Raw genomic sequence first — 142,814 nt, 5'->3', positions numbered from 1 at the left:
AGAGGTAATCATACATGTGCAGTTGCTGCATATATCTGAACCTGAGCTTTTCTGTACCAGTTTCCTCTGATGCACGTTGTTGAAATCTTTTTTCCCTAGTTGCATAAGCCATAATGTTAAAAGTTAAAATGAGTTTTGAATTCCTATGTACCCTAGATACATTTTTCTTTGCAGAATTTAAAGCAATAGAGGGGGTTCTCTTGTGAGGTAGAGCAAAATTGTCCATTATACTTGCATCTCTTGGGTGCGATATATGCTCATCTTGTAAAACCCCTCTATTTTCCCTCTCTAATCTTGCGTTCTTGCTATCATTTTAGAGGACTATTATATCATTGTATTTCTCGTGGCTCAATATGGAAATGCAAATATAAACATTAAGTATGCATTTTGTTTATTTTGCTCCCACCTAACTGTTATATGCTAACAGTATGCAGGATCTGCGTTGGATGAACTCAAGCATATCAGGCAAGCTGTCGATTTCTTGGTATGTGACTTTTATTTTAGTTCCAGTCTTTAGTTCTTTATACTATCTTGGACTGCTCACCTGAACAGTTTGTTGAGACCTATGCTTATAGATTGTCCAAGTCGTATAAAACATGGTTAGGTAGTGTGAACTGAGAAATTGTTAAACAAGTAGCAAGATATAGCATTGACTTAGTCATGGTTGGTGTTTCCAGATTGTTGAAGGTGTCACATTTTTACATGATACCTGAATAGAGGGAAGTGAGTATAATAGCTTTCTGGAGTGGATCTTTTTTTAATAATTGGAGAAAAAGGAAAGACAACCAATGTTCTGTTGTGGATGCTTTTTCTGGTCATGTCTACAGGCACTGTATGTGTGTAGCTTTAGCAGCAGAGCATCACACCTGGCCTGGCGCCCATGATACATTAGTTGGATGTTGTTAGGGATAGATTGTTAGTTTGATTTAGTTAGGTGTAAAATATTTATTTAGCTTGAGGGGTGGTCCTTACATGCAATCTCCTGATCTGGTTCAATCCCTTCACCCACTGCTTTCTTTCCACTGCGTCCCGATCCCGAACAAAGAGTAATCAGCTTTTTTTTTGGAAAAATAAATGGTAGGCTCCTCTGCGAGCTGATTTACAGCTTCTACTTTGTAAATAAAGCATGTTCTTTCCAATTCCAAATCTATATTGCTACTCGAATAGTTTGAACCTGTACATACCAAACTCATACCACTTCCTATTGGGCAGCATAGACCACTTTTGGGATGTTGCCCTTGACAGTGAACTTAAGTCAGTCCCTAACATATATGTAGAATAATAGAGAGATTAGGGGAAACACCACACACCCAACGTGGGGGGGTGACCTTCATATATATAGCCAATATGGCTGAGTGTACATGCAATACATGGCAGGTGCTAATCACACTAAATATAGACTTGCCTAATATGCACTTGCCTAATGTACATATCTATCAATATAATGACCTGCACTTCTCCCGCATGTTCAAGAAAAAGAAGACGGTCCCTAATTAATATTTTCCGCTTGGTAATTGACACAGGCATTTATTGCAGCTGATGGTTATATTTTGTGTCTCCTTAAAGAATATGCAATTTGAATTCTCATTATGACAATACTGATATATGAATTCTCAATACAACAATACTGATATATTTATGTTGTCTAGGTCATATTCAAAAAGTTCAGGATTTCATATGATGAAATTGTCAATGATCTCTGCCCAGTAAGTGCTCTCTGTCACGCACACAACCCACGTTCTTATTCACTCACACTAAATCTATTCTGGTACTTTCCAGGTACTAAGCGTGCAGCAGCTTTACAAAATATGCACTCAGTACTGGGATGACAAATATAATACAGAGAGCGTGTCAGAAGAGGTAACAAGGGAAAATCATTTTCTTATGCTAAAAGTTAATAGTTATAGTCAGTTTCATTCCGCCCTGGATGCAAATGGAATGCCATAAGCACAATTTCTGCATGCAGTTTTATGGAAAATTTATTTGGATTCTAAGTTCATGTAATATGGAATAGTACAGTTTTGAATATAAGTAATACCACTTATGTTCAGTCAAATGTTATTTCTTCCAAATTTCACCGTTTCTCTTGTACCCTTGTTTCTGCTCTTTGAATTTGACATTTTTCCTATTCATAGCATACAGAGCAGACAACTAATAGCGGCCTAGTGGGTGCTGATTGATTTGCTACTTGACTGTAGGTCCTTGAGGAGATGCTAACATTGATGACCAAGGAATCAAGCCAGGACACTCTGGAGAACACCTTTCTACTGGATGATGAAATTAGGTGTGTAAAGGATTTAATTCGCCATTATTATGTTGCTTACATGACTCCGAGGATGTGCTTAATCCTTGACATTTTACTTTCTGTAGCATGCCCATATCACTTGAGGAGATAGCAGATTCTATGGATGCCAAAGAATTTCAGAATGTTGCCCCACCACAAGAGCTTACTGCAATTCCTGCCTTTCAATTCTTGAAGAGCTGAGCCCTGGAAGGGCTAGGCCTACGTTGCTGCACGGGCATACGCAGATACATATTCTTCCATCAGATGTAAAATTCAACCTAGGGTTTCCCTTCTCCTTGTGCTATGTAATTATTTTTGTCCTTATAGGTTGGTTTGTTGTCTCAAGTTTCAGTTGGCTCGGTTGGGAATAGGCAAGTTGTAAGTTGTTAGTTGAGGTTGGGATAGTTTTTTTTGTTCTGCCTCCTGAGATGCGTGTGTGCAGCACACTTAGACTGAAATCCTCGTATTTTCGTTGTATAACGGTAGCAGCTAGGGATCCGTTGAAAATCATTCTTTTATCCAAATTTGATTGGATTTGGTTCTGCAGAGAAATGTGAATAACTTGTATAGTTAAATTATTATATGGAAATATGTGTTCTGGAATTGTCTCATCTGTGCTTTCAAGAAAAGACTTCTTTTTCATTTGAGCGCTGTTTTACTTTGCCCTCTTACATGTCCTTTTCCTTTTGTTCTCCCCTTTTTAATTTGTGCAGCTAAAGAAGCAGTTAGAAATTTTAACCTGGCCTGGTTGGTAATTAGCGCGGGTTGCCTGCTTAATGGAGGTACTGGCCTGGTACAGGCAACTGTATTTGCCTGGCATTAATGGAGGTAATTAGCATCATTTAGTCTTCTCTATTTTTCGCTGAAAACAACAAAGAGAAAATGTTGCGTGGAAATGCTGTAACCCGAGCGTCCGGCGCCAGACAGACTGCAGGCTCACTACTCATTCTCTGAATTAATTCTTATCCACCCATTTCTCCACTCACCAACACCGCCTCCTGTGTGCCTCTTCTATACTCGTATCTGCTCACCCCACTCCATCTTGCCACGCCTCCTTTCCCCATCGTGCCTCGTCCCTCGCTGCACCATGCACTTCCCTCCACTGTTGCACCCCATCGCCGGCCACGCACGTGCCACATCCCCTGCCGCGCCCCACTCCACCACCTCATTGGTCACGGCCACGGCATCACGGGGCCACCACCAACCCGATGCCACCAAGGTCGTCGTCGACCTGGACATCGTCTCCTGTGGCCAGTCGAAGACACCACGGCATAAAAAGGGAAGTCCGGCAGTGAGGTGTAGGCCGAGCCGTTGTTCTCGACGTCCTCCTGATCGGAATTTGCTGGCTATTGCAGTTCCCCACCAGGTAGGCCATGGCCGCCGGCGACGTTGTGTTGGAGTGTTTCAGACGTTTTCAGACATATTGCAAGCATATGTTTCAAGTCTTTCAGTTGTTTCAAATGTATGTTTCAAGTGTTTCATATGGATGTTACAATGGTTGCACACGTATGTTCCAAGCGTCTGTTCCCAATGTTTCATCTTTTTTTTTCAGACATATGTTGCAAGTGTGTTTATCTGGATGTTACGTATGTTTCACACATATGTTGCAAATATTTTATCTGGATGTTGCGTATGTTTGCAATGATTTTCATGTGTTTTTTTTCAAGTGTTTCAGACCTATGTTGCAAGTGTTTCAGCCGTTTCTGACGTATGTTGCATGTATTTCATCTGGACATTGCAAAAGTAGATCGGGATGTTACACATGTTGCGAGCGAGCGCGGGCGGAGGTGGTCCCCATGTGCGCGCGGGGAAGCGAGGTGAGCGAGGGCGGTCCCCACGGAGCGGCGAGGGCGAGCAGACGGACAGGCAGGTGAGCAGCGCAGCAGCCCAACAGCCGCGGGTGTCCAGACACGAGCGTCCGTCAGGACGTCGCGCTAGCAGTTCCGAATGTTGCGACGATACAAAACTAAATAGCCACGGCCCCTTTATCCCAAAATATTTGTAAATACCACTTTTAACCCAGAATAATTGCACATCTCATTATTTTTATAAGTCAAACTTTTTCAATTTTGCCTACATATATAAAAAGATATAGTAATATTTATAATGCGTAATAAGTTTTATATTAATAATGAAATATACTTTCATAACAATGTTGATGATATTTTTTATAAATCTAGTTAATTTTAAAAAAAAATTACTCGTTGAAAAGCGAGATTTGTGGGCATTTTTGGACGAAGGGAGTACTTGATTTGTTTGGCTAAGTTCTCGATTAGTTTCTCGATGATACGTTTCCTCAATGTTGTAAATCTGGCTATGACATGTAGGAGTGAGTGTTTCTCTTCTAAATTAAAGCTCTAAAACGGTGTACCGGGCTCACACACTGCCTATCGACCTCGCGTGCTGTGCTCGAGCTTTCTACCTCCTTGGCCACACGCATGCACTCGTGCTCGTCCGCATGGCCTGTTGGCAGCGCATGCCGCGTCCGTGCAACACATGCCTCTCGGGGGTGGCGGGCTGCAACCCAAACACACTGGTGACACATTCCTGGCGAGCTCCGAGGAGCGAGAACGGCCAAAGGCAACGACCCAGCCTAGGGCCTGGCTCCGACCTACGGCAGGCGTGCGCTAGCCCAAGCCCCAAGGTGAGGTTATCTTCTTCCTAGGCTACGGCGAAGGTGGCCATGGTCGCCCAGAGTGTTGCACCCATGGTGTCGTAGTGGGCGAGCAAGGGTGCCGCGTCAGCATGCCTCTCCCCTAAGTTCTTGTCTCCTAAAATTGGCATGACAAACAGTAAAATTCTTATCCTGAGATTCCTTTGGGCTGTGGGAGGAAACTAGCTTTGATTCGAAGCATGGTGAAAAATGTTGTAATGAAAATAAGTGGTTAGAAACAGTGCCTATAGCAGCAGCCCAGCGCTACGGTGTTTCGCCTCTGGACAACAGACGGTTGCTCAACCGCTTTCAACGGCAATTCCATCACCCGGAGACCTGGTCCACCACGCATCCGGACCGTCCGTCCGCACCTGGTGCGCACGTCTTCGCTTCCAGATTCCGCCACGTGTCCCCTACCCAACGCCCAATGGCCTTCGTCTCCGTCCTTCCGTGAGAAGCCTCCGTCCGCGTTCCCCGTTTCTCTCTCCTCTGGCTCCGAGCCTCCGACGACTCTCGTCTCGTGGCGTGGCCCGCTTGGAGGTTCTGGTCTTCTAGAGGAGGCCTTGCCCCTCGGGAGGGAGGGAGGGAAGGAAGCTTCTAGAAGCCTTTCCCGCGGCCGATGAAGGAAGCCAGCAGCAGCCGTGTCGGCGGCGCCGGCGCCGGCGCTGAGGACGTCGGTTCCTCGTCCGGTGAGCCCCTTTGGTCCCTTTTCCGATAGTCCGACCTTTCTTGTTTCCTCCTCCATCGTCATATTCATAGCCAATCTGGTTCCGTTCCGTGTCGTGTGCTCCATCGTAGCGGTATTCTACGAAGCGATTTTATCCGCGTTGGTCTTAGGACTTGGTAGCGATGGCGTCGCGGTGTGGCATTCAGTCTGTTCGCTCGTTGGTTTCAGCCAGCCCAAACCAATCAGCCGACAGTGTTTTCTTCTCAGAATAAACCAGCACCAGCCAGCTTAAATCAGCCCAGAAACCATCCAGCGAACAGGCCGATTGTCGCGTCCAAGGTTGGTTCTAGACTTCTACTGGCCGATTTCGAGGGAGTCGTTAGGGTTTATATATGCAGGCAGCACGCAGCAGGCTCATTGCTGGCTTTCTGGTGAATTCTGTTGGGATAGTCGTCCTGATTCGAAGGAGGGGAGGTTTTCTTGTGTTCCGGTGTAATTTCAGTTTGGGTCAGCAAACTAGAAGTGGACGGATTTGCTGGTTCAGGGAATTTTCCTGCCTGATCCGTGGGCCCCTGGTTCCTTTGACTGCACAGTGCTTGAGACTTTGACATTTTGTCTTCAAAGACTAGTAGAAAGATAAAGTCTATTTTTTAATCTGCAACTTATACGGCAGTCTGGTCCTAGACGGCCTCTCCGGATAAATTTAGTCCCCTAGCGGGTTTTAAAGGAGGTTTTCTATTTTCCAAAAATAATAAAATCTGGTTTAATCTCTAAAAAATCATTACTAATTTATTTTAAATCAGAAAAGTGTGAAACTAGTACCATTTTTTTAAATATTATATATATTTTGCTGCCCTATTTGGAGTTATTGATAACTTATGTATTTATAATATGTTCCTATTGTGGTCCTCATTATTTATTTGAAATAAATCAGATTAAAATAACTAAAAATAGAGTAGCAACAGATAGATACCGTTTTTAGAAGAAAATTGGTAGTAGTTTTAGATTTTTTTTATTTAAAATAAATTAGTTATGAATTCTTAGAGATTAAATTGGATTTTTATTATTTTTAGCAAATAGAAGACCATCTTTGAAACTAACGAGAGGATGAAATTTGGCCGCTTTGACAATTCATAGTTCAAGGTTGAAAATCAAACTCCGTGCATGTTGTTGGAGGTTGAAAATTTGATTTTACTCAAGACTAAAATGTCACCTTTTCCTCTTGCTATGGCCATTATTCTATTATATTTTCTAGTGACTAAAACTAAGTGTTCCACTAGACAGTTGTTAGGATTTATTGAAGTTTTGCCTTGCAATGTTTGTTACTGCTTGTTAGTTGTGGTTTTGATTTCCTCGTGGTTTAATAGATTAACCTTCTAATTCTTAGTTATGTGATTCTTCATAAACCTATTCTGTTGCTTGCTTTATGTCATGATTTTTATGATTCTGTCCCATCTCGAATAATGCATAATTTGATAGATCAATAGTTGTTTATTGCAATGGAAATAGATTAGGGCAAACAGTATGTTAGCTCCTAGAGTTGTTGAAGATTTTTTATTGATTTTTTTTGTCTGGTGAGCTAGGTTGTATTTGTAGAAGTTAAGTCCTGCTCCCAGTTATCACTTAGTTATCTGTGCTTAATTATGTTTCTGCTATTAAGGCCTTGGGCAGCACAAGTGACTGTGCAAGTACCCAGGCAGTTAGCTGTTTAGTTAATGCTCTAAATGAGCCATCAATGTAATCAATGTGCTACTTATCTCCTATATATGAAAGAGCAGTCGCCTGGGTGTGTTATCCCTAGCTGAGTAAAAACACTCTGTACCTCCAACAATTGGTATCAGAGACCAGGTTAGACACCTCTCTCTCATCTTCTACTCGAGCCCCCTTCCCTGCTTTCTCATCCATGGCCTCGACATCTTCTGAGCGCCGAAGGAAGGCTGCCAAGGGCGTCAGCGATGCGGAGGACTCCTCTGGCCGGGCCGCGCGCTTGAAAGCTGCAGAGGAGGCAGCTGCGCAGGCGGTCCAGGCGGCGGCGGCTGCAGAGGAGGCGGCAAGGACCGCGCGGGTGCCGAGGGAGGAGATTGCAGCAGAGAAGGAAGAAGAGGAGCTGGAGTATGAAGAAGGAGAGGAGGAGGTCAAGAGCCCGCGCCGGAGGTCTCCATCTCCGCCAGTCCGCAGGCGTGGCCGCGGTGGCGGGCGTCGGGAGTCGCCTGTGTACGACAGGGTCGTATACAGGGACTCGGGCAGCGGCACGAACTGGCCGATGCTGTCCAAGACGAACTACCACGAATGGAGCCAAGAGATGAAACTGCGAATGCAGGCCCGCGATCTGTGGGACGCAGTTGAAGGAGAGCGGGTCTCGTTCCGCGACGACCGGCGGGCTATGGAGGCGATTGTCGCAGCGGTTCCCAAGGAGATGGGGATTCCGCTCATCGACAAGCGGACGGCGAAGGAGGCGTGGGACGCCATAGCTGCTGCGCGCATCGGCGTGGACAGGGTCCGCCGCGCGACGCTGCAACGCATCCGCCGCGACTGGGAGAACATCAGTGTCAAGCCAGGAGAGAGCGTCGAAGATTTTGCCTTCCGCCTCTCAACTCTGCATCGACAGCTTGTCCTTCATGGTGATCAGGACATCGATGAGAGGCGTGTGGTGGAGAAGTATCTGCGTACAGTACCGTCGAAGTATGCGCAGATTGTGGTTGCTATTGAGCAGTTTCTGGACTTTGACATGCTCACGCTTGAGGAAGCCACTGGGAGGCTCAAGGCTGTTGATGACCGTGAAGAGCAAGCGCCTACCGAGCCAATCACCGTCGGCGGCAAGCTCATGTATACTGAGGAGCAATGGCGCGCACGCTGGAAGAAGGAGAAGAAGGGCGGCGGGGATGATTCTGCTGGCTCTAGTTCAAAGAATCAGCGCGGCGGCGGCCAAGGCGGCGGTGGTGGCCGCGGTCGCGGCGGCTGGCGAGGAAAGGGCCGTGGCGGCGGCCGCGATGGTGGACGCTGTGGCGATACCTGCCACAATTGTGGCCAGGAGGGCCACTGGGCAAGGGACTGCCCTCATCCACGCCGAGACAGAGATGGTGACCGTGATGGTGGCGGTGACCGCGGCGGCGGACGGGGCAGAGGCCGTCGTGGCGGCGGCCGCGGTGGCAATCAAGGCCAGCACGCTGGTGGCCGAGGGGGCGCAGGCGGCGGTGACGGCGGCCACAATGGCCGTGTGCAGTATGCAGAATGCGAGGATGATGGGGCTCTGTTTCTGGCGCATGGGCTCGTTGATCTTGATAAGTGCGCGCCGGCATACACCTATGCTGCTCAAGAGGTGAATCTGGAAGAACCAAAAGCCCGCGCCTTCCTTGGTGCCAATGGCGATGAAGAAAAGGCAGATGTGTGGTACCTTGATTCAGGAGCTACACACCATATGACTGGACGGCGTGAGCTCTTTTCTGACTTGAACACGGACGTGCGAGGCACGGTCCGATTTGGAGATGCGTCCAAGGTTGACATCAAAGGCATCGGTTCGATTGCTTTCGAAGGAAGAACTGGTGAGCATAGGGTGCTGTAGGGTGTGTACTATATACCAGCCCTGAAGAATTCCATTATCAGTCTGGGTCAGCTTGACGAGACTGGCTCCAAGGTGGAGATATATCACGACGTGTTACGTATCTGGGAACACACTGGCCGTTTGATTGCCAAGATGAAGAGAGGGGCTAACAGATTGTACACACTCCAACTTCATGCAGCCCAGCCACTTTGTCTTGCAGCATGCAGAGGAGATGTAGCGTGGCAGTGGCATGAGAGGATGGGGCATTTGAATTTTGATGCACTCCGCAGACTTGGGAAGGAGGAGATGGCGCGCGGTGTCCCGGTTATTGACCATGTGGAGCAGGTGTGTGACACCTGTGTCACCACCAAAATGAGAAGGCGCCCGTTCCCAGCTGCAACACAGTACCGTGCCAAACAGCCCCTTGAGCTGGTGCACGGCGATCTTTACGGACCAGTGACACCTGCAACACCTGGAGGGAATCGATATTTCCTGCTGCTCGTCGATGACGCTAGCCGTTTCATGTGGGCAGCGCTCATACCAAGCAAGGATGCAGCAGCAGAAGCCATCAAGCGCATCAAACTGAGCGCAGAGGCGGAGAGTGGTCAGAAAATCAAGGTGCTTCGCACCGATAATGGAGGAGAATTCACAGTTGCTGATTTCGCTACCTACTGCGCAGAACAAGGCATTAAGAGGCACTTCAGTGCTCCCCACTCACCTCAGCAGAATGGGGTAGTTGAACGGCGCAATCAGTCAGTAGTGGCCATGGCAAGGGCACTGCTTAAGCAGAGGGGCCTGCCAGCTCGGTTTTGGGGGGAGGCTGTGATGACAGCAGTCCACATACTGAACCGATCACCGACACGTGCGTTGAAGGGGATCACCCCATATGAGGCCTGGCATGGACGTTCACCAACTCTGGGACACATGAAAGTGTTTGGGTGTGTGGCATACACAAGGAAGCTCAGTCAGCTGCGCAAACTTGATGACCGCGGCGAGGCCGGCGTGTTTATTGGTTATGCAGAAGGAGCTAAGGCATATAGGGTGTTTGAGCCTGTGAGCGGGCGTGTCAGGATCAGCCGTGATGTTGTATTTGATGAAGAACATGGCTGGGATTGGTCCTCGCCGGAATCTGGGCCATCAGCTGTGAACAGCAGTGAATTCACAGTTGAGTATGTCTGGTCAGAGGAGGTGAGCGAACCAGCGCCGCCGTCGTCGCCTCTGCTCCCGGATTCACCAAGAACACCCGCACCAAACAGCCCAATTGGAGTTGAAGGAGCAGAGGGCTCCGCATCAACTCATCCTCAAGCTAATTCTGCTCCAGCGGCACTGGAAGTGTCACCACCGCCACCAAGTCCTCAGATTGAGCATGCCACGCCTCTGGAGGATGATGATGATCGACTGGATGCTTATCACGAGGATGAACCACTTCGCTACAGAACTGTCAGCAATATCATTGGCCAGCAGCCCACACCGCCACTTGCAACTCGCCTGTTCGCAGAGCTGCATCTAACGCACTCTGGCGAACCAACTTCGCATACTGAAGCCAAGAGAGATCCAGCGTGGTGCGTAGCAATGAAAGAAGAGCTGCGATCAGTAGAGAGAAACAAGACCTGGGAGCTTGTGAAGCCTCCTGCTGGTCACCATCCAATCACCCTGAAGTGGGTGTTCAAATTGAAGAAGGACGAACACGGTAATGTTATCAAACACAAAGCCAGACTTGTCGCTCGTGGCTTTGTCCAGCAAGAAGGCGTGGATTATGATGATGCTTTCGCCCCTGTCGCACGCATGGAATCCGTTCGAGTCTTGTTGGCTCTGGCGGCACAGGAGGGTTGGTCTGTTCATCAGATGGACGTCAAGTCCGCATTTCTGAATGGAGACCTCAACGAGGAGGTATATGTGCATCAGCCGCCTGGCTTTGTTGTTGCTGGACAAGAAGACAAGGTGTATCGCTTGCGCAAAGCTCTGTATGGCCTACGGCAAGCACCAAGAGCATGGAATGCAAAGCTTGATTCAACATTGAAGAAGAAAGGTTTCAGACAAAGCAACCATGAAGCTGCAATCTATAGGTGAGGTTCTGGAAACTCTCTGTTGCTTGTCGGTGTGTATGTGGATGATTTGATCATCACAGGGGCCAAAGAGCAGGATGTTGAAAGCTTCAAGGCTGAAATGAAAGCAACATTTGAGATGAGTGACCTCGGGCTCTTAAGCTTCTATCTGGGCATTGAAGTACAGCAGAGCACCGATGGCATCACCCTTAGACAGACTCACTATGCCAAAAGGATACTGGAATTGGGTGGTATGGTGGACTGCAACCCAGCAGCCACTCCTATGGAGGAAAGGCTAAGATTGAGCAAGAAGAGTACAGCCAAGGAAGTTGATCCAACACAGTACAGGCAGCTGGTTGGAAGCCTGCGATATTTGGTTCATACTCGACCTGACTTGGCATTTGCAGTCGGGTTTGTGAGTAGATTTCTGGAAAGGCCCACCATAGAGCATCAGCAGGCAGTGAAGCGTATCCTTCGGTATGTGGCAGGCAGTCTGGAGTATGGCCTGCACTTCACCAAGGCATCCAGTGAAGCCAGATTCATTGGCTACTGTGACTCAGACTTGGCTGGAGATATTGACTCAAGCAAGAGCACTACAGGTTGTCTATTCTTCCTAGGCAACAATCTGGTCAGTTGGCAGTCCATTAAACAAAGAGTGGTTGCCTTATCTAGCTGTGAAGCAGAGTATGTTGCCATGACTACTGCTGCAACACAAGCTCTGTGGCTGTCCAGGTTACTTGCTGAATTGTTGGGAAAGAAAGTGGAAGTAGTAGAGCTGCGAGTGGATAACAAATCAGCAATAGCACTTGCAAAGAACCCTGTCTTTCATGACAGAAGCAAGCATATAAGAATCAAACAACACTTCATCAGAGATTGTGTTGAAGAAGGCAGCATCAAGACTGAGTTCGTCGCCACAAATGATCAACTGGCAGACATTCTGACTAAGGCCTTAGGCAAGGCCAAGTTTGAAGACATGAGAAGCAAGATTGGGATCATGAAGATCAAGGATGGGGGGAAGCAGGTCTTAGGGGGAGAACTGTAGAAGTTAAGTCCTGCTCCCAGTTATCACTTAGTTATCTGTGCTTAATTATGTTTCTGCTATTAAGGCCTTGGGCAGCACAAGTGACTGTGCAAGTACCCAGGCAGTTAGCTGTTTAGTTAATGCTCTAAATGAGCCATCAATGTAATCAATGTGCTACTTATCTCCTATATATGAAAGAGCAGTCGCCTGGGTGTGTTATCCCTAGCTGAGTAAAAACACTCTGTACCTCCAACAGTATTTATTCATTTCACTGCTTAGCTGAAACTTGACTTTATTCTTATGTAATTGTTTGACATTTTGTACTTTTAGTGTCCAACAATTGTTTCCCACAAGATGAGGGTATAAGCTCCAGCGAAATGGACAATACTGAATGCTCTCAGATACCCTCAGAGGTGTCGGGTTCTGAAAGAACAAGACCTGAAGATTAGCAAAAAAGCATCTTCCGTACTTGATAAGAAGATATCTATTAAAAAGAAGGTAATCTAAACTATCATGTTTGCTCGCTCATGCTATTGTGGTTCATTATTCATGCGTTTGACAAAAAATATGTAGCTTTTGTCTTTTGCCACTGTTTACATGCAAAATGTTTTTCTAAGGGAACATATTCTACATTTAATGGTTGCACTGCTAATGTATTGTATTACATAGCCATGAATGTAGAAAAATTAGCAGCAGATAGCTGTAATGATCGCTGAGTTTCTAGCACCATTTTTCCCCCTCAAACCAGCTTAGAGCTGCATGTCATTATATGAAGAAGAAAAAAGGTTAATAAAAAACAAGCCCCATAAAAGCCTCACAAACACAGCACACGCCCTACACTCACACACAACAACAACAACAACAAAGCCTTCTAGTGCCAAACAAGTTGGGGTAGGCTAGAGTTGAAACCCAACATGAGCCCCTAGTCACTGTTCAGGCACGTCGATAGCTGCTTTCCAAGCACTCCTATCTAAACAAAGATCTCTAGGTATATCCTAACATTTTAAATCTCTTTTTATTGCCTCCCCCCATGTCAGCTTCGGTCTTCCTCTACCTCTCCTCCCATTGGTATCTCGACTTAGGATTCCACAATGCACTGGTGCCTTTGAAGGTCTCCTTTGGACATGGCCAAACCATCTCGACCTATGTTTAACAAGCTTTTCTTCAATTGGTGCTACCCCTAGACGGTCACGTATATCATCGTTCCGAACTCGGTCCATCCTTGTGTGACCACAAATCTATCGCAACATCCGCATTTCCGCGACACTCAGTTGTTGGACATGTCGTCTTTTTGTATGTCAACATTCTGCTCCACAATATTTTCAAGTCGTCTAGTCGAACCTAGTCGCCATGGGACCGACCAGAAGACTAATCGCGATTAGTCGTCGACCAGGACGATTAGTCGAACCTAGTCGACCCCTGGTCGTCCTATATATCAGGATATATATACCTACTATATATATACCTATATATACTATATAGTATACACAATAAAGCAAGCATCAAGAGCATCTCTGTCTCCTACTAAGTTTAGGTGGTGACTTACTTGTGGGAGTTGTTATCTTCTCTTTTCTGCCATGTCCAGAGGTCCATATTCCTGTCCAGAGGTCCAGCAGCAGCCAGGAGAGGAGAAGAGAGCAGCAGCAGCCAGGAGAGGAGAGGAGAGCAGCAGCCGTCACGCACAGGAGAGAAGAGAGAGAGCAGAGCAGCAGCCTCCTGTATATATATTACAAACCCTAGTGGGCCAAATTGGCAGCCCAACTACTCACCTGGAAGCCCAGTCAGGCAAGCCCAAAGAAGGTAGTGCCCAGCCTGGTCGTGCAGCCCCCTGGTCGGATGACTAATCGTGATTAGTCGTCGACTAGTCGGACGACCAGGTTTCTAATCGAGCTAATCGAGTCGAAGTCTCTAATCGAGGTCATGGTACCGACCAGACCAGCTAATTGCGATTAATCGGACGACTTGTAAACATTGCTGCTCCATACAACATAGCGGGTCTAACCGCCGTTCTATAAAACTTGCCTTTAAGCTTTTGTGGTACCCTCTTGTCACAGAGAATGTCAGATGCTTGGCGCCACTTCAACCACCCTACTTTGATCCTATGGCAAACGTCTGCATCAATATCTCCATTCTTGCATCGATCCTAGAAAAAAAAATATCATGTTTGCTCACCCATGCTATTGTGGTTCATTATTCAAACACAAAGCTCGCGAATTTGCAATTCGCAGTTAGTTATGTGTGTACTTTTATTCCTTTCTGCATTTTTTCAATTAAATGACAGTTTCTACCTGTTGCATCTTGTTTTGAATTTATTGCAGCTAAAATTATTCAGTCCAATGGCTACACTAAAAGATGATGGAACTGTAGTTGTCGATATCCCCACTAATATTGAAGCTGCATCACTTGATCTTCCTTCAGGGGATCACCACAATGTGGCCTTTGGTGGTGAACCATTGGACTCTTCAGATCTTCAGCACAGGCCACCAATGCAAATTGCTATGCTGATTGTTGGTACAAGAGGGGATGTGCAGCCATTCATAGCTATAGGAAAACGTTTGCAGGTGAGCATGTTATCGAATTCTTTTGATACGATATGATCCTTTCACTATTATTTAGATTTTTTCATGGTGGTTAGTTAAAAGATTGTGAAATGTGCCTGTAGAGGATCAGTATGTGGACCAATTTATTTACGATAAGCTAACGAAGCATTGAGAGCATGTCATGATAAAATAGGCTGTAGAATGTTATTGCTATGTGCATGTTATAACTGGCTGGCAGCAAATATTTGAGGGTCCAGCACAGCATAAGGGAGCCAGTATACCAATTGTTGAATTTTTCACCAAATGGAACTGCAACATGCTAATTGTTTTATGTTTTGTTCAAGATGAGTAACAATTACTTCTGTTAGCAGGACTACGGTCATCGTGTTAGATTAGCAACCCATGCCAACTTCAAGGACTTCGTGATGACTACTGGGTTGGAGTTTTATCCCCTTGTTGGAGATCCAAAAATTCTTGCTGGATGTATGTGAGTGTAATGCTTGATTTTTTTTGTGCTTTCACCTTGGAGTTTGCTATAAATAGATCTTGCATAACAGTACAGGGTTGGTAATTTGAGCAGACATGGTTAAGAACAAAGGATTCTTGCCTGCAACTCCATCAGAAATTCCTATCCAGCGCAAGCAGATTAGGGACGCCATAATAGCTAATCCAGCAGCACATGGTAATCCTCTTATTATTCCTACTTTATTTTACATTTCTGTTTGATTTGTTAAACTTCTAATAAGTCAATTATAAGGCATTCTTTTGGCTCTGAAGGAATAGCCTTTACACTTACCGAATTTTGTTTGTTATCTTAGTTCAACTTCTGACCTAAATGAGTGCCTATACAGGACATGTACATGTGGCAGAGGCTCTCAATATACCGATTCACATAATTTTCACAATGCTGTGGACGTAAGAGATCTCTCTCTCTCGCATGGACCAATATGGCCTAGATTTTAACTTCAAGCATATCAGTGATGATTTTTATTTTATTGCCAGGCCTACCTGTGAATTTCCGCATCCTTTCTCTCATGTGAAGCAACCTGCTGGATATAGAGTAAGTTGATTGTTGTTGCATGAAGTAATCATCACAAGATAGAATGTCTACTAGTTGTAAAGACTATTACTTTAAATGTGAAACGTCCTCATAATACCTAATATCAAGAAAATATTTGACAAATATGATGATATAACAAGTAGACATTCTATTTTTGAAGGAAACTTCCTCACTGTTTCTTGTGAAACAGTTCCATTACATATCAAAGACTATCATGTGGCACCCGTTTGACTATTACTTTGGGTTGCAGCTTTCATACCAGAGTGTTGACTCTTTTGTCTGGCTTGGCATAAGGGATATGATAAATGATCTCCGAAAACGGAAGCTGAAATTGAGACCAGTTACATACCTAAGTGGTACAATGCTTATTCGAATGATATTCCTCATGCATATATCTGTAACACCCTAAAAATTACAACATTTTAAAATAGGATAAAATGATTTAATTATGCATTTTGTGAGCATTTAAATTTAGAAAAATAATAACTTTGTTAAAATTAAAATCAAATATAGGTCTACATACATGTATGTGCATACATGCTGCATATTTTATTTGTGATGCCTGGGTTTGATTGAAATTTTCAAAAGAATTGAATTTGAGTTTAAATTGGAGTTGAAATGATGTTTAAGAAAATAGAAAAGGAGTTTTATTATTTTTCTTCCCCCTTCTCTGCTTTTGGCCCCAGCAGCCCGCTTGGCCTCGCTTCTTCCCCCGCGGCCCAGCAAGCAAGTCGGCCCAGCGCAGCCGCGCAGCGCCCCCTCTCTCCTCTCGCTGTCACCGTGGGCTCGCTCGTCAGACGCGTCCCCCTCCTCCAGCTCGAGTCCAGGCCGGACTCTGTTTCGCCCGGGAGTCCGCCGCCGCCCCGTTTTTCGCCCGCCCACGCCGAGAGCCTCATAAATAGCAGCCCTACGCCCACCGCCTTTTCCTAACCCTAGAGCAGGCCGCTATCTCGTCCCGAGCTCGCAGCAGCAGCCCTCGTTTGGATCTCGTCGGAAACGGAGCTCGACCCGCCGCCGCAGTCGTCATCGTCCACGGCTTCTTTGCCCCTGTAAGCTGGTCTCCGAGCCTCGCGTTGGCTTTGCGAAGTCGCCGAGCCTGTTTTCCCACTTTTCCTCGCTCTCTTTTGCTTACACGCCGACGCCAAACCCTTGCAGGAGCTCGCCGTCCGCCATCCCACGCCGCGCGTCATCGTTGGTCCGCTTCCACCTCAGTTCTTGGTCTTAGTGAGTTCGCCGTCATCTCCTCTCTCTCCCCGTGCCCTCGCTTTGCTCTGTGGTGGTCCGTAGGGCCTAAACCGGTCCGTTCATGGTAGCCGCCACGTCGGCCTTCTTCTCCGGCGACCGCGCCCTCTCTCTCCCTCCCGTCTAATCTGAGCCGTCCAGATTCAATCCAACAGTCCAGATTCACCCGTACCCCTTCGCCTGGCTTATTTTCTAAAGAAACCCTCATGTTTTTGAATATCGAACCCGCAGTCCAAAGTGTATTCAGAAAATACGTTTTTGTCTTTTGAAAACGTAGTTTCTTTCGGATTAGATTCAAAATACATTTTCATCTATTTACAGTTTTGCCGCTAATCTTGTTTTAGCCATAAAATCTTCGTTTTAACTTCGATTTGGTCCGTTCAAGTTGCGTTAGATTCGTAATTGAGTAATCTACATGTTCATACTACAGTTAAGCATGTTTTCAACTTTTAAAATTCGAGGTTAGATTTAATCTATTATTTTACTAAAGGAAATCTTGTTTAATTCATAACTTCTTCGTTTTAGCTCCGATTTTGTGATCTTCGCGTCTGTGTGTTCGTAGGATGACGTAGATTCGTTTTACATACTTTTCATCTTGATTTTATGTTGTTAGTGTATTGTTCTAATCTATAGCTTTTGTTTGCTTTGCATGATTGCTTCCGTATGCTTGTATGTTGCTGTGATTATCGAGTATAGACGGTGAGCAATTCGTAGGTGATCAAGAGTACTGCTTTGACGAGCAGGAACAACAGGAGCACTTTATTCAAGGCAAGTATAGCATGGGATCATCATTGTTTCCTATCAACTTTAAAACATTTAATTCATATTTGTATGTGTTACCTTGATAGGGATTTCCTAGAATTGAACTTATACCTTGTCTCCTATGGGATATACATTGGGTAGCTTTGCTAGTGCTCAATTAAACCATGATCTTGTAACTTGACTAATGGAATATACAATAAACATTAAAATATGATTTTTAGCAACTTAGAAACAGGGGACTGGAGTATTTAGCTACTTTCTAAATGCTTTAAATTCCTCTCCCTAAGGATTTATCTGTAAGTGATCATCCAGGACTTATAGTACAGCTGTGAGGGCTACATGGCTCTGGCTTTAGCTCAGTGTGAGGATCTTTTTAGCTTGTTAGAGGTTACCTTTATTGGCGTAAGAATGGCTTGCCGAATCGGATATAGGACAGCCTCTACTCTTATGTGTATAAACGTTATGGAATTGTGCCATTCGACAGGGGTTCCTATATCTGTTTGCCGAGTGGATCTAATAGCCCTAACTTGTTAGATTTTCATCTCGCTCTTGTTATTTGCTAAAATTTTATACTTATTTTGCCTCACTCTGTTGTGAAAATTATTGCTTCTAATATAACTAAATCTAATTTTGTAGATGCCTCGTGCCAATAAGACCGCTCGCATCAGCACCGGAGGCTACTATCCGCCTCGTGGCTTGTATGAGTCTATAGATCTACGTGAAGAGGAGGAACCCCAGGAGCAAGAAGTTGACTCGTCAGCACCTGCACCTACGCCTAAGCCACTCTAGGAAGAGCCCGAAGAAGAATCCGAAGAAGTGGAGGTCGTTGTATTGTCTGATGATGACGACGATGAGGACGTCGTTCAAGAAGATCAGCCTACTCCTGCCATGGGATGGACCACAAAGATCTGGTACAAGCCAGGGTGTGAATTCTTCGTTTCGTACCGCCGACTTATGGGAATTCTTCAGACCTACTACGCTGAGTGGGACGCAGCTGTGGAATATGTCTGCGAAGAACATACGCACCCTCTGGAGGACATTTATTGGAAGACTAGGGCGTGCATCTCCATCAGGGATGAAGAGAAGGAAGCATATCAGCTGTACGCAAGCTATTCGCATCATGCTCGTCGTGCCACCATGGAAGATGGCGTAGAAGATGCAGTCGCTGAAGCCTACATGGGTCTCCGTGGCTGCCGTTTTGAGGATATGAAGGAGGATCAATATCAATTCCTCCCTCGCCAACACCCTGAATTGGAGTGGGCAATGATGGACCCTCAGGGCATGTATCCAACTACCCAAGTGTTGGTACACTTTGGCTGTGAGTTAGTAGGGAAGATTCGACGATTCGAAGATCAGTTGAAGGCACAGCAGGAGTCTCTTAAGTACCAACAAGTGATAGATGAGTAAAGAGTGAGCCTCAGCCTGCCAAGGATTTATGAGAAGCTTCCCCATAAACCTCCCCTATAGATGTTGGAGTTCCTTTCTATGTAATAAGATGTTAGTAGCACGGGTTAAGTTGAGTCAAGTCGAGTCTAGTAGTGTGGTGTGAACTTTGGTGTGTCTAGTTGATTTATTATTATGTTTATGAGTGAGTTGGATTTTTGTAATGAGTGCTAGAACCTGGTGGGCATGTCCGCAAGTTTCATAGTTAAGAATATTAAAGTTTGAGTCAATAAATAAATAGTTGGGTTTGGTACATCTTGTTCTCTCAGGTCTGTTTTTCGAAGCAGTCTGCCCTTATCTTAATGTCAATCTAAATCCACTCGACCAAAAATTATGAAATTTTTATAGGAATAACTAGACTTAAGTATCTTTCTAATGCCTCTAGAATAACCCCTATACCTGATCTGGTTTGAGAGATATAGTTGCTTTAAGTTGAAGTTTCTGTGCAATCTGAAATCTGGAACAGTTTCGGTTGTATCCTGTTTTTGAGTAACCTAACGACAGAATCTAGGCATGTGGTCTGAATAAAAGTTGTAGATAATTTCTTAAGATTTCCAACCATGTAAAGCACGCCTCTTTTGGATGTCTGGAACGTGAGATATGACTGTTTTACTGTGCTGCTGATATTGGAACTCGTCCAAAAAAATTTAGAATGTATTCTATATCTCTATAAGTGTATATAACTTGGAAATCTCTGAATATTTGTGTTGGATGTCATATGTCTGGAAGAGAAAGAGGCCGAGGTCGTGGAGGTGTTCCCCCACATCCACCACCACCACCGCCATCGACTATTGAGCAGTTTTTGGCAGTGCTGACACAACTAATACAAGCTCTGGTGCAGAATCAGCAGAATCATTCAATTGGTGGAGCACCGCGTGACAAGCGTGGTGAATTCTTGAAGGGACGCCCCCGGTGTTTTCACATGCCACTGATCCACTAGAAGCAGATGATTAGCTTCGTGCAGTGGAAAAAACAACTCAACATAGCGCAGTGCGATGACCAGCAGAAGATGTTATACGTGTCAGGACAACTCCAGGGAGAAGCTCAAGACTGGTGGGAGGCATTTGAGTATGGACGTCCCACTAATGCTCCTGTCACTTGGCAGGAATTTAGAGATAATTTCAGATCTTACCACATACCTGAAGGATTGATAGAGTTCAAGCAGGAAGAATTCAGAGCTCTGAAATAGAGATCTATGTCTGTAGCTGAGTATCGTGACAAATTTGCTCAGTTGTCACATTACGCTCCGAATGAGGTGGCTGATGATGCTAATAAGCAACGCCGCTTTCTCAAGGGTCTGTATGTCGGTCTTCAACTCCAGCTTATGTCCAATACATACCCCAATTTCTAGACGCTGGTGAATCGCGCTATTGTTATTAACAATAAGCACAAAGAGATGGAGGCTAAGAAAAGAAGGCTTTAGGGATAGGCCTCTGGGAGTAATACTCGTCCGCGCACCAACCCTCAGCAAGGCTTCCAGCAGAGATACCAGGGACCACCTAATCAGTGAAATCGTGGTCAGTACCCTTAGCGCAACCCGAACCAGTAACGTCCACCGTACCTGCAGCAGAATGCAATCAACGTCCCCAGCAGCAGAGTGGCCAGCAGACACCATGCTAGGGAAAGCCTAACAACATTCCCATAAAGACCAGTGCACCTAGCACCCCTAATATATGCTATCGTTGTGGAGAAGTTGGGCATTATGCTAACCATTGCTCCAGGAAGCAGAATCAGCACAGTAATCCGAAAGGAACGCCTCAGAAGCCAGCACCCAACACAGGAAAGGTGAATCATGTGTCTACAGATACGGCGCTTGCGGAACCAGAAGTCATGCTCGGTACGTTTGATTTTAATTCCATTTCTGCCACTGTTCTTTTTTATTCTGGAGCTTCGCATTCTTTCATATTGAAAGGGACCGTAACGCCTAAGAGGGGGGGTGAATTAGGCGACTTAAAACTCTAACTCTAAACTATGGCATCTTTTTCTAACCTTAGCAAAACCTATATAAAAAGATAAACTATCTAAATGTGCAACTACGGTTTTGCTAGTGTGTTGTTATCTCTACCGCAAAAGGAGTTATGCAAACAATGTAAATTCGTAAGCTAAAGAGTAAGGTAGAGATATGCAAACTCCTGTCGACGACACCGGTATTTTTACCGAGGTATCGAGAAGCGTGCAAGCTTCCCCTAGTCCTCGTTGGAGCCCCTCGCAAGGGCCAAGCTCCCGGTCGGGTAACTCCATCGATAGCCTCGAGCCTTCCCCACGCGCAAGTGGGTCTCCGACGTGCTTTTCAGCAAGCCTCTCCCGGATGCTCCCCGTCGCCTTCACTATCAAGCTTCCGGCCGAAACACCGCGGGCCTTGTTCCCTTCGGTACACGGTGGCGGCCACAGCACAAACACGGTTGGTATGATCTCGTAAGACTACAAGCCCCTCGGATATACAACAATAGCACGCGCAAGCACCGAGTGGTAAGAGGTATGTAAACCTCACTAAGCACTAGGCCTAAACCTAGAGTAAGTGCATAAGCGGTGGTCTAATCAACCTAAGCACTTCGCAAAGCACCTACGCTAATCACCTAATGAATCACTAAGCACTATACAAGTGGAGATCACTAAAATGGTGTATCAACACTCTTGGTATGTTTTCTCAGCTCTCCACATCTCAAATGGAGCCCCACCGAGAAGTAGCCGTTGGGGGTGAAACCCAGCTTTCTGCTACTGACCGGACGCTAATGCCGTCCTGACCGGACACATCCGATCGTACCGACAGTTAAAGCGCGCGTGTTGATCAGACTCTGGGCCGAGTTCGATCTCACTCGATCAGACGTGTCCGGTCGCGCTGGCGCCGCTCTGGAACATCTCTGGACTCGATCGGACGCTATACTTTGTGCGTTCGGTCGTACAGTGCCACTGTGTCCGGTCACGCTGAATTATTGCCGTGACGATGAACAGTGAAGTCCGTGCGCCCGATCACTACCTCACTCAGCGTCCGGTCACTGCTGCTGACACCTGCTGTTGCCGAGCAACTGATCGGATGCGTCCGGTCCCTGTAAGGGACGCATCAGGTCACCTCTGTCGAGCTCGTTTCTTTGTGATCTTGCGTCCAGCTTGGTTCTCATCTTCGTGCTTGGACTATGCTTGATATCTTAGGTCTTCTCTTGTGCTTCTAAGGTCTTGCTTATGATGTTGATCGTGGGATCATCATGTCGTCTTCATCCAAGTCACGTCTTACACCCTATTGACTACAAAACAATTACTTGCAAATTCATTAGTATAATTTGGTTGTGTTGGTCATCAAATACCAAAATCCAAAGTAAATGTGTTTAGGGTCCATTTTCCTTACACATATCACAAGCATTTGTTAGAACACATAACATACCCTTATGTGTCATGAAAGATACTATACTAGTAAACTCACCAGGAGGTAGTGTGCAAGCTTCTTATCGTTGTCTTCCGACTAGTCTATCCTTAAGTGGGGTAGAGTTCAAAGTGAGCCCCATTGTGTTGAGAACATCTGGCATTGATGTGATTCTGGGTATGGATTGAATGAAGCAAAACCGTACAGTAATTCAATGTTAGGAGAAGGTAGTTGTTGTGACCGTACTGAATGGGGATAGAATTAGTGCCGATGTTGCAGTACAAGCACAGTCGATAGCCATAGTGAACTAGCTTGATGATCGCGTCAACAAGGAGGACCCAGTAGTGGATGAGCTTCTAGATGTGTTTCCCGATGACTTGCTAGGTATGCCACCTGATCGTGACATTGAGTTTATTATTGAATTACACGTCCATATAGAATGAGGGTTAGTGAACTATAGGAACTTAAGAAACAAATAAAGGAGTTATAGGAGAAATGTTTCATTCATCCTAGTTCATCACCTTGGGGAGCACTGGTTATATTTGTTAACAAGAAGGATGGTGCCCAGAGAATGTGTGTTGATTATCGGTCACTCAATGAGGTTACTATCAAGAACAAGTACCCGCTACCTAGAATTGATGACTTGTTTGATCGGTTGGGAGGTGCTTGTGTTTTCTCTAAGATTGATCTTCGTTCTGGTTATTATCAACTGAAGATTCGTGCAACTGACATACATAAGACAACCTTTACTACAAGGTATGGGTTGTATGAGTACACCGTTATGTCATTTGGTTTGACCAATGCACCTGCCTACTTTATGTACTTGATGAATAAGGTGTTCATGGAATTTTTTGATAAGTTTGTGGTGGTATTTATCGATGATATATTGGTATTCTCCAAAACGAAAGAAGAGATTGGTCTTACAAAAGCTCAAAGAATACAAGTTGTATGCTAAGCGCAGCAAGTGAGTTTTGGTTGAAGGAAGTTTCTTTCCTGGGCCATATTGTTTCTAATGGTGGAATAGCAGTAGATCTAAGCAAGGTGAGAGATGTGTTGAATTGAAAACCATCAACCGATGTGGGAGAGATTCATAGTTTCTTGGGATTGGCTGGATACTACAGAATATTCATAGAGAGATTTTCTAAACTTATCAAGCCTATGACAGCTCTATTGGAGAAGAATGCTAAGTTTGTGTGGTCTGAAAAGTGCCAGGCTAACTTTGAAGAATTGAAGAAGAGGTTGATTACCGCCCCAGTATTGGTTTTGCTAGATTTGAGCAAGAACTTTTATATCTATTGTGACGCATCTTGTCAATGGCTCAGATGTGTTCTTATGCAGGAAGGAAGCGTAGTGGCATATGCATCTCGACAGTTGAGAAAGCATGAGCTAAACTATTATACTTATGATTTAGAGTTAGCAGCAGTGGTTCATGCTCTGAAAATATAGAGGCACTATCTTATCAGACATTAGAGTGATATCTACACTGATCACAACAATTTGAAGTACATATTAACCCAGATAGATCTAAACTTGTAGAAGCGTCAATGGTTAGAGTTGATTAAAGATTACGATCTGGAAGTACACTATCATCCTGGAAAGGCGAACGTTGTTGCCAATACTCTTAGCAGAAGAGTTATGCCAATAAAGTGCAAGTGGCAGCTATGTCAAGTGAGTTGTGTGCTAAATTTGAGCAACTGAACTTGGGCTTTGTCACTAATGCAGTGGAGTTGATGATAGAACCCCCACTGGAGCAAGAAATACATAAGGGCCAATTACAGGATGCGAAGTTGAAAGAGATAGCGGAGAACAAAGTGATTGGCAAGGCACCAGGTTTCCGTATGGATGATAATGGAACTCTGTAGTTTGAGAAAAGACTATGTGTGCCTGAGATTAAGGCTATACGAGATGCAATTCTGCGTGAGGCACATGAGTATTCTTACTCTATTCATCCCGGGAGTATCAATATGTACTTGGATCTGAAAGAGAAGTATTGATGGTACGGACTGAAGAGAGATGTTGCTGAGTATGTTGCTATATGTGATACCTGTCAAAGAGTCAAAGCAGAACATCAAAGACCTGTAGGATTGCTACAACCAATGAAGATACCTGAGTGGAAGTGGAAGGAAGTTGATATGGATTTTATTGTGGGGTTACCACACACTCAGAGAGGTTATGATTTGATTTGGGTGATAGTGGATCGGTTAACTAAAGTTGCTCACTTCTTACCGGTCAAGACTACCTATACTGGACCCCAATTGGCTACATTATATATGAAAAGAATAGTATGTCTACATGGTGTTCCAAAGAAGATTGTGTCTGACAGAGGTACTCAATTCACGTCACACTTTTGGCAAACAGTACATACCTCATTGGGAACAAAGTTGAATTTTAGTACGGCATATCATCTTCAGACAGATGGACAAAGTGAGAGAACTAATCAAATTTTAGAGGACATGTTGAGAGCTTGTGCGTTGTAGTACGGTATAAGTTGGGACAAGAGTTTGCCTTATGCAGAGTTTTCATATAACAACAATTATCAGAAGAGTCTCAAGATGGCACTTTTCGAGGCTTTTTATGGATGAAAGTGTAGAACCCCGTTATTTTGGAATCAAACGGGAGAAACTCAAGTGTTCGGACCGGATATTTTAAGAGACGCAGAAGAGCAAGTAAGGATGATTAGGGATAACTTGAGAGTGGCATAGTCTCGACAGAAGAGTTATGCTGACACTCGGAGAAGAGAATTGGTGTTCGAAGTAGGGGATTAAGTTTTTCTAAAAGTGTCACTAATGAGAAGTGTGAGAAGGTTTAACATGAAAGGAAAGTTAGCACCAAGGTATATTGGGCCTTTCAAGATTTTAGAGAGACGTGGTGAAGTAGCTTATCAGTTGGAATTGCCTGAGAGTTTGTCAGGTGTACATGACGTGTTTCATGTGTCTCAATTAAAGAAGTGTTTGCGTGTACCTAAGGAGCAGATACCGTTAGAGGAGCTTACAGTTAAGGAAGATCTTACATATGAGGAATTTTTGGTAAAGATTTTAAAGACAGCAGAAAAGGTTACGAGGAGCCGAATTATAAAGATTTGTAAGGTTCAGTGGAATCGGTATACAGAAGATGAGGCTACTTGGGAAATAGAAGAGGATTTGAGGAAAACATACCCGCAGCTTTTTGAGTAAGCATCGTTCGAATCTCGAGGACAAGATTTATTTTAAGAGGGTAGAATTGTAACACCCTAAAAATTGCAACATTTTAAAATAGGAGAAAATGATTTTATTATGCATTTTGTGAGCATTTAAATTTAGAAAAATAATAACTTTGTTAAAATTAAAATCAAATATAGATTTACATACATGTATGTGCATACATGCTGCTGCATATTTTATTTGTGATGCTTGGGTTTGATTGAAATTTGCAAAAATAATTGAATTTGAGTTGAAATGATGTTTAAGAAAATAGAAAAGGAGTTTTATTATTTTTCTTCCCCCTTCTCTGCTTTCGGCCCGAGCAGTCCGCTTGGCCTCGCTTCTTCCCCAGCGGCCAAGCAAGCAAGTTGGCCCAACGCAGCCGCACAGCACCCCCTCTCTCGTCTCGCTGTCACCGTGGGCCCGCTCGTCAGATGCGTCCCCCTCCTCCAGCTCGAGTCCAGGCCGGACTCTGTTCCGCCCGGGAGTCCACCGCGGCCCCATTTTTCGCCTGATTGGCGTGCTGCCCACGCCGAGAGCCTCATAAATAGCAGCCCTACGCCCGCCGCCTTTTCCTAACCCTAGAGCAGGCCGCTATCTCGTCTCGAGCTCGCAGCAGCAGCCCTCATTTGGATCTCGTCGGAAACGGAGCTCGTCCTGCCACCGCAGTTGCCGTCGTCCACGGCTTCTTTGCCCCTGTAAGCTGGTCTCCAAGCTTCGCATCGGCTTTGCGAAGTCGCCGAGCCTGTTTTCCCACTTTTCCTCGCTCTCTTTTGCTTACACGCCGACGCCAAACCCTTGCAGGAGCTCACCGTTCGCTGTTCCGCGTCGCACGTCGTCGTTGGTCCGCTTCCGCCTCAGTTCTTGGTCTTAGTGAGTTCGCCGTCATCTCCTCTCTCTCCCCATGCCCTCGCTTTGCTCTGTGGTGGTCCGTAGGGCCTAAACCGTTTCACTGGCGAGCTCCCTCGCTGCCATTCATGGCAGCTGCCGCGTCGGCCTTCTTCTCCGGCGACTGCGCTCTCTTTCCCTCCCGTCTAATCTGAGCTGTCTAGATTCAATCCAACGGTCCAGATTCACCCGTACCCCTTCGCCTGGCTTATTTTCTAAAGAACCCCTCAGGTTTTTGACTATCGAACCCGCAGTCCAAAGTGTATTCAGAAAATACGTTTTCGTCTTCTGAAAACGTAGTTTCTTTCGGATTAGATTCAAAATACGTTTTCATCTATTTACAGTTTTACCACTAATCTTGTTTTAGCCATAAAATTTTTGTTTTAACTCCGATTTGGTTCGTTCAAGTTGTGTTAGGTTCGTAGTTTAGTAATCTACATGTTCATACTACTGTTAAGCATGTTTTCAACTTTTAAAATTCGAGGTTAGATTTAATCTATTATTTTACTAAAGGAAATCTTGTTTAATTCATAACTTCTTCGTTTTAACTCCGATTTTTGTGATCTTCGCGTCTGTGTGTTCGTAGGTAGACGTAGATTCGTTTTACAAACTTTTCATCTTGATTTTATGCTGTTGGTGTACTGTTCTAATCTATAGCCTTTGTTTGCTTTGCATGATTGCTTATAGATGCTTGTATGTTGCTGTGGTTATCGAGTATAGACGGTGAGCAATTCGTGGGTGATCAAGAGTATTACTTTGACGAGCAGGAACAGTAGGAGCACTTTATTCAAGGCAAGTATCATGGGATCATCCTTGTTTCCTATCAACTTTAATACATTTAATTCATATTTGCATGTGTCACCTTGATAGGGATTCTATAGAATTGAATTTATACCTTGTCTCCTATAGGATATACATTGGGTAGCTTTGCTAGTGCTCAATTAAACCATGATCTTGTAACTTGACTAATGGAATATGCAATAAACATTAAAATATGACTTTTTAGCAACTTGAAAACAGAGGGCTGGAGTATTTAGCTACTTTCTAAATGCTTCAGATTACTCTCCCTAAGGACTTATCTGTAAGTGATCATTTGAGACTTACAGTATAGCTGTAAAGGCTACATGGCTCTGGCTTTAGCTCAGTATGAGGACCTTTTCTAGCTTGTTAGAGGTTACCTTTATTGGCGTAAGAATAACTTGCCGAATCGGGTATAGGATAACCTCTACTCTTATGTGTATAGCCGTGATGGAATTGTGCCATTCGACAGGGGGTTCCTATATCTTTTTGCCGAGTGAATCTAATGGCCCTAACTTGTTAGTCGAACCTTTGAAAGGCTTCATAGTGAACCCTGCCTGCTCACCTTGAAAGTGTTTTGAGAGTTATAAACCCGGGCATATGGGTATCACGACTCACAGTGAATGTGTACAACATCTGCAGAGTGTAAAACTGGTATATCAGCTGTGCTCACGGTCACGAGTAGCCTTGGAACATTTACGGAATAGAAGATCACTAAGAATTATCCGTTTATGTTATTCATTATTCTTGTTTACATTGATCATGTGTTTTACTTCGGGAATAAAAACAACTTGTTGCTACTCTTATGCTAAAATTGTGACAATTAAAAGCTGAATGTTGTTAAACCTGTGTCAAGCCATTTGAGCCTCATGGACCCCATGTTACACTTGTTAAGTACGACACGTACTTACGCTTGTTTATTTTTATTATTTCGATAAAAATCCCTGATGGGTAACAGATGGCTATGGTAATAACGACTTTTCTAAGGATTACTAGATTTGTGGTCAACCAGTTGACGTCCCTGTGATATGGAGCTTCCGCGAGAGATTTTCTTCTTTATACTTCCACTACATTTATGTGAAGACTATGACTTATTATTCGTGATGTAATAAACACTTGTGATGGTATTATCTATAATTTGTCGACTTATGTGTGTGATTGATCTCTGGGCGCACATAAGATTTGCATCCCATTTTATCCTTAAAATCGGGTGTGACAATCTGGAGTCCTTACCTTGTCCCCAAACCAAAAGGTCGGTACCTCATGCCTTGTAATACCCCAATCAAAGTTAACAAGATTTTGAAAATGCCTTGGTACCTTTTCTTTTACTTCATCAAGATTATTGTGCATAAACTAGTCATACAATTTTGGAAATCAAAGCAAAGCATGGTCACTATTTATTTGTATTAATGAGCTTCCTTAAATATCTGAATACTTCTGTCAATTTCGGGAACTAAACTTCGCTGAATCATAGTTACTATTACTGATGTTAATAACTGATTTTTTTTATTGCTGAAAAATTAATCTGTGCCTCTTTTACAGACTGGGGACCTAAAATTGATGTTGTTGGATTTTGTTTCCTTGATCTTGCTTCAAATTATGAGCCTCCCGAGCCCCCTTTGAGGTGGTTAGGGAGTGGTGACAGTCCTATTTATATTGGATTTGGTAGCCTTGTAAGTTTTATTTAGTGCTCAGAACTAATGTATTTTGGTGCGTTTACTTTTCTTTCTACATGTAAGCCACGATTATGCTTTAAATTGTGTTACATTTATATCTGGCTAAATGCCGTATATATATTGTTTATCCTATGTTGGTCCATTCTTCGTTCTCTATTGTGTTCGTGTGGAAAAAATGGAAAATAGAGTTGGTAGGTTTGTTATTAGATGGAACTGACATGTAATAAAATTTTGTGAAATAAAGATGTGCCCATGAGCACTCCAATGAACCATAAAAATGGAACTTGGTGTTGAGGTTTGGAAATGCAACTGTATGACTCATTTTGGGATCAAGGATGGTAGGATCATATGTCAGTCACTCGGCCTTATAGTTGGTATTTCTGATAACTGTATGATTTACAGTGACATTTTATAGTTCAAAGATTATTCTGTCCAGTTATGGCACTGGTTAAAATTAATTGCCTCACAAAAGCGTAGCTCAGTTTTAGTCTGCAATGAAAGTCTTTATTTTCTGTTGATTAGAAATTGACTCAAAACTGACTATGTTATAAACTTATTAGGAGTAATTTGCTGGGTCGTGGTCGTGTGTAAACTAGGGTGTGGCGCAAATGATCTTGTATATGGGTGTTTGGGGTGTAGGGTCAGCCTCTCCCTTGTTTTTTCCTCTTAATGAAATGACACGCAGCTCTCCTCCGTTGTTTGAGAAAAAAAAATAACCTTAATTTGCCCAACAAAAGCATGAGCTTAGTTTCTTTGAGTAGTTGACATGAATTTGAACCTTAAGCTGAGTTTCTTTGAAATGTTCAGATGAAGTTTGACATTAGAAGACATTTCAATACTCTCTGAGGTTTTCTTATCTTATAGCAAGGATCTCAAACATGCTTACATTTTGGTTCCACTACTATAAGTCAAATCTCATCTACAAAGTTGTTGAGGCTAAATGTTGCCTCGACCATTTTGGCCTACAGTTGTTGCTGTACAATTCCTATCTGGAATAATTTATCACTGATATCAAGATAAAATCTCCCTACAGCTGTGTTTTAATTATTTTGTGACATTTTGGCCTTCCTGATAAGTAGCTGTTACACAATTTTTTTTGTTTGTCTTCTGTTTTAGTTTATTACTGATGACTCCTATTTCCAGCCAATTCCAGAACCAGATAAGTTAACAAGAATCATTGTCCAAGCACTTGAAATTACTGGACAGAGAGGTATCATTAACAAGGGTTGGGGCAGGCTTCGAAATTGTAAGTTATAAGAGTTCTTTAACTTTTGATACGTTACCATGTTCTTCACTTTCAGAGGCTTTGCATGTCAAAAATAATAATAGCATGTGCATGTCTAAATGTTTTATTTGCAGTGGAAGAATCGAAGGAATTTGTGTATGTACTTGATAATGTTCCACATGATTGGCTCTTTTTGCAATGCAAAGCTGTGGTAAGACCTGTCTTTCTTTTTCAGATGCTTATATGACAAAAATCAAGTATGATGGTTTAACATGGAGGAAAGCTTATGCAGATGAAGCTTGGGAAGAATTAGAGATGAGCTTTGCTGATTGCAAATCATGTGTATAGTTGCATTCCTCATTGCATGTTAGGCTGTGTTATCCTGGAATTTATACTTGGGATTCTAATAAAAATATAGAAGAAGTTGGATTTGGAACTAATGGAGTTGAATAAATAAATACGCAAAGATTAGGAATACGTACATAATCAATGGGATTCTGATCATGTTATTGAACAGAGGTAGTGAAATGCAAGTGGTTCCTTGTATTTTTGCGGACTTGTGAGAGACTGAAAGAAGTCATGCCCTGTGAGGCTGTGACAATGGAAGTGCTTGACATTTCCTTTGTTAGCTTTACCTCTGACAATAGCTCTGGCTGTGTTATGTGCTGTGTCTGAACACTGGCGATAGTGCACTGATCTTCATTGTTGAGTGTGGTTTCTTCTATTTTTGTTCTTTTTCTCGAATAGCTTCTATTTTTGTTCTGAGAGTGTGATATTGCTGTGCTATGTAAAAACAGTTCAGACCCAGGAATGGCAGTCGATCGACGTAAGGAGACAAACTGGCTGTTAATAGAGGAACTTCATATAGAAAAGAACTCTTCAGTTATCTTCGAATTAACGACTTGTAATATGGCCTTTGTCCTTTTCAGGTACACCATGGTGGTGCTGGCACTACTGCTGCTGGTCTTAAGGCTGGGGTATTCCCTCCTCTCTTCCTATTTATGTGTGTGTGTTTTTCCGACTGATGTGTTTACCGCTAAATTTTGTAGTGCCCCACTACCATCATCTTTAGTGATGGATGAGGTCACAAGAGACATACAAGGGGACATCCCTTGGTGTATGCTTTTCGCGGACGATGTAATACTAGTTGATGAAAGCCGGACAGGAGTGAATAAAAAACTGGAGTTATGGCGGGAGACTTTGGAGTCCAAAGGTTTTAGACTCGGTAGAACTAAAACTGAGTATATGAGATGTGACTTCGGCACTACTACTTGGGAGGAGGAAGATATTAGTTTGGAAGGTCAAGTAGTGCCTAGGAAGGATACCTTTCGATATTTAGGATCAATGCTACAGAGAGACGGGGATATTGATGAAGATGTTAGCCATAGAATCAAAGCAGGGTGGATGAAGTGGCGCTAAGCATCTGGTGTCCTATGTGACAAAAGGGTACCACAGAAGCTAAAAGGCAAGTTTTATAGGACGGCGATTAGACCTGCTATGTTGTATGGTGCAGAATATTGGCCTACAAAAAGACGACATGTTCAACAGATAAGTGTCGCGGAAATGCGTATGTTGCGTTGGATTTGTGGTTATACAAGAAGGGATCGAGTTCGGAACGATGATATACGTGATAGATTAGGGGTAGCACCAATTGCCGGTTGAGATGGTTTGGACATGTCCAACGGAGACCTTCAGAGGCACCGGTGCGTAGTGGAATCCTAAGCCAGGATAGTAACGTGAAGAGAGGCAGAGGAAGACTGAAGTCGACTTGGGTAGAGGCAATAAAAGGAGACTTGAAAGGATGGAATATACCCAAAGACTTAGCCTTAGATAGGAGTGCTTGGAAAACAGTTATTCACGTGCCTGAACTTTGATGACTTCTGCTGAGTTTCAACTCTAGCCTACCCCAACTTGTTTGGGACTTAAAGGCTTTGTTGTTGTTGTTGTTGTTATTGATGGTGCATGCTAGAGGATTGGGGGCGCCACCTATACCTGTGGAGCAATTACAATTGCATTCACTGATTGATGCAATCAAATTTATGATTGATCCAAAGGTAAACATTTTAAATTCTGTGCTAGTTGCCTATACATAGGATGGGAAATTAAAGAGATTATATAAAGGAGGAGGTGCTTGAAAATAATGCAGATATTACCTGCAATCTTTAGTGTCTATGTTTCTAAAAATGTGAAAGCAATAGGAAGTTGCAATTCTTATTGAGTTGTTTCGCTATGTTTGACTGCAGGTAAAGGAACAAGCTGTTGAGCTAGCAAAGGCAATCGAATCAGAAGATGGTGTTGATGGGGCTGTAAAATCCTTTTTAAAACATCTTCCACAGAAAAGGGATTCCGAGAAGATGCCAACTGCACCACAGTCAACATTCATGCAACCGCTGCTTCTCCCTGTAAAGAGGTGTTTTGGCATGGCATCCTAACCCCGCATTTCCAAGCACCTGCTTTGATTTTGTGGAATCACCGGAACCAGTACCAACATCCGTCGCCAGTCGTTTCATCCTATATAAAGATTAAAGAATGTAGGTAGGGCTACTAATTATTCATATACTAAGTTTTTTTAATTTTTATATATATGTATATAGCTTGTGGTCAGTGTGCATACAATACGGTAACTTGAGACTTCGGCTCCTCACAACTGTATATATATTACAGAACTAAGCAGGATCGGTAACCGCAGGCCTTTGGGTTGTTACGGAATTTCATCCAAACTTTTGTCCACCCAATTATTTGATCTGAAGCCGATTGCTGCTGAATTTACATGTACATATTTTACAAAGCTATCGGTTGGCTGACTCCAATTACATTTTACAAATATATACGTTTCGGAGTAGCACATGACAAGTTCATATGTTTATAGTTGTCCCGGCTGTCGATGTTGCATGTGGAGATTTGGTCAATCGAGATGTTCATATTGTTGAATGTGAATGTAAATGAACAAAGATTTATGAACAACTGTTGTGTTTCATTGATCTCTCAGAATATATACATGTGAAAGGGTGTGTTTGTACAGACACAACCATTCGTGAATAGGTTACCCTGGTCGCTGATGCTGAAATTTGGCTTATGCTGATGCTTATGCTGAAATGTTGTGAGAAAAAAACACGGTTTCGTAACTGAAAAGTAGTTCTCAATAAACTCAAGCGAACAGAGCGGGTGTCTTTTTATAGGAAAAGGCCTGGAACAGTCTTCTAACGAAAGGACATGCCTCTTCGTGATATGCTAACTATTATTACACTAACTGATAAGTCGGCTGATAAGTTTAAGCGAACAGACCCCCTATTCCTTGGATGAGATCACCGTTCACCGAAGGGGTGTCTTATGGGAGGAGACACCTGAAAGGATCAAGATGCCCAAGAGGGGGGTGAATTGGGCTAATTCTAAATTTTCTTGCAATAATTAAATCCTACGGTTAGCCCAATTAACCCTTTGTGCCTAGAAAAGTGTTTCTATCAATTTAACGCACAATGGACTTGCAACCTATGTTCCAAACTTACTCTAGCATAGCAATTCTATGAATATAAAAACATATATTAAATTGCTCAAAGTAATTGCTCAAAGTAAATGGAGAGAGAGGAACGCGGCGATGTTTTGCCGAGGTATCGGAGAGTCGTCACTCCCCACTAGTCCTTGTTGGAGTACCCGTGCAAGGGTGTAGCTCCCCCTTGATCCACGCAAGGATCAAATGCTCTCTACGGGTTGATTCTTCGACGCTCCGTCGCGGTGAATCACTCAAAACCACTCACAACTTGAGTTGGATCACCCACAAGCTCCGCCGGGTAATCACCAAGCTCCCAATCACCACCAAGCCGTCTAGGTGATGGCAATTACCAAGAGTAATAAGCACGAACTCTTACTTAACCACGCAAAGCCTAATGAGAATGGTGGATGCACATTTTGCTACTCTTGATTCACTAATGAGGCTACTCTCTTGGATTCTCAAATCTCAATCACCTTACTAGGATCTTGCTCTTCTTGGCACTCACAAACGTGTTTCTCAACTGTTGGAATGAGCAAAAAGTGACTCCACACACGAGTGCAACTTCTATTTATAAGGCAGCCTGAAAAACGAACCGTTATGAGTCTATGCGGGGTGACCGGACGCTCCGGTCAGTTCAACCCACACACCAGTGTTTAAGTGTTGACCGGACGCTGGCAGGGTCCGATCACCACTGACCGGACGCGTCCGGTCACATTAAACCCTCTCTGGATGCTTACTGTACTCGACCGGACGCTGGATCCTCAGAGTCCGGTCAGTATTGACCGGACGCGTCCGGTCGCAGATTCACTCTTCTGGAACCTTACTGGAGTCGACCGGACGCTGCCTCTTAGCGTCCGGTCACTTGACCACTCCAGCGTCCAGTCGCACCAAACGCAATCACCTTGGTCAAATGAACTGACCGGACCCTGCAGTCAGCGTCCGGTCAGCATTTGACCCTCCATTCACTTCTAACTCTCGATCATATGTGAATGAAGTTTGCTCCATCGGATCATAGGGCTGTTGTGGAGCTTCCTAGTGCTAGTTTTAACAAGTGTGCACCACACCTAACTCACTAGACTCATCTAGGTCAAGCTATCCGTCCATACACCCCTTAATAGTACAGCCAAAGGAAAAACAAAGTTCTAAACTACTCTAAGTGTCACTCCAACTCCAATCGACACTTAGAACTAGTCATCCTTAACCTTGTCGTCCATCCTTTGAAAACCAAAACGATTTCCATCGTAGGGGCATGACCACCTCGATTGCCCAATCGATCCCCATTACCATGACCTAACTTAATTGCCTCTACAAAACACACGTTAGTCATAGTAATCTTGTATTGTCATTAATCACCGAAACCCAACTAGGAGCCTAGATGCTTTTAATCTCCCTCTTTTTGGTGATTGATGACAATACCACCTCGAGTATGTGAAAGAGTGAGGTTTTTGACATGCTTGGTTCATATAAGCTTTTGTCAATAAGAACAAGAGCGTTAGGCAAGCTTATATGACCCAAGCCAACACGATGTACTCAAAAGATATGAAATAAACATGAGTACAAGTAATAAAGCTCATTTGCATCGGAGTAAAACGCGGAAGCAAAGACAAATGAGCATAACACAAGTGATATGACATATAAAGGAATACAAAGTAGAGAGCACATATGTCATATATCACAATCACGTAGATATCACTATCACATAGATATAATAATATGCATAAAAGTAAACACACGAATGCATAATAGTAATAGTATATCACACAAATAAAACTTCAAATGTATATAATAGACTAATAACTAACTAGGCTCCCCCTAAAAGACGCTCTCCTGAGTCTACATACTCGAACCCTCTCCCCCTTTGGCGTCAAACACCAAAACCTAAGGGTCGGTCGGCGGGGCTACAGCGGACGAGCCGGGCGCTGAGGTACGAGGAGCAAGCTAGAACTAGGCGCCATCATCATTTGACCCTAAGCTCTGGACTGACTGACCCTTTATGGCTGGAAGCATCGCTGAAGCGGTCTGGGTCTGAGCTGGGGCAGGTGCTGCCTATGATGCTGCTAATATATCTGTCGTAGGATCTGAAGATGAGACAGACGAAGGAAGCCTCTGAGTAGTCACGACGACTGGAGCTGCTGTAGAAGGACCGGCGGCATGCATATGTGGCGGTGTAGGCATGCCTGTCAACTCACTAAAAGATGCTCCAAGACTCCTGGAGACTGACGTGTCAGGTACAAATAGCGAGGATGACTGATCTGGTGTGTAGCCCATTAGATATGGTGTGAACTGCGGGGCTACCACTGGCGAGGATAACCACTGGGACACCTGTACTGTGGGAGAAGCAAACGGAGCTGGAGGCTATCCCTGACTCTAAAGCCCACTGGGCTGTACTGCTGGAGTCGTCATAGTGGTGGCAGGCTGAGCAAGCTAGGGTGAAAGCTATGACTATGGAGCCCTAAGTGCTATTACTACATGCTGCATAAATCCCATAAGTTGCTGCTGCATGAGTAACTGCTGCTAATGCATCTGCTGCTGCTACTGCTGGAGGACCTGCTGCTATCGCTAGAACTTGTCCTAATGAGCCTGAAACTGTGCAAAGTTGGTAGCGGTCTCCTGAGCCTATCGTGCCTGATCCTGCTGCATCTGCTCAAGTATAGCAATCAAAGCGGGTCTGTTTGTAGTGTAGGTGGAGCTGAGCTAGAACTGCCAGCCTCTGCATCATGTCTACGTGGAGGCATCTGAGGAATAGGCCAGTAGTCGTCATCCAAACTGTCACTAGACTCGCTCCTCTCCTGCTGAGCCTCAAGCTACTCCTCCTTAGTAGCTACTATGCCTCTGATAATCTTGTCCTGCTGAGCTACGGACTCTGGTACATCTAGACAACGGCGAGGCTGAGTGGGAGCCTGTGGTGTGCTATGCCTGATCCTCTGTGCCATGTTATAAGCTAGAAACTCTATGGTGGCACCTCTGTACTCGACAACCATCTCTAGGGTCCTAACTTGCACAGCCTTGAGCATCAGGAATGTGATCCAATGTGCATATGGAAGCTACCTGTGACCCTTGAAGCCCTCAGCTATCGTGTCCTCCATCTCAGACAGAAGAAGATCCCAAATATCGAACACTGTCTGCTGCATCAGGGCATTGAGAAGCCAAAGCTGGAGGCGAGTCAAGCTCTCTCTATATCCCAACCTAGGAAGTAGTGTCCTCCTAATAATAGCCTCTAGAACTCTAGCTATAGGAGTAAGGTCACTGGGGTTCCTCCTCGACCCCTCACCAAAGGGCTCCTTAAAGCAATGGCGCACAAGATCTGTAGGGGGCACCAAACCTCCATGAGGACGCCTAGGAGGCTCCTGTTGTCCATAACATACCTCATGTAACCTAACAGGCTGCTCCTGTAGCCTCAGTATCTCTCTGGCCCTATAACTCATCATCCTATAGTCTCTGCCTCTGAATGCAAAGTGTATGAAGTTATGATGCGGGTCAACATAGAGCGAAGCATAGAACTGTCGAACCCAAGATGGTACATACAATCCTATTTGGCCAATTAGATCTGTCAGCCCCAGCAAATATGATAAGGAGGGGTGGATATGCTCTCTAGCTGCTACCACAATAGCCTCAATACTGCAGACTCTCTAAGATCGGAAGACTACCCCACTGTTTAGATATACATTATAGAAGTCTTCCTAAAGCGGTGTATAGAAATCCTTTGCTTCTCTCTCATCCCTCCTCAGAGGAAACCACACCTCAAACTCTACAAACCTCAGCTGTCGGACCTGCTTGGCCGTGGCGGCCCTCAAGTCAAGGTGAGTCACTAGAGGCGGACCCTATAGTCTAAGCGGTGGACGAGATCCCCTCCACTGGGTCGGCGGCCTCGGTGAGACTAGAACACGGGAATGACCAGAGCGGCATAGCAGTGGCTGGGTGCCTGCTCGATCTCCTCGGCCTGCTGGCCCTCCTCACCCTCCTAAGGCTGCTGTGACTGTTGTCCCTCCTGTGTCTCCTGAGCTGGCTGCGGCTCTGCTGGTGGGGGCTACTGCTGTGACTCCTCCTGTGACTCCCCCTAAGGCTGAGGATCCACAACAGGAAGACGTCGTCCTGCCATCATGACAGTCCTAGCTGGACTATCATGAAGATGCTCAATCTGCTCAAGTCTGCCCTACGCGTCTGGTGCCAGATGATCTGCAATGACAACTCCACTGCGGGCACCTCCTCTCTCAGCACGCTCTGCGGCCTCAGCAACTGCTGCTACTCTCATTGTCTCTGCATCTGGGTACTTGTGCTTCTTTGATACAACCTGCTTTGTCGCCTTACCTTTAGGTCCTGCAGGCTGGCGAGGCGGGGGCCTCCGATCATCATCCCCTGGACCACCACCAACATTCTTGGTGTGAGCCATCTGATCTGACTAGAACCACTGCCGCTGAAAAGACCAACTGTCCACTAACACTTTCGAGGCTTGGCCTCGATCCGTACTCGCGAGCTTGGCTCTGAGTTGACGGTCAACTGTCACAGACACCTCAACGGCACCGACTTGCTAAACGATGGAATAGAAGGATATACAAGTAAATATGATATATCTAATAGATGCGAAACCCTATGAGAGCAAGCAATGTAGATGCGAAATAGAAATGACTGGCTTGCTACCTGATGAACCGGTGATCTGATGAAAAGAGAAGTGACACGCGAGGAACCACCAAATCTAGGGTTAGGGTTGGCGGTGAGTAGTAAATAGACGGCCCTATGAAATTGGCGCAGAGATGAATGGCTAGGTCACGGGCGAGTTGCAACGAGAATGCACGGGCATGAGCAAGACCTTACTAGCACTGGACGACAGAGGGTCGGTAAAGGGCCTCGGTGACACAGGAATGGAGGCGCGCTGGTGGAGGCGACGGCATGCGCGTGAGCTGGCAGCGGCGAGCGCGCTGGCTGGCAGCGGCGGTCGTGCTAGCGACTGGAGACAGTGGCTACGGGAAGTCGGCTTGGCCAGGAGGCGCGCATGAGAGGTAGTGCAGGGCTCGGCGGCGATGGCGTCGGTGATGGATTAGGTCAAAGAAAAACCCGGGGCTTTGATTAAATAGGGTGGCCCTCACGAGTTAGAAATGGAAAACAGGGAAGAGACCTGATGTCGTATGATATCTACTGACCGGATGCTCCGGTGGTAGCAACCGGACGCTACCACCCAGCGTCCGATCGATTCCAGAGAGGTCCAATTCCTCTGGAATCGTGACCGGACACGTCCGGTGGTCTATGACCGGACACAGCCAGAGTCCGGTTAGTTACCTTTAATGCCATGTAGATCGACCGGACGCTGGAACCCTTCCTGACCGGACGCTCAAACTTAGAGTTCGGTCACTCCTTCAGCTTCTGTTCACCTCCTGTGAACTGACCGGACACTGGACTGCAGAGTCCGGTGCAGCATCTGGTCACTCTTTTCCAGTAAATCTTCAAAGTTCCTTCGCGCTGCCTGTTCCCAATCAAGTCCCAACTTGAATAAGATCCAAATAAACACCAATTGGGACTGATGTGAGTGACCTCTCTCAAACCCTCATATTTTTCAAAATATTTTGCCTTAGGCTATAATTCTTTTTAAGAAAATAGGCAATAAGAGGGAAATGGAACAAAATGACAAAACAACATCCATGCATATGCAATACTTGTAAGTAAATCTAGTTGCTTGTCAAGTTTGATCCAAGGTTAAGCTTCTTCACACTCTTTTCGGTGGTTATCTTAACCATGTTAGACAAGCCCTATATGCATTACCAAAAATTAAACATGTTGTATATTACAATGAATGCAAGGGACAGCACAAGCTCATCTTTTAGTGAAGTTACTAAAATCAAGTACATTGAGCTCATTCCGCAATCTACAAAATGTAGCCTCGTCTAGCGGTTTAGTGAAGATATCCACTAATTGATCTTCGATTCTCACACCTTCTAGTGATATATCATTTTTAGCAACATGATCTCTTAGAAAGTGATGGCGAATATCTATGTGTTTGGTGCGAGAGTTTTGAACCGGATTATTTGCAAGTTTTACCTCACTTTCATTGTCGTACAAAAGAGGTACCTTTTCTAGAACTACTCCATAGTCTAGCAAAGTTTGTTTCATGTATAATATTTGTGCACAACAAGCACCCACGGCAATGTATTCTGCTTCGGCGGTGGACAAAGCCACACTATTTTGTTTCTTGGAGGACCAAAACACAAGTGATCTACCAAGCAAATGGCACCCTCCGGATGTGCTTTTTCTATCAACTTTGCAACTGGCATAATCTGAATCGGAGTAGCCAACTAATTCAAATATAGCTCCTTTGGGATACCAAAGGCCAATGCTTGGTGTGTGTTTAAGAGACCTAAGGATTCTTTTTACGGCAATTAAATGTGTTTCCTTAGGACTAGCTTAAAATCTAGCACACATACACACACTAAACATGATGTCGGGCCTAGATGCGGTTAAATATAACAAGCTACCAATCATGGAACGGTAGAGAGTTTGATCAACCGGGTTACCTCCCTCATCTAGGTCGAGATGTCCATTGGTAGGCATTGGTGTCTTGATTAGCTTACATTCATCCATCTTGAATCTCTTGAGAAGATCTTTTGTGTATTTCTCTTGTGAGATGAAGATGCCTTCTTCCATTTGCTTGACTTGAAAACCAAGAAAGAATGTAAGCTCACCAATCATTAACATCTTGAACTCCTTTGACATCAATTCACCAAATTCTTTGCATGAGTCTTCATTTGATGATCCAAAGATGATATCATCAACATATACTTGACAAATGAAGACATGATCATCAAGCTTTTTGGTGAATAGTATGGTGTCGACCTTCCCAATGGTGAAGCCCTTCTCAATGAGGAAGTCTCAAAGGCGCTCATACCAAGCTCTTAGGGCTTGCTTAAGCCCATATAGTGCCTTGGATAACCTATAAACATGATTAGGATATCTAGGGTCTTCAAACTCAGGAGGTTGATCAACATAGACTAGTTCATTAATAAAGCCATTTAAGAATGCACTTTTCACATCCATTTGATATAGTTTCATTTCATGATGTGATGCATATGCAAGTAGGATATGAATGGCTTCTAATCTTGCAACCGGTGCAAAGGTCTCTCCAAAATCTAAACCTTCAACTTGAGAGAACCCCTTTGCAACTAGTCATGCCTTGTTCCTCACAACGACACCTTGATCATCTTGCTTGTTGCAGAACACCCACTTTGTTCCAATGACTCTTACACCTTTTGGTCGCTCTTCAGGAGTCCAAACTTCATTGCGAGTGAAGTTGTTCAACTCTTTTTGCATGGCATTGATCTAATCTAGATCTTTAAGAGCTTCTTCTACCTTGGTAGGCTCATAGCAAGAGACAAAAGAGTGATGAGCAATAAATACAGCAAGTTTTTGAGATCGAGTCATTACACCCTTTAATGGACTCCCTATGATGAGATCTTGTGGATGATCTTGTAGGAGAGGTGTATTTCTTCTATTGACCACTTGAGGAGGAGGTTGTAGAGCATCAACATCTTATGCTTGTACCACCATTTGCTCATGGGAGACATGAGTATCTTTATTTTCTACTCTCTCATCTTTTTCATCATCTTGTGGCACACTTGATGAAGAGGGTTGATCAATGACTTGTACATCATCTTCATCATCTTTTGGCTTGATGTCTCCCACTGGAATATTCTTCATAGCCTCCCTCAATGGTTCATCACCTACATCATCAAGATTCTCATGTGCTCCTTGGGAGCCATTAGATACATCAAATTCCACATCATATGTTTCTTCAACCAAGCCGGTGGTATGATTAAATACTCTATATGCTTTGGACTTTGATGAGTAACCAACAAGAAAACCAGTATCACAACGTCTTTGGAACTTCCCTAGGTATTGCCGCTTCTTGTAGATGTAGCATGTGCAACCAAACACCCTAAAGAAGGAGATGTCTAGCTTCTTCCCATTGAGCAATTCATAAGGTGTCTTGCCAAGGAACTTTTAAAGGAATAGGTGGTTTGATGCATAGCATGTGGTGTTGATTGCTTCCACCCATAGAGCTTTGGGGGTGTTGTACTCATCTAGCATTGTCCTTGCAAGAGTGATCAAAGTCCGGTTCTTCCTCTCAACTACACTATTTTATTGAGGAGTATAAGTTGTGGAGACTTCATGCTTGATCCCAACTTCATCACAATAAGCTTCAATGTTTGTGTTGTTAAATTCTTTTCATTATCACTTCTTATCTTCTTGAGCTTCACTTCAAATTCATTTTGAGCTCTCTTAGCAAACTTCTTGAAGCAAGATGCAATTTCAGATTTGTCATGAAGGAAGAATACCCATGTATACCTTGAATAGTTATCAATAATCACAAGACAATAAAGATTTCCTCCCAAACTCTTGTAAGCTGTTGGTCCAAATAAATCCATGTGAAGGAGTTCTAGCACTCTTGTGGTTGACATGAAAGCTTTGGTTGGATGAGTATTTGCAACTTGCTTGCCAGCTTGACATGCACTACAAAGCTTGTCCTTTTCAAATTTCACATCCTTCAACCCTCTCACCAAATCATTCTTCATAAGCTTCTTGAGTGAGCTCATCCCAACATGAGCAAGTCTTCTATGCCATAGCCACCCAAGTGTTATTTTGGTAAATAGGCAAGTCTTCAAGTTTGCATCTTCGGAGGTGAAGTCCACTAGATATAAGTTGTTGTATCTAAATCCATTGAATATCACTTGATTATCATCTACCTTGGATACAGCAACCTTCTTCTCGGTGAACAAGCATTGGAAGCCAAGATCACACAATTGTCCAACGGATAGCAAGTTGAAGCTCAATGAAGCAACATATAGCACATTGGAGATGGAATGACCATTTGATATTGCCACTTTGCCCAATCCTTTAACCTTGCCCTTTGAGTTATCTCCAAATGTTATTTTCTCTTGTCCATCTACCTCTTCATCTAGTGAGGTGAAAATACGAGGATCACCGGTCATATGTTGAGTGCAACCACTATCAATAACCCAATGACTTTCACCGGTCTTGTAGTTCACCTACACACAAGAGATTCAAGCTTTAGGAACCCAAACTTGTTGAGGGCCCTTCACCTTCTCAACAAGTGACTTAGCCACCCAAATCTTCTTAGGCCTATTCTTGTTAGGGGGTCCTAAGAACATGACTTTCATCTTTTTGCTAGAATCCTTTCTAAGCATGTAATGAGCATTGAAGGCAAAGGGTCTAGCATGCTTAGGTAAGGGTTGTGGCGGTGGAGTTTGGCACTCATGAGCAAAGTGGCCTTCTTGTCCACACTCAAAGCATCTCTTTGGCTTTGACTTTAGCTTTGATTGTTGTTGTTGAACTTGAGCCTTCTTCTTCTCTACACTTACCACAAATCCAATGCCACTTCTATCCATCTTCATGACGGTGTTCATGAGTAGCTCACTTTGGAGATACTTGCCTCTTGCAAACTTGCTCAATCCTATGTTGAGATGCTCTTTCTCCATCTTGAGCTTCTTGTTCTCTTCCTTAAGAACATCATTGTTCTTCTCTTCCTTGAGCTTCTTGTTCTCTTCTTTGAGCTTCTCATTCTCAAGGATTAACTCTTCATCATGATCAAGAGTTTCTAGCCTAATAGTGTTGTGGCTTTTCATCTCTTCAAGATCTTTCATGAGCTTTTCATTTGCACTCTTGAGCTTGACATATTCATTATAGTCATTGCACTCAACCACTTTCTTGCCTTTGCCACTAGATCCTTGCTCAATGCTCTCATCAATTAAATCATCACAAGATGTAGCTATATCAATCTTAACAACATGGTTAGTAGCATCATGTGGCTCATTTGGTAAAAATTCTTGAGCAATAACAAGAGTATCATGATTGATCTTAAGGGTAGTATATTCATCTTTTAGCTTGTTATGGCTAGTGATGAGCTCATTGTGCACCCACTCAAGTTTATCATGTTTATCTTTAAGCTCTTTCTTAGAAGATTTGAGCTTCTTAAGTTTGGATGATATAGCATCATTTGTTTCTTTAAGCTCAACATTAGCCTTTTCCAAAGTATCGCATTTAGCTAGGAGTGAATCATTTTTAGCATCAAGCTTTTTATTTTTAGCTCTACTCTTTCTAATGATCTTAGTGTATTTTCTTAGTATTTTGACAAGATCATCATATGAAGGTGAATCATCATCATCACTATCGCTATCATCATCACTAGCTTGCTCATCATCACTACTATCATCATTATTAGTTACCTTGCGTTCACCCTTGGCCATAAGGCATAGGTGTGTAGAGGATGATGGCGATGGTGGCGGTGAAGATGAAAGATCAATAGCAATAGTGGCCACCTTCTCATTGTCACTATCATCATCGGATGATCCACTAGATGAATCAATATCCATGAGCCAATCACTGACAATGTAGGCCTTTCCACTCTTCTTCTTCTTGTGGAAGTCTCTCTTCTTGCCCTTGTTCTTGTTCTTGAACTTATCTTTCTTGAGCTTAGTGCATTGATGTGCTAGATGACCAAGTTCACCGCAATTGAAGCAATCCATTTCGGAGATTGGCTTCCTTCTAGAGCTTGTGAAGAACTTCTTCTTCTTGCCATCAAACTTAATGCCACTCTTGTTTAGCTTCTTTAGCATCTTGACAGCTGTGGGGGTATTAACCCCTATACCCTTATGGCTAAGCTTAGGCTGGCCTGGATCAGTGGGTCCAGTCCACCAAAAGACGACGCGTGGCCCAGCCAACCTGTTCGGAGTCCCGCGCAAGGAGTCAAGGCAGATTTGGCGATCAAGCAAGATCTGGGTCGGTTAGAATAGGAATCCTTATCCGGCCACCTATGGCAATTGTAACTAACTAGGATTAGTTTCTAGATCTGTAACCCTACCCCTGGACTATATAAGGCGAGCAGGGGACCCCTCTAAAAAACATCTCTCATTGACATATAGCAATATAATCAGACGCATGACATAGGTATTACGCCTTCTTGGTGGTCGAACCTGGATAAAATCTCATGTTCATCTTGCGTCACCGTCTTGTTTGTGGCTTACGCATCTGTCTGACGACAATCTACTACCTTGGGCATACCCCTAGGTAGACTGCCGACCATATTTCATCGACAGTGGTGCGCCAGGTAGGGGGTGTGCGTACTGCTCTCCAAGCAAACAAGACGGTCATCACCTTTGGCTCCATGGCTACACCGAACGGCCTCACATTCACTGTTGGCCAGATCACCTGGACCACCGGCTCTGACGACTTCATCGCCATGACCATAGAGGAGGTGCGGATTCCATCTGCGTCGACCACTACTTCACCTACATCGGCTATGGCTCCGACCACAATGGACATGGCTCCGACCACGGTGGACACGGCTCTGACCACGGTGCATCTGGCTCCGACCACGATGCATCTAGCTCCGACCATGGTACATCTAGCTCTGACCACGCCTGCATCATCTTCGGCCATGCCGACAACCCGTCGTCTGCTTCCTCGCTACAAAGGGAAGTAGATGGACAACACCGACCTGCTCGACTCCATCGATCGGGTCGGCACCAAACTCGCTGAAACCCTAACTCTGGTAAGTATAATTCAGAGTCAACCTAATGAGTAGGTAACTGCTCCCCACAACAGATCTACTCGACCAGCTCAGGCCAGTCATCCTGCACGACTTGGTACAGATCTCGTGGTCATATCTACTCCTGAAGGACGCTCTGCTCGTCGTAGGCCAGCCTCCGCGATGGGTCTCCGGCTCTCCGAGTACGAAGCCTCAACAGAGAACTACCAGGCCTAGCCCTATGGCCTGCGAAATGCTGCCTCCAACTATGCGTATAACATACGACGCTGCTTGGATCTAGGTTTTGTACATCAGCCTCGGCCGAGGCCAAGCAACTTCGTCAACATGATTCGGATTGAGGATTATCAAGAAGGATCCGTCCACACGGTCCAAGAGGGTGACTCCAGCTCCTCGTCTAGCATCGCATCTAATGCCTCCGTCCACACCGAGCTCCAGCATCACGACGATAAAGGTGTCGAATACGATTTGGATATCCCAGACCACGCCCCGGGTTTCCCGCAATTCCTGTCTTTCCCACCAAGGCGAGGGGGTTTGATCAATGTTGTCAGCAATGACGAACCACCAGCGATTGGCAAAACGGAACAAGAAAGGATTGCACGCGAGGCATGCAATATTGACCAGTTTAATCATCGGCAAATCAAAGCCAAAGCAGAAGAGGAGGCATGACGCATAAGGGTCCAACCACGCGACCTCAACAATGCTTTCGACAGGGTGGGGGACAAATAGGTCTTCAGGACTCCAAGCGCCAACGTAGCCGTCGCCATGGCGACAATGCAATGGCTACCCAACACCCCAGAAACCCAGGCAGTTCACGATGATATACAAGCTTATCTGATGGCTGCTATGGCTCAGACCACAGAGATGGTGAATCAAGCCCGAGCTTCATCCGTTTCAGTCGAATCAAGCCACAGCCACCAATACTCAAGTCACTCACAGCCACTCAACCAATGTGGCTCGCGCAACAACGACCCATCAGACAACCGTCAAGGCGGAAACGACGGTCATGATGGTGGTCGGGACAACAACTGCCATCGGGAGGACAACCGCCGTGACGTTCGAGATGACAACCGTCGAGACAACTACGATAATCACCATGGTTGCAGAGCTAATCAGGATGGCAACCGGGATCGTCATGACGGCAATAACGATCTTCGCCGCTACCTCAGGGAACACGATTTGCGCGATCGCATCAACCAGAGAGCCAACGACCGAGCATCCCACGAAAGTTATCGCCGTATGGAATATGGCACTGCCCATGGCCTGCCGGGTCTGAAGCAGTTTACTCTGCACCTTCGCCAAGTTATATGGCCCAAGAACTTCAAGCTCGAGAAACTTTAGAAGTACGACGGCAAGGAGAACCCCGAATTATGGGTCATGCTCTACAAAACTGTGTGCAGATCAGCCATGGCTAATGAGCACGTCATGTCTAACTACTTTCTAGTCGCTGTTGGCCATGTAGGTCACCAATGGCTGGTCAGCTTGTCGGCGAACTACTTTGATTCTTAGCAAGAGCTCAAGCAGGCTTTCATCGACAACTTCATTGCAACTTGCGAGCAACCGGGAAACAAATACGATCTGCAACGGATTTGAGATCAGAAAGATGAGCCACTGCACGAGTATGTCCGGCGTTTCTCGGAGATGCGCATCAAGGTCCCATCAATCTCTGACAACGAGGCAATCGAGGCTTTCATAACTGGCCTTCGCTTCCATGATGCCCTGAGGGACAAGCTCCTCCATAAGAGACCTAAATCGGTCACAGCGCTCCTGGCCACCGCTAAGAATTATGCGGACGCCGACGATGCTAAAAAGATAATTATCAAAGAAGAAGCAAGGGTTCCACGCTCTGACCACTCCCACACCGCGACGACTACCGTGGCAACCGTGGTCGGAATGACAATTTTGACTACCACAACCAGCGCAATGACCCCCGTGACCACCGCAACCAACGTAATCAGCGGCGTAACCACCACGACAATTATAGGGGCAAGCGTGCTCGGGAAGACAACGGCGAGGTCAACACCGTTAAAAAAGGTGGCGGACGTCGTAACTACGAAGATGACTACGCCAAAGCATTAAAAGGGCCCTGCCAGCTCCATCCTAAGTCAAACCATACCATGGAGAATTGCCGCGTTCTCAAGTCTATCTACACACATCAACAGGTTCCAGATACATCCGACAAGCCTAACGACGCAGGGGAACAGTGCAACGAGGACATTGACGATGAAGCGCAGATCCTCGTCACAAGTACGTCAAGCCAACCGATCACATGCACACCATCATCGGAGGCAAAGTGTCCATCGAGACCAAACGAGAACGCAAGCTGCTCGCCCACGCTTGCTTGAATGTGGCCAACACCGACAACCTCCTCACCGATCCACGGCTCCCTCCCTGGTCTCACCGCGAAATCTCCTTTAGTAGAAAGGACCAATGGGTCGCAATACCTGAGCCAGGACCTTTTCCCCTGGTCCTCGATCCTTGTATCAACAAGGTTCAGTTCGACAGAGTACTGATCGACGGCGGCAGCTCCATCGATATACTATTCAAGAACAGTCTGCCTACCCTAAACATAGCCCAGGTAGACCTCAAGCCGTACGAAGCACAGTTCTAGGGTGTTCTCCCCGGATAGAGCTCTACACCTCTCGAGCAGATCACGCTACCTGTGCAATTTGGGACTCCGGACCACTTCCACACTGACTACGTCAACTTCATGGTCGCTAACTTCGATGGCACCTACCATGCTATTCTTGGTCGACCATCGCTCACCAAGTTCATGGCCATACCTCATTACAGGTATCTGGTGCTCAAGATGCCTACCGAAAAAGGAGTTCTAACCCTCCGAGGCAACATGTACGCAGCTTATACCTACGAGGACGATAGTTTCAAAATAGCAGAGGCTCATGACCTCTCTATTCACATGGCCGAGACCATGCTCGATGCTAAGAAGACCTCAGCCGACCACTTGGAGATCCCAGAGCTCGAGGCTCCATGCAAGAACATCAAGTCCAAGGAGCACAAGGTGATCCAGCTGGTCGATGGTGATCCTAGCAAAACGGCCCTTATTGGGGCCAACCTAGATCCCAAATAGGAAGACGCACTCGTCAGGTTCTTGAGGAGCAACGTGGATGTGTTCGCATGGAAACCTACCAACATGCCCGGCGTACCTCAGAACTTGATCGAGCACTCCTTGAACGTCAATAGCAAGGCCAAACCTATCAAGCAGAAGCTACGACAGTTCGCTCGCGATAAGAAGGAGGTGATTAGGGTAGAAGTTATACGGCTTTTGGTAGCCAGATTTATCAAAGAAGTGTATCATCTAGAGTGGTTAGCCAACCCGGTTCTTGTACGCAAAAAGAATAATGAACGGAGAATGTGCGTTGATTACACTTATCTCAACAAACACTACCATAAGGACCCCTTTGGCTTACCTCGCATAGACGAGGTCATAGATTCAACTGCCGGCTATGAGCTGCTTTCCTTTCTCGATTGCTACTCTGGTTATCACTAGATCGCTCTCAAAAAGGACGATCAGATCAAGACATCTTTCATCACGCCTTTCGGCGCCTACTGCTACACGACTATGTTGTTCAAGCTCAAGAACGCCGGGGCTACCTACCAACGTGCCATATAGGCCTGCCTCATAGACGAGATAAAAGACGACCTTGTAGAGGCTTATGTTGATGATGTAGTTGTCAAAACCAAGCAAGCACATACCCTTGTTGACAACCTAGAATGCACCTTCGCAGCCCTCAATACATTCCAATGGAAATTAAACCCAAAGAAGTGCATCTTTGGTGTTCCTTCTGGTATATTGCTTGGCAACGTCGTCAGTTACAACGGCATACGCCCTAATCCAGAGAAAGTCAAAGCTATCTTAGACATGAAGCCCCCAAAAAGGTGAAGGATGTCCAGAAGCTTACCGGATGCATGGCTGCTCTTAGTCATTTCATATCAAGATTAGGAGAAAAAGAACTACCATTTTTCAAACTGCTCAAAGCATCCGAGAAGTTCGAGTGGTCGGGGCAAGCAGACGCTACCTTCATGCAGCTAAAACAATACCTTACATCACCTCCGGTCCTCACTGCTCCTAGAGAAGACGAAACACTCCTGCTTTACATTATGGCTACTAATCGAGTGGTCTCCACGGCCATGGTGGTCGAGCGCGATGAGCCCGGCCATGTCTACAAGGTACAGTGACCAATCTATTTCATCGGTGAGGTACTCAATGAGTCCAAGACCAGGTACCCACAGATTTAGAAGTTGATCTACACCATACTGATAACATCCCGAAAGTTGAAACACTACTTCGATGAATATCATGTGGTGGTCATGACTGAGTACCCTCTGTGAGACATCATTAGCAGCAAAGATGCGAATGGGCGCATCGTTAAATAGGCAATGGAGCTATGCCCCTTCTCCTTGGAATTTGTAAGTCGTACTATAATCAAGTCTCAGGCACTCGTCGATTTCATCGTCGAGTGGACAGACTTAAGCACGCCTGCCTCTTCGGGATCCAACGAGTATTGGACGATGTACTTCGATGGCTCTCTCAACATTGATGGTGCAGGAGCAGGAGTCCTTTTCGTGTCACCATCCAAGGAGCAGCTCTGGTACATTCTCAGGATTTATTTCCTAGCATCTAATAATGTCACTGAGTACGAGGCATGCCTACATGGTTTGCACATTGCGGTTGAGCTTGGCATTAAACGTCTCTATGTCTATGGAGACTCGGCTCTGGTCATCAACCAACTCAACAAGGACTGGGACACAACCAGCGAAAAGATGGATGCGTACTGCAAATCTATCAGAAAGCTAGAAGGTAGGTTCTATGGCATTGAGTACATACACATGGTCCGAGACAAGAATCAAGCAGCGGATGCACTGTCAAAGTTAGGATCATCCCGATCCAAAATCCCACATGGTGTATTTGTCCAAGACCTGCTCATGCCTTCCATCGAAGAGGAAGATTCCACGGCAAACAAGCCTCCAGACCAGCAATTGGTGGCTACAGTTCCAACGTCGAGCACCACCGAAACGCCTCCGACCACTCATGAGCCTAACTGGAGAATACCTTTCATCAAGTACCTAACAAATGGCAGCGGCTACACTGATCAGACAGAAAACGAGCGCCTGATGCGTTGCAGTAAGCAGTACCTGCTCGTCGATGGCAAGTTATGGCGCAAGAACGCAAAGGAGGAAATCTTGATGAAGTGTATAACCTAGGAGGATGGCGAACATCTCCTGGACCAAATCCACTCTGGCTCCTGTGGCAACCACGTGGCCTCAAGAACGCTGGTCGGTAAGGCTTTTCGAGCAGGGTTCTATTGGCTGTCAGCAGTAGCCGACGTAGAGAAGCTAGTCCACCACTGTGAGGGTTGTCAGTTCTTCACCAAGAGAATCCACATACCAGCACATGAGATCCAGACAATACCAGCCTCTTGTCCCTTCATATGCTGGGGACTAGATATGATCGAGCCCTTCAAACCGGCTCCTAGGAAATTTACATCCGTCTTCGTGCTGATCGACAAATTTTCTAAGTGGATAGAATACATGCCTCTGGTACAGGCATCCTCAGAAAAGGCTGTCACATTCCTTGACTAGGTCATCCATCATTTCGGCATACCCAATAGCATCATCACTGATCTGGGTACTCAGTTCACTGGGAACGCTTTTTGGGACTTCTACAATGAAAGGAGCATAGTAGTAAAATATGTCTTGGTGGCGCACCCTAGAGCTAATGGACAAGTCAAGCGGGCAAATGGCATGATCTTGGATGCATTGAAGAAGAGGATGTACAGAGAAAATGACAAAGCTCCCGGAAGATGGCTCAAAGAGTTACTAGCCATGGTCTGGAGCCTCAGAACTTAGCCCAGTCGTAACACCGACGTCTCACCATACTTTATGGTTTACGGCGCTGAGGCAGTCCTCCCAGTAGATATAGCTTTCAGATCAGCATGGGTAGAGAACTTCGACGAAGGCAGGGTCAATGAAGTACGGGAGCTAGAAGTGAATAGTGTAGAAGAGAAGCGGCTCGATTCTTGTGTACGTGTAGCCAAATACCTTGCTGCTTTGCGTAGGTACTATAACAAGAATGTTAAGGAGCGGTTCTTTGTGGTCAGGGACCTGGTCCTGAAATGGAAGACGAACCAGGCTGGTGTCCATAAACTTGCAACCCCATGGGAGGGGCCCTTCATGATCAAGGAAGTCACACGACCAACGTCTTACAGGTTAGCTCACCTGGACGGTATGGACGTACCAAACTCATGGCACATAGACAAGCTTAAACATTTCTATGCTTAACCACTGAGATATGTACTCCTTTTGTACTTTCGATTTACTTCAATAAAGCTATTATGATTTCTCCGACCACTCTAATGTGAAACTTTAAATTTCATGGTTATTCTAACTTAGCCAGTAAAAGCCGACCACCATTCCTTTCACGGTTTTCAGAGCAGGCCCTGTCTCCAGTTCCTCCCAATGCGTGCATGGGATCCACTCTCTATGTTATGGGTGATCGGCAGGTCCCCCTTGGTTTGACTTGTACGCGTCTACGTGTGCACAGGTCACACACCTCACACTCCGACCACATGGCAAACTAGGGCCGCACAAACTTTTCAGGATGACATGTTGAGCAAAATGGTACAACTAAACAGAACGTTAACATGTTCTCACTTAGTTACACCAACATGGGTTTCAAGCTTAAATACGTTTTATACAAAGCAAACAAGCTTACGATGATATATAGTTACGTTATTACAAGCTTGCCTAAAGAGGCCCAAGTTTACAATAACACAACTATGTCCTTCTTCTACAGCTCTAAGCCTATTCCATTGGCTGGTCGAGGCACGTGGCACCTACTGCTCGCCGCTTTCGATATCCTACTCGAGTCTTGGGGACTCTTGTGCTGGTCGAGCTAAAGAGGATGGCCCTACCAATGCCTGGCTGGTCGAGACCGTAGGCTTCGTCGGTTGGCTTGCAACTTATGGCGTTTCTAGCTGACTTGTCGATGGCGTACCCTGTATAGGTGTTGTCCCACCTCCACACAGGTTAATGTCACCAATTATCTTTGACGATAGGTCTAGCTGGGCCATCCGAAGCTCCTCAGCCTTGTCTAGGTCTACCTCCTTTGGGTACCTAGCCTCCAGGCGCTTGAGATCGATCAGGGGGTAGTGGGCATGCACCATGCTTAGCACATGTGCACCAGTGTACTCACCCGCCTCCTTCATGAACTCCTAGAACCATCCCCATGCCTTTCGGCATCTCTTGACCAGTCCGAGCTATGGCGTCCTTGGCACTTCCTCTGTGAGCACCGGGTCGATAAGGTCGAGGACGGGCAAAATGCCAGTTGGCACTTCTTGGCACCGACTCTTCCATGTGTCCTGATCCTTGGTGGTCTCTAGGCATCGCGCTTTCCAGCCATCACGATCTTTAATCACATCTTCTAGATGTTTCTTGGCATTGACTTTTAAAACTACAAACCGTACAAGACATCAGAATGTAAAGGTACGACAAGATAAGGCAGGCAACAGAATGAGCAAGGTGGTCTGGTACACTTACTTTTCAGTTCCTCCTTCATCTTAGTTGTGCGGTCCCAGAGTTGAGACTGGTCGCGCGCTAGTTTCTCGTTGTCCTCCTTTAGGCGACCACACTCTATGGTCACACGGCTGTTCTCCTCTTGGAGGCGGGTTACTTCGGCTTCTAAGCCTGCACTACAGCTGTCACTACAAACAATGCAACAACATGTGTCATGCACTTGCTGTGACAAAATGACAACTTACTTGTTTTTTCTTGCTCTTTGTTACTGAGCTGGACGACTAGGTTCTGGTTTTTTGCATCTTGCTCCGTCCTCTCCTGGTCGGCGGCTTCAAGTTGGTGGCGCAGGCGTTCCACCTCGGCCGCTAGTTCCCTATTTCTTGCTGTGATTCCTTCTATCTGGTCAAAGCACTTCTTTCAATACCTTGCGGTCTTCATCAAGTCCTGCATGCAAAAAGAGCTAAGTTAGACAATTCGACTGGATAGCAGGATCAAGTGGTCAAGCCAAACATACCTAGACTTCCGTCACTAGACGTTTTGCCGCTCGTTCAACTTTTAGGGTCTCTTCGACCTCTGGGATTTCCTCATGCATAACCCAATGGTCGTCCCACCAGCGCGATACATATACATGTTGTCGTTTGTCTTGCGGACGGCCAAGGACCTCTTCTACTTCATCCTCTTCAGCCTCTTGTTCAGAAAATGGCGCCGGTCTGGCGTTTGCAGTCTTTGTGACCACTATGGCTTCCCCATGAGCCGTAGCATCGGCAAGCATGCTCTGTGCCACCTCCGGCTGCCGCTCCTTAGCTTGGTCTGCTCCACTTGGTGCCAAAGTATTCCCCTCAGTAGGGTTAGTGCTCGGAGCACTTGTACTTAGCTTGGCTCTCTTCTCGACCAGCTGCTCGGGGACTATCGTCTGGCCGCTTGTCTACTGAGCTTCCAGTGGATTTTCTTCTATAGTTTCCTCCATAATCGGCTGCTGGGCAGTTCTCTCTGTTGTTGCTGGTGAAGCCATGCCACACCTGGCTAGCTAGTCAGGATTTTCGGTGGACGCCGACCTAATATATCAGAGATGAGTTTAGAAGATAATAGTATTCAATACCAATTGAAAGCTTACATCAAGGTTACAAATACTTATAGCTTGGAAGCATGTAACGACATGACGAAGGAGCGTCTCTTCGACCGTGCTTGCTCCACGTGCTCGGCGGGTTCCACCGGGTCTTTTTCCACGACCAGTACTGGCATCGGGGATTGGTGCTCGATCCCTTTGCCGCTTGTCCTCTGTGTTGCAGTGGTTGGTGATGTGATCCCAACTGGCATAGAGGAGCCACCCTGCTCCGTCGACTCAAGTTGTCTCCTCTTTCGAGGAACGAGTCGGAAGATGTCTGCATCCTCTGTTTCATCATCTGAGAGGGGGAAGATGGCCTGACGGTGTTTGCTGGCCGCCGGCCGTTTGCCAGTAGCCCTAGCCGTTGCCTCCTCCCCAACCCCAAGTATGGCCCAGTCGACGTCTTCGACCCTAGCACTGGTCTGGGCGGTTGGGCCGACAACTTGCGACCAATCCACACCAGGGGGTGGAGACACGAACACTGCTGCCCTATCACGACCATTACTCTGGGAAATATAAAGGCGACAACACAGTCAATTTTTGTTATAACATAACTCTATAGGTACAGGGAAGCACAATTTACCTTTGGGGGAGGTCGGGCTAGCTTGAAGGCGTGCTCGATGTCGCTTAACCTGACATAATTGGGATCGGCTAGGTTGAATAGCTCCCCAATCCTGGCCTTGACTTTGATCTTGTCAAGCGCCTCTTTTCTGGTCCTCGTTGGATCTGTGCTCCCCTGGTATTCGTAGCTAGGATGTACCCTCCTTTGGCAGGGCTGGATCCTTCGGCTAATGAAATTCCCGACCACACTTGGACCATCCAGCTTCCCCCATAGGATAATCCCGAGCAGTTCTGCGATCTATTCCAAGTGCTTGGGCTTCTCCAACCATCTGTTCTTCTTCTTTGGAATCAACCCCATGTCGCACAGGGTGATCGTGTTCGGCTCTTCACAGATATAGAACCACTTCTTGTACCATTCGTCCAGCGATGTATTCCAAGGGCACTGCAAGTACTGGGCCTTCATCCCGTCACATAGGTTGAGGTATACGCCTCCGGCTATCTTTGAGCCGCCACTTCCCTTCTTCCATAGGCAGAACAGATGGCGAAAGAGGTTAAAATGGGGCTGGAAGCCACCATAGGCTTCGCAAAGATGGATGAAGGTGGAGACAAGAAGAATCGAGTTGGGATGCAGATTGCAAATCCCAATCTCGTAATACAAACAGAGCCCCTGATGGAACGGGTGCACTAGAATCCCAAAACCCCGCTTGAAGAAATCCTCGAAAACCACAATCTCACTTGGTTGTGGATCGGGAAAGCTTTCTCCTTCCGACGTGCACCATCTCGCGAGTGCCTTGTTGTGGAGCACTCCCATGGCAACGAGGTCTTCGATGGTTTGCTCGTTGCTTCTTGACTTCCACCACTCCTTCACCATGACTCCGGTTTTCTTCTAGGCGTCTCTCTTCACCATTAATCTATCCTTGCTAAACGGGGGTGGATGAGGTGGAGGGGAGATTGGTGATTTCGGAGGAATAGGGTTCGGCGAGAGGAAGAAGAAGGCTGCGGCGGCAAATGATAATGGGGATTGGTAAAAAGTAACATACCAGTTCTATATTATAAATAACCAAGAGCTCCATTGTTTCGTTCATCTGAGATTCTTGGGAGACGTGCGCACGCACCGCAGACAGTTGTTTTCACAACCTCGAGATCTACGCCAATAAACGTGCCCCTTCGTTACCAGTGTACGTGCCTCTTTGTTGATAGTGTGAGAGGGCCCACACTGACGCACCTCCTTACAAGTGCTAAGCGACTATTTGCCAAAAAGAGCAAGAAGACAATGTGACGTGCTATACCCGCCTGCTTTTTTTACTAGATGTGTCAGATTGGACTTGACAGAGTAAAGAGATAAATAAATACACCAAATAATAGTACAAGCGGCGTTCGTTTCTTTGCTGCATGTCTTGTGCTCAAGGATGAACCAGACCACTACCGTGTTCGGGGACTGCTCCAACCACTACAATGCTCGGGGACTGCCTAGACCACCGCCATGCTCGAGGACTGCCCAGACTACTATCGTGCTTGGGGACTGCTCTGACCACTACCGTGCTTGGGGACTGCTCCGACCATTACCATGCTCGGGGACTGCTATGACCACTACCGTGCTCGGGGACTGTCCCGACCACTGCTCGGAGATCGCTATCCTCGGCTACATGTGATTTGTACTCACATACAGTTGAGAGACATTTATTTAGACCTTGCTACAAGGCTCATACTTCGCCTTCCAGCAAGCCCGGAGACTACATCGGTACGATGCACCTGCCGGTGCATCTCGTATCGCCTGTACAATGATTGGTTTCTCAATTTAACTGGGAATTCTTTTTAGACCCTGGCACCATGTGCCTACATCACCTACTACCAGGCTCGAGGACTAAGTGGGCACACTTCACCTTGCGGCGAATGTATTTATTTAATCGACCCCTATGCTTTGACTGATTATAAGGATTACTATCGAGCTCGGGAACTATCCTGACCACTACTCAGAGATTGTTCTCCTCGGCTACATGTGATTTGTACTCACATACCATTGAGAGACATTTATTTAGACCTTGCTACAAGGCTCATACTTCGCCTTCCAACAAGCCCGAGGACTACATCGGTACGATGCACCTGCCGGTGCATCTCGTATCGCCTGTACAACGATTGGTTTCTCAATTTAACTGGGAATTCTTTTTAGACCCTGGCACCACGTGCCTACGTCACCTACTACCAGGCTCGGGGACTAAGTAGGCACACTTCACCTTGCGGTGAATGTGTTTATTTTTTAACCCCTACGCCTCTAATGATCAAGGATGCTATGTTTCAAGATTCACTTACATTTCTTTTCAGAAATACAAGTGGGCACACTCCACAGGATAGAAACCTTTTTCTTTTTTCTTAAGAGCACCATACATTATTCGAACAACCTACTTCTCCGGCGATAACGGTGGTCAGAGATGTCAAGACTCAAGCCTCACTATTCGGAGAAGATTAAAATGGCGTGTTGCAGCATAATACATAGTGCTCGGGGACTAGCTGTGGGGGTATTAACCCCTATACCCTTACGGCTAAGCTTGGGCCAGCCCGGATCAGTGGGTCCGGTCCACCAAAAGACGATGCATGGCTCGGCCAACCTATTCGGAGTCCCGCACAAGGAGTCAAGGCAGATTTGGCGATCAAGCAAGATCTGGGTCGGTTAGAATAGGAATCCTTATCCGACCACCTATGGCAATTGTAACTGACTAGGATTAGTTTCTAGATCTGTAACCCTGCCCCCGGACTATATAAGGCGGGCAGGGGACCCCTCTAAAAAACATCTCTCATTGACATACAGCAATACAATCAGATGCAGGACGTAGGTACTACGCCTTCTTGGTGGCCGAACCTAGATAAAATCTCCTGTTCGTCTTGCGTCACCGTCTTGTTTGTGGCTTGCGCATCTGTCTACCGATAATCTACTTCTGGGCATACCCCTAGGTAGACTGCCAACCATATTTCATCGATAGCGGCTTTCTTCACCATGAGAGCAAGATTTTCATCTTCATCTTCTTCATCACTTGAGCTCTCATACTCAAGTCTTGCTTTGCCCTTATCTTGGCTAGCTTTGAATGCTAAGTCCTTCTCTTTCTTCTTGGTAGAGGATGAGCCATCTTGTGGCATGATGTGCATGTACATCTCATGAGCATTGATCTTTCCTAAGATTTGTGTTGGTGTAGCGGTGGAAAGATCACCTTGATGTAGCACGGTCACAATATGCCCCTATTTGTCAATGAGGAGGACACTCAAGATCTTTCTCACAACGTCGGATGGTGACATTTGAGTAAGTCTAAGCCCATTGACTTCCTCTACAAGAACATTTAAACATGAATACATCTCATTAGCATATTCTTTGGGAAGCATCTCAAATGAATTTAGCTTTTTAATTACAAGATGATAGTGTTCCTCACGCTCACTCTTGGTTCCCTCATGGAGCGCACAAACATCCGACCATAGTGCATGGGCGTCTTTGTGGTTCCTTATGTGGTTGAACACATCTTTGCAAAGGCCTCTAAAGATGGTGTTTCGAGCCTTTGCATTCCACTTTTCATAATTAGCCTCATTTCCTTATAAGTTAGTAGCATCCCGAGGTTTTGGGAAGCCTTGTGAGGCGGCTCTAAGTATACCAACGTCTAGAGCTTCTAAGTACGCCTCCATGCATATTTTTCAATATGGAAAGTCATCTCCCTCAAAGATAGGAGGAGATCCATCCCCGTGAGACATCTTGCTCTAAGTGATTAAGCTTAAAAACATGAGCACGAGGCTCCGATACCAATTGAAAGGATCAAGATGCCCAAGAGGGGGGTGAATTGGGCTAATTCTAAATTTTCTTGCAATAATTAAATCCTACGGTTAGCCCAATTAATCCCTTGTGCCTAGAAAAGTGTTTCTATCAATCTAACGCACAATGGCCTTGCAACCTATGTTCCAAACTTACTCTAGCATGGCAATTCTATGAATGTAAAAACAAGTATTGAATTGCTCAAAGTAAATGCTCAAAGTAATTGCTCAAAGTAAATGGAGAGAGAGAAACGCGGTGATGTTTTGCCGAGGTATCGGAGAGTCACCACTCCCCACTAGTCCTCGTTGGAGCACCTGCATAAGGGTGTAGCTCCCCCTTGATCCATGCAAGGATCAAATGCTCTCTACGGGTTGATTCTTCGACACTCCGTCGCGGTGAATCACCCAAAACCGCTCACAACTTGAGTTGGGTCACCCACAAGCTCCACCGGGTGATCACCAAGCTCCCAATCACCACCAAGCCATCTAGGTGATGGCGATCACCAAGAGTAACAAGCACGAACTCTCACTTGACCACACGAAGCCTAATGAGAACGGTGGATGCACACTTTGCTACTCTTGATTCACTAATGAGGCTACTCTCTTGGATTCTCAAATCTCAATCACCTCACTAGGACCTTGCTCTTCTTGGCACTCACAAACGTGTTTCTCAGTTGTTGGAATGAGCAAAAAGTGACTCCACACACGAGTGGAGCTTCTATTTATAAGGCAGCCTGAAAAACGAACCGTTATGAGCCTATGCGGGGTGACCGGATGCTCTGATCATGTTGACCGAATGCTCCGGTCAGTTCAACCCGCACACCAGTGTTTAAGTGTTGATCGAACACTAGCAGGGTCCGATCACCACTGTTCGAACGCGTCCGGTCGCATTAAACCCTCTCTGGATGCTTACTGTACTTGACCGGACGCTAGATCCTCAGGGTCCGGTCAGTATTGATCGAATGCGTCCGGTCGCAGATTCACTCTTCTAGAACCTTACTGGAGTCGATTGGACACTGTCTCTCAGCGTTCAATCACTTGACCACTCCAGCGTCCGATCGCACCGAACGCAATCACCTTGGTCAAATGAACTGACTGGACCCTACGGCCAGCGTTCGGTCAGCATTTGACCCTCCATTCACTTCCAACTCTCGATCATATGTGAATGAAGTTTGCTCCATCAGATCATAGGGCTATTGTGGAGCTACCTAGTGCTAGTTTTAATAAGTGTGCACCACACCTAACTCACTAGACTCATCTAGATCAAGCTACCCGTCCATACCCCCTTAATAGTATGACCAAAGGAAAAACAAAGTCCTAAACTACTCTAAGTGTCACTCCAACTCCAATCGACACTTAGAACTAGTCATCCTTAACCTTGTCGTCCATCCTTTGAAAACCAAAATGATTTTCATCGTAGGGGCATGACCACCTCGATTGCCCAATCGATCCCCATTACCACGATCTAACTTAATTGTCTCTGTAAAATATACGTTAGTTATAGTAATCTTGTATTGTCATTAATCACTGAAACCCAACTAGGGGCCTAGATGCTTTCAACACCATTTCATAACACTCCCCCTTGATCAAATCTTCCTTGAGATCAAAGCAGTTATAGGCTGATATTCCTCGAAAAACCCTGTGGAAAAAATATGAGGAATATATATGTATAGCTATAAAGCTCCTTTAAACCTTATAGGAAATAAGAAGAAAATAGCATATGTGTGTGATTTAAATAAACCACTATATCATTGGTATCCCATTAAAAACCCTAGTGGAGAAAAAATATTGGAGATACAACATATAGATAACTCCCCTAAAAACTTTCTAGAAAAAAATATGAGGAGCAATATAAGGTGATATGCTGCTAAAACTCCTGTAAAATCCAGTGGGAAAATTAGGAGAAAATATGATGACATATTATTGGTATTGCCTCTAGGATAACTCACATGAAAAACATTTTCAGGGAAAACCCATGGATGAGTTGTGAGGCCAATATGTGTCTTTAATATTTCCCACAAAAACTCCGATGGGAAAAAATAAAAATATGACGCATGCTTATGTTAATATTACCTCATTAAGAACTTTAACAAGAAACCTTGTGAGTAAAATTTATGAAAGAAAAGAGTATAATATGATGCTGGTACAGGTCAATATTTAGGAGATGTCACCCCCTGATTCTGGCAAATCTCGAAGTCGCCGCATACCAATTCCATGTACTGATTTTTGAAACATAGAAGTTGGTAAGGACTTAGTAAATAGATCAGCGAGATTATCACATGACTTGATTTGCAAGATGTTTATTTCCTGCTTTCTTGTAATTCATGGGGGGGATAAAATAACTTAGGAGCAATATGCTTAGTGTCGGGTTCATAAACCCGAGGTCCCTCATAGACCGGCTTCCCAACAAAGGCTCGACCCAACAGACAACGTTGCGAGCAACACGCAACTCATGGGCTGGCCCAAATACCTAGATGATAGGCTAGAAGGACGATCCAATCTCCGACCAAAATGCCTGGCCGAGGAGGAATGGCACCCGCTTCTGACTCTGGCCCACCTCTCCGACCGAAGTGCTCGCTTCGGTCTTCAGCCCGCCTCTGGATGGCCTCTCCGACCGGAAGACCTGGCCAAACACGACTTCTGACTCTAACCCGCTTCTCTGACAGGGAATGCGCCAAACCCTAGCTTACAGCTCCTCTTCGACTAGCGCAATCAGAGCCAACTGGGACCAATCGACCGAGGATGCCCGCTCAGTAAGGACCAGGAAATAGATGGAGAAAGTAAGGCAGCACACTCAAGTCAACCGCAATACCGAGGACCGTACCCTGTACATCTGTAGGATAGTACACTACAACCTCCCTAACATGACAGAACCCAAGTAGTGTTGTAGGCGCCGATATTTTCCCCTACAGTGTTGTGGGCGCCATCAACTCCCATACTAGACAAATACGGTAAGGCTCCCCCACGTGCCTCTGAGGCATCGATAGTGTTGTGGGCGCCGGTATTTACCATACCAGACGAACATAGTAAAACTCCTTACATGCCTCTAGGTATCAACAGTGTGGTAGGCACCTACATCTCCCATACCTGAAGAAGACGACGCAACCTCCCACGTGTATCTGACATTAAACAGTATTGTGGGCACCTACCATCATCTTATACCCACCGGCGTGGGCAGCAAGACTTAGAAGCATATGCACTCTCTCCCTCTCACTTGTAAGGCCATCCCCTTCATCTATAAAAGAGGATGTGCTCTCTCCATCAAAACTCAAGTTGATTCAGATCGATCAAGTTCACTAGTACACAACAATAGAACCACTAGGTTCAAACCTTGAGCACACGCTCGAACACATAGCACACAGCGGAGCTCCTATCACTCTTGGCCCCTCTGACCAGAGTCCGATCGGACCTCTTGTGCCCCCATCTTTCTTCTTCCCCGTTTGTAACCCCACTGCAAACTTCAAGCACCTGGGCTCAGGAATAAAGTCACCGACCGACTCAAACTGGACATAGGGCATGTTGCCTGAACCAGTATAAACCCTATGTCATTGAGTGCTAGGCCACCTCTGATTACAACGTATGGCAAAACAATAAATATTTATGTGTTGGTCACTTTCTGCATCGACACTTAGTGCTATTGCTCTTTATGTAACCTATTTGCATCTGTGTAACACAAGTGGAATTATCTTCATAGATAATTGTAGGTGATTCAATTGAACCAATACCACATGACTGTTGTATGTGGTTAATCATTCTACGAAGCCATACACATTCTCGTGATGCCTCGTATAGAGCAATAATTTCAGAATGATTAGTAGATGTCGTCGTTAGAGTCTGCTTAGAAGACTTCCATGAAATAGTTGTACCTCCATGCAAGAATACAAATCCTGTTTGAGATTTTCCGTTATGTGGATAAGATAAGTAACCAACATTAGTATAACCAATTATACTGGGATCATAATTTTTCTTGAAGAATAAACCAAGATCCTTTGTGTCATTAAGGTATCTGAGGATACACTTCGCTCCCATCCAATGACGGCGAGTTGGGTCCGCACTATGCCTTGCTAGTAAGTTCACTATAAATGCGATATCAGGCCTGGTGCAATTTGCAAGATACATAAGTGCGCCAATGACACTGAGATATGGGATTTTTGGTCCCAATATCCCATGGTCTAAATGGATCTTTCCCTATTTCTAAGGAATGAACAACAATCGGGGTTTTATTAGGGTACCACGAAAAAAATAGCGCGCTATTTTGGCGCTATAGCGCCGCTATAGCGGCCCAGAGGACTTGGCGCGACGATATTACTCATATTCGCGCTATGCGTGCTATTGCCGCTATATCGTGCTATAGCGCCGCTAAACTGCTTTAGCGCCATAGCGTCGCTAAATGGCCGCTATTGCTGTTTCTCTGGCTGACCCAAAAAAAACGCGGCCCAGTCAGATATAGCCCACTAAGGGCCCGATTCAGGGAAACATACACGAGCCAAAAGTGCTGGAACCCTAGTCCATCGTCAGTTCCTCACCCTGGCCACTCGACCCGACCTCCTGGGCGACGGCGGCCGCTGGGCGACCGCGCCCTCCACCCGAACTCTCGACCTCCACCCTCCGCGTCCGGCATCCGCCCTCCCACTCCGGCCGCCCTCCCACTCCGCCCTCCCACGCTAGGAGACGGCCGCAGCTTGGGCGACGGCGGGAGCCAGGGCCACGGCGGCAGGCTGGGCGACGGCGGCAGGCTGGGCGCACTCCTTCAAGTGTCAACAATGACTGAGCCAAGCGAAATCAATCGAAGTCTTGATGGTAGTGCGCCAACAATAGGTAATTTCTTCTCCCCTGTTCTTCTCCCCTGTTCTTTGGTGATGGAGATGCATATGCTAGATGCTTACCTTTGGTTGTGTCATCAGTCATCACTGTGTTATGGAGATGTGTTTGATACTTTGATTTACTACTTGATTAGTTCATTTAGGAACATGGCATGTTCTATTGCCCTCCATGATTGTATCTCTCTGAATAGTCTAATTAGGAGAGCTCAGGTTTTTTATATATGAATATGATGTTGAAAAATGAAAACTAAAATGAAATTTGTTACTGTACTTACTAGCAGATGATTACTGAGTACTTCTGGAATGCATGATTCTACTTCTAAGATTTGAATTTTTCTACCATTGATATGGCATCTTCTGATGAGGACAAGAAAAAAGAAAGGGAGGTAACCAGACCAGGAAGAGGAAGAGGTTCATCCCTACTACTGATGAGGATGATGAGTTATCTAGTTCATCTTCTGATGGAGAAAATGACATTGATATGGCATCTGATTCTAGTTTTGCTTCTGAGGCTGAATGATGTGGATGTGCCGATGTGGCGATGTGATGTGGTTATGCTTATGCACTTATGGTCTTATGCTTTAGCCTTTATGGCTGTTTGCCTGTTTGACTATTTATGCCTGTTTGAACCTTATGGATGTTTGATGTGGTTTAAGCACTTATGCTTAAGCCGTTATGGCTGTTTGAACCTTATGGATGTGGTTTTGCTGTTTATGGCTTTATATGCCTTTTTGGACTATATGAAACTATGAATATGTTGCCTGTTTGCTCTTATAAAGTTATGATTGTCATATGATTATCAGTTTAGAAGATGCTTATGAGTTTATCATATGTTGCCTGGCTGTATATAAATAGCGCGCTATAGCGTCGCTATAGCGCCGCTATAGTGTGCTCAGCCATCTGACGCTACTGTGTTTGGCTGCCGCTATAGCGGGGCTATAGCGCCGCTATAGCGTGCGCTATAGCGCCGATAGCGTCCGGGACAGGCTCCCGCTAAATTCTATAGCCCGCGATTTTTTTCTTTGTTAGGGTATGATTTATCCATATTGAATTTCTTTAATATTTTCTAGATATAGGCTGATTGATGCACTAAAATCCCTAAAGGACGGTGCTCAAGTTGTAAACTTAGGAAATATTTGGTCTTACCCAAATCCTTCATCTCGAATTTCGTCTTTAGGTGATTACGTGCTTCTTTTATATCCTTTGGACTGTCAATGATATCTAAATCATCAACATATACGGATATAATGCAAAATCCCGTTCGAGATTTCTTAATGAAAACACATGGACAATCATCATTGTTAGTGTATGCTTTCTTTAGAAGGAATTCACTCAGTCGGTTGTACCACATTTGTCCCGACCGCTTCAAGCCATATAATGACTTTTGTAGTTTTACACAATACATGTTGCGATTTGTGTTTGGATTCGGAATTTGGATTCCATCGGGAACCTTCATATATATGTTCGAATCAAGTGACCCATATAGATATGTTGTCACCACATCCATCAACTGCATAGATAGATGATTTTGAACTGCCAATGATATTAAGTATCGGAAAGTAATTCCACTCATTATTGGATAATAGGTTTTATTGTAATCAATGTCGAGTCTCTTTTGTGAACGCTTGTGCTACTAGCCTCGCTTTATATCTCACCACCTCATTGTTCTCATTCTGCTTTCTAACGAAAACCCATTTAAAGCCTACAGGAAAGACTTTGGAAAGTGTAGGTATTGTAGATATGAATACCCCTCTTCTAGTGAGCGAGGCTATCTCAGCTTAAATTGCTTCTTTCCATTGAGCCTAGTCTGAGCGCTTTTAGCACTCTGCCATGGTCTTGGGATCTGGATCATCGAGAAAGATTTTTGCAATTGCTACAAAGAAGTATATGTCGACAATAGTAGTCTTACAATCGTATGATTCTCCAGAATCGATATAATTAATGGAAATTTCTTTCGCCCCATTAATTGACTCATTATTTCCTGAAATTATGGAGTCAGGGTGTTCCGATATCCCAAGATCCGAATTTAGATGCACCGTTGATCCGGGTTGTGGATTTGGTCCTGATTTTGTATTTTTATCCACTATTGGGTGTCTACCAACTTGAGTTTGGCTTGAATTTACTGATTTGAAGGATTTAGCCCTCGATATCCTCGTACGCTTACTTGAAGCATTATCCTTAAGAGCGGCCGTACTTCTCCCCCTCTTCTTTGGAAGTGGGAGTTGAATGGTTTTTATTGATACCTCCACTCTTTCGGACACATTACGAGCTTGATAAGAGGATTTAGTGACACTTTTATAATCAGTAAATGCTTCTAGTAGGTTATTTGCAATATGTTGTAAGTTTATGATTTTCTGAACTCGTTGTTCAGTCTCTTGAGAATGTGGATCTAAGGAGAAAATGCCTTGGACATTCCGGTTGATTTCCTGGCATTCACTTTGGTACTTGAAATCTCTCCTAATGCCGGGAAATGGTCCTCATTAAATATGCAATCAGCATACCAGGCTGTGAATAAGTCCCCTGTAAGAGACTCGAGGTATTTGATAATCGACGGAGATTGATATCCCACATAGATACCAAGTTTCCTATGTGGGCCCATAGAGGTACGCTTAGGCAGTGAGATCGGTACATATACAGCGCAACCGAATTTTCATAGATGGAAAATATTTGACATATTCCCATGTACTAATTGCAATGAGGAGACAACATGATATGTAGTTGGTCGCAATTGAATTAAGCCAGCAGCGTGTAAGACTGCATGACCCCAACCTAAAGTTGGTGGGTTGCAATTTTATAATAATGGTTAATTCTCTTAATAAGATATTCTGCTAAACCGTTTTGTGTATGGACATATGGGACAGAGTGCTGAACTTGAATTTCCAAAGCCATACAATAATCGTTGAAAGCCTTTGAGGAAAATTCAGCAGCATTGTCTATTCAAATCGATTGAATTTGATGTTCAGGATTATGTGCTCTAAGTTTAAAAACTTGAGCAATAATTTTTGCAAATGCATGGTTACGTTACGTGCGGACAAAAGACACACATGAGACCATCTAGTAGATGCATCTATTAGAACCATGAAGTACCTGAACGGTCCAGACATTGATTGTATGGGGCCACAAATATCTCCTTGAATACGTTCAAGAAATTTTAGTGACTCATTTTGGATTTTAACGTGCGATGGACGTAAAATCAATTTTCCTGTAGCGCATGAAGTGCACATAAAATCTGAAGATTTTAGGAATTTAGCAGTATTTAACTCATGACTATTAGAATTGCTGATAATTTTTTGCATCAATCCATATACCAGGATGGCCAAGACGTTCATGCCAAGTTTTGAATGCGTCAACATTCTAAAAAATTACCTTGTAGGCAACATGCAGTACGGGTTTGATGTATTTGTAGTATAATCCAGACGGAAAAGAGAGAATTCTTTCAATAATTCATTTGCCATATCCGCTATTTTTAGTAACAAGGAGAATTTTCTCATTATTGTCATCACGGGTTTCTATATAAAAACCATTTTGACGGATATCTCTATAACTTAACAAGGTACGCTTTGAATCGGGAAACAATAATGCATCCTCAATTGTAATTTGGTTGCCCATGGGGAGTACAATAGTGGCACGACCAGAGCCAACTATTGTAGCATCGCGTCCAACGATTGTCAAAACATTTCCTTGTCTTTTAGTAAAAGTTTGGAAATATTTTGTTTTCCTAAGAATAGAATTAGTGGTACACTGTCCACTAGACATAATTCATCCTCCATTAGATTGACCCTCGTAGAAACGATGGGGGTTAAGAGGCATGTGCCTCTGTCATTGTCGTTCTCTTGCTCTTGTCCAGAAGAGCAACATGTCTGATAATGTGTTGAATGTGAATGTAAATAAACAAAGATTTAGGAACAATTGTTGTATTTCATTGATCTCTCAGAATATATACATGTAAAGGGGTGCGTTCGTACGGACACAACCGTTCGTGAATAGGTGTCTGTTACATGAAAAGGTAACTGTTTACTGGAACAGTCTTCTAACGAAAGGATATGCCCCTTCGTGATATGCTAACTGCTAATACACTGCAGGCGCGCGTGTAGCGCGGTGGCAAAGCTCCGGTGGTGGGAGCTGGCCGGCCGGGGTTCGAACCCCGGTTCTGCACCGCTTGCTTCGTGCAAGCAAATATTTTCCTGTGCAGGTCCTGGACACTCGCGTGGCGCTATAATGGGACTACGACGTACCCGTCGTCTACGAGGCTCGTGTGGCTTCGGTGATCTTCAGAAAGACGTTTGAGGTGTATAGGTTATAGCTTCTAGGGGTGTGCGTGTGTGTGGTGGTGTGAGTGTGTTGTGTAGAGTACAGATACTACAACTTATACGCTAGGAGTCCAGGCTAAAAAAACCTGCTAATACACTAACTACTAATCCTATTCCTTGATGAGATCACAGTTTACCGAAGGGGTGTCTCATGGGAGGAGACACCGTTCCGTAACACATATAGCTGTCGATCGTGTATGTGATCTTCTAGTTGAGAGGTGAGTTGAGCTCCTCTATGAACATGCTGCTATTATTTTGTTTGCCTCCAGCCAGTAAAATTGTCAGTTGTCACCTTTACCGTGTGCCCGCGTGGAGAAAATAGCTGGTCAAACCTTCGTGGAAATGAAGAAGGGAGCAATGTCAGCATGCATGACCCAGTAATATCAAAGGTGGGGTATGAAAGGCGACCAGCTGTAATAGGGAATCCAACGAAGAAATCAAGAAAAGAATGGGTCCATCAATAATTCAATATATGTAATGCAAACCTACGATCTAAGCATGGCTGCAGCTTCGGTGCCGGTCCTAGATTTTAAGGCCTCTCTTGACCATGTATAAAATCTTATAATATATAGGCATTAATTTTACTTACAAAATGAAAACAAATTCAATAACATATTTTTAATTTAACTTGTCTAATAATTATCGAGAAACAATATAGATTAAGGAATATATTTGTAAATGTATGATAATTATCGAGCAATAATGTAGATTTAAAAAATAATATATTTGTTTTCTTTTCTCACACATGACAAATGTTTCTTAGGTAACATTATAAAATTCTAACATGTAAATTAGAAGAAAAATATGACTATATAGGTTCAAAGTATTAGAAGTCTGGAATACTATACAAATAATTAATTTAAATTAAAAATAAAAAAGAAAAAATATATTGGGTCTAAACAACTAATCGGTGATCGCAATTCATAAGAAGCAAAGAATCAAGATGTCGTCGTCGTGGAGCCCTGCCTGGTCGCCGTCCTCATACGCCGTGTCCGTGTCTCTGGTAGTCTAACTCTTCGCGACGGCGCGGCTCGTCAGCTCCGCGCGTGTAAGGCGCACGTCTCGAACTCACGATCAGAGTGTGTTGTGTGCAGCATGACTCCTCGCCTCCTCTCTACCTGAGAGCCGTGGGGAAAGGAAACTAGGAAAGAAATATCAATGTTGTCTTTTTGAACCGCCTAGCCAGTTATATGTCTCTCTTCTTATTAGTTTGCTAATGCCTAATGGACTATAGGACCTGAGGGTTTATATACCTGGGCTTATGCCCCTCCTTCGCTTGGGCCCTCGGCCGTCGCACCTCGTGGCCTACCCTTAGGGCCGGCACTGTGCAGCTTGTGGGAGCGGCTAGCTCGTGAATTTCAAGGGGTTCCGTCTTTTTGCATGTCATATCTGGTTTTACCATCAATTTAAAAAATATATATAATTTCACACCATGTGAATTATATATTATGAAAGTATTTTTCATACTAAGTAAAAAATATAAATTTTATGTTGTTAACTATATATATATATATTTAAAATAATTAATGGTCAAAAGATATAAATGTTTGATTTAGGACACATGAAAAAACAGAGGAATACTTTGTATATAGCCATCACATCGAGCCTTAGATTCATTTATTTACATTTAAGCTCCCGATATACATTTTTGCATGGCACAATTCTTCGTTTAAATCATACTTCACTTTGACTTTGCTCTAAGTTAATCTTTTTAACTTTAACCAAATTTATGAAAAAAAAAGGACATGGACATTTGCAAAATATCAAATTACTTCTATTGAAGCCTTCATGCAATATGTTTTGATATTGCATTTATTTGAACACATGTAGATGCTAATATAAGATAGATATCGTTCTAAGCATTTCATCAAGGTTAAAAGAAATAACTTAGAAAAAACCCAGAATAAACTCTAATTTGAATGAACCAGTAAAAGAAAAGCAAGCAAGCATTGTCTATGCATGTTTTCTTGTTTGGAACGGTTTGTTGTGTGCACGTCAAAGGCCCCGTTCGCTTCGCTGAAAAAACAAACCGAAACACTGTTCTGGCTAATTTGTTGTGAGAGAAAAATACTATTTTAGCTAAAAATCAAGCTGAAAACCGCTCATTGGCATGTGGGGCCCACTGGACCGACGCGAGGAGGACGGGCCGGCGGGCCCGACGGAGCCGGCTGGCAACCGAGATCGGGCGGGGACCACGACGACGCACGCCCAGCGATCACCCACCAACAACAATCCCAAACATCCCCCTCTCTCGGGTCTCGGTCAGTCGGTCTCTCGCAGGAGCAGGCGGCCAGGCGCGCCCCCGTTCCGCGAGCAAAGAAAGCAAAAGAAATCGGAAAGCCTTCCGAGAAAAGGCAACTGTTTGCGGGGGAGGAGCCACGCCCGATCCGGCGCAGCCGCTCGCTCGTCAAACCCCCCGTAAAAATTCCACCTTTTTGTCTCTGTTTTTCAGTTCACCGTCCGTCGATTTAGGCGCCTCTCTCGTCTCTCTCTTGTCTTTTTGCTCGATTCCGCCGCGGCTTCCGTCCGTGTCGGTAGATCGATTGCGTGGGGGGATGGTAAGTGCTACGTCCGCTGCGATCGGGGTTGTTCATCTTACCCCTGGTGGTGGTGGTGGCGTGCCCCTTCTCGATTTGGGTGGGTGCGTAGGGTTTCGATTCGGGGAGGCAGGCGCTGCTGGGTTGGTGCCGATCCGGTTCGTGATCCTTGCCGAGGTAGTTGGGGGCATTGCGAGTTCGTTGGTTCTGACGACGGTCTGAGGGCGTCGACTTCTGGGGTGCCGGTGATTGTTCATAACCGGCCCGGGAACCTGTAATCTGTTAGGACCAAGCCAAATGTACTTGATTGGTGTTCACTGCATACGCAGCTTGCCTTGGCACTTATTCCTGTTTATTGTTTACTATGTCCAAATGTCCAAAAAGCTTGGTGTTAAATAGGATGCAATTTCCGTCGCCAATATGCGAATTGGCCTGTGTTTCATTTTCTTTGCGGGCTTAAGGGATCCCTTTACAGCCTCTGTATGCCCCCCATGCTCTCTCTAACAAAATTTACCTAACTGTCAGCTGATTAATTTTATCTGCAAATGAGATGAGAGGCATGGCAATACTAGAGGAAAAATGCTATGGGGTTTATGTTTGCTGACTTATTACTAAAACTAATCTTAATCCTGTTGTGCTGGTACATGTAAGGTCCACACTGATAGAATTATGGGTCAATTGTTGACACATGAAAACCCTTGATATGGTGAAATGTGGTTTCCTGTTTCGTGAAAATGAGCATTTCATTTATGTAGTTGACTCTCCGATGACTTTTGGCTGTTCATGTTATTCTGTCAGTTATATAGTACTAGGTGTTAGAATTGTTTGTAATAAAATTCATGAAATCTGATTTTTCATGTTCTAGCCTTTGCTGACATATAGTACTCTACTAATAATTTCAGGTTAACTGTGACATATGATCCCGGATCTTGATCCACTCAGAAGTGTTCAGTACATACAACTGCTTGTAGGTTAGTACCAACTTTTTTGTGTAAATATCAAATGAACATATTAATTAATTGGGAGAATGGTGTTCTTGCCCTTCTCCAGTAGTCTAATTGTGATTTTGCCCCTGCTTTTTCAACTTTGCATTTTTACCCCTGCTATTTTGAAATGAAGGGTCCGTTTGCCCCTGCTTTAGACATCCGTTAGATGGACATGGATTAAACAAATTAAAAAAATTATAAATCTAAAAAGCAAAGGCGAAATGACCACACTGCCCTCTATCCTTATCGCCTCGTCCCAAACAGAAGCACGGGTAGCCTCATCCCAAGTCTCCTACGCGGCTGCATCCGGTCGCGGGCTTCCAGCGGCGGCAGCGGCGGAAGAACCAGCGGGGCGGGGCTGCCTCTAGGGCGCGGGGCGCGGCTGCCTCCTGGGCGCGGTGGCTGCATCGGCGGGGCGCGGGCTTCCTCCAGGCGGCCGCGGGGAGGTCGCAGCGCCCCCCCGCGGGTCTCGGTGTGCGCACGCTGGGCGGCGGCGGCTCCCTGCCGCGGGGCTCCGGTGGCGTCCGAACGCACGTCCCGACATCACTGGGCGGAGGCGGCTCCCTGCGGCGGTGCGGTTGCCGGAGAGCTGTGGGGCGGCCGGGGCTCCGGAGCGCGGCGGCCGGTGCTGGGCGCGGCCCCGGCGGGTGCTGTCCCAGCCGGCGCGGCCACGGCTAGGCGCGACCCCGGAGGACGCGGCTCCGGAGAGCGGCGGCGGGGCGTGCGGCGCTACGGAGCGCGGCGGCGGGTGCCGGGCGCAGCTCCGGTGGGGCTCGACTGCCTTGCCGACGGCCGCCGATTGCTCCGCCATCGTCGCGCGGCTGTCCTCGCACACGAAGAGCCGCTAGCACCGGCTGAGGCTCCCTGACCCTCGGCGCATTCTCTTCTCCGCGCTGAGATGTCCCCGGGCGAGCGACCTTGCTGCAGGATTCGATGCGGCAGAGCCAGAGAACACTGCCTGGAGGGTCACCATCGTCGGCTCCTTCGAAGGTTGAACTATTTAGTATTGTTGCCTAATTTTCTTTTCCACTCGTGTCATTCAGGATTATAACTGCAGCGTGGAGTTCTTTCGCTCCCCATTCCTAGTCCAGGAATGGGAGATGCAAGTGAGCAATGGAAAGAAAAAGGAAACTCTCAGGCTTGATCTGGTCGAGCAATCATCATTGAAGTACAAGGATGCAGACTTTCTCATTTTCAATACTGGGCATTGGTGGACACATGAGAAAATTGCTCTTGGGTAACTCACCTTGTTCTTTGGTTGAACAAGAATCTCCACTTCATTATTGCTTAAACACTGATGACAGATTTAATGTGCCACAGGAAGGACTACTATCAGGAAGGTAACCATGTGTATAATGAGCTAAATGTCATGGATGCCTTTCATAAAGCCCTTCTCACCTGGTCCAAGTGGATTGATGCCAATGTTAACCCCAGAAAAACTGTTGTGTTATTCAGAGGCTACTCAGCATCTCATTTTAGGTGTGCATCACCTTTTATATTGCAAATTACCACATGATATATTTGATCTTGGTCAACTGAACAAATATTTTGCTGTGCATCTCCACTATGCAGTGGCGGCCAATGGAATTCAGGCGGTAGCTGTGACAAGGAGAGCGAACCAATAACCAATGAACAGTACCTTTCAACCTACCCACCAAAGATGAGCATTCTGGAAGATGTGATCCACAAGATGAAAACTCCTGTTGTTTATTTGAACATAACGAGAATGACTGACTACAGAAAGGATGCACACCCTTCCATCTACCGCAAGCAGAACCTTACTGATGAGGAGAGGAGATCGCCGGAAAGATATCAGGACTGCAGCCACTGGTGCCTTCCTGGAGTACCAGATTCCTGGAATGAACTGGTTTATGCTCAACTTTTGATCAGGCAGCATCAAATGCGCCAACAATAAAGGCAACTACTGTTTTTTTTGCTGTGTACCTATATATGATCTGTTGTTTTCTAGGATAATAGTCAACACGGTGATGAAAGTAAGGTCGGCATGAGACCGAGGAACCGAGCCTGACAAGGGCAAAATCACAATTAGGCATAAAAACAAGGGGCAAAATCGTATGGGCATTCATGTCTTTTGTACAAAGTTTAACACCGTTAGGGGTGGATGACGGAGCAGGGGCAAACTGATGCTTCGTGAATGGCACAGTAGGGGTAAATTCACAAAGTCAAAAAAATAGGGGCAAAATCACAATTTTGATACAAAACAAGGGTACAAACGCAAGAGCCCCTAATTAATTATATGTGCTGGTCTCGTATTTTTTTTCCTGATGCGCCATTTGCTTCTTTTTGTTAGATAAGATATAAGATATGCTCAGTTAGGCCACCTTTTTATAGTCAACCTACTTTATCATTTCTAATATGCCATTGGGAAGCTAATGTGAACTTTCAGGGATTCCTTGGGTAGAAGTACTATATTTACCTTGTAGAGGATACCTTACTTAATGTTGCCATTATGTTTTTTGGAACAATATGTATATTTGTGTTTCACATCCAGTCACTCATGATTTGTTTTAGTATTGTATTTGTTATATGGAGTTGTGCAATTTCTCTTCAACTTTCGTTGGGTTTTGCTACTTATCTGAATGTTTATGCCCTACTACCTTTTTAGAAATATATATGATTGGTATATGTTTTCAAGGCGGGAGATCCTTTGAACCAGAATGCCCTCTTTTTTAAACTAAAATATCTGTTGGAAACTAAAATTGTCCCTTAAATGATCTCAAATATTAATTTAATAAGCTTCACAGTGGAATACTTGATACTTGGTATTGACTTATCTTCTTTCTTGGTCTGGGCACTTGCTTTTGTGTTTATATAGAAAAATTTATCTGTTTTGATGAGTACAGAAAAATATGTTTTCACAATTTCTTTTTGCCTAAACTGCTTAACTTCTTAACTTGACATAACAACTTACTTTTTTCAACAATTCTAACGGTTAAGTCAATTTAACACAGTTGGTTTCAAGATGACAAGTAAGAAAAGTAACAGATCTACAGTCACATCACGCACTGCTCTGCATATGGAATGGGACAGGATTTCTTGCCCTATTTGTATGGAGCAACCCCACAATGCCGTTTTACTTATATGCAGTTCATACAAGAATTGCTGCAGATGTTACATTTGTAACACAAGCCATCGACACTCTAACTGCCTTGACCGGTTCAGAAAAATGAATGGTGATAGTAAGGTCCGTGCTTCACACTCAACCTATTCGGTGCTTTCAAACTCCAATATCAGAACTGTCCAACCAAGAGCTCACTATAATATGATTTCCAGACGTTCACGGAGCCCAAGACTCGGAAGACATGTTGATAATGAAGGATCTTATCATACCAATGTAAACAGTGGTCCACATCCAGATGACATATCTAGACCTGAATCTGATTTCACTAACTATCAAGAATTTGAAAACTCAACCTTACCTGTTGAAGGAAGTATTGTATTGGGGGAATGCCATGATGCCATGCAAAGTTCTGCTGAAATGAAATGTCCTCTCTGTAGAGGATCTGTATCTGGCTGGATTCCTGCTGGAGATGTGAGACAATATCTAGACAATAAGTTGAGAACTTGCTCTCACGATTCCTGCAAATTTACTGGAAACTATGAGCAACTGCGTGAACATGCAAGGACTGCACACGTGCTTACAAAGCCTGCTCATGTAGATCTGTCAAGAAAAAGAACTTGGGATCGCCTTGAGCGTGAGCAGGAGGTCGGCGATGTCATCAGTGCAATCAGGTCCCAGGTACCTGGGGCAATAATAGTTGGTGACTATGTTATTGAGACTAGAGATGACATGTCCCCAGACATAGACTCCGGCGATGAAAGTAGTGAATGGTACTCAGACCATGTTGAATCACCAGATAATATACTTGATTCCCCAAGGGTTTGGCCAAATGAAGCGCTAGGGTCACCTAGCATTTGGTCAGATGAAAGGCGTAATTTGGCAAGGCTGCCACAGAACAACAGAGTTTCACCCAGGCAGTGTCTACTACTCATTACATTTTCTTTAGTCTTTACAGTTTTGTTTTTCTGCTATTTTGCCTATTTAACTGATTATCTTCTTTCTTTGTAATTTCAGATTCAGCCACAAGTCAACAGTCAGGACTCACCATCAGGCATCAGCAAGCAGCAGTTACAGGTAAGTGGCCAAATCACCATGATAATGATTCATTGCAAACATGATTACATCCCAAACTGTGCTTGGTTGCTTGCCTCTAACATTTACCTATTTATTATGGCCATGTTTACATATATTTACATCATATATATAGTATATACATGGTCGATCAGGCCATCTAGGCACAAGGACGACTAAATGTCCGACTAGCCGATTAGACAGTCGTCTGATCGGTGGTTATACGACAAGCCTCGATAATAAGATCTGAAAACATTGCCCATGCTTTCATTATGCAGTAGGCGAACCTTGCATTCGGGTTGGCAGGGGGGTCGTCGGTCAAGCACACGGAGTCTACTGCAACGGGGCTTCTCAAATCACCACTCTGGACACCGCAGCAACTATCGCGGACATCATCACATGCTTCTGGATAGGTCGTACGCTGGTGCCCGAGATTCAGGGACTGGCAGGAGCCTAAATCCGTCGGTGGTGCCAAGCAGGCGGCGGCTACGGGACACGCACAAAAGTCACTACTGATGGAAGCAATCAGCCTGTTCGCGAGGCCGTATCGTATCGTGGATTATTTACTGCTGGCCGGTTTGGTGTGAGAGAAAAACACTGTTCCCGGCTGGAAATTTACGATCGTTTACGAGCAAGCGAACAGGCTCATAGCAGTTCCACTGTAGAACTTCATTGTTGGATCCATCCATGCTATCTTTGTAAATATATGCCAAGGCTACGTTTTTTATTTAGTGTGTTAGTGTATTTAATTTAATCTGTGTAAACAATCTATCCCAGATGCAAAAGGAACTATGGCCCCATTCGGTTTACCCTATATTCGGCTTATTCGTCTTCTTTTTTCAGCCGAAACAGTGTTTTTCTCTCACAACAATTCAGCCAAAACAGTGTTTTTCAGCCAGTTTCACTTAAAATTCTGCCAGCCGAACGGGGCCTATATATATATTTCTCATAAACGCCATTTATGGTGTCTCTGCATTTCGTTGATCGCTTGTCTCTTGTCTTTTACTCACGATTGGACTGGGTTTTTCTTTTGTTCTCAATTGGGTTAAAATGTTATTGGATTACATGCAGGCGACTGTTGTTATACTTGGCTGGTGATTTCTCAGAAATGGCATCAGTGTGACTATGCGTTGACTGCATATCTCCCTTCCTACCCCCTCCTGTTGATCCCCGTGAAGTTCGGGTGTTCCAAAGGGGGTCTAAGTAGTAAAATAAAATTGTCTCGCATGTTTTTATTTTGGTTTTGACAAACCAAGGGTCTATTTGATACAAGAGTTAATTACTAGGTAGCTAAACATTAGCTAAAATTACTAGGTTAATAGATAGGCTATTTTTTAACCAAGACTCCAAATAGTTGTTAGCTAATTAGCTAACCAACCCCAAACCAATTTAAGCTAGTTTTTAGCCTAACTAGTAACTAGTCCTAGCTTATAAAAAATGTCCTAAGAAAAAACACTAAAACATTTGGTAACCATGTAGGAGTAATTTGTCTAAGGGCATATTTAAATGAGCAAGGGTTAGTTACTAATTGGGCTAAAAATTACTCCATCCGTGCCAAATTATAAGTCAGTCCAAGAATCTTCGAGAGTCGAAACATCTCAAGTTTGATCAAATTTATATGATAACATAACAACATTTATGATACCAAATAAGTATCATCAGATTCTTCATTAACCATATTTTTATAGTATACATATTTAATGTCATAAATCTTTATAATTCTTGCTATAATTTTAGTTAAATTTGAGATATTTTGACTCTCCAAAATTCTTGAAATGACTTATAATTAGGAATGGATGGAGTAGCTAAAATTGCTAAGGTTGGCTAGTTAGTTGGCTAACAACTAGAAGACTTGTCTAAAAAATTAACTCACCTATTTACCCTTATGTTTGGATGCACTAGAGCTAATTTAAACTAATTCTTAGCTAGCTAGTGATTAGTATCAAACATGCTTAACTATAACTATTGCTTTTCCTGAACGCTGCCTGGAGCTCTACTTCGACCAGCTTTGCAAACCTCCTGCCTTCTCCCAATCTGTTTCTTGCAGTAACAGAGGAACACCGAACGCGTCTATTGGTGCGAGTTGGCAACGCATCATCGTTGGACAGCTGGGGATGAGAATCTGAGGGCCGAACGTTTGCCACTGCTGGGTCTGATTGCTCAAGAGAGATGACCTATCATATCGGCATCTCTTGCGTGCTGTCAGTATGGTAGTATGCTGAACAGCTGAAAGGTACCTTGTCGGCTTCAATTTAGGCTGCGTTTAGTTCCAAAATTTTCTTCAAAAAGTGATACAGTAGCTATCACATCGAATCTTGCGATATGTGCATGGAACATTAAATGTAGACGAAAAAAAACTAATTGTACAGTTTAGTTGGAAATCGCGAGACGAACGTTGTGAGCCTAATTAGTCCATGATTGAACACCAATTGTTAAATAAAAACAAAATTGCTACAGTAGCTAAATTCTCAAATTTCGCGAACTAAACGCAACCTTATATGGTTGGGGAAAACCAGTTGACAAAAGACGTCGCATCATGAACCTTTAAAAGGGATCAAAACGGTCAGAAATGATGGGAAGAAACTTAAATTGTTTTTCATTTTCATATTTTTTTTCATGGAAACGAAATTGAAAACGATATTGCCATGAACAAATAGGACACCAGTATTATGCCATGTCGATATCGATCGGTAATCAATAACTCATTGAGTTTGTTGTCCTCTCCTTTTGTTTAACGTCTTGTTTGTTTTCTTTCTAATCCATCTTCAGTAGGGGCTCCGGCCCCTCCTGTGCTAGGAATTGACGTCGTAGCTTTCAGTCAACTAACCAAACATGATCAACTTCATCCATATTTTGCTGGTGTTTTTCTTTTTTGTGCTTTTTTTACTTTGCCATGCGTTTGTGATGCTCTCGCATGTTTTTAATTTCCTTTTCAGCTCCATAGAGACTCCCTTGCCCTGTCTTTTTTTTTATTCGACAACTTTCTCCGTCTCAAAATATCCGTCGTTTTCGTTTTCCGAGAAACAACTTTGACAAAATATATATTAAAAAATATTAAAATTAAAATTTATGGTATATAATTAGTATCATTGGAAAGACCTTTAAATCTAGTTTTTTAGTAAATTTATTTGAAGATACAAATATTACACGTATTTTCTACAAATCAAATTAAACTTATGACATGGAAACAAAAACGACAAGGACAAAGGGAGTATGCCGTCTCAAATGGGTCGTTGACTTGTCCCGTCCACCCTATCACTGTTCTTCTTTTGTGTGGCTCGGGAAGCACCGTCATCACCACCACTGAAATAAAACCTCATCAACCCGACAGCCCCAATTCCTGACCTAAATCTCACCGAAGAGATGGACAAGTAGACTTAAGATGGCAAGTATGAATAAATCTGGACAAAACATTTGACCATAAATTCCACATATTTCTTCTTGAAAATCCAACGACGGTAAATAGCAGTTTTCCTTAAAAATGAACATACAAATCTTGACCAATGCATTATTACATGATGAAACTAACAAATATGAACACATTCAGATGCATGATCACAGATATACCAATACATACTCCGTTCATCCATCCCAAAAAACATATAACTATGGAATTTATGCAAGTCACACTAGCTTAAATTTGATCGAATTTATAATAAATTTAATTAACATTTATGTCTCGAACTAGGTTTAATATGAAATATATTTCACAATTAATTTAATGGTACTAATTTTGTATCATAAATGTTAGTACTTTGATTGTTTGAGGCCCTAAACAAATTCAAATATAAAAGTTGTCAACTACAAAGTTGTATAACTTTTCGAGATCTACGACTTCATTTTAGTAGTTTCTCTATCCGAGGCCATTTAAAAATTTTGAATTTCAAATTTAAGAAATTCAAATGTAGTTTTTATTGACAAGATGATCTTAAATCAAAAAGTTGTCAACTACAAAGTTTTATAACTTTTCGAGATCTACAACTTTCATTTGGGTTGTTTCTCCATCCGAGGTCGTTTGAAAAATTCAAATTTCAAATTTGAGAAATTCAAACGTAGTTTTCCTTGACAAAATGGTTTCAAATGAAAAGGTTGTCAACTACAAAGTTCTATAACTTTTCGAGATCTACAACTTTTATTTTGGTTGTTTCTCCATTTGAGAAAGTTTGAAAATTTTAAATTTCAAATTTGAGAAATTCAAACATAGTTTTTGTTGACAAAATAATTTAAAATGAAAAAGTTGTCAACAACGAAGTTCTATAGCTTTTCAAGATCTACAACTTTCATTTTTGGTCATCTTTTCATGTGACTTTGTTTTATGACTTCAAAATTTGAATTTGAAAAAATGCCAACTTGAAACAACATTTTAAAAGAGTAAATGATTTCAGCCGAAAAAACTCATCAACATAAAAGTTGTAGAAATCATCAAGATCTACAACTTTTGTTTTGGTCATTTGTTCATCCGATAAAGTGGTACTATACATTGTTCATAAAATTTACATCTCTCTTATAGTTTTATAAACTATAAAAGAGAGATGCAAAATTTATGAACAATGTTACTATCACTTTATCGGATGAAGAAATGACCAAAATAAAAAAGTTATAGATATTGATCAGTTCTACAACTTTTATGTTCACGAGTTTTTCAACCGAAATCAGTTGTTGCCTCAAAAGGTTGTTTGAAGTTGCCTTTTTTGAAAATTCAAATTTTGAATTGATAAAACAAAGACACATGAAAAGATGGCTCAAATAATAGCTATAAGAACATAATAAATTGATAGAGCAAGATTTTAAAAAATGTTAGAAAAAAAATCATCAAATTTAAAGTTAATACGATAGAGAAAGACTAGTTACAAGATTTAGCCAGAGATTAAAAAGAGAAATCAGAGCTATTCAACAATTTAAAAATCAAATTTCAAACAATATTTTAAAACAGTAAATAATTTCAAATGAAAAAGTTGTAAACAACAAAGTTCTATAATTTTCAAGATCTATAACTTTTATTTTGGTCATTTCTCCATTCGAGGTCGTTTGAAAAATTTGAATTTTAGTGCTTGATTTTTACTATTTAGCGTCTATTTGTAGAGATAGCTCAATATAGAGCCGCCCCTACAAATCTGATTTATAGGGACGACTGGATATAGAGCCGCCCCTACAAATAGGGTCATTTGTACCGCCCCTACAAATGGATTTGTAAGAGAACCATTTGTACCGCCCCTAAAAAAGAAGACGTTGCTACAAATCATTTTCTGTAGTAGTGTCAGTTTACACATCTAAGTTCATAAACTTGCTAATTATATCATTCAAGGTCCAAATAGCAATAATTAGCATATGCTTGTCCATGTGGCTTGCCAATGTAACCTTAACTCTCCCCCACCCTTGGTGACTAAACGTGGATTTTTCCTCCCTAGATTCAAATAGACTGGATTTTATTTTTACACGTGGTCCAAAAGTCCAAAAAAAACATGGATCGTTGGATGTACTACATGCAAAACCAATATTGTGGTAGACAGAAGTTACCGTGATGGATTCTACGTAGGCATGTCAAATAGACAGATGTTACAAGTAGACAGAAACCAATTGTGGTGATGTCTATGTAGCTAATAGTTAGTCATGATCCTATTTGATCCTCAGTAATAAACTAACTAATGTCTTACCTACCACCTAACTAGCAATTAGCTATTAACCGCTTTCTTCCGCCTAACACAGCTAATGGTTAACTAGGTAGATCAAAAAGAACCTTAGATCTCAAGGTTTGTAATTGAATAGTTGCTAAGTGGCACACCCTAGCTCCAAACAAGTTTGAAAGTACCAAATGTTTATTTTTTTTCTCTAATTGATGATTAGACGTGTATAATACATGACTCCTCCGTTTACAAGTTGTTCCCGTGGGTTGGCAGTGCAGTGCGACCCCTCGTGCCGGAGGCTGGGCAGAAGGTGAGCTGATAGTCCACGGTGCCATTGCAGGTGAAGGTGCTGCTCCGGTCGTCGTACGCGTAGCTATACGCCTGCGGGCACTGCGCCTTGAACAGCTCGGAGTAGCCGCTCGGCTTGCACGTCGCCGGCGACGCGAACTTCCCGCGGCAGCAGTAGTCGTCCGTGCCGAACGCCAGGCACGCGCTCTTGCAGCCCACCACCGCGTCGTCGCCACTGCCGCCGCCGCCGCTGCTCTCACAGCCAGCTCGCTCGGGCACACCCGGTTGATGTCCGCGGGGGCACGACGTGCTCCGGCATCGGCCCCCGGCGTCGGGCTCGATCTCCACGGGCAGGTTGAAGCCGTCGACGTTGCTCACGTCGTAGAAGTCCAGCTTGTTGCCGCCGCCGCCGCCGCCGCCGAGCGTGAACTCGGCCAGGGTAGCCGGCGGGGATCCGCCGGCGCCGTTGCACGCGACCTGCCCCGTGTCCCGCAGTCACCGGACTCGCAGGAGAAACGCGCGCCGCCGGGGGAGGAGGTGGCCGTGCAGCGGTAGCGGCCCCACACACGGCCCGACCACGTGGCGCCCACGCCGGAGAAGGAGACGGAGGCTCCAGGCGGCAGGGGGGAAGCCGGTGGTCGGGAACGCGGGGCCGCTGGAGGTCAGCGTCGCCGGCCAGACGGTCTCCGGGCAGTTGTTGCGGAAGGTGAACTTCACCGCCGTCGCACCTGCATGTCATTAGCGTGCACAAATTTGATATATACAAGAAAGAACGGTGTGTCAAAATACAAATTTGATTGCATCCAACGCGCGTTGTTAATTGCTACTCAATTTCTGCCTTCCGATCGTGTGCTCCAATCAAATAGATAAATTACGTGTATCCAATCGTGCGAACTTGATCAATGAGAAGATCAATTTAGGCCGAATTAATTTAGTTTCATGGTAGCATGCATGCATGATTACTGAAAAGGATAATCAGAGTGGGTGTCATCTACATGAGTGAATTTTTCTAGGGTTCTTTATATGTGTACCAAGCATGAACTTTACACATTCAAGTTGCAACCTAGCAAAAAAGAGTGAATTTGTGTGGTTGAATTGTTTCCGGTGTATTCTACACCAAATGAAAAAGAGGAATGTCCTTATTTTTACATACAAGCTCGGAGCTATATGCCAAAGGGCTATATGGATATCGATTTAAGTTTGGTTAATTCAACCTTTTGCTACCACTAGTGAAATAATTCAACACAACAAAGTTTGTTTTTTACGTTAAAGAACCAACGCCATTGTTTAAGTTTAACATGATGACGTAGTCTCCAAATACACCATTGGCCAAATAATTCCCTTTCATTCATGTTCTTTATTGAACATATAAACTGTCACTTGTGTATTACAGGGTTGCTTTCTTGTACAAAACAGAGAGAGAGAGAGAGAGAGAGGAGAAAGAAGGCGTAGCAACAAACAAACGTTTAAATGTGTACTGCAATGTGCGTACGTTACTGACGTCATGGACATGCACGAAAAGCTCACAAATCTCGATTTATATTCATGCATATAAACACATGAACTAAAAAAGTATATAGAAAAAATAGAAGTATGCACAAGTACATATGAACGAAACATTAATTAAGGAGATCTTAGAAATTAAAGAATTTATTAGAAGAGTGATAGGGTCGATCTTTTTTATTACACTATTCCTATTGTTCAGTCGCCTGTTTTCTTGTTTTGGTTTCAGGCGAACAGCAAGGAATGCTTCTTCCCCACCTAATCCATCTATCGATTCTGTATTCTCCTGCAGCTGTCCGCCGGCGATTGTTTGGGCGCGCTTTTCCTTAAGGCTGTGTCCAACATGAGACCCATTACAAAACCCAAATTTAAAATAGGTCTTCAACACAATACTTATAGCCTCCACAGAGTACCTATATGGAAGACTCATTTTAGGTGCCAGAAGAGACATAACCAAAATCTGAGTATCCTCTCTCCTGGAGACCCATTTGTAGAAAAAGTTGTCTTTTGGATCTTGCTGTTGGAAAAGACATATTGAATCATTTGCCTATAGCGCTACCCAAGAATGAATGGGTCTTGTATTTTGGGTCGCGGTTGTTGAAGACAGTCTAAAATGGTCTTATATATGCATGTACAAACTCAGAAGTAAAAAAGAAGTGTGAGTATTGCATATATACCATGGCCCTGTTCGTTTGTTGGTTTTAGCCAGGGCTTATCAGTTATGGTATAGTATTTTTCTCTCACAATAAATCAGCACCAGCCGGCCTTATCAGCACATAAACCAACCGGGCTGCATGTGTACTGAGAAGAAAGGCAAAGAAGACGATGAGATGGAGATCAGACACAGCTCCGTCCATGCCCATCGACGCTGCTCTGCTGCTCTCTGCCTCTCTGAGAGAAGAGAAGAACCCGTCCTATGTATATACATACATATGATACATGTGCCGGAGGGCTGGATGCGGCTCCGTGCGTTCACTCATCCATTCCGTGGAGATACTCCATGTTTTAACGTACACGCATACGCATGTTGCTGAAGCTAAACAAAAAACAATGCTTGTATCTAGTAGCATGGTGCCATGGACGTCACCCTCTCTTTGTCACTAACCTGCACTGCCAGAGGGTTCACCAAAATACATAACCACGTTTTATCTTGATTGAGGTGCGACAGGATGGCACATGCATTAGACAAGAGTCGCAACTAAGAAAGAGCCATAACGAAACTGTTGAATCAACAGAGGTATCAACACCTAACTCCGCTGCCTGCCGCTCAACGTACAGGTCCTGTTTGTGATGTCAGAATAGAGTTGAGGGTACCAACTATTCCGCCACACCACCTATAGTTCCAAAGGAAATACGCGATTTCATTTCACATCTGGAACCACACAGATGCAAGAGGGTTAGTTGAGCCCAAGTTCCTGTGGCCTGTGAGTGCGCATGACCCATACAACAGACTAACCAACCCGAATTTTCATCTTCACGCCAATGGTGCGGGCACCAGCCAAGAGCAGCTGTTTGACAACTTCATGCTCAGAATGACCTGCAAACTAAACTGTTCGAGCTTTTGGGTGCAGGGTTCAATCAGGAAGGACAAAGGAAAGGTACGAATGCCAAAGGTATTCAGCATGAAGGTCACTATGAAAACCGTCCAATTTCATGAGACATGACACATATATTTTTAAACAGCACCACCCTGGCATGGCCTTGTCTAGAGGCCTGGTGCCCGACGGGGTTCAAACCCTAGCCGGACGGCTCCTCCCTTGGAGCCTTAAGCCCTTGACCACCGGGATATATGCCCAATTGGGAACCTCTAAACATTTGCCCAATTCCAGGCTTCCAGCACATATATGACAGGAAACCGTCTGCCCTGCACCAGTTAGGTGCCTGTCAAGATTAATTTGCACTTCGATGAAACTCGATGATTTAATTGCAAGGTACTCGATAATTTAAATGCAAGGTTACCAGCAGAACATGAATGATTCAAATCCGCTAATGTTCATCAAACCTTGTGTTCCATCCACACGAATATTTGTTTGCAATTCAAGAGGCCAATGCAAAAGATGATATAGGTTTTAGTGGTGGATCTAAACCATCAAGCTCATTCTATCGATAGCACATGTTATCACTTTACTACCTCATCAGTCATTTCCACTTGATGTCTCACCTAATTAGTCAATTGCACAGTCCATCTTAAGATGGATCGGGATGAAACTTCAGTGTATTTGTATGGACCACCTTAAAACCTAAACTTTTGGCACATAATAAATCAAATTCCATGACCAAATACCCCGAAAGAAATGAAGTAATCATCATCCGTTTTTCAGCTTCTAAGCAAAGGAGTGATGAATCTCTAGTCAATCCTCATATCTAAATGGTACCATTAAATCTTGCAGACCAGTGAGCACACATGAACTATTGTAAAGCATGTTGTAACAGATTCCCAAATCATGCTCGAATTGTGGTGAGCTTCTAGAAGCGCCAAAACTATTATTGATGTAAGAAAATTCTGCAAATTTTTTATTGTATAGGAAGTTAGATTTTCAATACTCAAAAACAATAACTCAGTAAAACAAAGTTAACCCTGGCAAACAACTTTTTCCACATTTTCTTAAAAAGAGACTACACTTTTCCTAGGGTGATAACAAAATTCAGCAGATTGCATGATCAGGAAACACAGAATATATTCATTCCATACCTTCCAGGCAGTGTACAAGATTCTAACTATCAGGGATACATCACAAACAACACGCTAAATTAAATGTAGAGGAACAAGCAGCAATTTAACATTGAGAAGCGTCAGCTTACTTCTGCAATATCCTTCCTCTACTCAGGGGTTTGCGCCAATTGCTGCTGTAGCACTATCCCATAACTCCACAGACAGCTTATCAGCTCTGGCCAATGCCATCCTGCTGCCACCAAATGCCCAGCTCACAATCTTGGGTTTCGTGGATAGTTCGCTGCCAACCCAATTCCTCCTCATCACCTTCTTCCCACCGGCCTCCAGTGCCAATTCCACCTGACTCCACACCTCGACGTCCGCGCCCCGTGCCACAAACACCCAACTGCAGTAGCACTCAATTCTACAGCCATTCCTCTCTTTCCTTCCAGATGATGCGGCTGCCGCCGCCTTCTGTCCATCACCAATGCACACCCATGGTTCCAATCCAATGCCACCACCGTCACCAAGCCTCCTCAGGTCAGCCATGAACACCTCACTGGAGGCGGCACCCACCTTGAACACCGCTGACAGTGTGTCAGACGCTGCAACATCAGCAAAGCAATCCTCCTTCTCCCTGACCTCCCACACCGGTACCGTGGCGCTCGCCCGGACATCCCAGAGCCGTATGTCCCCCACCACCCCAGCCGGCCCTGAGTGAGAGCCAGCAGCGAGAAGGAGGCTGTGCCCACCAAGCCACGCGAGCTTGGTCACTGGGATCGCAGCCTCGACGTCGGCGCCGAACACCTCCTTCCGCCCGATTTCCGCCACAGGAGACAAGGAATTGAGGTCGAACACCACCACGGCGCTCGAGTTCCGCCGTGCTGACTCGAAGCTGGAGAAGAGCCAGGGCGGCGACGGCGCTCCTGACGCGGTCGTAGTGGACATCGACAGCACGGTAGCGGAGGGCGAGCCCGGCCACGAAAGCACGTCCGGATCAGTAGAGGCGACGGAGGCGTCGTCGGGAAACCGGCAGAGGTGGACCCCGGGGAAGTCGCGGGCGCCGGCGAGGGCGAGGGCGGGGGACACCGCGACGAGCGAGTCAACGGCGGGGAGCGGCGTGAGGACGCTGTTGCGGGAGGCGAGCGCGGCGTCGTAGCAGGTCACGACCCCGCCGTGTGCGGCCACGAGGGAGGCCGGGTGCGGCGGCGAGGGGCACAGCGCCACGGCGGAGGGCGCGACACGGCCGGTGAGCGGGAGGAGCGCGGAGGGCCGCAGCGAGAGCGGGGCGAAGGCGGAGGCCGGGGAGAGGGAGGCGAGGAGGGCGACATCGAGCGCGAAGTGGCGCGCCTCAACGAGGAGCGCGGCTGAGGGAGGAGACGGAGCAAGTAGTCGGCCGTGGCGGAGGAAGGAGAGGAGGTGGGCGAAGAGGCGCGGGTCGCCGTCGAGGAAGTGCGGGGCAGACGGGGAGGAAGGGCCGAGGGAGGCGAGCGGGGAGGAGGCTCCGGCGCGGGAAAGTGTGGCGGTGGTGGTCTGGAAGAGCTCGCCGCCGACGTTGACGGAGACGACGGCGGTAGCGGAGGCCATGGATGGGTTCGCTTTGCTTGGGTTGACTTCCGCCGCTTGGACTCGACGGTGGCATGGCCTTTTTACCAAGGGGAGATAAAGGGAAGTCTTTGTTTTGAGCACTGGGCCTTCATGCAAAGTTTCGGTTACATGTGTTCGGCCCACGTCTTGTTAGTCCTTCGATGGAAAAAGGTTAATTTTGTGTCTCTAAATTATTGTTGTAGTCTCAAAAAAAAAAAAAAAAATCGACCAAACTGTCTCCTTGAACTCCAAAAATCATTTTTGTTACCTCTACTATGGGTAAAATTGGTTGTCATAGTAATTTTTTTAATTAATATATATTTTTTGTAAACACTTAATAAGATTTTTAAACCACGAAAATGATCTCCAAGCGTATAAAAATTTCAAGAAAAATTATAAGAATTAATTGGGACACAAGAAACCTAAATGAAATACTAAAAATCATGAAAATATGTCTACAAGCTTCTTAAAATTAGATTTAGTACTAGGATGATGGAAGAATATTTAGAAAAATCTGGACATTTCCTAAAACATTGGTAATCAATGTATAAATGCATTTTCAAACTTTCCATAACAAAAACGTGATACATAAATGCAACATATGTCACTGTTGAATGGACTCGTGCTGAATGTATTCATGTTTGTTGCATCTTGTGTTTTTGTTGTGTAAAGTTTCTAAGACATTGATTAGAATGTTTCTTTGGACTTTTCTTAGTTTTTCTGGATATTTTTCCATTTTATTTGGGATTATCGTGTCCTAATATATATATATATATATATATATATATATATATATATATATATATATATATATCTAGGATTCTTATAAAAAGTTTATATAAACTTACAGAATTTTCATAGTTCCAAAACCTTATTTAGGTATTTAGCAGAATTATTTGAATTAAAGATGATAAAACTACTTTGAAAACCACTTTCTAATCCGGACATGGAGGTAGATACCTGGACTAAGGTGATAGGTTAAGGAGGAACGAATATCTTTGATTTTTCATCTAGAACATAGTTTTGTTTATGGAACATTTTCGTTTACCCCTAGAACGTCATATTTGATCCGCTGAAAATTCTTCATCATCAGGGAAACATTTTTTCTAGCTGAATTACGGAAAAATGGTCTTCGGACGCTGCCAGTAGACAGTAGTGCTTGTGGCGATAGGGTCTGTTATACTTATACCCGCTACCGCCTAACGCTGTTACGAGCTCTGTACCCTTGCTGCACGCAACAGACGGAGGCACAGAAAGGCCGAAATGGAAAGAAAAAAAAAAAAGGAAAAAAAAACGACGCCTGAGAGATTCGAACTCTCGCGGGGAAACCCCATGTACTTAGCAGGCACACGCCTTAACCACTCGGCCAAAGCGTCGTTGTTTGGTGGACGAGAGGATGTTTCCTATTTCACAGGTGTCAATAGCCAACTCGACCAGGATTGTTCACCCCCCTGTTTTTCACGATGGCTTTATCCCGATAATGGTGATTTTGAGGTCACCGTTATATTTGACGCATTCTGGAACATGTGCAAGTGCTTCGATGCACAAATCTTCCACAACAGCAATGCAAAGGAATCAGGATCAAGCAAGATTTTAGGAACATTCAGCTGTCTAGTGTCAACAGCAGAAGCATGAACCAGGTTGTCCACTTATCCTAGGTAAGATTTCTGTGGGAGCAGATGTTGCACAACTGATCTGAAACTGCTCGCCTAGTTTCGCCCATGTAGCATAACATTTGTTTCAGGATGTGTGTCGCCAGTATAATACGTTGTAGCTCTGGATCCTATTCACAGTTGTCAAAGGCGCTCTTTTAACCAACAGTACTGTTCTCGAGATCGCACAATTTGCAACTTAGAATACAAATTATCCCAAAAGGAAGAAGAATAGAATTTTTTTAGTTTCAAAGAAGAATAGAAGTTTATTAGTCACTAATGATAGGTACCACAATCGTGTTGAGTAATAATCAACTATTTCAGCCAAATAACAGATAACAGATATGTCATGACTCATGACTTCGACACCAATTAAGAAAATGAGCTAGAAACACACCCATGGTTTGGGAATTGAGAGAATATAACAGATCTTTCAATACTAAAGAACCGATTAAACAGATCACAACGAAGCAACATGTGCATTGCTTCATCTTCATGCGTCATGGCAACTTGTAATTAATATAACCAAGATTACAAATACCAATATAGTGTACAAAAGAATAAGACTACAACAACCAATTCAACAATCCTCAAAGGTTCAGACCACGACGGTCACTACACTAGCATTGCTACTCCGAGCTGCTCTGCCTGCGCTGCGGCAGGTGGCCACAGGATGCTCCTTCTCCTTCTCTTCTTCTTCCTCGGCGAACCACGGATGCTGGAGCGCGGCCGCGGCGGTGAGCCTGTCCCGTGGCTGGACGGCAAGCAGGCCCGAGAGGACCTCGCGCGCGCCCCGCGACAGATGCGGTAGGCCCTGGAACGTTGGCCAGTCGTCGAACGCCTGCAGCCTCCTCTCGGCGAGCGCGTGCTCCAGTTCCGTCACCCTGGCGACCATGCCATCCTCCGTCTCCTCGTCGAACATGAGCCTACCCGTGAGGAGCTCGGCCATGACGCACCCGAGCGCCCAGACGTCGACGCCGGGGCCGTAGTCCCGGCGGCCCGCCAGCTGCTCCGGCGAGCGGTAGAGCAGCGTGCCCACGCGGCGCTCCGGGTACGGGTACGCGTACGCCGCCGTCCCCTCGGCCCTCCTCGCCGCCGGCGTGGCGAGCCCCAGGTCGCAGATCTTGAGCGCGCCGGCGCCGCTCACGAGGATGTTGCCGGGCTTGATGTCGCGGTGGATGATCCCAGCGCCGTGCATCCGTTCCGCGCCGCGCAGGAGCTGCCGCATGAACGCGCGCGTCTCGCCCTCCGAGAAGCGCGCCCGAGCTCGAGTCCTCTGCAGGCGCAGCAGGCTGCCGCCGCCGACGAGCTCCATGACGAGGAACGCGTCCCCGGTGGCGGCGTCCACGACGACGTCCCGGATGCCCACGACCGACGGGTGGCCGCGGCAGGCCGCCATGCAGCCGGCCTCGCGGAGGATGCGGCGGAGGTTGCTGTTGCTATTGGGCGCCTTGCGGGCACACTTGATGGCCACCGCCTCGCCCGTGCCGCGGTGCCGCGCCTTGACCACCACGCCGAAGCTGCCCGCCCCGATCGCCTCCTGCGTCTCGTAGTCGCCGATGCTCCCCAGCGTGATCATCCGCGCCTGCTTGCTCTTGCGGCCGGCACCACCACCACCGTTGTCCGTGCCGTCGAGCGCCGGGCGCTTGCGCGTCGCGGTCGCCGCCGCCGACGCCGACGCCATGAGGAAAGCCCGGTCGGAGTCTTTGGGCGCGGGGGAGCAGGACGAGGGAACGGGAAAGAGGGGCGCGGACGGATCCATTGCAAGTGACGAATTACCATGGGGGAGTGGCCTCGTCAAACTTTATATAGGCTGCTACTCAAATCCAATTCGGGCTCGTACATGGCTGTGTTTGCGTGCCGTGCGCGCGGGGTTTCCAGCCAGCCAGCCTCGTGAGCAAGTTGAAAACGAGTGCACGCAAATACGACCTTACGTGGCAGTTCTGTGCTCTGACACGTGGAGAATAGGCATCTTGCACAGGGATCTAAAAGAATTAGGGCCCAATGCTTTTAGTACTGTCAACCCGTCCTTGGGTCTTAACTGGAGCCCACAACTGATTAGACATCACATATTCTTCTATCAGCAATGTATCGAACCCAACATGAGTCCATATGTGGGCCCAAAATCAATTGCACCCTCCTCTCCTTTGCGCGAGCAGCAATGCCAGGAAAGAGTTCTTTATTTCTTCGACCCAGGTTCCATGCGAAGGAGCCGGTCCTTCATCGAACCATAGTTGCAGTGTATAGGACCGGGTTCCATCTTAGCATTTATTGTATCGCACCGGCTTCGACACTCCCACTGTGGATGCTCTAACTTCTTTATGTTGTCACGAAACTGATGGGCTGGTCAAACATGTCTATTTTTTTTTGCTCAAATACTATGCTCGGATAAAATAGATTCCAGTTTGGGTTATGTCGAATTACAGAACTTGAAGCAACTCCTCTGTCCTCTTACCAACATGCAGCGAGGACCAGTACAATCGATCAAGGCGACGTGCACCTGCCGTGACCACATACCCATGTATCCGCCTGCGTTCACAATTTAAAAACTTGAGCAAAGTTGATTGCATTTTTTAGATGACCCGGTATGATAGCGGACTACTTCGTGTACTAAATGTAAATATGGTCCCCATGTCAAAAGCTGGACACTAAAATTTAGAAACCCCACATTCACATCTTAAAGATTCACAAAATTGATTAAAATCATTACAGATGACTCATTATAACGGATGGCTACTTTGTGGATATTAGTATGGCTAGTTATACATGTGGGCGTCACATCAAAATTTAGACTTAGAATTAAAAATCTAGCATTCTCAGTTTTAAAAATTTAGTAAAGTTAACTAACATTTGTTGCGGATAACCAGTCGGTACTTAATATCTGATTCGTCCAATTCCTCCTCATACCATTTCCTGCTAATTTCTATTAAGAAGAATTTATCTGTACCCTACTCAAATGAGATAGTTAAAAAGAATTTATATGTACCCTAGATAGGTAAAAGTTTGAATGATTAATGAATACCCACCAACTATGCTATAGGTGTAGTAAGAGACCATGCCCTGTTGAGGACTTGAGGTGGTGGTTGTTTTTGTTACCGGCGATTAATCCTGTTTGTACCTTTTGTATGGGGTCTTCACCTCTTTTTCTCTCTCTAATAAAAAAAGATACACAACTCTCCGGCACATTCGTGAAAAAAAAAGAATTTTGAGTTATCTTGAAATTTGGAACTATTGATCTCGAAATCGTCACCACTGGACAGAAGCTTCACAAGCGTGAGAACACGAACAAACCAAAATACAAGCGTGTGCCATTGAGATATAGAAAGTAGACATTCAAAAAAAGATATAGAAAGTAAAACAGGTTGGTAACAAGACAACGGATACAGATTGTTGCAGTGCCCCCTGTGTTTCCACCATGTACTTTACAGTTGCTACGTACTAAAGATAATAATATTCCAGCACCATGAAAATCTCGACCCCTAATTTACAGTAAGATAAAATCAAGTAGCACAAGGAAAGAACGAACTGTCTCAAAATCATATATAAGCAACAAAACTTGCCACTAGAAGCATTCACTGCCACCAAAAATTGGTGCCTGTGCTCAAGCGCTCAGTGGCTGTTGTGGGAGTACTTGAGTCGGCAGCAGAGATCTTAGCTGCTCACTCCCAGGAAGCCCATCCTTCAAACGACTGAACGCTCCAATGACTCGACTCATGCTCTGTCAGAGTGAACATCAGTGAACCATATGATTAGTAGGTTACCAGAACAAAATTAATTCGCTTAAAAGTTACAGCAATTCACATGCAGTAAAAAGCCCAATTTCATATAGACAGACTGTTTGTTGGTTGGTTTCTGAGTTGATAAGCACGGCTGGTGCTGATTTGTTGTGAGAGAAAAATACTGTTGGCTGGCCGATAAGCCCTGACTGAAACCAACAAGCGAACAGGCTGAGAGACACAAATGTGTTACTTGGCAAAAATAAGATTATATATGTGAGCTGTGATTTGACTAGAAAAGTCTAAAAATGAGTTAGTCCAAGAGGAACCGAGGAAGCAACACATCCAGTTCAAAACAGAGGTCTAGGAAAAGGTACAAGTCCTCAAGGTCAAAATAACACCTTTATGCAAAATATTTTATTCTCTCTAATCAGTTAAATGAACAGATCAATCAACATCTGGTCAGCAAAACCTAGTACTGTCAAGAGGGGATGTGTATTCAACAAAACGTTCTAGAGGACACAACATCTGTCAATGAAACAGACTTGAATGAAATGGGACAGCTGTGGAAATGTTCAGACTGGAAAACCAGCGTTCAGTGAGTTTGAGTACATGGATTCGTCAAGAGAACAATTAGCTCAAGAAGAGTGTATGTGGATGTTCCACAATCAGAAGCAAAATTACGGAACAGAACAACTTGGTGACAAGCAAAAAGTGAACTAGGTCTAGCAATCATAAAAATTGCAAAATGCAAACATCCAAAATAGGTAATATAACTTTGGAGTTGCTATCCATTTTCTTAGTAAATAAATTTAAACATATCAGAAGCACTTTGAACCAAATACAGGCACATGAATCCTTGTGTAGTCATTTGTCATCAGTATTTCATGATGTACCCTTGACTTTATAAATTTCAGCTTTATCTATGAGCATGGCCAAATATATTACAAACATACAAGAAATACGAGTAATGGAAATATAAAAGACACTCCTAGCGAAGCTTCTCCAGATAAAGGATAGATGGCATACCTCACCACTGACACTGAACTTAAATTGATGAAGGTGCCAATGGTCCTGCTGCCACCTCTGACCCATTACAACAAAACCAACAACAGCACCAGCTGCCACAACAGAGCAGACTGTAGTCACTCCTTTTATATGATGAAATAGATAAGTGGTTTTCCTTTTCCACCATCTTTCACAAGGAAGAACAGCCTTGCATGTCGTATGATCTTTCTCTCGCTTAGCATTTATTTCTGTGGGGTGGGAATCTGGTACAGTAGCTTCACTGACAGCAGGCAAGTCGCTGTTGTCAGATAGATTTTCATTATTTATGCCATCAATTTCTTCAGGTGATACATGACACCAGTCATCATTGTTATTTCCAGCACAGCTACTTTCCTTTCCATCGCTGTTTGTATTTGATTCATCATGCTCTGGTTCTATTGGCAAATTCTCATGCTCTGGTTCTATCGGCAAATTCTCATGCTCACTTGGAGGGAACACAAAGCCATCTGACATGACTAATCCAGTTTGTGTGCCTTCCTGAATATTAATCACATCCCCATATCCAGGCAAATTAATTGGATCAAATCCTCTTCGGAATAACGGACTAGCATATATTGATGAAGTCAGGAATAGCATATCCCATTCATCAGCCACAGGTGACACTCCAGTGACCTCATTGTCATCTGCCATGCATAAAAACCTATCAAAACACCAAAAACTTGATATTAGATGTCAAAATTCAGAAGTTGAATGCTAGTGCAGATCATCATATTGTATCAATGCATCTCATAATATATGCTCATCCACAAAGATAATTCATTCGTATGGATGTTTTAAGTCATGAAAAATAACTGCTGCTTCCCAGTTGTAAGCTTGTAGCAAAAGGGTAGGACTAGTGGCAGAAAGAGAAAAAAAAACATATGCTAATTAGCGAAGACCCATCCCCAACCATCATCACCACCACATTATGGTTCATATGTTCACTGCTTCACTTACTATGTGGCTTTAAAGCCATCCTGTACTTATTCACTTATGCCACTAATGCAATTATTGTCTCCACTATGATCCATGTCTTCACAGTGCTCTCCAACTTCCCTTCACATCCTAGTAGCTTATCTCGCCATAATCATGCCTGGCTGTGTTGCAACAACACCTTCCAAGTCCATCAAACTGATCTTCCAACATTCCTAAGCGCAATCACACGTGATACCTCTTCTGCCTATGTCTACATGACTACATCACACCAACAGGCAAGGGTCTTAAGTGAGACTTTCTGACAGCTAGCACTGACACCTGCATTAACTTTGGAGGATCGCAGGATAATCTAAGATGTCCCTTAAAATTCAAGATCCAAGTTGCATGAGACACTAAATCAACAACACCGCGCATATCAGGAATATCATCTCAGAATAGGCAACTAGCTAAATTTCTTGCACAAAGACTCTCGGATGCCCTAACACTCCTACCTAACCATTCAAAGACACGGGCATGCTATGATATCCTATCCTGCAATGGGCTTATCCTTATCCTTTGTTTCACTTGCTAAGACTCTTGTGATATCGGTCATGCTATCTGCCCCGCTTGAGCAAATTAGGCTGCAAAACCTGCCACGGCATCACAGAGGTAGCACGGACAGTGAAGTCCCACATTCAATTCAGTTTTTTCAGACGATATTTTAGTGGCTGCGCACAAAGGGGCAAAAGTCGTCTCAAGCAGGAAAAGAAAAGGGAACTCCATGAGCCCAGAGAAAATTCAGCAAACAGCTGGGGTACGCTTAGAGAATGAGCAGCATGGAACAACTCTTCTGCACACAAGACCACCTCAGAACGTCGTGGTAGAAGGCTAACAGCTACGGCAAGCGAGAATTTTTCTCCGCCCTACTCAACCCGCACCAAAATCACCAAAGTCAGTAGGAACACGACCACCCTAACGCCCTCCCCCGCGCAGATATACATGCCCAATACGGCTCGCATCCAACAACAAGCGGGGGCTAGCTAACCCCAAGCCCTCGTCGTCCAGGGATATGTGTTTGCTGTTAAGCCATGGCCGAAAGTACCGTTAGCTGATTTGCTGCGAGAGAAAAATATATATTGTTCGTGAAAAAGTACGGCTTATAGCGAACAGGGCGAGGATTCCCACCTGCGCCGTGCGGGGAGCCCGAGAACAGATCAAGAAGCGCGCCGCTGCCGCGGGGAGCACCACGTATTGAATGAACAAGGTCCAGATGGGTGTGGGTCAGAGCAAGGCCGGTACCTGAGGTGAAACCGACGCTGGTGGATTCTCCGGCGAGGCGGGGTCGGTCGATTCCGCCAACGGCGGCGGCGGCGCGGCGGGATTGAGTTGGGGGAGGAGCCAGCAATTTGGCAATGGCAATAGGAGCTTTTCCTTCTTTTTGTTCCTCCGTCACCCTTTGGGTGATGATGATTTGCACTAATTAATTTTAGTTATTTGTTTGGTGGGGCGTTGGAGCCTTGGAGGAGACAGGCGATTACTCCTACAACACGAATTACAGTACTACTAGTACCAAATCTTCTTTCTCTAAAGCTTTGATTATGTCCAGATAATAATCGCCCTGTTCTGATTGATGGATGGCATGGCAGCAGGGATTCGGGTGTCACGGTGGGCCCCATGCATAGGGACGTGATTCGGACATGGTGCCACGGCACAACCGCACAAGGCACATGCACGCACGAGTCTAGAGTCCCGAACAAACAACCGGCTCGTTCTAATCTCTTAGGTCCAGTTTAGTTCAAAAAATTTTGCTAAATTTTTTAAGATTTTTCATCACATCGAATTTTTAGACGCATGCATGAAGCATTAAATATAAATAAAAAATAAAACTAATTACACAGTTTAGACGAAATTCACGAGACGAATCTTTTAAGCCTAATTAGACTATGATTGACACTAATTGTCAAATAACAACGAAAATGCTACAGTGCATTTAGCAAAAAAATTTGCCATCTAAACAGGCCCTTATTATCAAACCGGGGGAGTTTGGCCGCCAGCCAGGGTGCCCACGTCGCCCAAAATCCCGCTCGCCGTCCGATCCAACGATCCACGGTCCAGACTGCCTCCACCATTCGCTACAGTGCGCATCGCCCGCGACGAAACCCTCGCCTTCTCTCGCCGACCCAGACGCCCTCCTCCTCTCTGCTCTCTCTCTCTCCCTCTCTCGATCCATGCCGCCATGGCAAAGCGCACGGAGCGCATGCCCCGGGTGGAGTAGCTGCGGCCGCCCTCCTCCTCCCCCTCCCCCCCCCCACACCCTCACGGCGTGCCCTCCCCCCTCTCTCTCCTCTCCACTCTCTACCTCTCTCTCCCGATGCGGCCAGGCCGCGCAGCCGGGGGCGACGTGGGCCGCAACCGCCGCCGGCACTCCCGCGGGAGGCCTGGCCACTGCCCTCTGCTGCCCGGCCGCTGTGCAGGTTAAGGTTCGCTCTCTCCCTTCCTCCCCCTCCCCTTCCCACGCCAGCGCCGGGGACGGACATCCATGTAGCCTCGTCGGCTCGGTCTTCCTTGCTGGCGGAGGCCCAAACTAGCGGATCTGCCGGATCCAGTGCCTCCATGGCCGGATCTGTCTATACTCCCGTCCGATCTGTGCAGGCAACAACCTTCCGGAGGCCATGCCCGTTGGTGCCATGGTGGACGACTATGGGCCAACGACGGCGATGACCACTGCCTCCGCGGCGGCGGCGCACGTCCTCCTCCTCCTCCTCCTCCTCTGCCCTCTCTCCCCTTACTCTCCCTCTCTCCCCTTCCCTCCCGAGGCGACGGTGAGCGCGAGGCGATTGCTTTCTACACTTCGGCTGCAGTTGGCATGAGCTCAGGGTGGCACAGTCCCACCCGCCAAGCAGGCTGCAAGCCTCCTAAGAGCACACATGGTCTTAAACATTTGATTTGATACATTCATGTCTTAATTCGATGGAACTCAAATTTGATTTCATACTCACCATTTATCTAGATGTTTGAGTTACTTTATAGAATAGTCTTCGCATTGATATACTCGGACTATATGCTGTTTCGTCATCATTTCCTAGCCTTGCCTCCCTTGTCAGTGAACTTCACAGGTCAATTTACTATCCATTCTTCCTATCTCAGCCCGCCTGGCAACCTCTTTTGACCATAACAGGTCTACTCACTATGATGATTGTTGACATATTTTAAAGATACAATTGTAGACTTCTTCAATAGTGGTACAGTAGTAGATGGAAAACTTGCTGCCCATTTTAGTTCTCCCTTGAGCTTATAAGAAAATCCGAGATGAATGCCTTTTACTTAGTCAGCCAAAGTGCTTAAAAGATCTGATGTGTTTACATAAACGTTACCTACATTTAAATTCCAGACTATGGGTTATTGGAAGCTTCAGCTTATCACTGCAACCATGAACCATGATTTTTTCATATTAGTTTTTAGGTCTCTAACTGTAACCTGTAACGGTGTGCCGCTTCAAAAATAGTCAGTATCTGTTGCAATGCTGCTTAGTTTCGCTTGCCTTGATGAAGAAGTGAGCTTCTTTTGTGCATGGATTCCGGTCTCTATTGGAAATCTATTCTTACTCAAATGGTTTTATTGCCTGGTTGAGGATGTATAATAGTCTATTTTGTTATGATAATACACCACTTTTCCACCTTGACATAATACTGTCGTATTCCAGGAATGGAGAGCGAGGTTTCTGATGGAACAATCATCTGCAGTAAGCTGCCCTTCGATGTCCTATCATTTAGTAGGAACCAAAAAGATCCAGCAAGAACTAGCAAAACCTAATGTTCTTCAAAGGTGATTTTGGTTTTCTCAGTACTAATGGGTGATTGGCTGGTTCATGTTCCGATGTTTCACAGTTGCACTAGGTTTTCAACAAAACAGATTACAACATCAGTGATCAACTGCCATTTTACCTGATACTGTTGTAGCCTATACTTCAAATGTGTTGACCAACTCTAGGAACGGTCCCAGGGGTTGGTCTGGTTCACGCTCCATTCTCGCTGCTCCCAGCGCGTTTTCCGGCGTCGTTCTGGAAGCAAGCGTGCGAGCTGGCTCCTATCTTCAGTGAGCTCGTGGATCGTGTCAGCTTTGATGGGGAGTTCTTGCAGGCTGCTTTGTCTAGGCAAGTTTTGAATTCTATACACTGGATTCTTTTGGTACCAATGTGGTGTGCATATCTACAGTAAACTCCTAATATTATTTCCATGCAAATTTAAACATATTTTTTACCTGCGCCTTAACCAGGTGATTTGCCGACGCGCGCGAGGGCGCGCGTAGTGGAAAAACGGTACGTTTCTCTACCTCTTTTCCTTTTATGGAATTATATGTGTGTTTGGTTTACCTGGAATACAAAGCGACCACCAGTGGCCACATGATGGCTTCGAGAGGTTGTATACTAAAATAGCCGCTTTTTGGGTTCTAATCCTACCTCTTAGGATTTTGACCGACATTGGAAAAGAGGTTTCTCAACTGACTTTGGAGAGATTTAGTCATCTATATTTCTTTTTGGTATTTGAACTAGATTTCGGTCCTTGATTTGTAGTTCCTATTCTTTTATTGTTGTTTGGCCACAACATATTCCTCATGTTCCCAACTAATGCTGCTTATTTCCTCCTAATTGTGCACTGTGTCAATTTTGCTTTTTCGTCTTATTTATCTTTTGCTGAACTTTTTCCACCGTATTTCCTTGGAATGGCTCAGTGCCCTGTACTTTTCATATATGACGACAGTTGTTGCCGGTAAATTTTTTTTTGGAGTTATCATGGACTGTGAGGGAAATTTCATTTGTCGATGTAGACATATTACTGACCACCTCTTTTGTAGTTCATAACATGCTGCAGCCTGCAGGTAATTTTCTTGCCAGGCTGCTAAGAAAAATGCAGCTACCTGCAACAACGAAGACAGATAGGTAAAACAAAATAGAAATCATACCTGTCTTAGGATCTGCAATATCAGGCCCATACCCTGTTTTATGTATGTTTGGTGCCTCGACATAGCAAGATGAAGCAAATATTAGAAGAATAAAATAATTTTGAGCTTCTGAATGTGGAAGATAGCCTACCTTTCTTGCCATATCTCTGCAGTTAATAGATACTTAGCAAAATAATATATGGCGCCCAAAGCAGGTGTTAGTACTTCAGATGCCTTTTTTCTGTGCTCTTATTTTCTATGGCCGAACTGCCATCTATCTTACAAATGGGTTCTTGATTGTGTGTAGAGATAGTGCCATTGCGGTTTTGGACAGATCTCAGCAAGAGCACAAACGGTCCACCAAACAACAATATGACAATGTCTTGTTTGAGCCTTATCAAAGTTAGCGAACATAGAGGCAGTTCTATTGTGTTCATAGTCTCCGCTGTTAGCTTGCCTACAATATGCTCCTTATTACGCTTCAATATTACTCGGAGTTTCCTGAATACCTGCTTTATAGAGTAAAAAAATGTTTTGGATTTAGCTCTCATAGACTATCAGTGCCAATTTAAGCAAAGTAGATGTCTCCTGCACAATCTAAAAAAAGCTCCAACCTTTCGGTTTTTGTGCATGACATATCTACGTTAAGCTCCTAATATTGTTTCCATGCAAACATTAAACATGTCTTTTACCTGCACCTTAGCCAGATGATTTGCCGGCACGCGTGATGGCGCGCGTAATGGACTAGTAATATATAAAAGCAGTTTGGTTTAGCCGATGGAACACGCGTCCACGTCACCTCCATTTCTATCGTCCGTTTGATCTTTCATCCTGTGGCCCAGAAAGCTCGGAGCAGTTTTCGCTAGAAGCAGCTTCCGCCGCTCCTTCTTGCCTTCCACCGGCTTCCTCTCTGTTTCTCTCGCTGCTATCCAACTTCTCTTCCGGAGCCGGCCCAGCAAATATATTCGTGACCTTCTAATTCTCCATCGTGATCCTTCCCGCAGAAAAAAAGTCATGCCTCCGCCTCGTCTCGTCCTCGTCCTCGCTCGCTCCTCCCGTAGCGCGCCGCCGCCGCTCGTGTCCCTTCCGCGCCTGCGCCTCCCCTTCCTCTCCCTCCCTCCTGACGCACCGGCTGGGCCCGAACACGGCCGCCTCCATGCCTCACGCGCGGCTGGCCCCTAGGTGCCTGTGCTCAAGCAAACCCTAGGTACCTGTGCTCGAGGGTTCAGCTGTGCGTGCCGTCTTTCTCTCCGGCGGCGAGGCGGCACGGCGGCGCACCGGTGCGATGACGTGGATGCCCCCCTCCCCCGGCGTGCCCCCCGACGCAGCATTGCGGAGCGAGCGCAACAGTGCAGAGTGCGCGGATGGTCCCAGAAGGTGTGCGCGACGGGGTGCTCCTGCGTCGGCACACCTCCCCGCCTTCCGAGGCGCCGGTAGCGCAGTGTGTCATCGCCTCCTCCTCTCCTCCCCTTCTATTCCCCCATCCTCCGGTTCTATTCGTTCTCTCTCCGTCTTCTTTTTTCTTTTTTCCCGTAGCTACATCTGCCTTTCTAATTTCGGCGTACTGCTCATGCTGGAGTGACGTGGGCTAGCTCTCCCCAATAATTTGTTGGGGATCCCCCTTGATTTTGGGTTTTCCCATTTTATGTCCATTCTAATTTAGTTAATTAGTTCATGTTTTATATTTAGAGTATATTTATTGAAAATATTCTAAATAGTGAGCTTGTTAGGTGGTTTATGTTATTATGGTGGTGTTCTACTTTCAGTAAGTAGTCAATGGAATGGGGGAATTTTTTGCAGACATTTACAGCAACTAAAGTATATAATATATGAGAATAAGAGGATTGGTGCTCTTGTTATTGCTTAAATAATAGGTTACAGGATTAGTTTTTACATGACTCGCTGGTTTGCCATGTAGGTCACAAAAAATAACTTATGTGGATTACAAACAGCTTGAATTTGTTTCCTACTTAGACTGCTACCATGGCAGCTTGCAATCCTAGACTATAATTTTATTTTCAGTGCTCACTATTTTCAAAATTGTCTTGCTGGTTTGCCAATGTAGGTGCTTTGTGTTTGAGAACAAATAATTTGTACACGTGGATGACGAGCAACGCAACAAAAAAATGGCGACGAGGATTACAAACAACTTGAATTAAGAGTTACCCTTCCTTTCATTCTAGAGAGATTAGGTAAGTGTTAATGTCACCTATTTGCTTTTGTTTGGATTTTGTGAGCTAGGAGCTAAAACAAAGAATTTTTTGCCAAGGGTGGTTCCTCTGAATTTGAAATATCAGATGATTACTATGCCATCTTGAGCTTGGCATATGATTGCTAAATTTTTATAAACAATGGTCCAGTGTGAAGGGGACTGTGACGCCTAAGAGGGGGGGGGGTTGAATTAGGCAACTTAAAATTCTAACTCTAAACTATGGCCTCTTTTTTTAACCTTAGCAAAACCTATGCAAAAGATAAACTATCTAAATGTGCAACTACGGTTTTGCTAGTGTGTTGCTATCTCTACCACACAAGGAGTAATACAATCAATGTAAATGCGGAAGCTAAAGAGCAAGATAGAGATATGCAAACTCCCGTCGACGACTCCGGTATTTTTACCGAGGTATCGAGAAGCACGCAAGCTTCCCCCTAGTCCTCGTTGGAGCCCCTCGCAAGGAATCCCTCGTAAGGGCCAAGCTCCCAGTCGGATAACTCCATGGATAGCCTCGGGCTTTCCCCACGCGCAAGTGGGTCTCCGACATGCCTTCCGGCAAGCCTCTCCCGGATGCTCCCTGCCGTCTTCACTATCAAGCTTCTAGCCGAAACGTCACGGGCCTTGTTCCCTCTGGTACACGGTGGTGGCCACACCATAAACGCGGTTGATGTGATCTCACAAGACTACAAGCCCCTCCGATGTACAACAATGGTGCGCGCAAGCACCGAGCGGTAAGAGGTATGCAAACCTCACTAAACACTAGGCCTAAACCTAGAGCAAGCACATAAGCGGTGGTCTAATCAACCTAAGCACTTCACAAAAGCACCTACGCTAATCACCTAATAAAACACTAAGCACTATGCAAGTGGAGATCACTAAAATGGTGTATCAACACCCTTGGTATGTTTCCTCAACTCCACTCTTCTCATTTGGCCGGTTGGGGTTGTATTTATAAGCCCCACTGAGAAAGTAGCCGTTGGGGACGAAATCACGCTTTTCTGCTACTGATCGGACGCTGATCACGTCCTGACCGAATGTGTCCGGTCGTCTCGACCGTTGGAGCTGCGATCTACTGATCAGACGCTGCCAGCGTCCGGTCATATGCCACCAGATGCGTCCGGTCGTAAATTCGTCGCTCAAGAACCTCTCTGTACTCGATCGGACACTGTTGTCCTACGTCTGGTCGGTTTGCCGCTAGTGTCCGGTCCAGCGTCCGATCGCTGCTGCTGTTGCCGAGCCTCCTGATCGGAGCGTCTGGTCGCTTTTCTCCAATGTCTGGTCTAGCGTCCGGTCACCTTTGTGAGCTCGTTTCTTCGTGATCTTGCGTGCGGCTTGGTTCCTATCTTCATGCTTGGGCTTTGCTTGATATCTTAGGTCTTCTCTTGTGCTTCTAAGGTCTTCTTTGAGGTGTTGATCATCGGATCATCACGTCACTGTTGGTGTGGGACCCATGGGATACCCCGCAAGGAAGGGAGAAGAACTAGTCTAACTAGGATTCTTCCCCTGTAATCTTAGTAGTAGTATTATTCTGTAATCCTACTAGGAACTCTCATTGTAAATCGACTAGGACTCTGGCCTCCTGACTATATAAAGGAGGGCAGGGCTCCTTGGATCGGGAGTTCAGAGAACAATTACATGACACAACACTTTACGATCAATCCAACGCAAAGGCTAACGCCGAACTGGACATAGGGCTATTACTCGATCAAAGATCGAGGGCCCGAATTAGGATAAATTGACTGTCTCTTATGTTAACCGTCGAGTTCTGCATACGCTGAAGCTTGAACATACTGCCCTGGGGACCCCCGTGGCAGGCTATCAGTGGTCAAACATCGATAGCTGGCGCGCTAGGTAGGGGCTTTCGGTGACTTTGCATCCGAGAGCTTGATGGACCTAGACAACATGATCTTCTCAAAGGGATCAACCTTCACCTTCGGTTCATGGATCTATGAGGCAGACGATGATGGCAAGCTCCAAGGCCGTCTCCTCGAAGATTCAGATCATCATCAGGACTTTTCCATTTTAGCAACAACGACAGATCAGCTTGCCAAAAGATTTGCGTAGCTCGTGATGTCCAATCCAACTTGGGTTTCGCGACTTCACGCATCCGATTCAAACTCAGGTTCCACTTCCGAGACAGAGTCTTATCCGAGTTCTTTCGAAGAACCGAGTTCTTCTCTAACAAAGCTTCGGAACACGATGTCAACCTATCAAGAATACTACTTGGAGTACACTCAGAGTACTTCAAAGAAGTCGGGTCCTCTTCCATTCAGACTCCACAACATGGCAACATCTTATCAGACATGGCCTAAAGGATCCACCTATCCCGTGCTTAGAATGCCGCTGAAAGGAGCCTAGGAAGGTCTCGTCTTAACTATAACATCTCAAGACTGCATCGTCCACTGGCCAGGTTCCATTCCTGAGGATGACGGCACCCAACTAGTCGATGATACGACAACAACAACTCTACCCTACCAACAAGGAGACTCGATCTATGACCTTGAAACCTCTACTAAAGTTATCAACAGCTCTGGCAGTACGGAAATCAATGACGATGACAGAATAACTCACGCTAGAGAAGTATTCATGATTCGCCATCCTCGATCACCATTGGTCCCCCCAGAAGCACCCAACGTTAGGTCTTCAGATGAATCCAAATCCAACATATCACCATTTATCCAGGGGCACGATGGTGAGACTGAGAGTCAGAGGCAGGCGAGGGAGAGAAAGAACAAATTGAAACAAGGACATCAACGCCGTGCTAAGCAACAAAAGGAAACTTGGATCAAATATGAGTTAGACCTAGCCAAGTACAATAAAAGAAGATCAGAGCGAGAGGTCGAAGAAGGATGAGCAGCGAATACACCCTACGATAAGATCCGAGAAGCACTAGAAGAACTCAGAGCAACTTCACATCCCAATGAAAAACAAGAACATCTCTGGGACTTCCTCCAATCAATAGTCCTAAGGATGCATGATGGAAGGGCCCACTCAAGACTACCAGATAGGTCAGCATCTCATAAGCAGGAAGATCAAAATCAAAGGAAGTCCGCTTTTGAGAGACTTGGACCAAGTGGAAGTCACAACAGAGAAAGTAGAAGAAATCATAGTCAAAACAATTGGGTCGAACAAACAAGAAAAGCCAGAAGCAAGGCACCCACACAGACAGCTACACAAAACTACTCTTACCAAGACAACAGTTGGCAAGAAGGGGGCGCTGAATCAGAATACACAGAAGCCAGAACGCACGATAGATTCCCCTGTTTCGCAAATAGACTTGCTTCAATACGACTACCTCACAAGTTCAAACCGTCCAACCACTCCAAGTATGATGGCAAGACCGAACCAAAGCAATGGCTTAGGATTTACTCGCAATTGATTGAATTGGCCAGAGGAGACGATGACATCAAGACCTTGTTCTTTCCCATGGCCCTAGAAACCATACCACTTCAATGGTTTAACAAATTGAATCCAGGATCAATCAGAAATTGAGAGGACTTGCAAAGAGCTTTCTGTAAAAATTTCACGGGTATTATTGCACACCCAATCACCCACGCAGAGTTAAAAGGACTCAAGTAGAAAGGAGGTGAAAGTCTTAGAAATTACTATCGATGATTTGGTGAACTACGAGCTCAAGTACATGACATCACACAACGAGAAGTAATTGAAGCTTTCTCTCACAGAATTGTGGCTAGGTGGCAATTTCAAGACTTCTGCAAAGAAAATCCAAGAAACAATGAAGAATTCAGACGAACAATGGAAAAGATGATTACTGTAGAGGAAAAGACGTGAGAAAGATTCCCGGATAGAAATAACAGAGACAACCCAGATAGGCAAAATCCTCGAAACAACAGACATCAGGAAAGAAAGCATGGTCCAGACAACACAGTAGCAATGGCTGACAAATCAAAGAAATTTTCCAAGCCTAGAAGATATGACGACATTGAGAACATACATTGCCCCTTGCACCCCAATGGAAAGCACACCATCAAAAATTGCTACACCTTCAACAAAAGATACACAAGGAAAGATAGTAAGGGGAACAATAAAGAAGACAATCAGAAAAAAGAAGAAGACAACCATGAAGACAAGGGATTCCAAAAATCCAGGGGGACAGTGGTAGTAATCTTTGCTGGGGTTCCAGATTCTAGAAGCAAACATCAAGAAAAGCTAGCGTTACGAACCATCATTGCAGCAAAACCTGCTACACCAAGATATCTCAATTGGTCAGAGTATCCAATCTAATTTTCAAGAGAAGACCAATGGACTAGCGTAGGAAACCCAGGCCATTACCCACTAGTTCTAGATCCAACCATTGCCGATATGACTGTTACGAAAGTACTAATCGACGGAGGAGCTGGACTCAACATCATTTTTTCAGAAACTCTAAGGAAGATGGGACTACAACTTGCCGAGATGATCACACCAACAAGCACGCCTTTTTACAGCATAGTACCCGGCAAGGCAGCAATGCCACTTGGACAAATCACTCTACCAGTTACTTTTGGGACTCCCTCGAACTACCATACAGAGTTCATCAAGTTTGAAGACTTTGATTCATCATATCATGCAATCCTCGGGCGCCCAGCACTAGCAAAATTCATGGCAATACCGCATTATCTATACCTATTGCTCAAGATGCCGGGGCCTAACGGTGTTCTCTCTCTTCGGAGTGATTTGAAGCGCGCATTTGACTATGATGTTTAGGCAATCCAAATCGCAGCAAAAGCATAGGCCAACGATGGAAGAAAAGAAATAACAACTGTTGCAGCAAAAATGAGCCCAGAAGAGCTAGAGATACCAGCTAAAAAACCTAGCATCCTAGCACCACCGAAAGAAGCCGATGTCAAGCAAATCGACCTAGGCACTGGTGATCCCTCAAAAACGGTAACCATCAGCGCCCACCTATCGACAAAATAGGAACTCGCACTCACCAACTTTTTTTGGGACAACAAGGATATCTTCGCTTGGAAGCCGGTCGACATGCTAGGGGTCCCAAGAGAGTTGGTTGAGCACAGAATTGATATCAATGAAGGCTCCAAGCCTGTGAAGCAATGACTACGGTGATTCTCTCCCGACAAGAAGGCAGCAATTAAAAAGGAAATTACAAAACTAATGGCAGCCGGATTCATCAGAGAAATCCTCCATCTAGATTGGCTAGCAAACCCAGTTATGGTACAGAAAAAGAACACGGACGAGTGGCGTATGTGTGTCGACTACACAAATCTCAACAAACACTACCCGAAAGATCTGTTTGGACTACCACGCATTGATTAGATAGTAGATTCAACAGTAGGATCTGCCCTATTATCCTTCCTTGATTGCTATTTAGGATATCACCAGATTGCATTAAAGGAACAAGACCAGAGCAAGACATCTTTCATCACTTCATTCGATGCCTACTGCTACAAAACCATGTCATTTGGACTCAAAAATGCTGGTGCAACTTACCAAAGAGCTATCCAAACATGCCTTGGTGATCAGATCGGCGAAAATGTAGAAGCATGCGTGGATGACGTAGTGGTAAAGACAAAGAACCCAGATACACTAATCGAAGACTTAAAGCAAACTTTCAAAAACCTGAAAAGATGGAGGTGGAAATTGAATCCAAACAAGTGTGTATTCGGAGTTCCTTTAGGATAACTACTCAGATTCTTGGTCAGTCATCGTGGAATCAAAGCAAGCGCCAAGCAGATTCGAGCCATAAAGAGATGGGCCCTCCTCGAAGTGTCAAAGATGTGTAGAAACTAACAGGCTGATTGGCGGCCCTCAATCGTTTCATATCTAGACTGGGCGAAAAAGGGTTACCTTTCTTTAAATTACTAAAGAAGACAGACAAATTCGAGTGGACAGAAGAAGCCAACAAAGCTTTCAAGAAGCTCAAGGCATATCTCACATCCTCACCCATCCTCACACCTCCGAAGAAATATGAAGAAATAATGTTGTACATTGCGGCAACTTCTACTGTGATCAGCACTACGATTGTCGTAGAAAGAGAAGAAGAAGGGCGTGTATATAAAGTACAACGCCCCGTATACTACATCAGTGAAGTACTGTCAGAATAAAAAATCTAGTACCCGCATGTGCAAAAACTACTCTACGCCCTTCTGATCACTTCACACAAGCTTCGTCACTATTTTGAAAGCCATAGGATTACCGTGGTGATAGATTTCCCACTCGGAGACATCCTACACAACAGAGATGTAACAGGGCACATATCTAAGTGGGCAGTTGAACTTGGTGCTCTCAATATCAATTTCACCCTATGGAAGGCAATTAAATCTTGAGCCCTGGCTGATTTTGTTGCCGAATGGACAGAAATTCAACAACCTATGTCAAGTACCATCCTTGATCATTAGAAGATGTACTTTGATGGATCACTCAAGCTAGGCGGAGCCGGTGCAGGTGTCCTCCTAATTTCTCCAGATAGAAAGCAACTCAAGTACGTCCTTCAGATATTATGGCAAGCTACAAACAATGAAGCAGAATACGAAGCCCTCATCCATGGGCTACGAGTGGCAATTACCCTCGGAATCAAGCGTTTACTCGTTTATGACAATTCAGCAGTGGTAATCAATCAAGTCAACAAAGATTGGGACTGCACTAAAGAAAACATGGATGCTTACTGTGCTAAAATATGAAAGCTCGAAAAACATTTTCAAGGATTAGAAATTCTACATGTCCTACGTGATTCTAATATTACGGCAGACATCCTCACCAAGCTTGGATCAGACATGGCGAAGGTACCACCCGGTGTATTCATAGAGAAGTTATCAGCTCCCTCTATCAAACAACCCGGTGAGATAACCCCTGAAATCTCAGCCAAAGGCACCTAGATCTTGGTAATCACCACTTCATGGACCTAGGTTTTTATTGATTACATCAAAGAGAATAAGTTGCCAGCGGAAAAGGAGGAAGCTACCAGAGTTGTTCATAGAAGCAAGAATTACGTCCTAGTGGGAGAGAAGCTCTACAGAAGAGCCGCATCATCAGGAGTACTCCTAAAACGCATCTCATTTGAAGAAGGCAAATAGATCCTAGACGAAATACACTCAGGTTGCTGTGGAAAACACGCCGCTTTAAGAACACTAGTCGGCAAAGCATTCCACACTAGTTTCTACTGGCCAACCACTTTGAAAGACATAGAAGAACTCATCAGAAGATGCAAAAGTTGTCAAATATTCGCAAGACAAGCTCATGTGCCAGCTCACAACCTAATCTTCATACCACCTGCTTGGCCTTTCTCCTGCTGGGGGCTAGATCAAGTAGGACCTCTCAAGAAAGCAAAAGGCGGCTTCGAGTACATCTTCGTGGCAATTGACAAGTTCACCAAATGGATTGAATTCAAACCACTCACAAAATACAGCGTAGCCAAAGCAGTCGAATTCATCCAAGACATTATGCACCGCTTCAGCATGCCCAATCGAATCATTATGGATTTGGGTTCTCCCTTCACAGCCACAAAATTCCAAAGTTGGGCACAGGACTGCGGCTTCAGAATAGATTACACATTAGTCGCACATCCAGAGGCCAACGGATAGGTCAAAAGGGCAAACAGACTCATACTAGCTGGATTAAAACCAAGATTGTATGAAGAACTAGTAGACTATGGATCAAATGGATTAAAGAATTATCCAAGGTCATATGGGGGCTACGGACTCAAATAAGCAGAGCCACCGGATACTCACCTTTCTTTCTGGTTTACGGATCAGAAGCCGTATGACCTGCAGACTTGATCTGGACGTCACCAAGGATAGAATAATATGACGAAGGAGAAGCAGAACACACCTGAAGACTAGAACTTGATAGTATAGAAGAAGTCAAAGTAAACGCTACCCTTCAATCAGCAAGATATCTCTAAGGACTAAGACGCCACTACAACAAGAATACCCAGTCTCGATCATTACAAGTCGGAGACCTAGTACTAAGAAGAATACAAAAAACCGACGGACGCCATAAACTACTCAGTCTATGGGAAGGTCCTTTTATCATCACAAAGGTCATCGGACCGGGCACATACAAGTTGATAACCGAAGACAGAAAAGAAGTCAACAATACATGGCACATTAGTCAGCTACGAAGATTCTACGCGTGAAAACAACTCAAGGGAAAATATGTACACAAGACACAACAGATCAACGTTCATGGTCAACAAAGATAGCGGTCATCAACAACATATGTACTATTGTGACCTATCAATATTCATGATCAGTAAAGATGGTTCCTTCTCAACAAACATATGTCTCATTATGGCTTTCCCTGAGTTGTTTCCAATACGAACTAAAAAGCAAAATGGCTAAAAAGACGCCTGAGCATACCGACCGAGAGCAAAAGAGCTGAAAACATGCTTGAGCCCGCCGATGAGGGTAGCTAATAAGCTAACACCCAAACTAAAAAGCAAAATGGCTGAAAAGACGCCTAAGCATACCGGCCAAGAGCAAAAGAGCTGAAAACATGCTTGAGCCCGCTGATGAGGGTAGCTAATAAGCTAACACCCGAACTAAAAAGCAAAATGGCTGAAAAGATGCCTGAGCATACCGGTCGAGAGCAAAAGAGCTGAAAACATGCTTGAGCCCGCCGATGAGGGTAGCTAATAAGCTAACACCCAAACAAAAAAGCAAAATGGCTGAAAAGACGCCTAAGCATACCGGCCGAGAAGCAAAAGAGCTGAAAACATGCTTGAGCCCGCCGATGAGGGTAGCTAATAAGCTAACACCTAAACAAAAAAGAAAAACGACTGAAAATAAGCCTGGACATAAATCAGAGCGATTTCAAGACAAGACCCTCTAGCTCCTTGTTCCAAATAGCAAGAGGATCGGGGGCTACACTCAGAAGATCCCAAGAAGCGCTATATGGTTTCGCTCAAGAAAGCACTCGGGCAACGCTTGTTCCTGCTCAACAAGACTTAAAGAAAATAAGACAAGGCTTCCAGAGCTCTACCATGAAGTGCTCGGGGCCTTGTCGGTACTAAGATACTTTTGCAACTAGAGATAGGACCAGATGCTGACCACACTACGAGCTAAGCCAAGCAGAAGAAGCTAGAGATATCCTAAGTCTTCTTAGTACTAACAAGGATGCAAAGTTTGTCGGCACAATGGGCTATACCGAGTTATTTACAAGTCGTAGACAAAAGCCAGACAAGCACTCAACAAGTCAAGGAGGTCTGTCAAGACATCAATCTACATACTCTGAGTTGTTTCACACGGCACAGACAAAAGCCAGACAAGTACTCTGCAAATCAAGAAAATTTGTCAAATACAGCGATCTACATACACTGAGTAGTTTATACAACGCAGATAAAAGTCAGAACGGATAGCTACTCGGAGAAAATTCTGATCACTTGGACAACACATTTAAAGAGTAAGCAAGGATTAGACATCCAGACAAAGAAGACATCAACAAAGATAAAGGATCTTCATTCAAGAAAGAGTATAAGTATTATGTTACAAAAGGCAGAGTGCAAAGATCGATTACATTCAAGCATTGTCATCAGGAGTAGAAACATTAATATTAAGATTATCTACAATCTTCTTGGCTAAGTCATCGACCTCAGGCTCCAACCTCTCAACGGCATCTAGGTACTCTTGGCTCTCGGTTTCATCCGCAACCTTGGACAAAGGAAAATCTAGAGAAAGAACCTGGACCTGGGCAAGAATGTTCCTGGTGCAAAGATGGGCACACCGCTTCATGAACTCCTGGAAACGGGCGGGCACTTGGGGAATGAATTGAGCACAAGAATGACCATCATCTGCTGAAGTCCGAAGAAGGTCGGCTACTGACCGAAAAGACTTCCACAAAGCTTTCTAGTTTTCAGTAGCCGTCGCCAACTTACTAGACAAGTCTTGAATAGTCTTTTGAGCCTACACAAGATTTCTGTCAACCCCACGCCTAATCAGTTTGGCAAGCGTGAGTTCTTCCTCAGCACGAGTAATTACCTCCTTAGCCCTGTTGTGACTATTGCGGGCAGTGGTCTTCATTTCCTCAAGACCCTCCGAGAGCTTCTGCTTTTCAACTCAGAGAGCTAGACTAGGCAATAGAAACAAGTCAGCAGAAAGGAAAATCAGAGTACAAAAGAAAAAACAAAAAGTTAGCAGAAAGGGAAGCCAGAATACAAAAGGAAACAAAAAGAACCCACAATACCTTTGCACTCATTCTTCACAGCATCCTTCTGCTTCTCTACCTCTACCACCCGGGCACAAAGAGTTTTCTCCTCCTTTTGGTGCGTCTGACGCTCGGTCTCCAACTCAGCCTAGAGGAGGTCAAGCTCGGCCTTCAGGGTGCTTACCTTAGAAGACAACTTCTTCTCATTTTCGGACGAGAAAAAGAAGCTGGTATGATCTCGAGAGAAAGACTGAACAAAAAGAGAGAGAGAAAGGCATAAGAAGAAAACGAAGATTGAACATCCAAAGGAAGAACTCTAGAAAAACTCACCTGAAGCTTTTCACCAAAGGAAGTCAAAAGGGCCCCCTAGGCAGCAGTCAACTCTGACAGACGATGGGTGGCATCGAACTGCAACAACACATCATCGTCCAAACACTGACTGCTGGTTCCAAGGGGAGTAGAGGGAGAAGCCGGCGCAGGCAAAGAAGGCAAAAATAGGACTATATCCTAGGAAGCCCCGGCTAACTCCCCAGAAGTACCCATCGCTGTGGCCACGGTCACCTTCGGAGCACTAGGGTCAGAAGCGGCAGGGAACCCGACTTTCCCCATAGCTACCTTGCTGACTGGACATTCCAAGCCCCGAGACTCAGCGCACAAAGGCGGGTCAGAGGAATGAGAAGAAGTCGGCAGAGGGTTAAGGGAAGGCGAGGGTCTGCAAAATCATAAGAAAAATCGATGATAAGAATATGAGTCAGGGAAAAACAGGGAGAGAAACAAAGAAGCATAACAAGGAATCACTTACTCAGCTATCTTCTTCTTCATAAAACCAAAAGAAGACCTCGTAGGGGGAACCACGGTGGCAAAAACTTCACCGCCTCCCTGCGATAGAAGCGGCGTAGCCGGTACCGGAGCCCCAGAAGAACTCAGCGCTGCAGCTAAAGAAGAACTTGGTGCTAGAGCCCTAGAAGAACTGGTATCTGACGATTGCTTACTACAAAGAAATCAAGACCAAAAGTCAGAACAAAGGAGGGGTTCAACAATAGGAAAATAAGAAAAGAACTCACCGACGCACAACAAGAGGCACATCATCGTCCTCTTCCTCCTCACTCTCAACCAAGGTCACCAAAGCACCAGCTGAAAAAGGACAAAAGTACTCGATTAAAGACAAAAACAGAAAACAAAGGGACAGAGTGCATTAATATGCTCACCTAAGAGCATGCTAGCTACAACTAGAGTACCTAGACGAGTGCTCGACTGGTGAGACTTCTTAGCAGAAGACAAACCGGAAGAACTTTCAGCTCGCACCCTGTTCCCAACACTGCGAGGGCCTCGAGGTACTGGACAAGGAACATACTCCACATATACGTCAGAAATCATGGAAGAAACACCAGGAAACATTGTGGGGTTTGAAACTTACTGGTTAAAGAAGCCCTAGCAAGACTATCCCCAGTCCCCACAATGGTAGGGCAGGCATCAAGGGGGATCGGATCAACAAAATTATGCCCCAAGTCCTACAAGACAAGGAAGATTAAGAAAAAAATGGGTACAACAAAAGAAATACAAAAAGTACCCGCATAAAGAAAAAACAACTTACAGCTGGAGGCGGGTTGTTTGCACGGTACTCAGAGACAGTAAGCAGGACAACACTGGCTCCTTTCAGCATCTTCTAAAGATGCTCGAGTACCTCCTCGTTAGTCAACTCAAGGGCAGGGACCATGCGAGAAGGATCCTCAGCCCCAGAGTACTCAAAACCAAAGTTCTCTCGCTCCTTTAGAGGCTAAACATGACGACGAAGAAAACTCAAGACAATACCAAAGCTGGTCAAGCCCTGCTGTTTTAGAGTACTTATCCTCTCAAGAAACGGCTAGATTGCTTGGAGCTCGGTCGACGTTAGAGGGATCTTTTCCCAATGGTCATTAACCAAGGGACCAGATCTAGAATGAACAGCGAGAGGGGCAATCAAATTGGCGGCGTAAAACTAGTCAGCACGCCAATCCCTCACAGAGTCAACCAGGTCATAATCAAAGAATTTGCTTTTGAAACCCTGGTGAAACTGAATCCCGCAGCCACCAAGAACATTGGTGTCTTCGCGGCGGGGTTGAGGCTTCAGACAAAAGAAGTGACAGAAGAGACAAAGAGAAGGAGGAATCCCAAGGAAAGTTTCACAAAGATGAACAAAAATAGAAAGATGGAGGATGGCATTGGGAGTTAGATGGTTCAGACTAACCCTAAAATAACTGAGAAATTGATGAAGGAAGGCGGAAGTAGGAAGGCAAAGTCCAGCACGGATAAAGGAAACGAAAAGAGTAATCTCACCAGGACCTAGAGTAGGGACCCGATGCTCACCTGGAACTCTCCATTCATCAATGTCCTTGCTATGGATCAGACCATTGCTGACAAGCTCGCGAAGCTGGTCTTCAGTTGTTGTCGGGGCTGGCCAAGCCTTCTAGGTAGCCCTCATGGCCATGAACTCTTGGTTCTCGATCACGGAAAGTGATGACTCCTCATCCACAAAGGTCGCCTAGGACTTACTCGTGGCTTTCTTCCTACCCATGTACTAGCGGAAACAAAAAGGCACTAGGGAAAGACAAGGCTAAGACGGTGGCGCTCAGATAATGGCGACAATGGTGGCGATGGATTTCTAAAGACTAGGGTTTCAAGGCAAAAGCGGACCAATAAAGAAGGAAAAGACGAAAGGCCTTTAAATAGATTTTACAACAGTAAAGCATGGCCCACTAGGCCTATTAAAACATAATGTGAGAACGCAATGGTCCATTTACTGACACAGCTAAAATGACAGAAGGCACAAATCCACACAATGGTATAGTTCAACGGGCAGATTTCAGACTTATCCATCCAGCAAAACGGCAGAGTTACCATATTGCTGCAAAAAGAACTCATTAGCCATGAAGAAACAGAAGGTTACCCCACAAGGAACATAATAACCCAGACCTAACATAAAGAACTCGGGAATCTCATGGACAACCAGGACATCAGCAGAACAAAGAATGACAACTAAGAAGACAAGATTCTCTCTATTACAAATGACTTCAAAAGATACAAGATTACACATCTTACAAGACCCAACGAACTCGGTACCATGAAAAGCAAAGTAGCAAAGAGGAACCCAGACACAGTTAGGCTCTAGAACGACTACGTGTTCCAAATTGCTACTCGGCAGGACAAATCGCCCTCGGCTACACTGTTTTCTTCAAAGGACAGGCGCAGCGCATCTAAGGTGGAAATCAATAGCACGGTGGGACAACATGGAGCAGAGAATGCCGACAGGCATCTGTCTACCCAAGTCCGATGTGATGCTGGATATGATGCTGATCTACATCGGACAGTCTTAGGGCAGGCGATGAGGATCAACCCAGAACTGCCAGATGAAGGATCACATCCCACATCACAAGACTCCCTCTAACTACCGCCACGTACTTCCAAGTATAATGTTGCTGCGGGATTAGCCTACCTCTAATCCCTATCACAAGACTCCATCCAGCTATAGCAAGACACACAACAACTACAAAATACGCCCAGGGGTTGCTCTACTTCACAAACTACCATATTCATGACTACAGAGACTTCAGAACAAGCAACAAACGCTCAATGAATCAAAACAGCACTCTAGGAGGGTATTTATAGACTGAAGGAGCGATGCACATGGACTAGGAGCACCAATGAAACAAGCCTAACAAAGGACACAGTGAAAAGACAGAACTCAATAATGAAAGGGAACTCAGGAGTGAAGGAACAGTACTCAACAACAAGTATATTTGGGAGAATATACCAACACAGTACAACCCGTGAACAAAAGCAATTTACACTCAACCACCACCATACAACTACACCTGACAACAGCGGACTCTACATCTGAAAGCAGCAGACTCTGAAAGCAGCAGACTCTACATCTGACAATAGCAGACTACCAGAGAATATGCCAAGATTCTATATCCGAGTTCTTTTTGAACAATGCTCAGGGGCTGCAACAGGGGAAGTTTTCAGTTTGTTGAACAACTCAAATTTAAGACCCCTAACTTTTTGTTCTAAATAGCAAGAGGCTGGGGGGCTACACTTAGTGAGTGTACTTTTTTATTCAAAAAAGCACACATCACTCAAAAGACTTCTTCAGAACAGGAATTTTCAAATATCATAAAGATTCAAGACTCTCCAACTTTTTGTTCCAAATAGCAAGAGGCTCAGGGGCTACACTCAGTGAGTGCACTTTTTATCAAAAGTGCACGATGCAGAAAAGACTACTTTAGGGTAGATGACTTCAAGGCCACACGATAAAAAGAACCCGGACATAGTTATATCCAAGCTCTTTTCGACAAAAAGAACCCAGACATAGCTAAATCTGAACTCTTTTCGATAAAGAACCTGGGTATATGCTTGGGAGCCCTTCGACGAAGAATCAGGGAGATTTCAAGAAAAGACCCTCAAGCTCCTTGTGCCAAACAGCAAGAGGCTCGGGGGCTACATCCAAATGGGAGTACTTTTTTCTTCAAAAAAGGTACACACCACACGAAGATCTCATGAAGCGCTACATGGTTTCGCTCAAGAAAGCACTTGGACGATGTTTGTTCCTGCTCGACAAGACTTGAAGGAACAAGACAAGGCTTCCAGAACTCAACCATGAAGTGCTTGAGGGCTTGTCGGTGCGGGACCCATGGGATACCCCGTAAGGAAGGAAGAAGAACTAGTCTAACTAGGATTCTTCCCCTGTAATCTTAGTAGTAGTATTATTCTATAATCCTACTAGGAACTCTTATTGTAAATCGACTAGGACTCTGGCCTCCTGACAATATAAAGGAGGGTAGGGCTCCTTGGATCGGGAGTTCAGAGAACAATTACACGACACAACACTTTACGATCAATCCAACGCAAAGGCTAACGCCAAACTGGACGTAGGGCTATTACTCGATCAAAGATCGAGGGCCTGAAACCAGGATAAATCGACTGTCTCTTGCGTTAACCATCGAGTTCCGCATACGCTGAAGCCCGAACATACTGCCCCGAGGACCCCCGTGTCAGGCTATCGGTGGTCAAACATTGACAGTCGTCTTTGTCCAAGTCACGTCTTACACCCTATTGAACTACAAAATAAACACTTGCAAATTCATTAGTCCAATTTAGTTGTGTCGGTCATCAAACACCAAAATCTAAAGTAAATGAGCCTAGGGTCCATTTTCCTTACAATCTCCCCCTTTTTGGTGATTGATGATAGCACGACCAAAGCAAGCAAATAATAGAATTTTGAAAATTTAAAAACTACCTACTTGCTAGGATGCAATGCAAGAGGCAAGATTATATGATGCTAAAAGATACTACTTGTAAGACTACATAAAAACTTATCTTGCCCTTGCAAATGTCCCCATGTGGTATTATAGATTTGAGCCTTGCTTCCTATAAATTCTCCCTATTACATAGGCTAATCCATAATCCACTATCCTCCCTTTCTCGGACCATTACTATAAATTAATGCTTGCTTTTGGTCCTCTAAATTCTCCCCCTTTGGAATCAAACACCGAAAAGGAAGATATTAATAGCACAAGGAAGGGTCAAACTTTATGATCCTTTGTGTATAGAGTGAAATAGATCACAAAATTTGACTCTCACATTATATAGACTAAGCTCCCCCTAAATATATGCATACATATGAGAGAAGGCAAAGCATATGCATAATTGGCAAAGTATTGCACAAGGAAATTTAATCTATATAATGCACGGAGAAAGCATATAAATATCAAAATGAAATCAACATGATGATATTGGTTTAGAAATACCACATGTAGAAATCAATTTGATTTCTACCACTTCCAATAGGTGGTGGATATTTGAAGTATGATGCTTAACTCTGGGAACTCTATTTTCCTTGCAATGAGACTACTACACACATGATAAGTTTAAAAAGGCATTAGTCTCAAAGTATCCAACTTATAGAGTAACCTCCCCCTAAATTTGTGCACACAAGTGTGGAATACTTGTAGGAAACATGCACATTGATTTTAGAAAAATACCACTTGAAAGATGACATCATATGAATGTGAGAGTCATTTTCGAAGGTGATATCGGGGAGAGATTATCTACAATTTGGACTTTGGCACATATTAGATGAACAATTGTAAGACAAGCTATGTGCCATGCTCCTAAACAATTTAAAACCATGTAGGATTGCTCCAAGGAATAAGAATGAAACCGAGCAAGCCTACCATATGAAATACCTAGTGTATGCATGACAAAATATATAAGAATACAAATACAAACCTAGGCATGAAGAGTAACTAGATGCTAAAAGATATCAATTGTAAGAAAATTTAAATCTAATACCAATTGAAGCAAATAGAATCTAGTTACCTAACATGGGTAGGGGAATTTGGGTTCATAGTATTCACTAACCCACTTGGCAATGACTTTGTCCATCACGATGCACCCCATGAAATGCATCCACACTTTGTCAAGTCTCCAAATTTTCCGAAGTCCATTGGACTTCTCACTTCCCTTTCGGGATCCAAACCTTCTTGGTGCTCTTCATGTTGGAAATGATTTTCTTTGGCACCCAAAAGCGTTTGACCCCATTGTTGGCTTGCTTGTTCACCTTGATGGCCACCACCTTATCACTTTTTCTTCTTCTTCAAAAGATAAGGTGTGGAGGCCTTCTTGTCCACCTTATTGGTGTAGGTGTTGGAGAGCTTGCTTGTTTGCTTCTTCTCTTTCTTCTTTGCTCCTCCTCCATTCTTCACCTTGCACTCATAGGACTTGTGACCTTCCTTATGGCACACGTAGCAAACCACGGTTTGTCCTTCATCAAGCTTCTTCACTCCCTTGATGGTGTTATCTTGATGAAGTTGGGGTTGCTCCACCTTGCCTTTCACTTGAGTCAAGTCCTTGGTGAGATGAGCTACTTCTTGCTTGAGTTGCTCATTCTTCTTTGCAACCTCTTGTGTGCATGCATCTACAATAACTTTCTCAACACAAACTTGGTTGCACAAAGGTGAGTCTAAACATAAATCATTATGAGAAGTAGAGGCATCCTTTTTAGACATTTTAGAACTTTTCCTTTTAAATGCCTTAGTGGGAGTTGTACTAACAGCTTCAAGATTAGCAACTTTATTAGTTAGCTCATCACAATGTTTGCACATAGTTTCCATTTTAGCAAGCAAACTTTTATATGCATCTTGTGAGCTAGCTAACTTTTCTTTTAATTTTTCATTTTTCTTTACAAGTTGCTCATCATTGATTGTGCATGCATTTGTTGTTGCACTAGCCTCAAGTTGCTCAATTTTAGTAGATAGTTGAACATTAAGATTAGCAAAATTCTCATATTATTCAAGCAAAGCTTTATATGCTTCTTGTGAACTATCTAGCTTTTCTTTTATTTTCCTGAGCTTCTTTTGTTGACTAGTGCAAACTTTAGCATAATTAAGGTTTTGTTGCACAATTTCTTCATAAAAAAGCATATCATCATCACTATCACTCTCACTAGAGGATGAGCTTTCATTACCTCATGCCATAAGGCACACACGAGAAGAGCTTGATGATGAGTGCTTGCGCCCTCGCCTCTTGTGGTGGTGTTTTTCTTCACTTGAAGAATCATCCCATGTCCTTATTGATGTGAGGGCTTGTTTCTTGCATGCCTTCTTCTTTTTCTTAGGTGTGGGCTTATTTGGACAAGCTTCCACAAAGTGTCCCAACTCGTCGCATCCATAGCATCCTCTCTTTCTTTGCTCATTTCTTTGATTTGTGAAAATGAGATCTTGGATTTGGATGGGCACACTCTTAACATTGAGCTTTTGGATCATCTTCTCCACCTTGTTGATTAGTTTGATTGATTCTTCATCAAGGTCGGAGGTGGAGGAGGAAGATTGATCATCATCACTTGAGTCTTTATCATCATCATCATCATCATCTTCTTCATCTTCTTCTTCTTTTTCACTTGAGGAGCTTGAGCTTGAGCTTGTCTTAGCTTGCTTGATCTTCATCTTCTTCTTACCACATGCAAGAGCTTTGCCTTTGCTTGATGAAGAGGCTTCTTCTTGACCCATCTTTCATGACATTTTAAATGCCACTATCTTGCCAATGACTATGGCCGGGGTCATGGTGCTCAAGTCCTCCATGTTATGAAGGATGGTGATGATGCTTACATATTCCTTTTGTGGTAGCATGGAGATAATCTTCCTCATGATATCCACATAATCTAGCTTTGTTAATTCTATACAATGGAGCTCAATGATAATTATATTCAAATGAGAATACATATCACAAACAAGCTCATCATCATTCATTTCGAAGGAATCATAATTTTGTTTAACTATATAATGTTTTTGCTCATGGACATTACTTGTGTCATCATGGAGCTCTTGAAGTTTTAACCATAATTCATTTGCCATATTTAAGGTGAATACTTGGTTAAACACATCCATGCTAAAAGATTCAAATAAGTAATTTTTTGCTCTAGCATTGAAATGAATTTCTTTTTCATCACTCTTCGTGGGTTTATCGGGATTCTTAATGAGTTTCATCCTGTCATGAGTGACTCTCCAAACTCCCAAGTCAACAGCCTCAAGGTAGCAAGCCATTCTAGCTTTATAATAGGGGAAGTTAGTGCCATCAAAGTGCGGAGGCCTAGAGGTATCCATCCCAACCACTCTAAATAGCATCGGCTCAACGGTGGTTAAGCCAAAGGTCCAAATTGAGCCAACCGGCTCTGATATCAATTGAAGGGGACCGTGATGCCTAAGAGAGAGGGGGGGGGGGGTGAATTAGGCAACTTAAAAATCTAACTCTAAACTATGGCCTCTTTTTCTAACCTTAGCAAAACCTATGTAAAAGATAAACTATCTAAATGTGCAACTACAGTTTGCTAGTGTGTTGCTATCTCTACCATACAAGGAGTAATGCAATCAATGTAAATGCAGAAGCTAAAGAGCAAGGTAGAGATATGCAAACTCCTGTCGATGACTCTGGTATTTTTACCGAGGTATCGAGAAGCACGCAAGCTTCCCCCTAGTCCTCGTTGGAGCCCCTCGCAAGGGCCAAACTCTCAATTGGGTAACTCTGTGGATAGCCTTGGGCCTTTCCCATGCACAAGTGGGTCTCCGATGTGCCTTCCGGCAAGCCTCTCCCAGATGCTCCCCGCTATCTTCACTATCAAGCTTTCGGCCGAAACACCGCGGGCCTTGTTCCCTCTGGTACACGGTGGTGGCCATACCATAAACGCGGTTGGTGTGATCTCATAAGACTACAAGCCCCTCCGATATACAACAATGGTGCGCGCAAGCACCGAGTGGTAAGAGGTATGCAAACCTTACTAAACACTAGGCCTAAACCTAGAGCAAGTGTATAAGCGGTGGTCTAATCAACCTAAGCACTTCACAAAGCACCTACGCTAATCACCTAATAAAACACTAAGCACTATGCAAGTGGAGATCGCTAAAATGGTGTATCAACACTCTTGGTATGTTTCCTCAACTCCACTCTTCTCATTTGGCCGGTTGGGGGTTGTATTTATAAGCCCCACTAAGAAAGTAGCCGTTGGGGACAAAATCCCACTTTTCTACTACTGACCGGACGCTGATCACGTCCTGACCAGATGCGTCTGGTCATCCCGACCGTTGGAGCCACGATCTACTAATCAGACGCTGCCAGCATTCGGTCATAAATTCACCGCTCTGGAACCTCTCTGTACTCGATCGGACGCTGCTATCCTGCGTCCGATTAGTTTGCCGCCAACGTCCGGTCGCTGCTGCTATTGCCGAGCCTCCTGATCGGAGCGTCTGGTCGCTTTTCTCCAGCGTCCGGTCACCTTTGTGAGCTCGTTTCTTCGTGATCTTGCATGCGGCTTGGTTCCTATCTTCGTGCTTAGACTTTGCTTGATATCTTAGGTCTTCTCTTGTGCTCCTAAGGTCTTCTTTGAGGTGTTGATCATCGGATCATCATGTCGCCTTTGTCCAAGTCACGTCTTGCACCCTATTGAACTACAAAACAAACACTTGCAAATTCATTAGTCCAATTTGGTTGTGTTGATCATCAAACACCAAAATCCAAAGTAAATGAGCCTAGGGTCCATTTTCCTTACATAGTGGTCTAACTGAAATGTATCCAACAGAGGATACAGAGAATATTGCACACTCTCTTTTATTTGTCCAAGTCTGAGACTTTATCTGTAATGCTCACTCTAGATTTCTACTCAGTTTATAGGTTTATTGACGAACATTTATTAATCATGTCACTTTGTTTCATGCTTCTATCGCAAAATAAAATAAAATAAAATGGTTCATGTCCTTATTCATGTGACTGTTGCTAAGCCCAGTGACTGTGATGTATAAATATAGCATCAATTTCATGGATTCAAACACAGTAAACATACCTCTTGCCGCAGCTATGTTTATGTTGTCCTTACTTCCTCCTACCTTCCTATTCTAAAAATCTTTAATAGATTTATTTTCTTAGTTTCTAAACTGATGCTTCAATTTGTGTGCACATTTTCTATGGGTTTCAGTATGCCATGAGGGTTTTAACTCAGCTTCGTAACATTGAAATGATTTTAGGTATGTTACGGCTGTCAAATTTTTAGTAGTGTGGAAGTTCTTAATCACCAGTGTTAGCTTACAGTGATTTGTGTGGCCTTGAGGTTTTAAGACACTATTCTAAAATTTGTGTTGTAAATTCATGATTACCACGCATAGAAAATGCCATGATTTTAAAAGTATGCATAGTAGATGTGTCCTGCACCATATAAAAAAAGCTTCAATCTTTCAGTTTTTGTGTATGACATATCTACATTAAACTCCTAATATTATTTTAATGCAAAGATTAAACATGTTTTTTACCTGCGCCTTAATCAGGTGATTTGCCAGCGCGCACGAGGGCACGCGTAATGGACTAGTATGCTTTAATCGCAAAAGTACCAGCAAATTCTACAATTTTAACTGCCTCACGTTTTTAGCAGTAGACGGCGTTTTCATCGTTAGTTTACTGACCTAGTCTTTGAAGATGCTCATATGATAGGATTTACGTCTGTGTGTTTGTGGGGTGAGTGTACATATGTTGTGAGTGTTTGTGTTACACTATGTAATTTGCAAAGGTCATCAGGAACGTATCTTGTTGCAGAAGTGTAAACCCAACTAATAATAGACACAAGTTCCTTAAAAGAACTAATACACATAAGTAATAATCCTTACCTACACCGTAATGCCCATTCGACAATAAGGTAGGGCTTTCGTGCAAATAAAAACAGATATCCCAATCTTACGCAAGAAGTTTCTCAAGCGTCGGAATTTCTGTCCATCACCATCTTAAAGAAACAACAGACATTATGAAAAATATCATAATTTTTAGCTCCGAATTCTGATCTTGATTTTTTCAAAAACTTATTTCGAGGGCTACCTGTCCCAATCAAGAACAAGCCTCATGATCAACAAATACAAGTGTTATGCCATGTGTTTCTCTCAGGTTAGAACTCAGGGTGGGTGGGCTACAACATTTGCAAAATTGATGTAAGTTTGTTACATATGTAATTTGTCAGGGTTGTAACCCTGGGGTGTCTCAAGGCACCAACTAGTTGGCGAGCCACATGGCCCCCAACAAATCAGTTAGCAAAAGACCCGAACGACCGAGGCCCAGCTGGGCCAAGCAAACTTGAAAGGTCCTAATGGCTAGAGGAGGGGTGAATAGCCTATTAAAATTTTCTACAACAACACTTAACAAACTAGTTAGACAATTATGAGGCGAAGCAAGTGTTGCGCTAGCCTACTAAAAATGCAAGCCATCTACCATAATTCTAGTTTATATAGTTTCTATCCACACAATAGCTATGACACTACACTAAGTTAGTGTGCTCTCAAAAGCTAACTAAAGAGCCACACTAACCAAACTAACAAGCTCTCACAACTAGCTATACTAAAGAGCTTGACAACTAGTTTACGGTAATGTAAATAGAGTGAGCAATTTATTTATACCGTCGTGTCGAAGAAGGAGTCAATCAATCACAAGAATGAATACCAATAAAGACTAATTATCTCGGAATCAAATGATGAACACAATGATTTTTTACCGAGGTTCACTTGCTTGCCGGTAAGCTACTCCTCATTGTGGCGATTCACTCACTTGGAGGTTCACGCGCTACTTGGCTTCACACGCCAAACCCTCAATAGGGTGCCACACAACCAACACAAGATAAGGATCACATAAGCCACAAGTAATTCACTAGAGTACCTTTTGGCTCTCCGCCGGGGAAAGGTCAAGAACCTCTCACAATCACCATGATCGGAGCTGGAGACAATCACCACCCTCCGCTCAACGATCCTCGCTGCTCCAAGCCATCTTGGTGGCGGCAACCACCAAGAATAACAAGCGAATCTCGTAGCGAAACACGAACACCAAGTGCCTCTAGATGCAAACACTCAAGCAATGTACTTGGATTATCTCCCAATCTCACAAAGATGATGAATCAATAATGGAGATGAGTGGGAGGGCTTTGGCTAAGCTCACAAGGTTGCTATGTCAAAGCAAATGGACAAGAGAGCGAGCTTGAGCTGGACATGGGGCTTAAATAGAAGCCCCTACGAAATAGAGCCATTGTACCCCTTCACTAGGCACAACACGGGGTGACCAGATGCTCCGGTCATATCAATCGGATGCTGGACCTCAACGTCCGATCACGCGATGCATGCCATGTGTCCCGTCTCTTCAAATGTTGATCGCCCAATCTCAACGGTCAAGTGATGACCGGACGTAGCAGCTCAAAGTGACCTCCGTCTTTTCTATCTAGGGCGTCGATGAAGTTCCTAACCCTTGCTCAAATGTGCCAACCACCAAGTGTATCACTTTGTGCACATATGTTAGCATATTTTCACAAACATTTTCATGGGTGTTAGCACTCCACTAGATCCTAAATGCTAGAGTCGGCCATGACCCCTTTCTTCTGTCTTAGTCGCATAACGAATAAAAGACTCACGACCTCCTCACCATCGCAACCTCTGGGAGGAATAGGGAGAGGTCACACCCAGCCAAACATGTCTGCAACTGTCACCTTGGTCCAGTCAGACACCACCCCTACACCACGCAGCATGGACAAGACAACACCGTCCAAGGCGATGATGATCGGTATAGAGCCCACCATCTAGATACAACCTGACAAGACGCTTATACGATTCTACCCACTATGGGATGTGATCCATGATGAGGGCCTTGACTTAGAGGCCATCAAACCTGGCGGGAGCCATGACCCTAGCAGTCGAGACCATGGCCCTCAGCTCCTCAAGCCCATAGGGCGATCGACGATCTGGGGGCGGCTACCAACTCCTGTAAGACACCCCTAGAAATTAGGAGACGATGATGAAGACCATGATAGAGACCACATCGCACAGGGCAGCCGCCAAACCACCACCGTGCCTATAGTGTCACCGCGGCCGGCACAATGTCACCACGGCCGGCACAGTAGCACCACATCACACCATGCCATGATGTGGCCACAAGACCATGACGACAAACATGCCCAGACATGCTCCATAAGATGGCGTAGCTTGTAAGCCAAGTTATCTAGGACCTCCTTTAGACTCATGACCCTTCGGTTAGGAAAACATACTGCTTTGTACAAGCCCTGGCCCTGAACTCTATATAAGGGCAGCCAGGGCACCATCTTTGAGAATCCAAAATCATTCGGTCCAACTCTCATCCTCTACCATTTTACCCATTCTCCATCGTAGTAGGGCTCCTGGGGCTTCCCCTCAGGCAGTCTATCTCCTAGCTCTAGCTCTCCAACCTCTTCTGCCATTCTTGCGTCCCCCATTGTAAGAACTTCAGAGCATTCAAGCGACAAACACGCACTCAATTATCTTTAAGGCTGGACGTAGGGCTCCGTTCTAAATCAATATAAATCTTCGTGTCTTTTGGATACTACCATCGTTTTTCTAGAGCTAATAGTATAAATTTATTAGTCCAATTTACAAAACACCGACACAATTCATACTCAATCGACAATTTAGCTGTGCCAAGTCAATGGAACCTATTATGCTAGTTTAGTCGTGTGACATGCTGGTCGCCTATATAGAAGAATTATTCTGTGATAGCCAAGACAATTTAATGTTTGAAAAATGCATGCATTATGAATTTATGTCAGTTCTTTTTGAAACCATGAGTTTATGTTAGTTGTTGTGATATCTGTGCTACTAGATGGAAGAAGGGAAGATGGGGCCATTTTTTTGAGAGGCCAAGAGCAAAAGTAATAAATGTGCCAGGCTCGTTTTGTGATGTCTCAATTCTCATAGACAAATGGCCCAAAAAGCTAACTGGCTTTTCGTTTTTTAAGTCCATTTTACCTCTCTAAATTATTCTCAAAGTTTAGTTTTTCTCCTTGAACTTGAAAACTGGGTAAACCACCTCCCTTAACTTTTAAAATCGTTCATTTTACCTCCCTGACCCGGTTATAGGTGATTTTCAAAGGCGGTTTTATCTTTATCTTTTTTATTTATTTTGGCTGAATATTTAAAAAATCATAATAAATCACAAAAAACATAAAATGGAAAATTCAACTTTTTTGAACTCCACATGAGTATATATACACAATAAATATATGATATGGTATGCTTTAGTATAAAGTTTTTATTGTAGCTTTAGATCTATGCTTTTTTATAATTAATTCATAGCTGTAGTTTTTATTGTCCAAATGTGGTGAAATTTTATGGTGGTCTAATTATTTTATGATTGAATTGTAGTAAAAATTTCATACTTGATTATATTTTTACACACTTTTAACTATTTTAAAACTATTTAAATAGCATAAAACTAAATAAATCTATAACTCTAATATATATGATCCAATGCATATGAAATTTTTACTACAGTTAAAACATATAAAAATTAGCCCACCATAAAAATTTCGCCACAATTGAACTATAGAAACTATAGTTTTGAATTAATTACAGAAAAACATAGATCTAAAGCTACAACAAAAACTTTGTAGTGAAGTATATCATATTATATATTCACTATATAGATCTACTCATGTAGAGTCCAATAAAATTAAATTTTCCATTTTATGATTTTTCTGTGATTTACTATGATTTTTCAAAAATTCAGCCAAAATAAATAAAAAAAATAAAACCGCCTTTCAAAACCACTCATATCTGGGTCAGGGAGGGAGGTAAAATGAACGGTTTTAAAAGTTGAGGGTGGTGGTTTACCCGGTTTTGGAGTTCAAGAGGGAAAAATTTGGGGAGATAAAATTGACTTTTTCCTTCTTTTTTTGATCTGGGCCTTCCATCATCCGCCTTTCCTCTCTTCGTCGTTACTGGCCCACAAAAGCCCATACTCATTCACCTGCCTCTTCTTCCTCAGCCTCACGCACGCAATGGTCGCCGTTCGTCTCCTCGGCCTGCGTCCGTCTGGAGAGGTGGGTGGGGAGTCTACCGGCCGCGGGTAGCTGGGGCGGTCGCCTCACCTTGCCTATACGAAGTGTCCGCTCCTACTTCATTCGGTCCATTCCGCCGCTCGAAGGAGTTGAGAGAGGAGTAAGGCCGGCGAGGTCCTCGCGCGCCATGATGGGCGGCGACCTGTACGCCCTTGACTTCGACGGCGTCTTATGCGACAGCTGCGGGGAGAGCTCCCTCTCGGCCGTCAAGGTCTCCTTCTTCCCTCCTCGGTCTTGTTTCTTCCGGGCCTGGTATGCATGAAATATGCAACTGTGCGTTATTGGTTGACACGGATGGCAGGCTGCGAAGGTGAGGTGGCCGTCGCTGTTTGAGCAGGTTGATGCCGCCATGGAGGAGTGGATAGTGGAGCAGATGTACACCGTAAGACTCCTTTGTTCCCCACCCATTACTTGCTGCTGCTTGTGTACGGTGTACCTACCAAGTTAGCATATCAAGGCTTCATGTAGCTATGCCATGACTTTGCAAAATTGAATTTATTAATTGGTTGGAAGCGTTTTTCATGGAGATGTGGGAATCTATAGATCCCCCTAAGTAGATTCCATGTTGCAATGCAGCTCACCACAGCAGCAGCAAACTGTCCCTAATTTGCACCTTACCATAGCAGCTTTAGGCAACAAGAATGTGACAAAAAAAAACAGAAAAACTAATATAATTTGCCAAAAAAAAAAACAATGTGTTGGGTCATTGAGTTTAGTGGATTGGAACAGTGCGCAACATGCAGCTTGCTCATATTGCTAGTTTTGTTATGTCTTTTGGTGCCCTATCATGAACTACTGAGCCCCTTAGTTCAATCTAGCTTGTTGTTGCCTAGGGTTATAAAAATCAACCAAGAATCTACTTCCACCGATACTCCTTGCCAGCCAACCCCATCCATCATTGCTGCTGCAGTAGTGAAGTCCATACTCCATATCAGCCGGCCACCATGATGTATCCCCGTTTATTAGAGCTTTGGGTGGCTTCGGCTCTGGTTCCTGCTCCTCTGTGCACTGCAGCGAGCAGACATTTCTCTCTTCTCAAAATGAACTAGGCGCCAGCGAATCCACTATTTTCGGCTTCATCGGCTTTGGCTCCTCTGTGCACTGTAGCAAGGAGCTGGAGCTGTTTGGAGCCATGCCAAATAGAGCCTAAAGCTTTGCAGCAACTTATCTGCTCCTCATGGTGCAGATACAGATCTGGGACCTGGTTAAACTTAGGTGCATTTTATTTCGTACCCAAGATCCCTGGCATTGAAGGACAATGTCGGTATCTAATCAAATTTTGAGGTTCTTGTAAGCAGGTGGTCACTTAAGAGGATGGTGGTACAATATTGGAGTGCAAAACCTTTCTCTGTTCGTCACTTTGTTTTCCCCAAACACATGAAAGTTAACATACCCACTGTATGAAGTTATCGCAGTACTACTGCAAATGTATTGGTAGGTACTCCCTCCATTCCAAATTGTAAGTCATTCTAGCTTTTATAGATACATAGTTTTTACTATGGATCTAGACATGATGTATACCTAGGTACATAACGACTTGCAATTTGGAATGGAGGGAGTAGTTGTTTGCTCCACACTTCACTAGACATTTGAACTTTAAATGTCTATAGTAGAAAACCAATGCTAATTGAACTTTTTATTTATTTATTTATTTTAAAGAAACTATGAATGATTCTATGAATAAATTGACCTTATTTTTCCTGGTGAAGCATAATAGAACCATGTCCTCATATTGGTTGCGTGACGAGGAGCATAGGATTTCACTTTACATTCATTACTTAGAATGTTTTGTGCTATTTCAGCTTCGTCCAGTGGTGGAAACAGGATATGAGAACCTGTTGCTTGTAAGGTTGCTTGTTGAGATCCAAATACCCTCTGTTCAAAAATCATCAGCAAGTTCTGCAGTGCTTCATCTGTAGTGTATTCATGACCAAAGTAACATCATGCCTGTGTTAGGTGGTAACAGAATAGGCAAAATGGTTATAGGCTTCTAGCTTGATCGATTTTTTATATAAGTAATATTTGCAAGGTTGCAGATAGGCTTAGCATCCAAGAAATATTGGAGAACTGGTTAAAACTGAAGCCCATTCTCATGGATGAGTGGCAAGAAGATAGAGAATCTCTTGTAAATCTCTTTGGCCATGTAAGAGATGACTGGATTGAAAATGATTTTTCTGGCTGGATAGACGCTAACAGGTGACTGATCTATGAAATAATTGGTGTATATTTTCTTTTTGGTCTGACAAATATATTCGGAGAAATCAGGTCAGATTTAACTAAACACTTCGTTCTCTTATACAATTACCCTCGGTTGAGGGGAACACTTCAGAACTTTCAGAAATATTTTCAGGCTGGTCATGGATGTAATATAGATTGTACATTTCTGTATAGTAGTGCTAGTGCCCTTAGACAGAGCATACAAAGATAGTTTAAGAAAGTAGTAGCAGAAACCTCATTGTATGTAAGTGGGACACTGGGACTAACTATTTAATGACTTTCTAATTTGTATGTTTCAATGTGATATATTGATTAGTGGCTATCAAATAAGCTGGAAAGAAAATTGATCATTAATAGTTCTTGATTATTGGCTCCATGTCTGCAACCTAGACTTTTCTGTGCATGAGTGTCTCCAGGAGCACGCAAATGATACGTATGTGCTTTGCCGCATGTTATTGGCTCATTGCTTGTGTGTATGATTCTGTTTCACAAGTTAACTTAAGTTTATTTCTCCATGTGAAAGTTTTGTTTGACTTGAATAACTAGAATTTTGTAAGTCACTTCCAAGAGGGTGGCATCTGCAGTTTTCGCACTCTCTTTTCAGTTTTAGAGATATTGAACTTTCGAAAAAGTTGAATTAATGTGTTCACTCAGAAGTGTTTCATGTTCATTACACATAGAACAAAAGATGTGCAACTCATGGACGATTATGTGACTGCAGGTTTTATCCTTGGACAGCTGATGCATTGAAGCTTTCAAGCTCTGAAGCTTACATAGTCACAACAAAACAGGTCTATCTCATACATTTTCCTGCTGTGTGGTCTATCTTTTTGTGATATTCTGTGTCATGAGTTCGTGGTTTCATTTCTCTTTTATGTACATGTTTATGAACAACTCAGCATTGTGTTTTGACAAATTATTCTAATCTCTAACAACCATATTTAGGCTTTACAGTTTTGTTGATATTTTTTATAATAGAGATTTAGAAGTTTGTTTTCAGCTTTTAGTTAATTCAAATTTACTTTTACAGTTCTGCTCTGTAGGTAATGCAGAATGCTGATCTTCTACTGATCACTTTTTGGTTGTCTTTCAGAGTAGATTTGCTGAAGCGCTGCTCAAACAATTGGCTGGAATAGATTTTCCCTCTGAAAGGATATATGGCCTTGGCACTGGGTTAGTAGGGCACTTATTTTATGTTCCTTCACATATCAAGGGGATTATGTGATTGAATCTGTGATTCCATTCTTACAGTCCGAAGGTTAAAGTTCTCCAGCAGCTGCAGCAAATGCCACAGCACCAAGGCCTAAAACTTCAGTAAGTCCACTTTCACATGATCGAATTTTTACACCATTTACTGCATTGTATAGCTAGTTCTGGCCAACAATTTATTGGCCAACAATATATAAATATTCCTTCCATACCTAATCAATTAGTTGGGACATCCTCAATTACTGTCTATCAAGGAATTACAGTTGTATCTTTGGTTTTGTTGCACCTGAACAGTTTCATCGAGGACCGACTTGCAACTCTGAAGAATGTGATCAAAGAACCAGCGCTGGACAAATGGAACCTCTACCTGGGTAAGTCATGGTTGATGGTTCTAACAAAACCCAATGATTGATTACTCAGTAGTCAAAACTAATCTGTGTCGCTGATGTTGCTGGATGCTGTTTGCTCAGTGACATGGGGATACAACACACAGAAAGAGAGGGAAGAAGCAGAGGCTATACAAAGGGTCCAACTCATTGATCTCCCAGATTTCAGTAGGCAGCTCAAATAGCTGGCAGTGACATGGCGTGGATCTTGGAACCTTTGTTTTTGTTTGATGTACGTAACTAGATATGAACAGCAGAAATACTTGAATTTTCGATCGAATAAATTGTTCACATATTTGTGGACTGATTTATTTCAAGCATTCTTCTCCTGACTTAACTAAGATCTTATAACAAACTGAAATGTCATACTGTGCGCCCAATATGGGGGCGGTTGACGCTCGGGCGTAACAGCTCTCGACGAGAATCGCTGCCTGTAAAATGTGCGCCCTCAGCCTGAGCTTCCTTTCTCTCCTCTGAGCTTCTCTCACTTCGCAAATCATCGATCTTTATTTTCCATGCATTGTATTGTAATAAATAGTTTGAAAGGTATTATCGATGACACTATATAAAGTTTTAAATGTTTGAGTAGTTTCGTCAAATGATTATTTGTTACCGGAGTTGGCGCTTTTTTATTACTTTACCAGTTTGTATGTAAATTCGTGGCCTTCTTGGCTGATCTGTGATCTCTAATACCCTTACTTTTGTACTAAAAATTTAGAACTTTGAATCATTTGAAAATATTTTCGTAATAGTAAATAAGATGAACATACTTTAAGCGAATGAGTAATTCAAAAAGCAGTGCACAGAGTTACTAATAAGATTTTATAAGTAAGTTCGAAATATTTTGTGCGCTCGGTACTGGTGATGGTTGCAGTCAAAGGGTTTCATCAGAATAGAACGAGAAAGACCCTATTTTTTTTTCCGCCTCTCATCTAGGTATAACTGTAGTATCTGTTCATAGACAGACACACACTCACACCACACACTCGCACACACCGCACTCACACCACATGTACACAAACAGATCCTACAACTACACCTAGATTCCACGATCACGTACTTTGTGAGATCACCGGGTCCATGGATCCATAGACGACGAGGTGCGTCGCATTCCCTTCGTGGTTCCACGCGCGAGAGGCAACATAATTATTTTGGGGACTAACCCGGTGAGACCAGAAAATCGCAGCCGCTGGGGCTCGATCCCTGGCCGGCAAGGTCCCAACCACCGGACCTTGCCACCCGAGCTACGCTCGGTTCTCGAGAAAGACCCTATTGGTTACTCTAGCGTTGGCATGGCATGTCAAATCCTAAATGAGGCTTTATTCGTCTTAAAAATAAGTCCTTATCTGATACAATACAAAAATTTAAACAATCTCAACTTCAACTAAGTTTATAAAAAAAGTACCAATACTTATATATTTAAATAGATTTACTATGAAAATATATAACATGGTTAATCTAATGCTATTTATTTATTATTATAAATATATATTTGAATTTATTTGATTCCTTAATACGAAGACTTATTTTATTTTAAAACGGAGGGTATATTCTCGTCCTGTTTGGTTCTCTAGTCGATGGATTAAAAGTTTTAGTCCACTTTAGTTTATGAACTAAAAGTGGACCAAAGTAGTGCTTGGTTCCTTAAACTAAAATGAACTAAAGTGGAGAGAGAGCAATAAATAAGAGGCATGGGTGTCACCAACACCTTTTAGTCTATTTTAGTCCAGTTTTGTGGACTAAAGGACTAAAGGATTTTAGTCCATATTTAGTCAAGTGTTTGACTATTTAGTCCAACTAAAGTGCAGATTTTAGTCCAAAATACTTTAGTCCATGGAACCAAACATCCCCTCTGTTGACCAAAATGTGTATGCCGATTGCCGAGTCTTTGATTAGTCTCGCTGCCTCGTTGGTTTGGTTGAAATTTGATTTATGCTAATTTGTTGAGAGTGAAAAATACTATTCCTTGGCCGAAAAGTATCACCGAAGTAGATCAAGCGAAGTTGTTTTTTTTAAGGATCTCTGCGCCTGCTCCTGCGTAGCATCGCGCCGCGGCGGGTGACGGCCAGCCGCCTCCACACCTCCTGGCGATGGCCGTGCGGTCCCGGCCTCGCCGCTCCGCCGGCAACCTTTACCACCTCCGCCTCCCTCGGCTCCTCTTCCTCCTCCCGCTCGCTCTCCTTCTCATCCTCTTCCTCGCGCACCTTCCCGCGCTCCTCCGCGGCGCCAACGCACACGGCCGCCAGTGCCTGCCAGCCGGTACCGACCGCCTCCTCCCCTTCCCCCACCCCGTCCGGGATCCCCGCCTCAGCCTCGCCATAGTCACCCTCGCCGACGAGGACGCCGGCAGGCCGGGCTGGCGGCGGTCCTTCCGCGGCGTGCTGGCGGCATCCGCGCGGAACAAGCGCGCCTATGCCGCGGCCCACGGGTATGGCCTCGTCGCGCTCCCCGCGTCCGCCGTTGACCCCAGCCGCCCGCCCAGCTGGAGCAAGGTCCTCGCGCTCCGCACCCACCTCCGCCACCACCACTGGCTCTTCTGGAATGACGCGGTGGGTCGCTGCTGCTAGTTACTTACTACTGCTGGATTGAAGCTTTGATTACTATACTATCAACGTAGGAGGAATCATGTTTCTTCTCTTGCACATAATTGGTTTGCTTAGTGACCACTAATTGCTCGTATTTTATTTTCGTTGTTACAGGACACGCTGGTTACTAACCCGGATATCCCGCTGGTGAGTCTCATGCTTGTAATTTGTCCGTCGTCGGGCTATCCACTTGAATAGGAATACTTGGCATGCACAGTCCTGATATCACGATCAAACCAATGGTTTTTGAAGAATTGGGCTCTATTGTAGATGCACTTGGTACAGAATCTACAGTTGGGTCCCCATGTTGGGGTGTTCTCCTGACATTGCTCATCTTGTTCACATGTTTGCAGGACAGGATTTTATTCTCAGTGATCGGACATAATGATTTTGATGAGTCACCTGATCTTGTTCTGACAGAGGATTTCGGTGGTGTGAATGCTGGTATGGGAGACTAACACTGTTAACACAGAGTATTTGTGTCTTTTGTTTATCAAAATTGCTTTGCTACCAAATTGTTGGTACACTGATTTTTAAGCATGTCCAACCCCAAGAGGCATCTCTATACTCAAATCGTCAACTCGTCTTACTGTCAATATAATGGAGTTTGAAACTACATTTATTCATCTGAGTGTTTTGCACCCACTCATGCATGTTCAGAATAATGTGAAGTCCAGAAATAAACATGTCGAATGGCCATCTCTGTTATTCGGTGGCATGATTTTACATTCCTTTTCTAGTTCATCATTCACTATGATACTGTAAAATAGGCATACCACTTCTCATGCAGGAGTTTTCTTCATAAGGAGGTCAAAATGGAGTGAGAAGTTTTTGGATACATGGTGGAACCAGACATTGTTTATACAGTTTGGTTCCACGAGAAGTGGAGATAATGCAGCACTCAAGCATCTCATAGATCACTTATCAGCTGAAGAAATGCAAGAGCATGTTCGGATAGCAAAAATGCAGTGCCTCTTCAATTCCTACCCATGGACTCTTACGTTGAAATCGGTGCACCGCCTGATCTTCCATCTGCCCACTACATGGAAAGGTTCCCTCAGTCACTCTAGTACACTACATTGCATTTGTAATGAGGGTTTGCATTTGAATGTTATGACTCATTGCATTGATCTTGAGGACATAACTTCCTAGGAATTGTTCAGATTTATCTCCTGACTTATTTGATAGCTTTGAAAAATTGATTTTCTATATACAAATTGATAGTGCAACAATGGGAAGGATGGTATCACATTAAATCAAGCCAGTACTTACTTGAAAACAAGAAAGGTGACATCCCTCCAGCATTCATGCACTGCATATCTTTCGTCTAGTCTTACCACACGCCAGTCACTGCCACCTTACATTATCGCCTATCCCTGCATTGATTTCCAATAGGCTGAAATTAGGTTTGCTTGGAGTACCGTATACCAACAGCAAGTCTCCACATTCCTTCTGATGGAAGTTTTTACTATTATGTATGGCCTCTTTAGTCTCCATGTTTTGTTCACAGCATATTGCATTTTCAGGGGTTTATTCAGATGGAGATTTTATGGTTCATTTTGCTGGTCTGGATGACAAGCAAGGTTGGACGAATAAGATTCTTAGAGAGAGAGAGGAAGTCAAAGATAAGCTGATTTAAATTCACAATTAGTCTAAGGAGTAATCAGAAGATTATGCAAAGGCCCTGATTTATCTGATCTATTCAGTGGTATACTTATAGACAGTACAGCACGTCAGGATGCCATTGTCAATAGTCAAAACTGTGGCATCTGGAAGGTCTAACCAGGCAACCAGAAGTTTGTGTGAAGGCCTTGACTGACATGGTATTTCGTGGTTTTGTACACCAGGGCATCAAGATGCTGTGATCAAAAGTCAAAACTCTGCCATGTCAGATCTACCCAGGGTGTGTTCACTTCCTGTTGCTACTGTTAAACCATCATTATCCAAACAGAATAGAACCTGCATATAAGTGCCAAGCTTGCATGGAGGAATAATCAAGATTAGCGCATCTGCATAACAGAACTAGCTAGGCAACAGACTGGGTTTTGTGGCCACTCCCATGTACATGGTTTCATGCTAATTATTGTCATTATTGATTGGTCTACAAGCAGTATGAGTGACCCACGTATGTTGTATGTCCAAAACATTAACAGCTACTAAATGCCAATATTTCCATGTAATATTTGCGGAGTGCTTGTCTATTTGAGGTTTTGTATATGTGCTGGCAAGGATTTGCCCAAAGTATAAGTATAAACAGCTACTAAATGCCAATATTTCCATTTCATATCTGCAGAATGCTTGTTAGTTTTAAGGTCTTTGTATATGTGCTGGAGAGGGTTTGCCTTGCGTTGCGTTTAGGACTAGCTGCATCGTTGTTAGGGGTGTCTAGCTATGTGGTCGAAGGTGCTGTGAACATGATGCTGAGACTCATCGATCCATTATCCATAGATAGCACTGGCTGTTGTCGAGAAGACTCAAGCCTTCAAAACACAGTACCCTTAGGCCTTAGCGAAAGGGCTAAACAATCCATAGCACTGAAACTGAACAGACTCATGTTGTTGTGAAACGAAATCCATATGGTTACATGATGCCGAAGCAAGTTTATTTATTTTGACAAGTGCAGCTCAACAAGTCAGCAGCAGCAGCCTGCTTCAGTTTTATTTGAGACACGCCATGTCGCCATGCATGGGGACATGGGGTCAGTCAATTAAGGGCAGAAGACGATGTCGTAGTTGGCGCCGGTGGCGCAGGTGAAGGTGCTGCTCCCGTCGTCGAACGCGTAGCTGTAGGCCTGCGGGCACTTGCGCTTGAAGTACTGCGAGTAGCGGCTGGGCTTGCACGTGCCGGGGCTCCCGTACCGCCCTCTGCAGCAGTACTCGTCGGTGTTGAACGCCACGCACGCGCTCTTGCACCCCACCGTGCCGCCCCCGCCCGCCGCCTTCACCGCCAGCTCCCGCGGGCACGCCGCGTTGATGTCGGCGGCGCAGGTCACCGCCCGGCAACCAGCAGCGCCGTGCGGCGCGATCTGGAGAGGCACGTTGAAGCCGTCGACGTTGCTGATGTCGAAGAAATCCTTGCCGCCGGCGCCGCCGAGCGTGAACTCGGCCAGCGTGCTGGGCACCTGGCCGCCGGCGCCGTTGCACTCGAGCCTCCCCCCGCAGTCGCCGGACGCGCACGACAGGGCGCCCGAGGCCCCAGCGGAGCAGCGGTGGCGGGGCCAGATGCGGCCGGCCCAGGTGCCCGGGACGCCCTTGTACTGGGCTCTGCCGCCGGGCTTCAGCTGGAAGCCGGTGGTCGGGAAGCCCGGCTTGCCTGGGTTCGTCTGCACGCCCGGGTAGAGCGGCTCCCGGCATTTGTTGATGAACGTGAACGTTGCTGCCATTGCGCCTGAAATGGTGGAAGGAGTAGCTTACCAAATATTGTACAACTTATAAGCTGTTTATTGCAAAAATAAGTTGAAACTAATAAAAGCTAAACAATTACAGCCTTTTCTCGCTGCACTCCTTCTCACGGCATTCATTTGTACTAAAACATATACTAAGTTGGAATAGATCCGCTTATTTTGACGAGAGAATTCCTTATTTGACACTAGACAAATGACCCGTTCATTTTTTGGCCCTCAAAAAAATTTCGTTCCCTATTTGACATCGAGTTCAACTTTCGTTCCTTATACGACACTCCGTTGGGTTTCACATCCGTGAACCGTTAACTGCCACGTGAAAAGACGATTTTGCCCCTGTGGGACCCACCACCTTCTCCCTCCTCTCTTCCCTTTCTGGCGGAGGAGGCAAGGGATGGCAGTGCCGCTCGCTGGTGGAGGATGCAGGGAGTGGCGGCGCTGCTCGCTGATGGAGGAGGCAGGGGAGGGCGGCGCGGCTTGTTGGTGGATGAGGCAGGGGAGGGCGGCGTTGCTCGCTGGCGGAGGAGCTCGGGCTGAGGTCGACGGAGGTCATGGCGGGGAGGAGCTCAGGCGGAGGTCGGCGCCGGCCATGGAGGGGAGGAGCTCAGGCGAAGGTCGGCACCGGCCATGGCGCGGTTCAGGATGGGCTCTCGCGGCGCGGGATGCGGGCGCGGCCGGAGCTCGCGTGGCTGGTGCAGCCATGGCTCCCTCTCGCGAGGAGCTCGCGCGCGCCGGTGGCAGGCGCAGGGCTAGCCGAGGGCGGCGCGCCGGCTCCACCAGATCGCGGTGCGGCGCGGCGGTCCGAGCTCCCACGCTGCCATGGCGGGACGGAGCGCGAGGTCGGGAGGGAGGGCGCGACCTCGGGGAGGACAGCGCGCGGCCGTCGCGAGCTCGGTGCGGCGGGCCGGGGCGAGCACGTCGGGGGCCGTCGCGGCTATGGCCGGGGAAAATCTCGCGAGGAGCTCGCGCGGGGAGCTCTCGCGCGCCGGTGGCAGGCGCGGGGCTGGCCGAGGGCGGCGCGCCGGCTCCACCAGATCGCGGTGCGGCGCGGCGGTCCGAGCTCCCACGCTGCCATGGCGGGATGGAGCGCGAGGTCGGGAGGGAGGGCGCGACCTCGGGGAGGACAGCGCGCGGCCGTCGCGAGCTCGGTGCGGCGGGCCGGGGCGAGCACGTCGGGGGCCGTCGTGGCTATGGCCGGGGAAAACTCGTTGAGGTTCGTCGCGGCCATGGCCGGGGAAAACTCGTTGAGGTTCGTCGCGGCCATGGCCGGGGCGAGCTCGTCGAGGGCGGGGAGCGGCGCGGCCATGACCGTACGTGGGGAAGAAAGGGAGGAGAGGAGGGTGGTGGGGCCCACAGGGGCAAAATCGTCTTTTCACGTGGCAGTTAACGGTTCACGGATGTCAAACCCAACGGAGTGTCGTATAAGGAACGAAAGTTGAACTCGATGTCAAATAGGGAACGGAAATTTTTTGAGGGCCAAAAAAGGAACAGGTCATTTGTTTGGTGTCAAATAAGGAATTCTCTCTATTTTGACCGTCGCTTTTTCTCAATTTGTGCACCTTTTCATGGAAACGCTTTTTTACGGCTCTATCAAACAGCGCCATTGTGGCGCTCTGCTTTGGACCGCGATGTATGGACCACCGTACTAGAAATATTGGCTCAATCTCGACATTTTTTTATGACATATATGTTAATTAATAACTTGATTTCTTCACCAAGCATGCATCCTTAAATGTAGGGACAAAATTTTTGCATGTATTAATTAATATACATTTCTTTTTATATGTCATCATTTGGAAGGTGGTACTATGTATTTTTATTAATAGTTAAATAAAATATACTAATTTAATTTATCTTAGGACCATTGGGATTTGCATCTACTCCTTTCATCCCTAAAATCTTAAATGTTTTATTATTTTTAGAATAGGTTAGTGCTCAATAAAGATTACAGATGTACCCCCTATTTATTAAAGGTGAATCATACTCCCTCTGTCCCTTTTTTGGGTCGTTTTGGCTATGGTTCAAACAGTCCAGGTTCAGAGCATTGTTCACGTATTTGCATGTCACTTGTGTCTAGGTTCATTGATTGTCTCGTGTATCTAGGAGGAGGCTCAAACGACGGAGAAAAAGGGACAGAGGGAGTAATAATTAAGGAACAAACCTATTATTAAAAGGAATGCATAAAGAAATGCAGATCGTAATCTCAAGCTGATATGGACCCATTTGTTATCCAAGAGCTAAAACATCAAATCTTCTAGGATATTTTTTTGAATCCTAAAACATCATGTTTTCTAGAACGGAGGGAGTAACATGTTTCTATTCAAGCTATTTTTCTTAGAGGGATATAGGAGTTTGATTTCCCACAGTATAACTAAAAGAAGAGAATTGCCCTTTTTTTAGGGAAATTGAAAACATAAAACTAGGGGGTTAGGGTGGGCTGTGTGTTTGTTTTTGCTACAAACTTCTCACAGATCATTATTCAAGTTGTATATATTTTATAATGCTTCTAAACTTTTCTGAGCCCTACTTATTTTGTTTCATTATTTTTTTTGCAAATCCAATATGTTGCTAACCGTGATGGAAGTCGTATCTAATGATGGTCACCGTATATCAAAGAAAGAACAGCTCAAACAAGTGTTTCTTTTTTCTTTGAAGGTACAGTTTACAACTATAAAGCCACAGCTCAAAAATTGAACGTTGGAAGATCAATACCTGGCGCAAAAGCAGAGGCCGACCAGAGAAACAACAAAATGGCCCACAAGCTTCCCATGGTGGCCTTGGAGACTTGGACCTTGGTAGACAAAACCAAAGAACCACAGCAAGGCACCCGGAAAAATTCTAGGGAACTTGGGCATCGCAGAAATGATGAAGCACCTATGTATTTATAGGTAGAGTTTGCTTAGTATAAATGCTACTAGTAGCTTATTTTAAGCTCTTCGTAAATTGAATAATAAAGACAGTTGGTGTTGGCGTATCTTTTAGAGAGATATACTTAATTATTCATATGTTTTATACAAACTTAGGCCCTGTTCGCTTCTCTTATAATCATACTTTTTATGTTCTTTTTTCAGCCGGAACAATATTTTTCTCTCATAACAAATTAGTCGGAACATTGTTTTGACTTGTTTTTTCAGCGAAGCGAACGATGCCTTAGTCAAACTTAAAATAGTTTGACTTGACTAGATCTATAACACCCCGTTTGGATGTCTGCATTGAGGCCATGGTATTGGAATTGGAAATGGGAGGCCCGAATTCCATGTGTTTGGATGGCTATGGCATTGGAGTCTGGAAATTGGACTCGTTTCCGCGCGGCATTCGCTTCACCTAGCGCGACCCCAAAGCGATATCGAGCCGTGACCCTCCGTATTGGCTGGAATTGCATCCCCTCCCGCTCTGCTCGTCATCTCCAACTCCAGCTTTGTGGCGTCTCCAAGTCCGGTGCCAACCCCTTCATACTCTCCCCTCCAACCTCCTCACCGGAGCTCCTCCGCAGGGGGCACGCTTGCCCCCCCGCATGCGGCCCGAGCGAAGCCCGAGCACCTACACGGTGGTAGGCCCTAACCCTAGCGGTGGCAGGGAGCGACGCATCTGCCAAGCGGCGGTGGTGGCGGGCAGCGGCGCATCTGCTCGAGGAATGGCTGGCGGGGAGCGGCGCATCCACCAATCGGCGGTGGCGTCCAGCAGGCTAGTCGCAACTGTGAGGCCAGGCCAAGGAACGTCGCGGCTAGGGAGCAATGCCCAGGCAGGATGGCGAGCAGGACCAGCAGCGCCGACGTCGAGCTCCCTTCTCCCCCTCCCCGTCGAGCTCCCTTCTGCCCCGCCATCGTCTATCGCACTGGGCATCCTTCCTCAGATCCACAAGGGCATGCAGTGAGGGAGCTTCTTCCTCAGCTCCACCGGTGTCTACAACGATGGGAGCTCCTTCTCAACTCCGTCGTGATGTGGTCGGCATAGCTACCGCCGGTGATGGGAGGAGGAGCGTTGAGGGCTGGATTGCAAGTGCGGTGGAGAAATGAGATGTGTATTTGCCAATCCCATTGTACGAACCATCCAAACATGAATCGGTATTTGCCGTGTCATTAGATTCCAACTAGCAATATCAGTTGCATCCAAACAATAGAATTGGTTTTGTAACCCATTTCCAATGCTAGTCTGATTTGGTATTGAAATCCAATTCAATTCTAGGAGCTCAATATCTATATTCAAACAGAGCCTAATTGTATTCTTGTTGGAACAGAGGGAGTACATAGTACTTTATGTATTGGGGTGGTTGTATCAATCTTTGCTTGATAATTTCACGTGACACAGGAGAGTTTGGTATGTTATAAAATTAGTGGGTAGCCTTTATGCTACCCCCGATAGGAAGTATGGTTCACATCTATTAAGATTTTTTTTCTTATGTGTTAGAATTAGTATATTAAGACTTTTTTTCTCTTACGTGCCAGAATTAGAATGAAATAAAGCTATATATTAAGATTTTCTCCTTATGTGTCAGAATTAGAATGAATAAAAGCTATATATTCATAGAGATAAAGTTTTTGTACTAATTTAATAATTGAGACCTACTTTATGGGCACAATCTATAGAGTAATTAATTGTTACTTTGACTATATTAGATTATTATGCATTGTGCAATGTTGTTCCTTCCTAATAGTATATTAGATTATTCGCTTGAACTTATCGGCCTGGCTTATCGGCCATGGTATATTGTTTTTCTCTTACAACAAATCAGTGAACAATACTTTTTAGCATGGCTTTTCAGCGAAGCGAACAAGGCCAAAACTCAATACCCTCTATATGATGTGGTAGCCTTCATAGCGAAGTATTCACGCTCATTACCCATATATTTTAGTACTAATTTTTTAGTGGAAAAATGATATTTATAGTTGTAATATTTGTGCCATTTGGCGACTAACTTTAACCCTATATTTGCGTGTGTCATGCCTTTATGAGCATTTTGATATTTTCTAGGAAACATGTAATAAAAGAGGCGGTTCAAGATATGCGCAACTACACATATTGTTTTTTTACAATCGTCACCGATTTCTTACGGTGACGGTTCACACACTACTACAAATATGGCGATCCATGATGTTTAGCTTTTGTCATAGACCTATAAAAACGTGTCACAAATAACTAGCCATGACAAATAAAAAAATAATCATGAAACTCATGTCATAAATTTATTGCTCCAAAAAAGAACATCGCAAATCGAAAACAACAGTGATATTTCTATCCATCATGGATTATTTGTCCATCTCCTATAACTGGCCTAGATTCGGCCATAGTGATGAAAAAGAACATCGCAAATTGGCGCCACATCATCACCATATGAACATGCATCACAACTCATAAGATACACCAATCATACAAATAAACATTGATTCATTTATGTATAATGTATTCGCAAATCCACTACTATCACATTTTTGTAAAACTACAAATTGACCTGGCCCACAACCATTTAGTTTTAGGCCCTACCCTCTCTTCTATGCCCTAGGATGCAGCCGAGGCCACCACCACCGCCGCCGCCGTCCCCCGTCTCCACCACCGCTGCTCCCCCTCTCTTCCCCTTCGACAACTAGCCGGAGGCCAGAGGGGAGTAAGGATCCATCTCGAATAAGTTTTTCAAGTAGATCGATGTCGACGAAATACGATCAACAGTCTATCGAGGGGTATGCCCACAGTAGTATATGTGTTGATGCAAAAGTGGATCTTGCAAACACAAAGGGCTAATACCCGAATCGATATCCAAAGCGTGCCAGTCGATTTGACCTGTTAATCGACAAGGATGAAGATACGAGCACTTTGGTCCTGACAACAGCGATACACCCGGAAGTCACGGCCAAGAGGTACTCACGCGGAACTCGAGAATCGCCGAAGGTTGCACTGAAGCTATGCAACTCGCCAAATCAATGAGAACTCATAAAAAAGGAAAATATGCAAATTGACGAAATCGCCGAAAAGTAAGTAGATGCAAAATAGGAGTAAAAATTGGTTTTGATATTGATTGATATATATTTTATTACATTGCCCCTCAATCTATATTTATACCCTGATCTAAAGAGACATAACCAAACACAACTAGGACACCAAGACCATATCTAAGGAAACACGCGGCTCTTACATGAATCATACTCTAACAAATA

The 142,814-nt window shown here is 44.5% G+C and overlaps 8 protein-coding genes, 1 non-coding gene and 3 pseudogenes across 20 annotated transcripts in view; 6 read left to right on the top strand and 6 right to left on the bottom strand.

The window, feature by feature from the left end:
* Positions 1 to 2,895, top strand: part of LOC136549617 (myosin-6-like) — a 20,117-nt gene extending 17,222 nt beyond the window's left edge. Inside the window, exons 34-39 of the mRNA XM_066540963.1 lie at positions 1 to 4; positions 428 to 484; positions 1,650 to 1,706; positions 1,780 to 1,860; positions 2,199 to 2,284; positions 2,371 to 2,895. The exon at positions 1 to 4 is cut by the window's left edge and continues 96 nt beyond it. Of these exons, the coding sequence (XP_066397060.1) occupies positions 1 to 4; positions 428 to 484; positions 1,650 to 1,706; positions 1,780 to 1,860; positions 2,199 to 2,284; positions 2,371 to 2,485 (400 nt within the window). The 3' untranslated portion in view covers positions 2,486 to 2,895. The remainder of the gene's footprint in view (positions 5 to 427; positions 485 to 1,649; positions 1,707 to 1,779; positions 1,861 to 2,198; positions 2,285 to 2,370) is intronic.
* Positions 2,896 to 5,374: 2,479 nt separating this feature from the next.
* Positions 5,375 to 33,267, top strand: LOC136549618 (sterol 3-beta-glucosyltransferase UGT80A2-like). Of its 7 annotated transcripts, none has more exons than XR_010781964.1 (14): positions 5,383 to 5,626; positions 12,542 to 12,709; positions 14,530 to 14,772; positions 15,123 to 15,234; positions 15,332 to 15,433; positions 15,603 to 15,666; positions 15,754 to 15,811; positions 16,062 to 16,167; positions 29,024 to 29,154; positions 30,301 to 30,403; positions 30,517 to 30,593; positions 31,312 to 31,359; positions 32,626 to 32,917; positions 33,047 to 33,263. XR_010781964.1 is itself a non-coding variant. In XM_066540966.1 (13 exons), exons 3-13 carry the CDS (start codon positions 14,698 to 14,700, stop codon positions 32,812 to 32,814), a joined length of 1,065 nt encoding a protein of 354 aa, XP_066397063.1. In that variant the 5' UTR covers positions 5,375 to 5,626; positions 12,542 to 12,709; positions 14,630 to 14,697; the 3' UTR covers positions 32,815 to 33,267. The 7 variants fall into 7 exon arrangements, 2 of the variants coding, with proteins under 2 accessions (XP_066397063.1, XP_066397061.1); XR_010781965.1 differs by having other exon boundaries at positions 32,626 to 32,913; positions 33,047 to 33,056; XR_010781966.1 differs by lacking the exon at positions 33,047 to 33,263 and adding an exon at positions 31,432 to 32,436 and having other exon boundaries at positions 5,384 to 5,626; positions 32,626 to 32,764.
* A 36,511-nt stretch (positions 33,268 to 69,778) lies between these two features.
* Positions 69,779 to 76,002, top strand: LOC136549615 (uncharacterized). 5 transcript variants are annotated; one of them, XM_066540961.1, is made up of 6 exons: positions 69,779 to 69,959; positions 70,981 to 71,049; positions 74,173 to 74,269; positions 74,359 to 75,060; positions 75,161 to 75,220; positions 75,496 to 76,002. In XM_066540961.1, exons 3-6 carry the CDS (start codon positions 74,256 to 74,258, stop codon positions 75,731 to 75,733), a joined length of 1,014 nt encoding a protein of 337 aa, XP_066397058.1. In that variant the 5' UTR covers positions 69,779 to 69,959; positions 70,981 to 71,049; positions 74,173 to 74,255; the 3' UTR covers positions 75,734 to 76,002. The 5 variants fall into 5 exon arrangements, with proteins under 5 accessions (XP_066397058.1, XP_066397057.1, XP_066397054.1 ...); XM_066540960.1 differs by having other exon boundaries at positions 74,173 to 75,060; XM_066540957.1 differs by having other exon boundaries at positions 74,037 to 75,060.
* On the top strand, positions 71,922 to 73,007 carry LOC136549616 (protein trichome birefringence-like). The gene is made up of 4 exons (XM_066540962.1): positions 71,922 to 72,054; positions 72,108 to 72,301; positions 72,385 to 72,543; positions 72,637 to 73,007. The coding sequence occupies exons 1-4, from the start codon at positions 71,998 to 72,000 to the stop codon at positions 72,977 to 72,979; spliced, it is 753 nt and encodes a 250-aa protein (XP_066397059.1). The 5' UTR covers positions 71,922 to 71,997; the 3' UTR covers positions 72,980 to 73,007.
* Positions 76,003 to 81,062: 5,060 nt separating the features above from the next.
* On the bottom strand, positions 81,063 to 83,768 carry LOC136548405 (thaumatin-like protein 1b; annotated as a pseudogene).
* A 505-nt stretch (positions 83,769 to 84,273) lies between these two features.
* Positions 84,274 to 86,927, bottom strand: LOC136551362 (BTB/POZ domain-containing protein At5g41330-like; annotated as a pseudogene).
* Positions 86,928 to 88,166: 1,239 nt separating this feature from the next.
* TRNAS-GCU (transfer RNA serine (anticodon GCU)) lies at positions 88,167 to 88,248 on the bottom strand. Its single transcript has one exon. It is a non-coding gene; the product is annotated as a tRNA-Ser (tRNA).
* A 762-nt stretch (positions 88,249 to 89,010) lies between these two features.
* On the bottom strand, positions 89,011 to 90,286 carry LOC136551361 (putative cyclin-dependent kinase F-2). Its single transcript, XM_066542927.1, has one exon. The coding sequence runs from the start codon at positions 90,284 to 90,286 to the stop codon at positions 89,123 to 89,125; it is 1,164 nt and encodes a 387-aa protein (XP_066399024.1). The 3' UTR covers positions 89,011 to 89,122.
* A 1,514-nt stretch (positions 90,287 to 91,800) lies between these two features.
* On the bottom strand, positions 91,801 to 95,768 carry LOC136551360 (ATG8-interacting protein 1-like). 2 transcript variants are annotated; one of them, XM_066542925.1, is made up of 3 exons: positions 95,388 to 95,768; positions 93,270 to 93,948; positions 91,801 to 92,242 (listed from the first exon to the last, which is right to left on the bottom strand). In XM_066542925.1, the coding sequence occupies exons 2-3, from the start codon at positions 93,936 to 93,938 to the stop codon at positions 92,126 to 92,128; spliced, it is 786 nt and encodes a 261-aa protein (XP_066399022.1). In that variant the 5' UTR covers positions 93,939 to 93,948; positions 95,388 to 95,768; the 3' UTR covers positions 91,801 to 92,125. The 2 variants fall into 2 exon arrangements, with proteins under 2 accessions (XP_066399022.1, XP_066399021.1); XM_066542924.1 differs by having other exon boundaries at positions 95,502 to 95,766.
* A 31,040-nt stretch (positions 95,769 to 126,808) lies between these two features.
* LOC136551359 (uncharacterized) lies at positions 126,809 to 130,997 on the top strand (annotated as a pseudogene).
* A 1,720-nt stretch (positions 130,998 to 132,717) lies between these two features.
* Positions 132,718 to 135,545, top strand: LOC136551357 (probable alpha-1,6-mannosyltransferase MNN10). Its single transcript, XM_066542923.1, has 5 exons — positions 132,718 to 133,229; positions 133,380 to 133,412; positions 133,619 to 133,709; positions 134,056 to 134,316; positions 134,792 to 135,545. Exons 1-5 carry the CDS (start codon positions 132,771 to 132,773, stop codon positions 134,902 to 134,904), a joined length of 957 nt encoding a protein of 318 aa, XP_066399020.1. The 5' UTR covers positions 132,718 to 132,770; the 3' UTR covers positions 134,905 to 135,545.
* Positions 135,546 to 135,888: 343 nt separating this feature from the next.
* On the bottom strand, positions 135,889 to 139,435 carry LOC136551356 (thaumatin-like protein 1). Its single transcript, XM_066542922.1, has 2 exons — positions 139,378 to 139,435; positions 135,889 to 136,652 (listed from the first exon to the last, which is right to left on the bottom strand). The coding sequence occupies exons 1-2, from the start codon at positions 139,433 to 139,435 to the stop codon at positions 135,973 to 135,975; spliced, it is 738 nt and encodes a 245-aa protein (XP_066399019.1). The 3' UTR covers positions 135,889 to 135,972.
* Between the last annotated feature and the right edge of the window lie 3,379 nt (positions 139,436 to 142,814).

This window comes from Miscanthus floridulus, chromosome 4, assembly GCF_019320115.1.
Source record: "Miscanthus floridulus cultivar M001 chromosome 4, ASM1932011v1, whole genome shotgun sequence".
NCBI classification, from domain to species: Eukaryota; Viridiplantae; Streptophyta; class Magnoliopsida; order Poales; family Poaceae; genus Miscanthus; species Miscanthus floridulus.
Note: the sequence above shows the minus strand (reverse complement) of the source record. Positions and strands in the feature narration are given on the sequence as shown.

What these genes read in the sequence shown, in the direction of transcription:
- LOC136549618 (XM_066540964.1), top strand. Translation starts at nt 14,548, where the DNA reads ATGGCTACACTAAAAGATGATGGAACTGTAGTTGTCGATATCCCCACT. An exon ending in CTATAGGAAAACGTTTGCAG is followed by an intron (nt 14,773 to 15,122) that starts GTGAGCATGTTA and finishes TTCTGTTAGCAG; the next exon opens with GACTACGGTCATCGTGTTAG. An exon ending in TTTTGCAATGCAAAGCTGTG is followed by an intron (nt 30,594 to 31,311) that starts GTAAGACCTGTC and finishes TGTCCTTTTCAG; the next exon opens with GTACACCATGGTGGTGCTGG.
- LOC136549615 (XM_066540957.1), top strand. Translation starts at nt 70,995, where the DNA reads ATGATCCCGGATCTTGATCCACTCAGAAGTGTTCAGTACATACAACTG. An exon ending in AACAACAGAGTTTCACCCAG is followed by an intron (nt 75,061 to 75,160) that starts GCAGTGTCTACT and finishes TTGTAATTTCAG; the next exon opens with ATTCAGCCACAAGTCAACAG. An exon ending in TCAGCAAGCAGCAGTTACAG is followed by an intron (nt 75,221 to 75,495) that starts GTAAGTGGCCAA and finishes TTCATTATGCAG; the next exon opens with TAGGCGAACCTTGCATTCGG.
- LOC136549616 (XM_066540962.1), top strand. Translation starts at nt 71,998, where the DNA reads ATGCGGCAGAGCCAGAGAACACTGCCTGGAGGGTCACCATCGTCGGCT. An exon ending in CATCGTCGGCTCCTTCGAAG is followed by an intron (nt 72,055 to 72,107) that starts GTTGAACTATTT and finishes CGTGTCATTCAG; the next exon opens with GATTATAACTGCAGCGTGGA. An exon ending in TACTCAGCATCTCATTTTAG is followed by an intron (nt 72,544 to 72,636) that starts GTGTGCATCACC and finishes TCCACTATGCAG; the next exon opens with TGGCGGCCAATGGAATTCAG.
- LOC136551361 (XM_066542927.1), bottom strand. Translation starts at nt 90,286, where the DNA reads ATGGATCCGTCCGCGCCCCTCTTTCCCGTTCCCTCGTCCTGCTCCCCC.
- LOC136551360 (XM_066542925.1), bottom strand. Translation starts at nt 93,938, where the DNA reads ATGGCAGATGACAATGAGGTCACTGGAGTGTCACCTGTGGCTGATGAA. An exon ending in AGTTCAGTGTCAGTGGTGAG is followed by an intron (nt 92,243 to 93,269) that starts GTATGCCATCTA and finishes TCACTCTGACAG; the next exon opens with AGCATGAGTCGAGTCATTGG.
- LOC136551357 (XM_066542923.1), top strand. Translation starts at nt 132,771, where the DNA reads ATGGCCGTGCGGTCCCGGCCTCGCCGCTCCGCCGGCAACCTTTACCAC. An exon ending in TTTCGGTGGTGTGAATGCTG is followed by an intron (nt 133,710 to 134,055) that starts GTATGGGAGACT and finishes CTTCTCATGCAG; the next exon opens with GAGTTTTCTTCATAAGGAGG. An exon ending in TCTGCCCACTACATGGAAAG is followed by an intron (nt 134,317 to 134,791) that starts GTTCCCTCAGTC and finishes TTGCATTTTCAG; the next exon opens with GGGTTTATTCAGATGGAGAT.
- LOC136551356 (XM_066542922.1), bottom strand. Translation starts at nt 139,435, where the DNA reads ATGGGAAGCTTGTGGGCCATTTTGTTGTTTCTCTGGTCGGCCTCTGCT. An exon ending in GGCCTCTGCTTTTGCGCCAG is followed by an intron (nt 136,653 to 139,377) that starts GTATTGATCTTC and finishes CCACCATTTCAG; the next exon opens with GCGCAATGGCAGCAACGTTC.